The sequence below is a fragment of the Cupressus sempervirens genome, chromosome 3 (genome assembly GCF_028749045.1).
Source record: "Cupressus sempervirens isolate cs-2001-9-10 chromosome 3, ASM2874904v1, whole genome shotgun sequence".
Lineage (NCBI taxonomy): Eukaryota > Viridiplantae > Streptophyta > Pinopsida > Cupressales > Cupressaceae > Cupressus > Cupressus sempervirens.
Genome location: NC_143120.1, coordinates 443356180 through 443500358, shown reverse-complemented (window position 1 = coordinate 443500358; position 144179 = coordinate 443356180).

Sequence of the window (144179 nt, the reverse complement as noted above, 5' to 3'; positions counted from 1 at the left end):
ATAAAAGGGATAAAGATGATATGATAATTTTGATACTATATGTTGATGATTTACTAATAATAGGTGATGATCATATTATGGATCAATGAAAGAAAGATTTAATTGGAGAATATGAAATGAAAGCTTTAGGAATCCTTCATTACTTACTAGGACTATAAGTATGGTAGAACTCTAACAACATCATACTTAATCAAGGAAAGTAAACATTAGACATCTTGAAGTGATTTGGAATGTGGAACTATAGACCTATGTCTTCTCCTATGAAGACTAATCTACAAAAACTTATGGAAGCAACAACAAAATCACCCTCCATATATTCTACTCTTTATAGACATATGATTGGGTCTCTTATGTACTTGGTAAATACAAGACCTAATATTTGCTATGCTATTAATGCCTTAAGTCAGTTTATGTGTGAGCCAAAAGAGATTCACCTCATTGCAGTCAAACACATTATGAGATACCTACAAGGCGCTCTTAACTTTGGGCTCAAGTATGAGAAAGTTGACTTCAACTTACATGGGTTCACAGACTCAGATTGGGATGGAAGAGTTATTGATAGGAAAAGAACTTTAGGATGTTGTTTCAATTTAGGCTCAATGATGATATTATGGGTATGCAGAAAGCAGGCATCAATAATTTGAATACATTGTAGCAGCAATGACCTCTTAGGAAGCAGTTTGGCTTAGAATGTTACTTGTGTGGTTATATGGTTAACCCATGAATCCCACTATTATTCACTATGATAATTAGAGTTCCATCAAGATTCTATAAATATAGTTTTTCATGATAGGTCTAATCATATTGAAGTTCCTTACCATTATGTAAGAGATATGGTAGACATGAAAATTGTCAAGTTAAAATACATTTGCACTGTAGATTAGACAACAAATATTCATACCAAACCTCTCTCTTGAGTGAGATAGATCACTTTAGGAAAAGACTTGGTATGATTGTATTATAATTGTATTGTATTCTTTAATTATTAATAAAATAATTTTGTGTTAAAATTATTATTGTTAGGCTACTGACTGTTATGGGCTTCACCATTTGTATTCATTATCTAGGAGGTGACAATTTTTGAGATAATAAACAAATGTATAAAATACATTATGAGAGGTGATGATCTCTAAGATAATGTACTAAATAGTAGAGAACTATTGTCAGATCTGGATGAGTTCAAGATCACATTGTCATGTAGACATTTCTATGCCTATGAGTCATAACTTGGATAAAGGAAGAATTTAATCATTCTCCAGATTTTATCCTATGTATTGGTAGATCTTAACTTAGGATAATATTGTGATATAGGTCTACTATTACCTACAAGTCACAACTTGGATAAAGGAATAATTGATTCATTCTTCAAATTTTATCTTGTATATTGCATTCCATGCAATACTTTTATCACAACTATAAGTGATAAGTCATATCATAGGTATAGTAATATGACATAGTATCATGTGTTCAATGATAACACATGCTTAGAATATTCAAATAGATATAGTGTATCAATCTATGATTATTCATCTTAATTAATGATGCTAGATATGTTATCTCTTTGTATGATTATCAAGTTAAGAGGGAGTATTAATTTTTTAAGTATGATAATCATAACTGATCTGAACTATAGATCGTACAGATCTAGTAAAGCATGAATATCCTTAATGGGATTTTCCTCTTTAATAACCTTATATGATTAACCAAATCTACATCTTCATTTTGAACATTTAATAATGTTCCATTTTGCATAGTTGTTAGTATAATTACTAACTATTTTGCATTTCAGGAGATGTTGATCTTGGAATATTATCATTAGTTTATACATAAGGGCCAACCTAGAAAGAGTCATGTCCTTTGTAAGTACATGCCTCTTGGGTGTTATATAAGTATGAGTTAAGAATGAGGATATAGTACACAAAAATACAATTAAGTCTACTCCTCTTCATTATTGCCTTATGCGATTTATAACAAGGATAATAATAAAAAAATTTCAGAATAATTATCATACTCCAAGTAACACTTCATATACAAGTCTATAGATTAAAGATCATCTTCAATAGTACAGAAAGGCATTATATTAGTTTGATTTATAGTAGAATTTGTAGTAACTCTACATGTGCAAGTCTGTAAACCACAAGCAGAAAAATTATAAATTCAAAAACAGGCCCATAAACTAATACGAATGCAAGGAATTTTTTTTGTAAATGTTAAAACAAAAACCAAATCATTATAAAAACCTCCAAAAGATTTAATTTATTAAAAAATTCCTGAAAAAATGTTTGAGGGGAATTTTAAGCTGATTTCAAACCATCTACTAAGACAATGAAAGCATGTCAAGGAAATGAAGGTTTAGTTTTAGTTAAAATTACATTTTAAAAAGAGGATTTTTCATCAATTATTAGTTTTAAATTTTCATTTTAATCTTGGGAAATGTGTATTTTGGATCTTGAGGAAGTATTTACAAGAAAGTATAAAAAATTCATTTAGAGGTTTTTGTCTTAATCATAAGAAAATAAAAAGATTTCTTGTGTTAATAAGTATGAGGCCTAATTATATAAAAAATACACTAAAAGTATAAACACTTTAGTTGAAAACATGTTTATAAATCTAGTTTTTATTTATAGATGCATGTTACAAGTTCTAAAACACTTGTAATTGAAGGATTAGAATAAAATTACAAGTTAAAAAAATAGAAAACAAAGTATCACTTATCAAATTGGTTATGAAACATGAAATATATGAGTTAGTTAATTTCAGAAGGATTTAAAAGTTACTTATACCGAGTTTGGAAATAACCATTACAAGTACCTATGAAATATTTTAAATATAAAATATTAAGTGTAGTTATGAATTAGTATCAAGCAACTTGCAATAGCATCCAAAACTCACTCACTTGACTCATTGGTCATATGGAAACCATGCCTTGACTATGAGTTAGAGGATGATAGGATATATTTTGGACCTTTTTCTATACCTAATGGATTATAGATAGGACCTCACTCATTATTGAGTGACATATTGTGACACATGTTCTCTATTATCTTGAAATGATCTAGGAGATGCCCTAGGGTACATATGAGTTTTGGTAGACACACATGAAGTGAATGGATTGGGTCTCATGGTTTATTTTGAGATTTCTAGATAATTTTTTATAGAAATGCCTAACTAATCATGGACAAAGAGGAGGGAGATCATAGATCTTAGTATGACAACAAAGTATGAGACATAGTGGGAGCATCCTTTTCTATGCCTAAAATTGTCATAGGAGATTCCTCTAACTCTAGAGGAGGATGAGGTTTAGTGATACCATGGATGATTTTAGGTGATAGGGAGGTGATAAAAGAGGTGGTGGACTAAGGATATTCTAGACATTATCAAGGAGGTGGACAATTGATACGAGGAGGCCAAGTAGAGTTAGAAATAAGCTCCACTTGCTGATATCCCCATGTAGATTCATGATGATATTCCATAGTTCCACGTAAAAGGTGATCAAGAACCTAGTCCTTGAAATGTACAACCTCATATGCAAGCACAAATTCATCCATTGGGGCCTTGGAGAGGCACAAGTTCCTCTACAAGGTGGAGTTCCATGGGATGATTCTTATGTACAAAACCATGCTTAAATACATGATGAGGATATTGATGCAAATGGTATTTCCCCCTATTTTATAGAATTATATGTATAGGTGGATCACATCCCACAACTTGAGAGTCTGTCATGCCCAAAACTTGAAGGCAAAAACACACACACACAATTTTTTTTGACTTAATAATTAAACATGCCCTAGGTTTGAAAAGATTGATAATAGTTTTAGTACAGGTTCCTTACTTTATGTCTTAAGGTTATAAACATGAAGGCGATTATATTGTTAAGATTTTGAAACTTTTGTTACTAGATTGGTATCAATCTTAAGTTATGCTATTTAAGAATTAAACATATCAAAAGATATTAGAGATTTAAGTTACACTTAATTTTGACCAAAAGATAAAGGAAACAATCCAACATTCTCTATTGGTTTTAACATTTACATCAATTTGCAATGATATGCGATCAAATTTACTTACATAACATTGTACATGAATTCGGATCTAAATTTTCTTGCAATAACAAAACAATCAAAAACTACTTTAGAATTTATTCAAATAGCCAATTAATCGATAATTTAATCTACTTAATGATCAACAATTGGAGTACATTTAAATTAAAACTAGCTAATTAGTATTTAAACATAACTAAGTAACAAAAGAAATATTATCAATTACAAACAACGCCCTTAATCAAACATAAGATAACCTTAAACTTTATTAATTCAACAAATTATTCTTTAACAATTTAAAATTTCATTCTAAACTAACTAGATATATATATATATGAAATAATAATGTTAATAAAGAAACTAAGATCAAATAATAAAATAACTAACTAATCTAAGACTAAACCTAAGGTTTAAAACTAACCTAACACTATCACCTAATCTAACTACCACTAAACTACAACTCTTAACACTCTAACACATTTAACAATATTTAAATAAAACACATCTTAACATAATTAATAAACTAACTAAACATTCTAATTACACACTAAAAGAAAACTTAAATAAGAAACCACCTACAACTAGCCCCCCCTAGTCTAAGCTTTTCCCCCCCCTTACACACCTACTAACCCTACCAACCCCCTAACTCCAACCAGCCCCAAACCTAACCACTACCCTTTATCCTAACCCGCCCCCCCAAACACGTCAACCCCATTCCCCAAGGCACGTGCTTCTCCAAGCGCTTCAACCTGCGCGCTGCATGAGAGAACTGACCTGCGTCAGTAATGTCCAGCGCCGGTGTAAGGAAAGGAAATTCATGCCCAAGTCCTCCACAAAGGAGAAGGAAGAAGGAGCCTACAAGGAGGAAATGGAGGAGATGGGTGATGTGAAAGGGCGACGTCATCGCTATGATGACAAAACAAAATTTCAACCATTTTTAATTCTTCCTTATGTGCTGACGGCTAAAGGAGAAGACAGGGCATTGAAGTTATTTAAGTTTTATGGGTGAGGAAGGATATTAGTTTATATATTGATTTAAATTTTGTTATACAAAACTTTCAAATATCATTATTATTCTATTTTAATTTTACAAGATTCATCATATAATTTAAAAGAGGATATTTAAAGGAATATTCTCTGTTCAACCAAGAGAATGAACAATTACTTCAATACAATTTCCAGCATCCTGTAGCTGGATGTTTTGAATTTTTTTTTTTTTGAATGGTGTTAAAAGTAGATTTAATCCTTTTCAAATTGGGTCAAAATTGAATAGCTACATAATGCAAACATTAAACTTAATACAATGGATATATATATATATATATATATTCCATGATAAGGCTTGATATGAAACTATCTGAATTGTTCTTATCTATGCATTATGAAGTTTAAAAAAAAAACACTTTCTCAAAGATTGACATTATATTCTCATGCAAATTTAAATTTGAATGTACATTCACAGCTACTATATACTAGAATCAAAATGATAATAATAATCAACAAGGATAATCATTTCTATGAATACTATCTCTGCTATGATATCAAATTTAGTTTGGAACATACTTTTTTTTTATCACTCAAACATCAAGTATTCTAAATTCTTGAGAGATGTTTCTATCCAAGACCATGAGACAACCAAATTTTGGCAATGGACTTCTCTTCCTTGATGTTCTTATACTACACAAAGGTGGTGGTCACAATAATGCATGGTAAACTTGATCCCCTAAATAACTTGAATTGCAATAAATCAACCATAGCCATTGTTTTCTTTCCTCAATCATAATTTTCATTTTGAACATAAAAAGAACTGGAAAATTTTGCCTACTAAACTATCATCATTTCATCTTAATTTTTGATGTGAATCCATCCAAAAATAATGTGTTACAAAATTAATCACATGACCAATTATTATGCTCAAAACCACCAATTTTATTGGCAAACCTGATTCAAAAACTTCTAGTATTATGCTTTTAATTTCTTATGTTGGTTGAGGAATTATCTCATCTATCTTTTCCATCTTGATTTTAGCTTCATAAGGCACTTGTGAAATCAATTCCTTTACTCTCTCATCAATTTTTTGAGCAAATTTATCAACAAACTTCATTTCTTCAGTAGATATTGATTTATTTAGCAGTCTATCATTTGCTACTACCTATGATGATTTTATTATTGATGCATACTTGGCCACCCATTCATTATACGTTGCATTATCATGCTATTCGTAACTGATGACTTCTTTCTCTTTAGTAAAAATATCTTTCCAATCACTTTTAAGAAATTATTCCTTAGAAACAATTTTTTAATAAAATCTTCTGGCTTTTGCCAAGTCTACTACAACATCTACAAATGAACTATTGGCATTATATCTTATTATATGGTATACTTTGTCATTCAACATAGCGAAAATGTCTTCATCCTAGACTGTTAAAGTCTTTATCTCATGTCCTTTCATGAACAATGGAGGAAAGAAAGTGAAAACCTTGTTTTGACATCTAGAGATGCATGACCCAATCTTTCTCTGTAGTGACTCCCTTTTCATATCAAAATCTAATTAGACAATTGCCTTGTCATATAGTTTTTCAACATGGTAATCATCATTCCTTTAACAACTATTTCAAAACATTTCTTTATTATTACCTTCTCTCTTTCTAACCATTTATTTAGGATTTTTGTCAATTTGTTATCATCAGTACTAGGGGTTTTAATGATAGAGAGTAATTGGGTGACCATGTAATGTAGTCTTCTAGTATCAATCTCATAAAAAAAGAATACCATTGCTTCTCTTATCTTTTGCTCATCCCTCTTCCATGTTTCTTCTTGCATAGTCTTGAGCCTAGCCTTTTCTTCCTCCATGTCCTTTTTAGTGGTATCTTCTTGATGTAGAGGAGTATCAAGAATCTCAACTATAGGGATAGTTGGTGGTGGAGGAGCAGGTGAGGAGGAAATTAGTCTTTGGGATGACTCCCTAATTTTTGATATTGTAATTATCTATCCTTTATATTTAGCAATTTCATTCTCAAGTATTAGTCTCTTCTTAACCTCTTCATCATGGCTACCAAGACTTGTTCATACTTCATCTATAGCTCCAATACAAATTTCTTTCCTTCCTTGTAGTAGCCAGTGAAAGATTCATTGTTCCAACATTCATCTCGACAAACTCCTTATTTGGAGTTTCTTCTACCCTTTTCACAATCAATTTCCCTATTTTATCTGAGTCATAGGATCAAAGGAGTGAGTCCTTGTTCCTCTTTGTAATGATCAAATGACCAAAGAATCATGATCTTCACTATATTTACACCACCTAATGCTTTGTGTTTTTGTTCCTTAGTGTTCATTCCTTTTCTTACTGCATCAAAAACCATAACACCAACAATATAACAATTAGGGAGAAGTAGTACTCCAACTCCTTTGATCATTCTTCTTCATTCCTTAGGAGTTATTCTATTAAATTATTACATTATTTTATCCTTGATTTCATTCTGTATAACAAAGTCCTCTTTATCTAGTTGCTTTGTTTTCCTTTTTTGACACCTCTATTTAAAATTTGCAATATTTACTCTCCATGCAAACTAATTAAAAGCCCTTGATTTAATGAAGCTATCATCTGATAAGAATTCATAGATAGCCTGTTCAATCATAGGATCTAGCTCTTTCCCTTGAAATCAGATATAATTAGCTCCAAGCTAGGCATAGGGGGTTCTTTTAAAGTTCCTTCTTCTAATTTAGCTACGGTAATAAAAAATCTACCTCGGCTTCCAAGTTACTACATTTTCTCAATTGTGAGTTATTCATCTCTCAGGAAAAGGGGTGACCGAGATGGTGTATAAGTTCCCCCTTGAGTTATGGAATCTTCTCCAATTCTTTTTCACTTGGGTGCTGGCTTTGATGACCTTTCCTCAATATGGGGTCTCTTATGGGCTAGGGAAACATACATATCAACTTCTAATTTTTCCATCTCTCTGTTGCCATCTTATTCTCCCACCTTGACTACACTATAGCCAACCTTTTTTGAACAACCAACTACCCTAAGTCCACAATAGGAGTGAAAGATAGCCACTTCATGACTTCTCTTACTCTATCAGGGTAAGTTTTGATGAGGATGGATTTATTTTCATTTAGAGTATCCTTTATCTCTGCAAAGAATGTCATCAGATTGTTTACCTTATCAACCATTGTTTTACCCTCAGATAATGGGCAGTAATCTTTCTCAAAACAATTCACAAACTCTAGCACTCTAGAGTAAATTCTTCATTTTTCCTTTTTCACCTCTTGCTCTTACAAGAAAAACTAGTTTCTTATGATATCCTCAAGTTACTAAAAAATCATGCTCGTGAGCTTTAATTTTTTCTCTTTTCTTGAATATCTCAAAAAATCCCTCACTATCAACAAATATTGCATGGGAGGTAGCCATTTTATAAGGGTTCAAAATTTTATACAAGAAAACCCAACCCCCTTTAGCAATCAAAAATTGATGTGCAATAGTGCATGTTGGAAAATGGAACCTCTTGATCTACTTGTTAATTCTAGTTCCTCTAGTCCACCTTTTTGCCATAGTATCTCTGCTAAACCAACCTTTAGAGGAACTTGATATGGTAGCACATGTGGAGTCCCTTGAAATCCATCTATACTAAACACAGTAGAAGCTAAATATGAGATAATGCCTACCCAATTATGGAAGACTTTCAAATTATTTGGGGAATCCATAGGTCTAATAAAATCCAAAAGTAACTTAGGAATTCTTGGGTCATCATTTAACAAAAGTATCCTCAGCTTTGATGCAAAAAAAACCTATCAAACCTAGCAAATCTGGCCTCACTTATATCCAATGACATGTCTACACTCCACAAATAAACATGCAAAGGCTCTCCCTCATGTTCTCTTGTCAATTGCATCTCTTTTTCAAAATAAGAGACCTCTTTGAAAAAAAAACAAATGCATAATCATAAACCAGGGCTAACTCAAACAAGATTGTGGTCATGGAAGCCAAAGAAATGGATGATCTGAAGGACTCTATGATTAACATGAATATCCTTGTAGATTAGGTTGTTGATTTATTGAAGACATTTTAGTTGTCATAGTGTTGTATTTTTTTCTTTCTTTTACTGTCTTTTCCTATTGGTTATATTAAGGCTTCTTGTCTTAGTTAGTTCTATTTTTTTGTGCTGATGCATAGTTCTTCTGGGCTTCATTGCTCTTGTTGTTAGTTACTTTGTAAAGGTTTTAGGTCCTTTAAAACCCATTTTTACTTAATAAAAACATATGCATCAACATTGAGTACCACCCAAATGTTCTCTCTATCTTTCCTTTTGCAATCCCAATCAATCCAACATGGATTTATTTAGATAGAAAAGAGGCAAAATTGAAGATAATACTAACTCTAAAATAGGAAATTTACACTATCATATACATGAACTTGATTGGCATAAAGTCATGTTCATCCTCACCAAAAACCATACATAAGGTCATATAGATATCTAGGGCACAGGAAATGAAAAATTATTTCTTACAAGGTTCTTGGGTTGAGGATGTGACTAGTGTGTTAAATTCTCAATAGTTGCAAGGTGTCCCCTTAATACTCCTTTCCTAATTTTCATAATCTGAGATTGGTATTCCTTTTCTAATTCCTAAAAGTCAATAGCCTCATGGTACTATGAAGTAGGGTCCATTCCAAATACTTTCTAAATCTCTTGAGGTGCTATTTTTAGTAAGCATTCTCCATTTAGTCCCCTTATTGACCTAGTTATTGGATCATACATCTTGGCTATAGAGGTTAAAAGGTTATACTTCATGAATACTCCTGGAACAACTAATTTCCAAGATCAAAATTGAAAATGTTACCATGTGGGGTGAATAATTTTCTTTTTCAAAACTATTTTTTGACAAGTTGCAACACAATTTTAGATGTTGTTACATCACAAGTCCAATTTCCTCTATCATACAAACCATCAGCCACTTTCAACCTTGGTGTAACAGGGAAAAATTTCTTAATTTGTTTTCCATCATTAATGGCCTCATTCAATTATTCTAAGAAATCATCATGGATATTTATGTGATAGTAAGCCCTTTTCCAGAGAAACCCTTCTTTGGAGGCATTGTGAAAAGATAAAGGAAACTATCAAAATTCTTCTAGGAGAAAGAAATTTAATTACTAGGATTGAAATTTTTAGCTTGTTGTTGTAGCAGCTCATTATTTAGCTTTATACAAAGATTGGTTTCTGCTAGCACTATATTCTAATTCTTCAACAATCTCTTTTTAGAATGAACTATCAACTTTCTATTATAATTTCTATATCAATTTGCATGAGAGGCATTCAATTTTCATAAATACTTTACAGTGAACACAGATATATGTTGATCCATAAAATATGACATGTGGAAACCTTCTATCTTATCAAAATTCATTGTTTAATGGTTACAACACATGGGACATGTGTCTACTCATTGCTATGTTGCTATAATTAAAATCATGTGCCTTTGATCATGATATAATGATAACCATAGATCTTTACTATATCAATGAATGATATTGCTCTTTATTATTACTTCATTTGGTTAACTCAAGAGAGTCCAACCTATTCAACATTGTGTGTTGTTTTTATGTTGCCTCGATTAAAAACCTTGCAACTCTCCATAATGACATAATGACAACCATTGATCTTGAGGAGATCTATGGTGGTGTTGATTTTAAGCATTAAAACAATTGCCTAGCCCCACTGATAGGTGTCACACTGGCATTATGTTGCCTTACATAAAAATCACTCAACTTTCCAAAGCAACATAGCAATGTCCATATATCCTTAAGAGATTTGATTGCTGAAATTAAAATGCCTAACTGCCATGCCTTCTATGGTCTTGCATGATAGGTGTCACACTATCTGTTGGAATTCTTTAGAATAATTGAGGGTGGGGGGGGGGGGGGGTATCAGTTATTCAAGGTCCAAATTCCCTAATAATACTTTTTCACAAATTATAGTGAATCCATAAACTTTTCATCCATCCAAGCTTAAATCAATCATCCTTAGCAAATTATAGTAAATCAATATGCAGGGATAAAACATACAAGATCAACACATGACACAATGATTTACGTGGAAACCAAATTTGGGAAAAACCACCAGTAACATGCTACTTGATTTTCACTCTTCTAAAGTGATGCCCTGTTAAAAGCCTGCCCTGTTAAAGGCTTACAACACACTGTTAAATGTGACCTTGTTAGAGGATTTCACCATACTGTTAGGAATGGGCCTCATCAAAGGACTTTAGAACATTCACTTGGAATGTCACCCTATTAAAGGATTTACAACATGGCTATTATACCAACCTAAGTCCATAGGATTTAAACTAACTGTTACAATTGCTAGAAAGAAACAATAATGGCTTTTTGATCTGATACAACTTACAACATATCTTGTAGATTTTAGATCACACTTCAGCTCAATCCTTTGCTTGGCTTTAATTACTTAAGCTTTGACAACTTGTCATCTCAAGCTTCATCTCCTTGAGTCTTCTTACTCATCATATGAATGCAATCATATCTGTGGTCATCTATTGAAGTAGAGTAACTGTGCTTTCTTACTCCTTAGCACCTCCTTCAACACTTTATACTTTCATGCTTGACCTCTCATCTCTCTTTGCTTCGTGACCTTATTATTCCTTAAATAGAAATTTGGATTGCCTTTGCCACTTGATTCTCCCTCTCCAACTTTAGGGTTTCATATGGATTAGGTAGGATACAATGTATCTACCCCATATCTTGCTCTTTTCTAGAAACTTCATCTAGAGTCCAATTGTATCCTCCAAAAAAAAAATGTTCTACATGGTGTTCTGTGCCACCGGCTCATCACTCTTATCTTCTATTTAATTCACATAATTCAAGACAACAACCTTGTCAACTTAGATCTGACAAATCTTTGATCTTTGAAATAATGCAGCAACTCGAAACTATTGGTTTACTGATGCTCGACATCTCTATGTTACTTGACACTAATATTTTCTCAGCACTTGTTTTTGCTCAACACTTGTATCTACTCGGCACTTGTATCTGCTTGGCACTTGTTTCTACTCGACACTTGTTTTTGCTCGACATCTGAAGTTCACTTGGCACTTATTGAAGTTGAACTTGCTCAGCTTCAACTAGGAATCTGTTCGGCACTTACTAGCTTGCTCGGCTCTCTCTCTCTCTCTCTAATGAACTTAGTTAGGCTTTACAAATGACTTAGCTAAAACCTTGCATCTTTGATATGTTTCAGTGTGCCCATTTTTTGTGTCTTAGAGTATGTCATCAATACGCTTTTTCATCAATGGCTTAGCTAATCCTTGTACTTCATTACAACATCATAACTTCAACCTTTCTCTAGGTGTTTTGGTTACATCTTATTGATTGCCTCTTCCTTGTCAATCAACCATTTGATAGTGTTTGGATCACCAAAGCAATTGTCATTCCTGCAAGTAGCAAGTTTGACATCAATGACAAAACAATGATTGAGAACATTCTTTACCAGTTCCATTACTTCCATTACTTTTTATATATGATCATTTCCAACAATCTCCCTCATGATCTTTTCAATCATTTCCAACACTATCATTATGTCACTTTGATTAAAACCATAGTATATTTTCATAGTGACATAGAAATGACCATTGATATTTAGGAAGATCAAAGGTCATCAAAGAAACTCACAACTTGGGTTAAAAAGGTAATTTATGTGGGATACAGGGTAGCCATGATGAAACCACAGGTTGAGTAGAGACATAAGTTAGGAAAATAACCCTATTCCACGAAAGATTTCAAAATCAAAGAAAAACTCTATAGAATAAAAACTTAGTTGGGTACTAGGATTCTTCAAAATATTTCATGTTAGTAATTAGGGTATAATTCAAATTTCTTGCCTTGACAAAGTATATGACTATTAAATTTTTCAAGAATATTGTAGAAATGATTTGAGAGAATGGGGCATAAAAAGTAGGGCCAACAGATTGGATGAGATATCTTTCTTTTCTAAATTATATTAGAGACAAATTAACATAAATAACTCTTGTTCCTAGGTTTTCACCTTTCACTTTTACTTCTCTTCTTTATTTTATTTGATCTTTAATTGTATTTTTATTATTTTTTAATTATAATTTTATCTCTTACATTGGCATTTAAGAAAAAAATTATGCCAATGAATATTAATGATAAGCTCTTCCAATGGTTCACCTTCTAATGTTGATAACTAATAAGCCCTAGACCTATAGGTAATTGTAATCACAAAAGAACCAAGACAATTAGGTCAAAATTTTCTCTTATTTTCTCAATCCTATTGGTTATTGGGATTTTGTCTTTGGACTAGACCTCCCACTTGAAAAACACCTAACTCTTTGATCATAAGTTTGAGAAATCCTTTGATAATAAGATTTTAAGTGGTCAAATGCATTTTGTATTCTCTCATCTAGTATTTCTAGTTCTTGCAGCATTAAAACTTAGCATTCTTCATGTGGAACAAGGCCTTTTATTGATTATATTACAAAGGGTAACTTGACCTTGATGGGAAATATTTCATTAGATCCATAAATAAGAGCATATGACATGACTTATGTAGGGGTGTGGATGGATGTGCAATATGACCATAATGTTAGTCTTCAGGGATCATATTACTAAGAGAGGGGAGGTGAATCCATAATCAACCAAATAATTAAATTTTTAATCTTTAGTCTCTTGTCTAATTATAAACTTAATAGTAGTGAAAGAAGAATTAAAAGAAATAAAATCATCCATTATATAATGTAATATTGATACAATCATTTGGTCTTTTGGAAACCCAACCTAGATGAAAATAATGGTGGGAATTAGTACCCACAAATTGTGCACTCTTCTAAAGTATAAAATGTTAGGATCTTAACCTTTTTAGGAGTTTACAAAGAGACTATTAGGTGCATGATATTCTAAGCCATAAAATTCATTTCCTAAATAGAGCCACTATAATCGACACATTCCCTTTACTTTATACTCAGCTTTCTCTTGGATTTATTGCACCTTCACATTTACAAACACTACACAATCAACACACAACTCATCCACCTCCATAAAATATACAATTTTCTTCAAACCCTAAAGCCTACCACCACCTTAAACTTTTCCTAACACATTTCATTTTAAATTTCACACATAATGGTCACATACCATGTGCCCAAACACACATCTCAATGTACACAACAAATTTCCTATACCGCGTCATCCCATAATCAAATTTACATTCAAATTCATGACTAGTCAAACATATTTTTACCAAAAAACATCTTCTTCTAGAATCTTCATGATATGTCTACATCAATTACTGGAATACCATGAGATCATCACCTCTAATCATTAGGACACATTATCACACTATGTGTATGCAGGAAACGTGGGGCTCGATCTTCACAGACACTTCAACATGATTATTATCTAAGGGATCATCTTGGAATAAACATGAGATTGTTCATTCGAGAGGTCCAACAGGTCAACCTGTTGCCTTCTAACTAGAATGATTATGTTGTTGCTCTCAGAATGAGAAGCTAGTAGCCAAAAATCTAGTACGAAGGATTTAATTAAGATATATGAGAATGCAAGATTAATTTAAATGAGATATGCAAATTAATCTATATGTAATGCATATATTAATCTAAGAATAAAATGAGCTTAGTATTCTAAATGGATGCATTTTAAAGCAAGAATGATATTGTAATGAAATAAAGATAACAAACTATGAATGTATGAATATTTCAGCATAAGTTTGATGCAAAATAAATTCAACCTCCAAAATGAGGAATTGAAGGCTCCTTAAATAGAATTCCAGAATCAATCAATGATCAAGATCAAATAGAATAGATGGTTAAGATTAGATGTGAGATTCAGTTAGAGTGGAAACTTCCTTGTGTAGATGAAGTTAACTAATTTAAATGTAAGTTTCATGGAGAGTTAACTAATTCTCTTCTAATTGTGAGAAAGAGTTAACTAAATTAATTCTATTTCCAATTCCAGTTCACTCAGAGTTTCCATTTTCGAACTGAAGAGAAGATTTTGGAGAAGATATTTAATTTAATAAAATAGAACATGACCTCATAAATACATAATCTCAATTAATTGAATAATTAAATTCAATAAATTAAAATAAGGATATATTCTTATTAAATCAAATACATTTAATTCCTTTGTACATTAGCTAAAAAGATAACTTTAATTTAATTAAAGTATGAAGACTTATAATTAAATTAAACTTAATTAATAGGTTTGATGTAGCTAATTTGAGTCAATACTTAGGAATTAAATAAAGAGTATAATGAATGCAGATTAGGAATTTTCTACATTTGACACTTAGGTCAAGCAACGATTATCAAAATCAAAATTACCTAGTAATATAGGACTTAGAATTGACTAAATAGAATAGAATTGGTTTAGCATGGCAATGTGCCAATTTTGGGGTATTACATTTTCCCCTCTTTGAATGAATGTGTAAGAAGCGCATTTGATTCAAAGAAATTAGAAGTATGAAGCATAGATCAAGAAATGAGATTGGTTCTAAAATTGATGACACAAAGACCAATTGATAAGCTTTCTAAGGTTATCTCTAGAACGAAGCTTAACCTTAGGGAATCTGGATAGAAAACCTAGATACCAAAATTGATAAGCTTTTTAAGGTTATCTCCATAATGAAGCTTAACCTTAGGGAATCTAGATAGAACATCTAGATACCAAAATTGATAATCTTTTTAAGGTTATCTCCAAATGAAGCTTAGCCTTAGGGAATTTGGATAGAACACCTAGATACCAAAATTGATAAGATTTTTAAGATTATCTCTAGAATGAAGCTTAACCTTAGGGAGTCCAGATAGAACACCTAGATGCTAAAGTTGATAGAACAAAGATTTTCAAACTTCATAGAATTGTTCCCAGAACAAGACTCAATTCTTAGGAGTCAGGGTTAGACTTCCCGATACCTGTCCATTAGAAGATGACAAGATTAATCATGATTCATAGAATTATCCCTAGAATTGAGCTTAGTTCTTAGTAAAAGATTGGTATTATCTTCAAAATGAAGCTTAATCCTCAACAAGAATTTGGAATTATCTCCAGAATGAAGCTTAATCCCCTAGAGTCTAGATAGAACACCTAAATACTAGTCCATAAAAGAGACAATAAGAACTATCATGAGTCATAGAATCATCTGTAGAATAAGGCTTGATCCTCAAGAGTCAAGGTTAGACGATCCCAATACCTATCCATCAAACTCTGACAAGAACTGTTATAGGGTTGATTAGTTGATCAAAAGATGAGATAGATGAGATAGATGCTAGATAGAGAGGAACAAGATGCCATGAGTGTTATGATGCCCTGAGTGATGAGGGCATACGATTCAAATTGAATTGAAGTCAGTTTTAAAAGATTCAATGATGTAATCATCTTTCCCCCTTGGGAGAAAAATAAAAAGATGACACACTAGAATAGTGATGTAGAGCATTATATTAGGAGATACTAAAGAAATTAGGGATTGAGAAGAATTTAGAATAGATCAGATGAATCTAAAGAAAATGTGAATTTGATTTGAAATGATTTTGAGGTCCAAAAGACCAAGTTTGACCATAGTTGGCTAGATTTGACCAGAGTTGAATTTTTTCAAAAAAATTGGTAAATTTGAAGAGATTGTGAGTTGAAGAGATTTCAAGATTCAGAAAGTATCAGAAAAATGGACTGCACAAGTGTTCAATTACATTCAACCCAAAATTTAAAAATGCAATTTTGAGCTATTTAAGTGTGTTAGATTTGAATTTGATCCTGAAAATGAGTTTAGAGTAGCCAAATTAGCTAGGAGGGTGATTGATCAATCATTTGTTCAGTCATGAATAAACATGATACTTTGAAGGAACCAAAAATCCCTCATTACAAAGGATGCAAGTAAGTCAGTGATTGAACCATGTGCTTATGCAATCCAACACTATGCTAGATGCAACCCTAAGTTTGGTTACCAAGCTTCAAAAATTTTCATTACTGAGCATTTAGCTAAATCTAAAGTGACATACAATTCCCACTGATATTACAATCATGGGGATATGAATATGACGTATGTTCTAGTTTTTTTGGGATTAAATGTAAGTATTCAAGGCACAAGAAGCCAGAATGACTAGAACATTTGTCCCTTTTGATATAGAAAGCTAACATAAGCATTAGAGAATAAATGCTAGGATGACCAGAATGTTTCTTGCATGCAAATGCACTAGACACATGAGAGATCCTTCTTATGCTAAGTAATCATTAAGTATTTTGTCCGCAATGACCCTTGCATTCATAATCTAAGATAGAAGTGTGCTAAGTATACTCCTAGTGATCCATAAGTTCACTTAGCAGGACAAGTATCGGTGTTTACTATAGCATAAAGAGTTCACTCAAACAAGAAAGGAAAAGAACAAACCTCACTAAGTTCTCATATAAAAGGAGTTAAGTTACACACAACTATCCAATATGAGATTGAGGTTCTTATAGTGGACACTCCATTTATATGGATGCTTCAGAGAATTGGAACTAGACCAGAAAACAAAAAGAAGAAGAAAAGATCATGCCCCTAGTCCTTGATTCTCTAGTTGAAAGTGACATCATTAAATTTTTCAAAGAGACATGATAAAGCAAAAGAAAAACAAACAAAGAAAAGCTCAACATATCCCAAACAAATTCATTGTTTGTAGTTCAATTTCTATGTCATAGGATTGATGTCAAGTGTCAATGTTTAGAACATATGTAAAAAAAATCTCTTCAATAGGAGTATGATAGTAGACAAACACAGTTAGAACAAATGGTGACTAAAGTCAAAGAAGAATCTTAGTAGGAAACTGAGCAACAATAGATAGACACAATTAAGACAATTGGTGACTGACACAAGAGAGAGATCTTCCATGAGAAGAATCTCAAAATTGACATGAGAAATAGTAGGTAGAAGTAGTTAGAACAATTGGTGATTGAAGCTTAAAGAGATTTTCCATGAGAGGAATCTTAATAGTGACACAAATGATAGGAGGTAGATACAGTTAGAACAACTGGTGACTGAAGCTTAAGAGATTTTCCATGAGAGGAATCTCAAAAATGATGCAAGCAATAGTAGGCAGACACAAGTAGAACAACTAGTGACTGAAGCTTAAGAGATTTTCTATGAGAGGAATCTCAAAAGTGACATAAGTGATAGAAGGTAGATGTAGTTAGAACAACTGGTGACTAACACAAGAGATTCTTATGACATTGTAGGGTGTTGCCCCCAAATTATTACAAGATTCAATCCATATATACATGAGTGAAAGAAACAAAGTAAATTAGGAAAGCAGCTATATAGGAGCCAAAAGATGCGCTGCAAGATATAGCATTTGAAATAAGAGGCACCTATTTACCAAGTTTTCACCTTCTTGGTAGAGATTTTTTAAAAAAAAACCATGATGCCTATTTTTTAGGTTTCCATCAATGGCACTTTTTTGTTTTTTGAATTTTTTTGGTATTTTTCTCTTTTTGGATTTTATTTTGTATTTTTGAAAATTTCCTTTTTTTGGATTTTTTTGAATTTTCCATTTTTTTTTATGACCAAGAAACCTATAGATTTTTTTCACCAAGATAATAGATTTTTTCATGAATTTTTGCAATTTTTAGACTTTTTTAGCACATTTTCAAAATTTAAGAACTTTTTTATAGATTACTAGCTCTCAAGTAGGATCATATAATTTTGTTCTAATGTCTAGCAAGGTATAGGACAAGATATAGTAGCAAGTTAGTAGATAAGAAGAGGCAAATAGGCAAGGAGTATGAAGTGGTGAATGTTACCCTCAAGGAAAGTCTTCACAAGATTACCCAAGCTAGGGAAAAATGATATATCAATATAAACTCATGGTGTAATGAAGGATATCACTTAAGTAATCTAAGAAAATGACCATGTCTAGAGATTGCTAAGAACTAAGTTTTCTTCTTTCTTTCACTGATCAAGACCAAAGGGTTAATTAAATAGGATAACAAAGTTTGTTATGGAGGTTATGAGTGAATGACTTTGGGGATGAGGAAATCTGAAGGATAAGCAAGATCATAATAGGATGTCATGGATGGAAGAATTATGCATGCCACCTATTTACTAGGTTTTCATCATGGTATTTATCCAAGGGCCCACAAGAAGTGGTTTTCACTATAGGATGGATTTATTTTTCTTTTACTTTTGCTACCAAAATTCCACAAGAAGTGGTTTTCACCAAGGCACTTTTTCACTTTTTATTTTAATTTTTTTCTTTATTTTTAGAAAGAACTCAATATTTCTCATGTTAGATAGCACACCTATAAGAAAGATAAATTATGATAAGCCAAGGCCATAGCAAGGTACACTTAAAGATGCTAATAAGGTAATGGAAGAGAAATGATAGGAAAATGAGAAGTATATGGAGGATAAGGTTGTTGGTTTTGGGAAAGGATAACAAGTAGGCATAAGGTTTAGAGGATTTCATGAGGGTGGATGAGATATTAGGGAAGATCAACATTGACACACACCTTGAAGGGTTATGGAATGATGCAAAAATCATGGACAAAATAGATCGAGGCTTAGATATATGAGGCAACAAAGCCATTTTGGAGAAAGGTGGAGTGGAAGGTTTTGAAACCTTTTTAGGAAGATGTTGAGAATAAGATGGAGTGGAAGCCTTTGGAAGCTTGAATGTCAACTTTGTTTTGTTTTTAATATTCAAGTCCTTCAAAAGAGACTTGGGAATCCATATAGCTTTTGACTTTTCATTAGATGCTTTGGAACACATTTCTTCAATAACAAATTTAAGAATCCATACTTTCTTTGGTTGAGCTCCTTGAATAGTGGACCTTTGTGGTCTCTTTTGCATATTTTTCTTCTTAACATTCACATGTTGATTAGAGGAGACATAGTGAACTTTTGAAGATGGATTCATGCACTTGTGTTTGAGTTGATCATCCAAATTACTACCAAAGGACTTGGGACTTGTGGATGAATGAGGCAAATATGATTGGTTTAGATGGAAAGGTGAATGAGAAGAGTTCAAGTATGTGTATCTTTTTTGATCTTGGGGTAGGGTAGGAGCTATTGGAATTAAAGGTAGAGTAACTGAGAGGGGGGGTGAATCAGTTACTCACAAAAATTAATCCACAGATCCCTTATATGCCTTAAAGATCTAGTTACTGTTGATACTCAGTAAACATAACAAAAATGTTGTAACTCGGTAAATTAAACTATTACTTATCTTCAAGCAAACATGCATGCAATTGAAAACAAAATGAACATAAGAGACACCAGATTTAATGTGGAAACCCAATATCGAAAAAACCACCAAGTAACTAGTCACCAATTTTTCACTCTTCTGAAGTGAGCCCTGTTAGGGGCCAACCCTATTAAAGGTTACAATACACACTGTTAGGTGTGACCCTGTTAGAGGATTTAATCATCTTGTCAGTAGTGGCCTTGCTAGAGGTCTTTAGAATAATTCAACTAAACTGTCACCTTGTTAGAGGATTTACAAAATGGCTATTAAACCAACTTTGTTAAGAGATTTGAAATCACTACTACAATGGTTAGAAAGAAATAATGAATTGACCTAAATAAGATGCAACTAAATTTGCTAGCTATAGGTCTCTGTTCAACATCATTAGATCCTCCTTGATCAAATATGGCTCTACTACTCCTCAATGATCTCTGATCATCCTTCAAATTTGCTTCCACAATAATTAGTCTTCATATCACATTAATTCCACACACTTCCACACACTTAGAATTCACAACTTGACCTCTTACTTATACCATTCAGATTGTCAAGTTGGATCATTTACATGTTATATTTACCAATAAACCATACATCAGTTGGCTACAAATATTACTCTAAACAAATAAACATTATTTCATAAAACAATGAAATCTTTTACTGGCTGACCCTGCTCAATAAATACTGCTTCCAAAAATTTCTTAAGTTAACCTTCTTGACTCGGTTATCATTGCAATATCTGTAAAATCCTTTGGCTGTCGAGTTTAGTCGGTAAGAACTAAATTCCTTCATAAGAGCTCAGTAGAACTGCTTTTGCCACATTTCCTTTGATGACCGAGTCAGCTCGATAAGAACTGTTTCTGCCACATTTTCTTTGATGACCGAGTGAGCTCAATAGATTTTTTCCTTTTGCCTTATTGACCTTCTGAGCTTGGTAGAAACTGTACTTTGCCTTGCTAACCTTCTGAGCTTGGTAGACACCATCCTTTGAGTTGCTGACCTTCTAAGCTTGGTAGACACTATCTGATGACTGATATAAAATTTGTGTGACATCAAAGACAACTCACAATTAAACAATTGTATCCAACAATCTCCCTCTTTGGCATTTATGGCAACACAACATGTCATAGTAGAATAAAATTTGAAAACAAGTCTTTTACTGATAGAATACTTCACTTTCTTCTTCAAATATAGAAAACTCCCTCTTTCATAATAATCTCTCCCTCTTGCACAAACTCTTATTATTTTGCAAATTTCAAAAAGATATGATAGTATATTCTCCCTCTTTGACAACATATGCCAAAGACAACTCAAAATAGCTGAATATCATTGTACCTGATGTACTGATTCACATGCAATGTCTTCAGTTGTTTGCTGCATCAACTGATAGTTCTTCAATTTTGTTTCTATTGATGCATCACTAGAACTATATTTTAGTGAGGTTCAGATAGGGGAATGACCCCTAACTTACCTCTTACATAAAAGAATGCATCCTTAGGTAAAGGCTTTGTGAATATGTCAACAATTTGTTCTTTTGTATGGACATATTCCAATCTTATTTCCTTTTCTTGTACCAATTCTCTAACAAAGTGATACTTTATGGCAATATGCTTGGTTTTTGAATGCATCACTAGATTCTTGGAGATGTTAATTGCACTTGTGTTATCACAAAATATAACAACAAGTTCTTTGATTTCTTGCTTCATACCTTCTAATAATTGTTTAAACCACATAATGTTTGAGCAATTTACTATTGTTGCAACATATTCAGCCTTTGCTGTGGATTGAGATGTACAATTCTACTTTTTGCTTGTCCAAGAAACCAACCTTTTTCCAAGAAAGAAAGCTCCTCCACTTGTGCTCTTTCTATCATCAATATTTTCTGCCCAATCTGCATTAGTGAACACCTTTAAATCTAGTTTTCCTCCAAGTTTATACCATAATCCACATTCTTTAGTTCCTTTTAAGTATTTCATCATCCTTGGTCAATTTTTATCCAGTACACATAGGAGTCTCAATTGGTTTGTAGTCTTCCATACCAAAATTTTTCAGTATCTCCTTGATGTATTTAGATTGCATGATGTAGATGCCATTCTTATTCTATTGAATTTGAAGACTGCCAAAGAATTTTATTTCACCAAACATTGAGATTTAAATTTTTTTTTTCATTTGTTCTGAAAATTCTTTGCAAAGATCATCATTTCCTGTGAACAAAGTATCATCTACAAATATTTCTACCAAAACAATCTTATTATCTAGTCCTTCCTTTATGTACAAACTATTGTTGTCATTAGTTCTTTGAAAACCAATCAGAATAAGATAGTTATGCAATCTTTCATACCATGCTCTAGGGGCTTGGTTCAGACCATATAATGCTTTATGTAATTTGCAGACCATGTCCTTCTTGTCTGGATCAATAAAACCTTTAGTTTGTTCAATGTAAACCTCTTCATCTAATATGCCATTGAGAAATGCTGACTTGACATCCATCTAATAAAATTTGAATCCTTTGAATGCAGCATATGAAAGTAAGGTTCTGACACCTTCCAATCTCGCAACAGGAGTAAAAGTTTCTCCATAGTCTACACCTTCTTCTTGAGATTATCCTTTGCATACCAATCTAGCTTTGTTCCTTGATACGTTACCATCTTCATTTAATTTATTTCTGAATACCCATTTTGTTCCAATCACATTTTTGTCTTTGGGTCTAGGTACAAGAGTCCATGTTTTGTTTTTCTCTATTTGTTCTATCTCTTCATTCATAGCTTCAATCCAACTTTCATTTTCTAGTGCATCTTTGACATTTCTAGGTTCAAAATCAGCAAGTAAAAAAGTGCCTTTCAACTTACTTCTTGTCATTGTTCCTTCTGATTTGTCTCCAATGATTTGATCTGGTGCATAATGCTTTTTGACATACTTGGCTAACATGGGTTTCTTGCCTTTTGAATGACTTGCATTTTTATCCTTCTGTGTCTCAACTTCTAGTTCTGATTCTGGTTGTTCAGGCTTGGTAGATGCTAACTTAGTAGCTTCTATTTACAACTCGAATTCTTGCAGCTTGGTAGGTACTGACTCGGTTTGAACTTCTTGTGACTTAGTTAATGAAGACTCTGGAGTTGAGAGTTCCTGATTAATAGGTGTACTTGGCATTGTATTAGGTTCAATGTAAATAAATCTTCTGTAGTCTTCAGGTTCATTTTTGCTTTCTTCTTCTGTTCTTTCTGCAAACTCATCAACTTTCACATGTGCACTTTCTTTGACTTTGTGAGTAGATAAATTCAAACATCTATATGCTTTGCTTTTGTAAGAGTATCCCAAAAATATTCCTTTATCACTTTTTACATCAAATTTACCTTTTCTAGATTCTTTCAAAATGTAACATTTGCTTCCAAATACTTTTAGATAACTTACATTGGGTCTGTAGCCATACCACAATTCATAGGGTGTTTTGAATGAGTCCTTTTTTAGCTGTACTCAGTTCAAGGTATGAACTGTAGTGCTAATAGCTTCCTTCCAATATTTGATAGCAATGCCTTTCTCAATCATTAAAGTTCTTGCACAATCCATGATATATTTGTTCCTTCTTTCTGCTATTCCATTTTGTTCTAGAGTTCTAGGTGCTGAAACTTGTCTTTTGATTCCCCTTTCAATGCAAAAGTTGTTGAACTCATGTGAAATGAATTCACCACCTCTGTCAGATCTTAAGCATTTTAGTCTTTTTCCGATTTCCTTTTCTACTCTGGCCAAATACCATTTGAACTTTTTAAATGCTTTCGATTTCTCTCTGAGGTACATGACAGTCATCATTCTTGAATAATCATCAACAAACAGAATACATTTTTTTTCACCTGTATAACTTTCAATGCCAATAGGTCCACACAAATCAGTATGCACAATTTCTAGAACTTCTTCAGTCTGAAAGTTCTTGCTTTTAAAACTAGTCTTTCCCATTTTACCAATTTGACAATTCTTGCATAGACCAACCTCAAGTTTCTTTATGTTAGGAATACCTCTTACTTTCTTAAATTTACTAATCTTTATTAAGTTGTCAAAGTTTACATGACATAACCTTCTATGCCACAACCAACTTTCTTCAATTTGAGAAATGAAACATGAACATTCACCAAGTTTGAGATAAAATAAGTTACCTTTTGTTTGAGTGCTTGATCCAATTAGCTTTCGTTTGCCATCTAATAATCTTGCTTTTCCATGCATAAATTCTACTTTGAATCCATTATTGAGTAGCTGTGCCACACTCAACAAATTATGCTTTAGTCCTTCTACCCAATATGCATTATCACATACAAGTTCCTTGGTTACTGAGATTCTCCCTTTTCCTTTTATACAAAAAAGTTCATTGTTACCAAATCTTACACTGCCACCATCATAGTCTTCAAAGTATTCAAACTTAGTTTTATCACCTGTCATGTGATGAGAACAACCATTGTCTATGATCCATGTATCATATCTGCTCATATGAGAAATAAGTTCCATTTCCTCATCATTATCAGACTCATCTTTTACAACAATCATCAGAATCATTAGAATCTTTTGCCATAAAACATGTTTTCTTACCTTTATCCTTGAATGATTTGAAGTCTTTCTTTCCATTGTACTTGTGACCTTTCTTCTCATCTTTGTTCTTCTTATTTGGGCACCTAGCCGCAATATGTCCAATTTATTCACAAGAAAAGTAGATTAGAGGAATCTTACCTTTGTATTTCCCTTTGCCTCTTGAATATTTTCTTGCTAGTAGAGCTTCAACCACTTCAAGATCACTATCTGATTATGGATGTTTCATATTTTTCCATTTTTATTTGAGTGAAAACTTGGATTCAAATGCTGATTCAATGGTCTTGGTAGCTAGAACATAATTTTCATAGTTGTCTAGCTCAAATGTAGTCAATCTTCCAACTATGGCCTCTAAAATTATTTTATGTTTTGCCTCACATCTCCTTTCTTGAATTGTAGAGACTCTGATTGCATAAATGGGAAGTAGAGTTCTAAGAAATTTAGTTATAATTGTCTCCTCATTGATATCTCCTCCAAATGCTTTGATTGCACTACCACATGCTTTAACTCTTTCAACATACTTTGCAATGTTTTCATCCTCTCTCATCCTCATTTGATCAAATTGTCCTCTCAAACTTTTTGCTTTGGCTCTTCTCACATTATCATCTCCTCCATAGATCTCTTTCAACTTGTTCCACATTTTAAAGGCAGTTTTGCAATCCTTGATGTCATCAAATTCTTCATAACTTAGAGCAAATGCTATATCTATCATCATGTTGTTGTGAGTCTTCTTTTCAGCAATATCATTGATAGATAATGTACCAGAAGGTTCTTCATATTTTTCATCAAGGTACTTTAGCCCTGTATTACCAATAGAAGCCAGATGAAGCCTCATCAATCCTTGCCACGTTGAGAAGTTGTCCCTGTTGAGTCTTGGAATTTCCCTTTTGTAAGACATCTTGATCTTTAGCTTAGATCCTTGAAATCTTTTCCTGTAAGCACCAAAAGCTCTGATACCAATTGTTGGAATTAAAGGTAGAGTAACTGAGAGGGGGGGTGAATCAGTTACTCACAAAAATTAATCCACAGATCCCTTATATGTCTTAAAGATCTAGTTACTACTGATACTACATAAACATAACAAAAATGCTGTAACTTGGTAAATTAAACTGTTACTTATCTTCAAGCAAACATGCATGCAATTGAAAACAAAATGAACACAAGAGACACCAGATTTAATGTGGAAACCCAATATGGGAAAAACCACCAAGTAATTAGTCACCAATTTTTCACTCTTTTGAAGTGAGCCCTATTAGGAGCCAACCCTGTTAAAGGTTACAATACACACTGTTAGGTGTGACCCTGTTAGAGGATTTAACCACCCTAGTAGGAGTGGTCTTGCTAGAGGTCTTTAGAATAATTCAACTAAATTGTCACCTTGTTAGAGGATTTACAAAATGGCTATTAAACCAACTCTATTAAGAGATTTGAAATCACTGCTACAATGGTGAAAAAAAAATAATGAATTGACCTGAACAAGATGCAACTAAATTTTTTGGCTACAGGTCTCTGTTCAACATTATTAGATCCTCCTTGATCAAATATGACTCTGCTACTCCTCAATGATCTCTAATCATCCTTCAAATTCACTTCCACAATAATTAGTCTTCATATCACATTAATTCCACACACTTCCACACACTTAAAATTTGCAACTTGACCTCTTACTTATACCATTCAGATTGTCAAGTCAGCTCATTTACATGTTATATTTACCAATAAACCATACATCAGTCGGCTATAGTTATTACTCTAAAAAAATAAACATTATTTCATAAAATAATGAAATCCTTTATTGGCCAACCTTGCTCTGTAAATACTGCTTCCAAAAATTTCCTAAGTTAACCTTCTTGACTCGGTTAACATTACAATATCCGTAAAATCCTTTGGCTGCAAAATTTATTTGGTAAGAACTAAATTCTTTCATGAGAGCTCAATAAGAACTGCTTTTGCCATATTTACTTTGATGATCAAGTGAGCTTAGTAAGAATTGTTTCTGCCACATTTCCTTTAATGATCAAGTGAGCTCGGTAGATTCTATCCTTTTGCCTTGCTAACCTTCTGAGCTCGGTAGACACTGTCCTTTGCTTTGCTGACCTTTTGAGCTCAGTTGAAACCGTCCTTTGCTTTGTTGACTTTCTAATCTTGGTAGACACTATTTGATGACTGATATGACATTTGTGTGACATCAAAGACAACACACAATTAAAAAATTGTATCCAATAGGAAGTGACATGTAATGAGCTAAGAGTGGAAATAGGAGATAGAGGAACATAAGGTCCCAATATGGATGGAAGACTTGAAGGTTTTAGCTTAGATGGATAGGGACCAAGGATAGATTTAGAAGATACAAATGGATAGTGGATAGAGATATATGCATCCTTAGAGTGAGCAACATGACCAAAGCCATCAATAGATTTATGAGTTACTATTATAGGAGCAATACCTTTGCTAAGAGTATTTAAAGCTTGGGCATAGTTTTGAAGTGAATGTAGCGAGGTACAACAAGAGGGTGAGGGAATACTTTTCTCTTCAAAAGGAATTTTAGGTAGCATGGGAAAAGTATCCTTCTCTTGGTCTTTAATAATATCCTTAGGGATGCTGGAAGGAATATCTTGATCTTTCTTAGTAGAGGTACATGACAAGGGAGATGGAGGCACAAGATCTTGGAAGATTTGAAAGGGGATGAAGGAATCTTGTTCTTGATCATCACTTATTTCTTCATTGTTTAAGTATTCCTCTTGACATGAAACCAATTCTGGGGATGAGGGAGTATCTAAATCTATATTCAAATCTATTTCTGGAGTCTGCATAATAGGTTCTTGAAGTTTAGAAGGAAAATTACTTGGAGTGGACTTCATAGGCATAGTAGGGTATGAAGACGTATGATCTATGAAATTAGTGAATAGACTTGTAGCCTAATATTTGTTGGCTTGAGTTTATTTTAAAGGCAGTCCTTGAGTGTATACATAGTCAACAATGGGAGTAGTGAGTTCCTTGTTTGGTGAATATGTGTTGGAAAGATTGGACACTTTAGAAGGTCATTATATGTTAGAAGAGATAATAGTCACATTTAAACCATTACTAGACTTGGTTTCATGATGTTGATCCTTCTTGAGAGTAGAATCTCTAGTAGATGAGAGCTTAGATTTTTGAATTATACCATTATCAAAGAGATCTTGGATGTTGTTTTCCATCTCCTTAAAATGTGAAGTTTTATGTAAATTATGTTTATGATAGGTACAATAGTTACTCATAAAGGAAACTCTACCAAAGTGTCCTTAGGTAAAATTATGATTTTTTCTTCAAGAAGTTCTTCCAAGGTTAATTCATAAGAGTTTCTCAAAGATGTGAAATCACGCTTTGGTTTAAATTCCCAAGGTTTGTTTTCAAAGTTTCATTTAGATTTTTTGGGTACACTATTTTCCAAGGGTTTGGTTTCAACATCATAAGAAGTTGATGGCTCATTGTCATTAGAGGAACTAGAATAACTTTGTAAGGAGAATGTGCTCAATGATGTGTCTTCTTCTTCTTTTAATCTTTGGAGTTGAGCACTTATTGTTTCAATTTGTTTCTTCATATTTGTAATTAGAATCCCTTCTTCCTCACTAGGAACATTAGACTAAGTGTATTTATTGCTAGCCATTTTGATGTACTATGGTTTATTTGAAGAAAAAAACAACTCTCTTCCTCCCTTAATTACAATAGTCATAGAAAATGATGAAAAAAAAAAGCCTAGACAAGGACCACACTAGAATATAGCCTCAAAGTGAGATAAGGGTGTTGTATACTTAGGTATGAGTCATGTGAGTAATCGGTAGAACAAGCAAGAGTTATGACTATCATGACACAAAGTATGAAAAACAAAAAAGGATAGAATAAGATAACTAAGTGAGGAGACTAGTCCATGTGAAGATCACAATTTGTCAGCTAAGAAAGAAGACATTGTTTGATACTATTTACAGACAACGAAGTGGTAAAATTTTGCAAACACAAATCAGACTTGGAGTGTAGGTAATTCTGACATAAATAGTTTAAAAATTTTAGAATAAGATCCCACATGAGGATTCATAGGGAACCACATGAGAAAGCACAGAGAAGCAAGTAAATTTTTAGAACAACAAATTTGAACTAGTTTTCTTGCACGAGGACTTGCATAGAGCCATGCAAGGATTTGATAGTTTGACAAAAAGATAAAATTTTGGCATCAGTAAATAGTATTTGGAAAAATCTCACATGAAGATTCATAGAGAGTCATGTGAGGAATTATAGAGAACCTCATGAGGAAGTGTTGATAGAGAGGTTTCTCGCACAAAAATTCATAGAGCTGGGCATGAGAAAAGGAAAAAACCAACTTTTTTTGACTGAATTGAAGAGAATTTCAATGGTTTTGATAGTTCTAAATAGAAGGTTGATTGTGTTGACAAGTTTCAGATAGATATTAACATAGTTTTCAAGTTTTTGACATCATCTTGGTTTTCAAATAGATAGTTGTTCTCAAACACGGGAAGCAAGCAATAGTCATAAACAGTCCAATCGAGGGTAAAGAAACTTGGAGGGATGGGGGAGTCTTCACCTTTTTTTTGTTTGATAGATTTGGACAAGTTTAAGGACTTGAAAAAAAACACACTTTATCCCTAAAATAAAAAATGGTAGAGGAAGAAAAACCTTTGTCTCACAACTTATGTGCATGCATTCACCTCACACAACCATGTCACCCCACTAGAGGGCACTCATGTTTTTGGTGTATTCCAAGGACTCAATAACATATAGGCTAAATGAGCACCCTTGTGGTAGGGGCCAAGCATATATACCACCTTCCAACAACCAGGTACATGCCTATGATGAGTATCTATAGGAGAGATTATTCCCCCTCCTTGCACAAAGATTATGCCCCCTTTTGGAGGTGAACCAAGTGGCAACTAACTAAGAGGTTTTTAATTGGCTTCCATTCATATTAACCCCTAGTGGCTTCACAAATGAATTTGAGGCCAGCAACCCACACCAACATCTATAAGTGCACATGCTTGACTAGAAAAACTAGGGCCGACACTGACCAATGTAGTATACCAAGCCTCTTCTTGATATGTGATATCAGAATGAAGAAAAGGTAATTAACATGGATTTGGAGACTTTCTCTAAACAAAACTTCTTTATTATAGTGAGTTGGAATCTCTAAAGAAATGAGTGTGCTCACTTGGGTCATTCCTGAAGGTTGGATCGCTCTGGTAAGCCTTCTAAAAGGTTGACTTGAATTGGTGGTTCAGATCTAAGGGTTCAAGCTTTTGATTTTCCTCAAGGGGAAAGTGCATACTCCTCTACCTTGTCACCTTACCCAAACATGCAAAACATATTCATCATCGAGTTAGGTTATCGATCCTAACTTGTCTTTTCTCAAGATTTTGATTTCCTAAAAGGAAGTCATCATTCCTTCATAGAAAAGACTCATATAGGAGAACCACTAACTTTCTTGCCTCCCTCAGGTACCATCTTTCAAAGGCATCTAGGTTTCTAATTTACTCTTGGGCATCACTTCCAACTAGTAAAGAACATACTCCCCTATTCCCTTGTCTTGCATCCTATGAAGTTCACAAGACCTATTAAACTATGTCTAAGAAAGAAGGAAAGAAAACACAACATTTTAGTGGATTTGAATTGATTTCTTTGACATGTATTTCTTCAACAGACATCTTGAAATCAAATAATCAATACAATTTCAAGGGTTTGTGATAAGGTGCATTCAAAAAGCATCTTATAGACCACTGTTAATCTGCATCAAAGGTTAGATATCATTAAATAAATGCTACCAAAATATTCATAAGATCAAATAAATCATGAAACTGAAGAAAAAATGCAGACTTTAAGTTTACTTGTCATGCCCAAAACTTGAAGGCAAAAACACACACACAATTTTTTTTTGAATTAATAATTAAACATGCCCTAGGTTTGAAATGATTGATAATAGTTTTATTACAGGTTCTTTACTTTACGTCTTAAGGTTATAAACATAAGGGCGATTATATTGTTAAGATTTTGAAACTTTTGTTACTAGATTGATATCAATCTTAAGTTATGCCATTTAAGAATTAAACATATCAAAAGATATTAAAAATGTAAGTTACACTTAACTTTGACTAAAAGATAAAGGAAACAATCCAACATTTTCTATTGGTTTTAACATTTACATTAATTTCCAATGATATGCAATCAAATTTACTTACATAACAATGTACATGAATTCGGATCTAAAATTTCTTGCAATAACAAATCAATCAAAAACTACCTTAAAATTTATTTAAATAGCCAATTAATCGATAATTTAATCTACTTAATGGTCAAATAATTGGAGTACATTTAAATTAAAACTAGCTAATTAGTATTTAAACATAACTAAGTAACAAAAGAAATATTAACAATTAGAAACAACGTCCTTAAACAAACATAAGATAACCTTAAACTTTATTAATTCAACTAATTATTCTTTAAAAATTTAAAATTTCATTTTAAACTAACTAGATATATATATATATATATATATATATATATATATATATATATATATATATATATATTAATAATGTTAATAAAGAACTAAGATCAAATAATTAAATAACTAACTAATCTAAGACTAAACTTAAAGTTTAAAACTAACCTAACACTATCTCCTAATCTAACTACAACTAAACTAAACTCTTAACACTCTAACATATTTAATAACATTTAAATAAAACACAACTTAACATAATTAATAAACTAACTAAACATACTAATTACACACTAAAAGAAAACTTAAATGAGAAACTACCTACAACTAGCCCCCCCCTATTCTAAGCTCCCCCCTACTCCTAGGCCCACCCCACCCCACGAGGCCCTCACATCCCCAGGCTGCGCGCTGCCCGAGTCTGACTCGGCACGTACTGTCCCCAGGCCTGAGTCTGGCCCAAGTGGGAGGTCAGCGCTACAACCAGCTCCAGGTTGGACATAAGACTACTTGCTACCATGTCAAATCAAATAAATTTAAATGGTTTCCCCCAACACATGCGTCCATTTCCAAATGATGAGGGGGAGGGATGGGACAAGGGTCAGAATGACGTCATCCCAAGTGATGACCCAAGACTTGCAATCCATTATTTTTAAAAGAAAACTCTTAAAATATAAATTTCTAAGACTGACGCCCAAGGAGAGAAGGCTGGACATTGATGACATAAAGTTTTTATGGTAAGAAAGGATATTTAGAATATTAAAGTTATAAAGGTTTAATAACTTATGCATTGTATTAGATATCATTCATATATATATTGTTTTATTTCTAATTTTAAACACTAGTAGATTCTTAGAATATTCTCTGTTACAAAACAAGGATTATCACATTCTCTCATACAAACTCCAGCATCCTGTAGGTGGATTATTTGATAATTTGTCTACTCTCTCTCTCTCTCTCTTGAAACTCAATGTATATTTTTCTTTTGCAATTATATTACCACAATAGGTGTTTGCATTCTCTTATAAATTTCTAGTTTATCATCTCCATGAACCTCAAATGGCCATGCATTTCAATGAAACCACATTACATGAAATAACCATCTACGTATTCATTTAACTATCTAATAAAACTGATGGATCAACATAATGACTAAACTAGTCTTAAGGCATTTGGGAAAATAAGAGATCAAAATGATAATGCTCCATTCCTTTTGAAGGGAGTATCAAAATACACAAAGTTATTTCTCTATCATGTTCCAATTTTAGCTTGGATCTCTTGACATAATTCTTCCTACATGTTCTTGCAAATTTATTTTCAACACAATCAACCATGAACTAATCATTTCAAACTTGATAAAGACACCATACATTTACATGGATTAGCAACATCTCTCTCTACAGTCCATATGAATAGAGGCATCACCATACATCACAAATTGAATCATGTATAATTGAACATCATGGTTGCATCTTATCTTTGATACACATTCATATGACAACATAGAATACGAAAATTTTAAGAGAAGTAAATTTACTCAATCACTTATTTTATTATCAACCTGATTCAAGGCTCATCTGGGAAAGAATTAGGAAGAAAACTCGACTTCGTTGCCATATATAATAAGGTTTAAAAAATACAATTTACAATAGGATCTCAATCCCAATTTTCAATAATTTTATCAAATTTTCTTCATGATCAAATCAAGGAATATGTAATGTTTTTTGAATCTCTTTTCAAGAACCATGGAGGAAACCAATAACTGATCGGGTGACAACCAAGCAAAACCAAAAGAACATTAAGCATGCATAATCATACATGGTTTACACAATAAGATTCAAAGTGAATCAAGACTAGGGAGAGGTGGATTCTTCCAACTGGAGAAGTCAAGCACAACACCAATTCAGATGCCCAATCGGGGCCAATAACCAAGAACTTCCATTCTTCCATTTAAACTTGCCATACTCATACCAAGTTTGTGCTAACGGGTAGGGGCCCATAACACCCTACCCTTTATCCCTCTTCTCATCCTGAGAAGAGACTCTACACAGGTTGGAGTCCAACTAAATAGACCTCTCCCAAAATTGGTCACTTCTGCCCTCTCCTAGGGTGAGTAATACCAAAACACCCATGCAAGGAAACTCAAAATTTTCAAACATAAACAAGAAAGGAAAACAACCAAAATAACAAGGTTTACAAATCTTCCCAACGTACCCACAACCATACAATAGTAAAACAATAACAAGGTAACAAGAACATGAAACAAATCATAAAAATTGAATAAGGGAGATGGGAGTTTCCTACCTTCACAAAGAGGTAATGGAAATGAACCAATTTGAGTAGAGTATCCCTCCTTCCTTCAAGCTTCAAGAAAAACCTCTCTAAATGTAGAGATTGGGTAACAAAACCACTAGACCAAGGAAGGCCTCTAAATAAGCCTCCAACTCAACCACCCAAAAGGAGCAATAACTATTTCCACCCACTAGCCACACTAGAAACTCCTAACTCAACCTACACCATGGTTAAACCCTAAAAGGAGGTGGGGTAAGACAACTCATGACAACCACTTGCAATTTTCGCACAAAGGCAAAAAGGGACTTTTTGAGTGCCCTCAAAAGTCAAAGCTAGGGGCTTAGGGGTTGGAAAAGACCCCTAACCCATACCCAGACCCATAGGTTAGAAAAAAACATGTTTTAATGCCTTAGGGAAGAGGTTAGAGTCAAAATAAAATCTAAGAATAAAATAGGTCCATCTAACAACTCTAACTAGCAAATTAAGCACATAAACATTTTACGAGTGTCTAGCGACACTGAAAGAGCATAATTACGAACAATAGGGTTTTCAAATTTTAGCACATTGAGATCAGTTTTGTTCCTCCATAGGGTTTCTCGGCTAAATATCTACACACTCATTGCACACATCAGTAGTCCCGTAAAATCACATGTACATATATGTATATGTATTAGAAATTTTCATAATTTAAAACATACATCAATAAAGTTTCTTCATCCTTTATAATTCTTAACCATTTGAAATATCTTAAATCAAATCTCAATCCTACATCTACTGATTTCGTCAACATACATATACATGAACATTAAATGACAATCATCAAATATATCTGGAAATAACATCACACAACATGAAATAATAAAATATGTTCTAAGCATTAGATAATGTCTCGACATCTTGAGTTGTGAATAACAAAATAAGAGTAATGTATCACTATGCTACGATGGGTCGGGGCGAGGCCTCACATCCTCCCCCACTAGGCATGAACTTCCTCCTGGAGTTCATAAAAAAGGTACGGGTACTGAGATTGCATCTGCGCTGCATCCTCCCATGATGCTGTGACCTCATCGTAACAATCCCATTGGACCCTAACCTGGTCCAGCTCTCGGCCTCAAAGTGCTAGGGTCCATCGGTCAATAATGCGGATAGGCTCCAGTGCTAGCTGCCCGTCTGACTCCACCTTTAAAGCATCCCAATCAATAATATGAGACTTGTCATAAATGTATCCTCTAAGTACTGAAATATGAAACACATCATGGATGCGTGACAGGCTAGGTGGCAAAGCTAAACGGTATGCAACAGGTCCTATCCTCTCAAGGATCTCGAATGGCCCAACAAACCGGGGTGCCAACTTAGAGCCCTTTTCGAATCAAATTGAAATCTTGTGTGGTCGTACCCTCAAGAACACTCTATCACCAACCTGATACTCTCGATTTGTCCTCTTCGCATCTGCATACTTTTTCTGCCTATCTTGTGCCTCTTTTAGGCGCTGTCTAATCAGGGTCACCTGCTGCTCCATCTCCTTTACTAACTGGGGACTAATAGATACTCGATCCTTGATCCTATCCCAACTCAAGGGTGTCCTGCACGGTCTCCCATACAAAGCCTCATATGACGGCATACCTATGGAAGAATGATGCCCATTGTTATAGGCAAACTCGACAAGATGAAGGTATTCCTCCCATTTGACCTGATGGTCCATCACGTACATACGTAGCATGTCCTCCAAAACTTGATTCACTCGCTCTGTCTGGCCATCGGTCTGAGGATGGTATGCTGTACTAAAATTGAGCCTAGTGCCCAAAGCCGACTGTAGCTCTCTCCAAAATGAAGTGAACAAGGAGTCTCTATCAGATATGATCTTACGGGGAACACCATGAAGTCTAAAAATGTCCCGCAAGAACACCTGAGCTATGTCTCGTGCTGTAAATGTAGTACGCATGGGTGAGAAATGGGCAACCTTGGTCAATGTGTCAACTATCACAAAAATGGCATCATGGTGACGAGATGACATAGGAAGACCAACAATAAAATCCATAGATATAGTGTCCCATTTCCACACTGCAATCTCATGTGGTTGGAGAAGCCCGCCAGGATGACGGTGCTTCGCCTTCACCCTCTGGCACTCAAGGTATCTCGCAACTATGCTAGCAATCTGCACTCTCATGCTTGGCCAATGATACAACTGCCTCAAATCTGCATGTAACTTCTTAACACTGGGGTGCGCTGCATAAGGTGCTCTGTGAGCCTCAAGTACAATGAGCTCGCACAAACCTCCAATGGAAGGTACACACATACGTCCCCTATGACGCAAAAGTCCATCGGACTCCAAAGAAAATTCTGCAAACTTCCCTTCCAAGGGTATTTGAGAATGTACTAACTGACTTACTTCTGCATAAAGCTCATCAGCTGGTAAGTGCTGCAAGATCCTCTCTCTCAAGTCGGTGTAAGTAGTCACAGATGAAAGTTCATGGTGCCATCTACTTAAGGCATCTGCAACCACATTCTCTTTTCCCTTGATGTAGTGAACATCAAAATCATACTCACATAGGAACTCCATCCACCTTCTTTGCCTAGCATTAAGGTTTGGCTGAGAAAACATGTACTACAAGCTCTGGTGATCGGAATGAAGCTCGAATCTATGACCCAGAAGGAAATGTCGCCATCTCACCAAGGCATGAACCGTTGCCGCTAGTTCTAGGTCATGAGTAGGATAATTGAGTTCATGAGTCTTCAACTTCCTAGACTCAAAGGAAATAGGCCGTCCTTCCTACATAAGGATTTCTCCTAAACCATCTAAAGATGCATCAGTGCACACCACAAAATCTGCAACAGGATCTGGTACTGCAAGAATTGGTGCACTCGAGAGGGCTCTCTTGAGCTCTTCAAAAGCTCTACCACACTTCTCCATCCACTCGTACTTCTTCCCCTTCCTCTGAAGAGAAGTGATGGGGTGTGCCAACCTAGAGAATCCTGAAATGAAGCGTCGGTAATATCCTGCTAGCCCCATAAAGCTCCTCACTTCGGTAACACTATTGGGTGCTAGCCAATCCATGATAGCCTTGATCTTTGATGGGTCTACTGAGACACCATCACCTGATATGACATGACCCAGATAATGTATCTCAGGTATGAAGAATGCACACTTTGACAAGCTGCCAAACAACCGATTCTCTCTCAGCCTCTGCAATACCTGTCTCAGGTGCTCTTCATGCTCTCTCTCATCACGAGAATAAATCAGAATGTCATCAAGAAACACAACCATAAACTTATCCAAAAAGGTATGAAATACTCCATTCATGAGGCTCATGAATACAGCTGGAGCATTCGTAAGGCCGAAAGGTACCATGGTGAACTCGTAGTGGCCATACCTAGTATGAAAAGCTGTCTTGGGGATATCACTATCCACAATTCTCAACTGATGGTAACCTGACTTTAGGTCAATCTTTGAAAATACTCGGGCACCCTGCAACTGGTCAAAGAGATCATCGATTCTGGGAAGAGGATATCATTTCTTGATGGTCACCTTGTTCAATTGTCGATAATCAATACACAACCTTAGTGATCCATCCTTCTTCTTGACGAAAATCACCGGTGCACCCCAAGGAGACACACTAGGTCGAATATGCCCCTTCTCCAAGAGTTCCTCCAACTGAGCCTTTAGCTCACTAAGCTCATGAGTAGTCATCCTATAAGGTGCTCTCAAAATTGGCTCAGCTCCTGGCACTAGGTTTATGTGGAAATCCACTGCTCGCGGTGGAGGCATACTAGGAAGCTCTGAGGGAAACACATCTGCAAACTCCTGAAGAATTAGAAAATCATCAAGGGATGGCTCCCTTTCTGATTCTTCCTCTCAGTCACTGATGGTGACAGCAAATAAATGACAACCCTTTCGCATGCACCATCTAAGCTACATAGCGGAAATCATATGAAGGGACACTAGCCTCTTCACTCTGAAGATCTCCCTAGAGATACCATCATCATCCACACATTCTACCCTCTTCTGTCGACAATCCACCTTGGCGCTATGGGCACAAAGCCAATCCATGCCAAGGACAACATCATAAGAACCTAGAGGGGTAATGCGTAGGTCAGTCCTAGTGGACATGTCTCCAATCTGCATCTGACAACTCCGAACCATGGAACAAACTGACACTCTAGCTCCTGAGGCTAACTCTACCTCCCAACTAATATCCTGTCTAACTGCCACTAGCCCGCAACGCTCCACCACAAATGGAGATATAAAAGAGTCAGTAGCTCTGAAATAAAATAGAACTGCAACCATATGGCCCTGTATAATACCTGTAGCCTCGATAACTGTGGCCTGATGCTCAGCCTGGCGGTTGTCAACCGCTGCAAAAACTCGATGGGATCTACCCATGTCACCAACTGTCGGCTCTAAAAAAGCCCTGCTCTGACCACTGGATGCCTATCCCTGTGGAGACTCCCTAGCTATATGACCCATGCCACCACAAGTGTATCATGGTCCGCGAGTATAAGATCGTGCACCCTATGACCCAGACTGCTGTGGGCCTCCTGATCTGCTAGATCCGCTGAATCCTCCCCTAGAATACTGCTGAGTCTTCACTGACAGAGACTATGGGACCTATACTTTCTACTCCTGCCTAGGACCCTGTGACTACCACTGCTTGGGCTTAGAGCCTTGATAACCATGAGAAGGTTTCTGCTGGTGCTGCTGCTGGGGTTTTGGCTGCTGAGACTGTTGGCCCCTAGAGGACCCTGCTGTATAATTCTGATTCCCTTTGCAAGGGGGTTTCTGCTAGAAGGAGTTTCGGTTCTGAGGCCGATCCCATGACTCCTGCCTCCCTCGAGTATCCTCAGCAACTAGTGCTATCTCCACTGCCTGTCTGAAAGTGGTAGGGAAGGCCATCCTAACTGGGCCCTGAAGAGAGAAATTCAGACCCATGATAAAGCGATGCACCTGAAGTTTCTCGTCCTTCATGTATTCCACATAGGGAAGGAGCTCGAGAAACCTACTCTTGTACTGAGCCACTGTAAGGCCTCTCTGATAAAGAGAATGGAACTCCTCTATCTGCTTCTGCCGAAAATGCTCTAACAAGTACCTCTCGCGAAATATTTCTAAGAAAGATTCTCATGTGAGGGTGTCCATCCTCACTCCACCAATGATCTCCTCCTGATGCCACCAGTTGGAAGCATCCCCTCTCAACTGATGAACTGCTAGTCATTCTTTTAGATTACTCCCATAAGGGCGTAACCCAAAGCACCGCTGTAAGCTCTGCAACCATGCCTCTGCTACTGAACCCTCAGTGGTACCGGTAAATAATGATGGTCCGAGTCGAATCAATTCCCTGATGTCATCCCCTACATGTCTAAGAGGTCTGTCGAAAGGGGGTTCTCTCTGGTGTATGGACTCTTCCTCGTGATCACCTTGACCCTCTATCTGTCTCGGTGGGGGACTCCTAGTCCTCTCTCTGACTCTGGGCCCGCCTCCTCCGGGTCCCTCTGCTTCCACTACTAGAATCTGCTGGACTGGCTGAACTATAGGTACCACTCTCTGTTGAACTACACCATCAAAGTCTGGAGTGCATCAATTATGTCCTGGTTTGGGTTCGGTGGTGGTGGAGGTGGTGGTGGTCCACCCTCCTGTCCCGCTCTACCACCCCCAGTCTTATGAACTCTGCCTCGCCGGTTGCGAGTAACAGGCGACATCTACACAATTAAAAGTTTGAGTTAAGTTTAGGAAGCATAATGGTTTAAGGTTCCTAGTGTTGAAACACGCGCTCTGATACCAAAATGTCATGCCCAAAACTTGAAGGCAAAAACACACACACAATTTTTTTTTGAATTAATAATTAAACATGCCCTAGGTTTGAAATGATTGATAATAGTTTTAGTACAAGTTCTTTACTTTACGTCTTAAGGTTATAAACATGAGGGCGATTATATTGTTAAGATTTTGAAACTTTTGTTACTAGATTGATATCAATCTTAAGTTATGCCATTTAAGAATTAAACATATCAAAAGATATTAAAAATGTAAGTTACACTTAACTTTGACTAAAAGATAAAGGAAACAATCCAACATTTTCTATTGGTTTTAACATTTACATTAATTTGCAATGATATGCAATCAAATTTACTTACATAACAATGTACATGAATTCGGATCTAAAATTTCTTGCAATAACAAATCAATCAAAAACTACCTTAAAATTTATTTAAATAGCCAATTAATCGATAATTTAATCTACTTAATGGTCAAACAATTGGAGTACATTTAAATTAAAACTAGCTAATTAGTATTTAAACGTAACTAAGTAACAAAAGAAATATTAACAATTACAAACAACGTCCTTAAACAAACATAAGATAACCTTAAACTTTATTAATTCAACTAATTATTCTTTAACAATTTAAAATTTCATTTTAAACTAACTAGATATATATATATATATATATAAATTAATAATATTAATAAAGAACTAAGATCAAATAATTAAATAACTAACTAATCTAAGACTAAACTTAAAGTTTAAAACTAACCTAACACTATCTCCTAATCTAACTACAACTAAACTAAACTCTTAACACTCTAACATATTTAATAACATTTAAATAAAACACAACTTAACATAATTAATAAACTAACTAAACATACTAATTACACACTAAAAGAAAACTTAAATGAGAAACTACCTACAACTAGCCCCCCCCCTATTCTAAGCTCCCCCCTACTCCTAGGCCCGCCCCACCCCACGAGGCCCTCACATCCCAAGGCTGCGCGCTGCCCGAGTCTGACTCGGCACGTACTATCCCCAGGCCTGAGTCTGGCCCAAGTGGGAGGTCAGCGCTACAACCCAGCTCCAGGTTGGACATAAGACTGCTTGCTACCATGTCAAATCAAATAAATTTAAATGGTTTCCCCCAACACATGCGTCCATTTCCAAATGATGAGGGGGAGGGATGGGACAAGGGTCAGAATGATGTCATCCCAAGTGATGACCCAAGACTTGCAATCCATTCTTTTTAAAAGAAAACTCTTAAAATATGCATTTCTAAGACTGACGCCCAAGGAGAGAAGGCTGGACATTGATGACATAAAGTTTTTATGGTAAGAAAGGATATTTAGAATATTAAAGTTATAAAGGTTTAATAACTTATGCATTGTATTAGATATCATTCATATATATATATATATATTGTTTTATTTCTAATTTTAAACACTAGTAGATTCTTAGAATATTCTCTGTTACAAAACAAGGATTATCACATTCTCTTATACAAACTCCAGCATCCTGTAGGTGGATTATTTGATAATTTGTCTACTCTCTCTCTCTCTCTCTCTCTCTCTCTCTAGAAACTCAATGTATATTTTTCTTTTGCAATTATATTACCACAATAGGTGTTTGCATTCTCTTATAAATTTCTAGTTTATCATCTCCATGAACCTTAAATGCCCATGCATTTCAATGAAACCACATTACATGAAATAACCATCTACGTATTCATTTAACCATCTAATAAAACTGATGGATCAACATAATGACTAAACTAGTCTTAAGGCATTTGGGAAAATAAGAGATCAAAATGATAATGCTCCATTCCTTTTGAAGGGAGTATCAAAATACACAAAGTTATTTCTTTATCATGTTCCAATTTTAGCTTGGATCTCTTGACATAATTCTTCCTACATGTTCTTGCAAATTTATTTTCAACACAATCAACCATGAACTAATCATTTCAAACTTGATAAAGACACCATACATTTACATGGATTAGCAACATCTCTCTCTACAATCCATATGAATAGAGGCATCACCATACATCACAAATTGAATCATGTATAATTGAACATCATGGTTGCATCTTATCTTTGATACACATTCATATGACAACATAGAATACGAAAATTTTAAGAGAAGTAAATTTACTCAATCACTTATTTTATTATCAACCTGATTCAAGGCTCAGCCGGAAAGAATCAGGAAGAAAACCCGGCTTCGTTGCCATATATAATAAGGTTTAAAAAATACAATTTACAATAGGATCTCAATCCCAATTTTCAATAATTTTATCAAAATTTCTTCATGATCAAATCAAGGAATATGTAATATTTTCTAAATCTCTTTTCAAGAACCATGGAGGAAACCAATAACTGATCGGGTGACAACCAAGCAGAACCAAAAGAACATCAAGCATGCATAATCATACATGGTTTACACAATAAGATTCACAGTGAATCAAGACTAGGGAGAGGTGGATTTTTCCAACTGGAGAAGTCAAGCACAACACCAATTCAGATGCCCAATCGAGGCCAATAACCAAGAACTTCCGTTCTTCCATTTAAACTTTCCATACTCATACCAGGTTTGTGCTGACGGGTAGGGACCCATAACACCCTACCCTTTATCCCTCTTCTCATCTTGAGAAGAGACTCTACATAGGTTGGAGTCCAACTAAATAGACCTCTCCCAAAATTGGTCACTTCTGCCCTCTCCTAGGGTGAGTAATACCAAAACACCCATGCAAGGAAACTCAAAAATTTCAAACATAAACAAGAAAGGAAAACAACCAAAATAACAAGGTTTACAAATCTTCCCAACGTACCCACAACCATACAACAGTAAAACAATAACAAGGTAACAAGAACATGAAACAAATCATAAAAATTGAATAAGGGAGATGGGAGTTTCCTACCTTCACAAAGAGGTAATGGTAATGAACTAATTTGAGTAGAGTATCCCTCCTTCCTTCAAGCTCCAAGAAAAACCTCTCTAAATGTAGAGAGTGGGTAACAAAACCACTAGACCAAGGAAGGCCTCTAAATAAGCCTCCAACTCAACCACCCAAAAGGAGCAATAACTATTTCCACCCACTAGCCACACTAGAAACTCCTAACTCAACCTACACCATGGTTAAACCCTAAAAGGAGGTGGGGTAAGACAACTCATGACAACCACTTGCAATTTTCGCACAAAGGCAAAAAGGGACTTTTTGAGTGCCCTCAAAAGTCAAAGCTAGGGGCTTAGGGGTTGGAAAAGACCCCTAACCCATACCCAGACCCATAGGTTAGAAAAAAACATGTTTTAATGCCTTAGGGAAGAGGTTAGAGTCAAAATAAAATCTAGGAATAAAATAGGTCCATCTAACAACTCTAACTAGCAAATTAAGCACATAAACATTTTACGAGTGTCTAGCGACACTGAAAGAGCATAATTACGAACAATAGGGTTTCCAAATTTTAGCACATGGAGATCAGTTTTGTTCCTCCGTAGAGTTTCTCAGCTAAATATCTGCACACTCATTGCACACATCAGTAGTCCCGTAAAATCACATGTACATATATGTATACGTATTAGAAATTTTCATAATTTAAAACATACATCAATAAAGTTTCTTCATCCTTTATAATTCTTAACCATTTGAAATATCTTAAATCAAATCTCAATCCTACATCTACTGATTTCGTCAACATACATATACATGAACATTAAATGACAATCATCAAATATATCTGGAAATAACATCACACAACATGAAATAATAAAATATGTTCTAAGCATTAGATAATGTCTCGACATCTTGCATCGTGAATAATAAAATAAGGGTAATGTATCACTATGCTACGATGGGTCGGAGCGAGGCCTCACATTACTGGTGTCAGGTCTTGCATGAAGAAACACAACACATGGTGCGAGAAAGTGTAGTGAACCCTACGAGGAAGTGTTTGTTAGAAATAGGGATTACTGGGGGGTGGGGGTGAATCAGTAATTTACAAACTTTAGTCACCAACTAGATATTGTTACTTACTTTAAACCATGCATAACAAATAAATAAAGTAATGTTGAACAGTAACAATAGCAATGCATAAAGATAACTCATAACACCATATTTTATTAACTAGAGAAACCTTGGCCAATGGAAAACCCTAGTGGGGATGATACCCACTAGATAATATGCTATTATATAAGTTCCTTGTTAGAGGATGGACCCTATTAGGAGTCAATGAGAAAATTTAGTATAAGCAGTCTCTATTAGGAGAATTTGAATCCCTATTAAGAGATTTCAACCCTATTAGGAGTTGTGGTATAGTGTACTCAAGAGCCCACTGCCCAACCATGCAATTTCAACTACAAGAAGAGCTCACTGCTCAAACAAGCAATTTATTATTATTTGTCTTCCTTGTCTAATCTCTGATCTTCAACTCAATCTCAGATCACTGGATAGATCATAAAAAACTTCTCATATACCACTTTGACAAAAGTTCACTCACTTCGCATGACTTCACAATCACATGCAAGCACACTTCTCATTGCAAGAAGTCCTCACAAATAACCTACCTTTACATAAATTACTATTGGGTTAGCTAGGACCACAATTCACTTTTTCAAGTTAGAGTAATCATCTAGGATGTCAGTCCTAATTAGACAAGTAATTGTTTTGTAAACAAAATAATTCTTTCCTTCAATTTTGTTGTCATGCATCATAAAAACATGATTATATCTATTCCATACAGTCTATAAAAACTTCCGAGATTATACATGTCATCATCAACATGTATACTATCTCCATGTAACATCACTTGTCATAATATGACATTTGCAACATGTTATAAATAAAACAATACACTGTTGTAAATAAATTCTATACTTAGACAATTTTCTGATTACCAAATATTAAGTATCTTTATTTTTGAGTTTTCCTATAAACATGTGCATCATGTGTTGCCATTAATGACAAAAATTACATATCACAATTAGCCAATTGTCAATAGTTTAAACTTAGCATTTTCTCACATGAGAAAGTATAGTAAGCCATGCAAGGAAACACAAATTCAATAGTTTTTTGTGTGAGGAAGTGTAGAATAGGGAGAAAAATCTTAGTTTCTTCATGTGAGAATGAGATTTTTTGCATTAAAAACCAAGGGACTATCTATAAGACATCGATAGAACACTAACAAATTGCAAAATAAAAAACAAATGAGGCTAGAAACTTGATTTTGTGGCCCCATGATGGGTGCCCTAAATGTATGCAGGAAATGTGGGCCTCAATCTTCACACACACTTCAACATGATCATTATCTAAGGGATCATCTCAGAATAAACATGAGATTGTTCATTTGAGAGGTCTAATAGGTCAATCTATTTCCTTCTAACTAGAATGATTATGTTGTTACTCTTAGAATGAGAAGCCATCAACTAGACATCTAGTATGAAGGATTTAATTAAGCTATATGAGAATGCAAGATTAATTTAAATGAGATATACAAATTAATCTATATGTAATGCATACATTAAGTTATAAAAAGAGCATATTATTCTAAATGGATGCATTTTAAAGCTAGAATGATATTTTAATGCAATAAAGATAAAAAAGATATGAATGTATGAATATTTTAGCATAAGTTCAATGCAAAATCAATTCAACCTCTGGAATGAGGAATTGAAGGCTCCTCAAATAGAATTCTAGAATCAATCAATGATCAAGATTATATAGAACAAATGGTCGAGATCATAAGTGAGATTCATTTAGAGTGGAAAATTTCTTGTGTAGAGGAAGTTAATTGATTTAGATCTAAGTGTCATGGAGAGTAACTAATTCTCTTCTGAGTGTGAGAAAGAGTTAACTAAATTAATTCCATTTTCAATTCAAGTTCACTTAGAGTTTCCATTTTTGAACTGAAGAGAAGATTTTGGAGAAGATATTTAATTTAATAAAATAGAATATGACCTCATAAATGCATCATCTCAATTAATTGAATAATTAAATTCAATAAATTAAAATGAGGATATAATCTTATTAAATCAAATACATTTAATTCCTTTGAACATTAGTTAAAAAGATAATTTTAGTTCAATTAAAGTATGAAGACTTATAATTAAATTAAACTTAATTAATATGTTTAATGTAGCTAATTTGAGTCAATACTTAAGAATTTAATAAAGAGTGTAATTAATGCAACTTAAGGATTTTCTACATTTGACACTTAGGTCAAGTAGCGATTATCAGAATCAAAATTACCCAGTAATACATGACTTAGAATTGACTAAATAGACCAGAATTGGTTTAGCATGGCAATGTGACAATTTTGAGGTATTACATTTTCCCCTATTTGAATGAATGTGCAAGAAGCACATTTGATTCAAAGAAATTAGAAGTATGAAGCATAGATCAAGAAATGAGATTGGTTCTGAAATTGATGACACAAAGACCAATTGATAAGCTTTTTAAGGTTATCTCTAGAACAAAGCTTAACTTTAGAGAATTTGGATAGAACACCTAGATACCGAAATTAATAAGCTTTTCAAGAAGAGTTAAAATCAATAACTAGTTGCAATTGGTAGTTTTTTCCAAATTGAGTTTCCACATTAAATCCTAGTGTCAAATGTGTTCATGCTATTGTTCTTATGTGTTTGGCACTAAGTTAAAGTAATAAGTAATCACAGGTAACATCTTAAGATTTTCATATTAAGTGTTTGCCAAGCATTCTCAATATTTACTAAGTTACAACATTTTCACTGTGTTTACCAAGCATCAACAAAGTTCAGTTTAGAGATTATTTTGTACTTGTAATGCCCCGTCAAGGGATCCAAAGAATTAACCTAGAATTTCACTAATTCTGGTAACATTTTTTTTTTTTTTTTTTGAAATCACACGAAAGTAAATACCACATACAACTTATTCACAATAATGGAAGCAATAGTAGTGTCCATCTAAAGAATAAACATAACATACACAACATATTACATTCTTAAGATCCCTTAACGTTGAATTACATATATGAATCTATCTAGTACAACAACCACATAAAATAATAATGATAAGTCCAATGTTCATACATTACATTTCCAAATGCTCAATCATCCACTGTACATGTCACAGGGTATGAAGGCTTAAAAGAATATACATATGTGAAATATAGTACATCATCCTATTCTAATCCATGATACATTAAAGTAAAGATAATCACATGGTACACATGATACATCACCATAAAAGTCATATACATCCATCATAAAGATCAAACAAAATAAACTAAGTGCACGGTTCCTCCCAACCGTTAATAGCATCATTAGACCATCATGGGCCCTAGCCATCCCTCCGTGCGTAACATCCCAAATCACTGAAGAGATCATCGGTATTAACATAGTAGGAATGTCACTCTTAAAAAAATACAACATCATATGTAGAAAGTAATCTAACATGCAAATATAAGCATAAGATAACATAATCTAACATATGTTAATCATCAATGAAAGGATACATATCCACCATCATGAAGGGCGCTTCAGCCACGATGTCTCAATGAATCTCAAATGATAAGAGTGGAAAATACACTACCACCCGACCACGTGGTACCTAAGTGGTCCACTCCCACTGTGCTGAGGAGATAATCTCAAGTCCCAAATAGGCTATCAAAATCACATAGCACAAGTCTCTAAAGTTCAGAAATCCTAAAAGTATACTAACTCAAAGGTTCCAATCACAAAACAGACATCTACTTCCTAGAGGCACACAATGACATGTAGGAGCCTACTATGCAAGCGGGAAAGTGTCATCGCATTTATCTCGTACAAGTTACCCTGGCAGTTAGCTAAACTCCATGGGTCCATACAGATCTCATGTGGCCACTAGTATCCTTTCATACTGACAAGGCATACTATAGAATGCAAGGTCGCAACCATGCGTTCTCACTACTCCCATCCTAGCTTGTACAAGCACTCAAGGCATGGGCGAGAACAAAAACTCTTATTTTTTTAGGTTCATTCAGTTAGTATTAGGTGTGAATGTTATCACTTATTAATCCAACTTACAATGAGTTACCCTGGCAGCCTCTTAGGGCCCCGACCCCCATTGCAAGCCACTTCCCGACATTACATGCAGATATCCTACCCTAATGCTCATGGTATCATATATCATCAAGCTCACCAAAAAAAATCTATAATAAAATCATCAAATATCCACAATAAGAATCATCAAATATGCATAAAAGCATCAAATCTCCATGAGCAAGTATCCATAAAAAATTATGACCAAAACAGCTCTCTATTGGCAACTGAAGTATCACTGATAATCAAAGTATCCATTGGTTCTCAATAACCAAAATATATCTCAAAATAAATCACCATATCCATTGGTTCTCAACAAGCAACCAAAAATATCTCAAAATCATACTTATCGAAGACTCCAAAATGGTTGAGTCAAACATGACATCATCAAGAATAAATCCACATTTTAGTCCCATCATGGTGACTAGAAGGTAATCCAAGGATAACTGATCGATGACTCAAAAATGATTAGCTCAAGTGTCTCATACGCATATATCTCAACTTCACACATGAAGACTAATGAACGACAACAATCAGTAAATACAAATATTTCATAGAGCATATGATCACATTACCATGGTTGGGCTTATAAAGATCGAGACCAAATAAGATCAACATGCCAACACATCTCATAACCCCCGAGCCTCTGGTAACAACCTAAGACTGGTCAACACTAGTCAACCCAAAAACCCAAAACAAGAAGCATAAAGAATACACGATGCAAACACATGTTTTAGTTTTGCTATCTTACATAGTTGAATCAAGTGTAGAGGTTTCCAGTTTTCTGTTTGCAAGTATATTTTTAAGTGTCTCAAATTTCATCATTTGACCTACAAGTCAACCCGTTTGTTCCCCGATAACATTATCCTTCCATTAATAAGAATTATATTTAAAGAATAACTTAAGGATAAATATTCACTAAACTGATCATCATTGACCTTTAATTAAATTGTTCTCTTATTTAACGATGATCCATATTCGAATTGATTAACCTTTCAATTTTTCTAAGATCATTACTCGTTATATTATAAGAGTACCAATTATCATTCTTCGAATAAGAGATTATAACTTTATTTATACCAATCCATTAACATAGGTACACCATCCATGACCTATTAACATTTTTTTAGTTTTCAATTAGAAACTTAATTAAGTATTACTAAAGTTTGAGTCTTTGAATTTAATCATCACCATCATTGACAACCATACAATATATAAAGTCATAATTCAACTCATAAGACTTATCAACTTCGATATAGATAATCTACAATTTCGTTAAAAAAATTATATCAAATAAATCTCTATTACATAACTTAATTATTAATTAAATTTAATTAACTCTCAGTAATTGATTTAATTAATAATTGTATAACCATAGGAACGTTCTAATTATCATCAGTTGAGTAATAACTAACTAGAATTCTGTAAGTTAAAAGTCAACTATAATTTAATACTCAAATGATCATATTAATAATTCAATAATAATAACTTGTTAATATTTAATGACAAGCTATATTGGGAATCTTATTATTAAATCTTTAATGATCACATACATCACTCTGCAACAATGTTCTCATTTATATTTTAATAATAACAAGTTATAATAAATCCTCAATACCAGGTATTATTATCTCAAATAAGTTTTCTCTATGTACGTTGATTCAGTTAACTGATAATCTTCCAAATTATTAACCAATTCAATTTGATTAATATCTTTTACAGTACTTTTATCATTAACTAATCTCCTTTAGAGTAACTATGTTCGTATTAGTTGATAACTATCTATTCTATTTATACTATTATTTATTAATAGTTTGTTAGACCCAACAAACATTAATAAATAATAAACTTATCACAACTATAAATAATCAATTTAGAGAACTTTTACATAGAACTTCATTAGCTAACTTTTAATACCATTAAGGTATTCAAACGTATTAACCAATAACATAATAATTCAATCTTAATCCAATATCATTTAGAATTTCTAAATTTAAATCAGCATAATATAACTTATCATCTTATAATTATTTAATCAATATTAATATCAACCATTAAACTACATTTTCTAATTGTTCTAATAATATTATGTCTATACAAAAGTTGTTTGAAAAAGATCCCTATCACAAACCAATAAGACTCATTGTAGATTTTAACATGAATAATCTTCAAATTCTTAACATTATCATCTTCATTAAACAACTCTAAAATTGTTTAATATATATTAAATAGTATTCAATATACATTATAAAAAAGTTCACTATATAAACTATATTAAAATCTTTTTTTTAAAAAATCCATTTACTTAGATTGACTAATAATTAACTACACTTCTTCTACTATTAACTAATCTTAATTAAATTTGATTTAATTAGATTAGATAATAGACCATATAAAACTAATGCATATTAATAAGATTCTAATAAGGGAAGATTACAATAATATCTTTAATTCATTAAATAATCTCCAATAGATTATCTCTAATCAAATTTGTTGATAACTATTTAAACCATTATTTATTAATAGTTTGTTAGACCTAACAAACACTAATAAATAATAAACTCATCAACTATGTTTCCATAATTATTATTTAACTAACCTTTAAGGCATATCAATAATTCAAATCGTAGCTATGTTATAACAATGTTATAATGTAACTATGACTCCTTGTCAATATAATAATTCTTATTTAAATCTAAATCCAATATCATTAAAATTTGAGTCTCTTAATAATCATCATTAAACACTTTTACCACCCCTTAACTATATATTAAATAGTATTTAATATACATTAAATAATTAATATTAAAAGTCATCCATTCTCTATTGAATTCAATATCTCTATCCATCAGCTCCATCCACAAACTTTCCATTAAAAATTTCTATTAATTCATTTAGAACATTCTTATTAGTCTTTTAGACTAATTAAATTCTAATTATATTACTTTGATATATTATTTTTGTGAAGTTTAAGCATAAAGAACTCTCGGTTATGGGAAATGAAAAGACATCCATTTTTTAATAAAACAGTCCCAGTACGACGGCCATATCTCCCTAATGAACCGTTGGATCGAGCTGAAATTTAAATATGTTGGAGAGGGCCAAGTTGCGCCGATTCTGACCGGAGCGATCAAATAAATTCGATCCCGATAAAAAATTATGAATGACTGAATTTGGGTCTATCCAAAAGGCAGCGACAGGACAATTTGTGATGAAATAAGAATTTTCTCTTAAAATAATTGTTCTCTAAATTTAACCATAAAAGGGTTTGTTCATATGCATCTTAAAAAAAATTGATAGAAAGATTACATCTAATCATTCGAATTTTTACCATAAAATTTCTATTTTAATTTCAAATCTTGTCTATCTAATTTCACAATATAAATTCGAACCCAATCCCGATTAAGATCTAATTATTTCTCCTTAATTGGATCTAAGATTTTTTTATTATTTTCTTCTCAACCAAATAAAATATCTCGATTCCAATTTCAACTAGTAGATTCAATCATAGAGAGTATTTAGATACATAAAACAGATATGATGAAGACAGGAAGAGAAAGAGTGCAAAAAAAATATGAGAATATCACGAGTGCACCTGGACACTGATGCTAATTTGCTATGCCTCAGAAGTCCATAGAAAATCTCTTCCATCTCCATCATTCGCAATTTTTCCAAGAATCCAAGCCGATCGAATCCTCCAAGTGATTAGAAGTGCTAGAAGGAGCATAGAAGCAAGTAGAAAATATATGAGCATTCCCATGCATGTAAGCTTTGAAGCTTTTATTTTTGCTTGTAACTCGTGGCTTCCATTAAGTTTGTAGCTTCCATTAAACTTGTAGCTTCCATAAAGCTTTTCTTTTAAGCTTCTATGAATACCTAAATATCAAGAGCTCTCAAAAAACTTTTGGAATGCTTCTTGAAACCGCTGAAAAGTGTCACCAACTAAGCATGGGTCTTTTCCAATTCTTTTTTGATGAATCATAGAATTGTAGACACCTTTTGCTTAATTGATGCACTAACCTCCGTGTTGTTGACACATGTTAATTCCCATGCAAGCTTATAACTCCAATTTACTTTACTCTTTCCAATTTAATTAATTTATTAAGTCTCATGCACTAACTTTAATATCTTCACTTTTCAATTTTAATATATTTATATTTTAATCATATGAGATTTAGAATCTTTTAATAATTTAAAAATATATTTTCCACTTCTAAATTTCATTTTTTAAAACTTTATTGCTAAAATATTTATTAGCTTTAATAATAATATTATTTAGTCATCTATTTAAAAATGATCTCCAAATATATTATTATTAAAATAAATATTGTCACATTATAAATTTAATATTATAACTTTTATCTTCCAATTTAATTATTTAATTTAATTAATTAAATAAAATAAATATCAAAATATCATATTAATTTTTTATTAAATTAAATCATTAACTAAATCTTTTAATTAGGCTTAATTAATAGAAAATACTCCAAAGACTCACAAAGGTAAAAATACGAAAAATTCATCATAGCCAATATACATACAAATCAAACCAAGGGGTTTATATCACGAATTACATCATCTGACGCATTCAGAGGGTACTCAACTCAGATACTTGTCCTACTTTTTCAATTAGAACAAATGACTTAAAGGGTTGGGATTTGGAGTTGAGAATTTATCTCCCCTCTCTTATCATTGAGATAATGTGATAGGGTACGCTCATCTTGGCAATTCAGGAAAGTTGATACCCGGTACCTGCAACTTGCATAAAAACTATGCATATACAAGCACAATATATACTAAACTAAATAGGCAATGGTAGGAAGTGGTGCATCGTGTAGATCCCGACTAGCAAGTGACTACGACTCCCTTCTTTAACCACATCAGACACACCATACAAAAGAAAATACGCACACCATACACATGCAAGTATGGGGTAAGTATCCATAAGAAAACACATATGATAATAAATCATCTTACTAATCATTATTAATAACTACAAACACTAAAAATAATCATCATACATACATGAAATGTAGAGTCTAAGTAATCTCATCACATATCAACTGAATCTATAGCACAATATCTGATAATCTCATAATAATGTTACTAACCATCAACATGAAACTAGCGCTAAAAGAGTTCAACAATGATAACAAAATGCAAACCAGGGGCAGGCACTACAGTACTCACATCTAAGGGATTTGAGATTTATTTTTGTAGTAACTGATTCACCTTTCCTCTCTTAGTTACTCCTCTTATATTTCCAACAATTGGTATAAGATATTTTGGTACTTGTAGAGAAGGTTTCAAGGACCTAAGCTAAAGATCACGATGTCTTACAGAAGAGAGATTCCTACATTGAATCAAGACAACTTTGCAACATGGCAAGAACTTATGAGTTTACATCTAGCAACTATCAATTATTCAGGCTGTAAGGATCTTGATACTAAATACAAGACTCCTATTAGAACATTATCAATTGAAGACATCACTAAAAAGGAGAATCATAATGTCATGATGATTGATATTGCATCTACTCTTAGTTATGTTGAATTTGATAAAGTAAAAGATTGCAAATCAACTCATGCAATGTGGATAATTGAAAGACATTTATGGAGGAGATGATAATGTAAGAAGAGCTAAAGCAAAAAGTCTGAGAGGACAATTTGATCAGATGAAAATGAGAGAAGATGAAAATATTGCAAATTATGTGAAAAGAATCAAAGCAAGTGTGAGTGCAATTAAAGCATCTAGAGGAAACATTGATGACAAAATAGTTGTAAGAAAGGTACTCAGAACCCTTCTTCCTATCTATGCAATTAGAGTGTTTGCTATTCAAGAGATGAGATATGATCCAAATAAAAAAATATCTTTAGAAGCTCTAGTTGGAAGATTGACAACTTTTGAGTTGGATAACTATGATAAATATGTTTCTAGTTCCAAAGGTATTAAGTTTGCATTTGAAGCCAAACTCTCGCTTAAGAAACAAGGTAACAAATCAAAGGCCAATCAATCAAGAAGTGAAGAAAAAACATAAGAAAATTCTGATAGTGATGTTGAAATTGTTGAAGCCTTATTTGCAAAGAAATATTTCAAAGGGAAAGAAAGTACAGAGGCAAGATTCCTCTAATCTATTTTTCTTGTGAAAAAATTGGTCACACTGTTGCTAGGTACCCAAATAGAGAAAACAAAGATAAAAAGAAAAGTAACAAGTACAAAGGGATGAGGGAATTCAAGGACTACAAGGACAAAAGTAAGAAATCTTATTTTATAGCTAAAGATTTTGTTAATAGTGAATATGAAATGGTATATATTGCTGTAAAAGATGAATATGATGATGAAAGAGATTAGATGGAACTCATCTCTCATGTTAGCAAAAATGATACTTGGATTATTGATAGTGGCTACTCTCATCATATGGCTGGAGACAAAAAAAAGTTTGAGCACATGGAATATTATGATGGTGGTAGTGTGAGATTTGGAAACAATGAACCTTGTTGCATAAAAGGAAAATGTCATATTTCATTAACCAATAAACTTATATGTGATAATACTTATTGGATTGAAGGACGAAAGCATAATCTACTAAGTGTGGCACATTTGAATAACATTGGATTTAAGGTAGAATTTATGAATGGGAAGCAAGGTATTTTTTAGTGACTAATATTCATAAATTGGCTAATTATAGAATTTTTTGGCTAGTAATTTGGCTAATAATTTAAGATTTGATATAGCCTAAATTACCATAGTTTTATAAAATTTAGTTCTAGAATTTTAAAATCGCTCAATAATTTATTTTATTGAAAATTTTAAACTCATATTCGCCACAATATTTGTTACATGATTAGATTTGAGTCACCTAAACATAATATATTAGTGGAGAAATTAAATTGAAATTACCTATAATTATCATAATTATTAGTTAATTTAGGAAAATATCACCAATAGTTAGTCTTCACTATTGATTTAAAGTATATGTAATGATCCACATAATATTCCATGAGGTAAATAAAATGCTCAATTTTGATTTGTAATATTCTATGGTGATTAATGAACTTCCTATTATTATTGAGATTTGTAAATATTTTATACAAAAAGATTATGATTAAAAAATAATAGCCAATATTACTCATATTTAGAATAAAAAATTGACAGATTCACTAATAAAAATAAATAAAAATTTAAAACAATGAAAGATTCACCAATATTTTATATATTTTTTTGGAGGTGTATTTCTTAAAGTTTACCCTAATGGGAAGGCCAAACTACTGGATGGAAAAGGAAATCTGGTTGGAATTGGCAAACAAACAAAAGACAATCTATTTTATCTTGATCTCAATGAAAGTTCATGTTTTATTGCTGAAGTAGAAGAAATTTGGTTATGGCACAAAAGATTATGTCATGTAATTTTTGATAATCTAGTTAAGATAAGCAAACATAAAAGAGTAAAAGGCACTCCTAGCTTGAAGAAACTTGATACGGGTTTATGCAAAAATTGCCAAATTGGTAAGATGGGAAATACTAGTTTCAAAAGCAAGAACTATCATTATGAGGAAGTCTTAGAGCTTGTGCATAAATACTTATGTGGACCTATTGGAATAGAAAGTTATAGTGAAGATAAGTTTTTCATTCTTTTTGTTGATGATTATTCTAGAATGATGACTTTAATGTATCTAAAAGAAAAATCAGAAGCTTTTCAAAAATTCAAATGGTATCTGGCAAGAGTAGAAAAAGAAACTAGAAATAAATTGAATGTTTAAAATCAAATAAAGGCAGTGAATTCATCTCCAAAGAATTCAATGAATTCTGCATTGAAAAAAGAATTAAAAGACAAGTATCAGCCCCTGGTACATAATAGCATAATAATATAGCTGAAAGAAAGAATAGATCCATCATGGATTGTGCAAGAATATTGATGATAGAAAAGAATGTTGCAATCAAATACTAGAAAGAATTTATCAGCACTACAATTCATACCTTGAACAAAGTGTAGTTGAAGAAAGACTCAAACCAAACTCTTTATGAACTATGGTATGGCTACAAACCTAATGTAAGTTACTTGAAAGTATTTGTTAGAAAATGTTATATCTTGAAAGAATCTAGAAAAAGAAAATTTGATGTCAAAGGTGATGAAGGTATATTCTTAGGATATTTTTGCAAAAGTAAAGAATGTAAGTGTTTGAATTTTTCTACTCATAAAATCATAGAAAATGAACTTGTAAGAATTGATGAGTTTGCAGAAAGGAGTGAAGAAGAAAGAAACAAAGAGCCCAAGGATTACAAAAGATTTATTTATTATGAACATGATACCCTGCCAAATCTATTTGAAAGAAAGGAAGCTTCACCTCCTGAGTCCCCAAAATCTCCAATAGCTACTAAGTTGCAGACAATGCGACCTGAGTCATAGTCTGAAGGACTTGATTCAGAGGCTACTGAGCTATAGAAAATCACTTCTTATGTGTTTGGCACTAAGTTAAAGTAATAAGTAATCATAGGTAACATCTTAATATTTTCATGTTAAGTTTTTGCCACGTATTCTCAATATTTACCAAGTTACAACATTTTTAGTGTATTTATCAAGCATCAACAGAGTTTAGTTTAGAGATTATTTTGTATTGACATCTAAGGGATCTGGGATTTATTTTTGTAGTAGCTAATTTACCCCTCCCCTCTTAGTTACTCTTACATTTCCAACAATTACACTATGACTAAGGAGAAATAACATTCACCACATCATCCATACCAGTTATCAATCCAAGATCTACCATTGATAACTCAAGAACATAAATATTTTATCTATAAAATTAATTTATCACTATAATACTTACTCATTGGTCATCCAAATGATTTGTAGTCATAACCATAGCATCTAGGGACCATTTTCACCTACTTCTATGAATGAGTCACTTAACTCTTTATAGGTTTGGCATATCAATAAAATCACCCATTTCCTATCACTAATTGTTTTAGTAGTTGTAATGTCAACCTTCATTCGACCATAACTTAAAAATTTACATCAAGATTGGTGGCCATACATTTGAAATTTATATATACCCCTAAAGCTCTCTCATTTATCATATTTATACTCAACAACATATTGGGAATACTAGGTCAATACTTGACATCAATAACATCATAATAATTTGTCATCATGCACATAAATCTATATCATGATAACACTGAACAATACCTACCATTACTACATTAGTTTTGGAAACAATCTCCCTTTTTTACATTGATGAAATAATCTCAACACATCTTCTTACCTTATCAATTAGTTATAGTTATTATACTCTAGCATCAATAGAGTTTCTCTCCCTTTCACTAATCTTCTCTATGTTGTTCACTTTCTCTCCTCTAGGATTTTTCTTCATTAACTTTCTCAATGGAAATTTTATTTTCATATTCTCTCCCCTTGTCATATATATTCTTCCTACTTCACTTTTTCTCTATCTTCTTCCTACTTTAATTTCTCTCCCCTTTTGACAACAATACAAAAGGTATCAAATAATATGACTAGATATACTTGAAATTCTTAGATTCTTTAATTAGTTCACTGAACTACATCACTTCCCTTAACTACTTCATTACATTGATAGATTCACTATATTGTTTGATTAACTAAAATAACTACTCCCTCTAAGGAGAATTCGATGCCACCAATCCATGTATATAAGATATTTAGTGGATACAATGGAATGGTGCAACATCTCTTCTAGCTTAAGCCAAGTAGGGGAGTGACCCCTAACCTACCTCTTAAATATATTCTTAGGTAATGAATTTTTGAAAATATCTACTACCTTCTTTGTAGTTGGAACATACTCCAATTAGACCTATTTTATGTACCTATTCTCTAAGATAATGATATTTGATGGCTATATTATTTGTCTTCAAGTGCACCACCAAGTTCTTAGATATGTTAATAACACTTGCATTATTACAATAGATAACTTCTTGGTCCCAACTAGTAGCGAGAGGAGGATGAATTAGTACAAACATTTTTATTGGTTAAAGTAGAAATCTTACTAACAAAACTAGTTAAAAGTCTCTTAACAAGTAAGACAATAAAAAATGCAATACAATAAAACCATATAAGATGACACAAGAATTCATATATCAATGACACATTTATTTATATATGGAAGCTCTTAATGAGAGGATAAAAACCACAGTAGGAGTAATATACCCACTATCCTTTTCTTGCAAGTAAAAGGGTGCTCTCTTAAAGGCTTACATATGTTCCTTTTGAGAACTCATCTTGTTAGGAATGAACATAATCTTTTAGAATTAAAAAATCATGCTAAGGCTATCTCGTATGAGGATTTTTATCTCTTTTTGATAGATACCTTGTTAGAGGATTTCAAGATTTACTAGAAGTCTATGATGTTAAAGGCTTACAATGGCTACAAGGGTAAGAAAGAAAACTATAGCTTAGATATAGGAAAATGGAACACCTTTCCTTGTAGATCCACTATGATTACCTAAAAATATTTTGAGATGTCCTTCCCCTATTCTAGCTTTACTCAATGAACACTCATGTTTACTTCTCTCTTTTGCATGCTAGTGCATTGGTCTTCTATGTGCTGATTGTTAGTCCTTTATAATATCTTCTTCCTTCTCTATAGATATTTGAGCAAAAACCAACCACAACAACAAAAACTTCAACAAAAAATTTCAAGTTTCTTTAAATAAACTTATTCAATCTTGGCATCAAAACCCTAAAATTATCCTACTCAAATCATGCATTCAAAATTTAAAATTCATAAGAAATCTAGTCACAAAATACCTATGACTACCTATACATAGGTTCCTATTCTTGTAGGCCTACCCATCTTCTTGTAAGCCTACAACTAGACTTGTTCCCTTTCTCTATTAGACTATCCTATACTATTGTCACATCACTTGTGACTCAACTTAGATGATCCATGATCAACTAAATCCTACACCTATCTTCGAGTCATAGGCTTGTTTGCACCATTCCTCTTTTTCATGACCGATATAATAGTATATCAATGGTTGCACTCTCTTGCAACATTTGTTTCTCTTGTTAACCGGTTTCCAATCAATGACAAAACTCTAGTGCTTACACAATACTTAAGTCTTGGTGATGTTACAACTTAATCAACACCATTTCATCAATCAAGTTCAACATAACCACTAGTTTAATTACCTTTTCTTAATTTCCTTCTAATAGCTTCTTGGTCCACACCACTTGTGTATAGTTGATAGAAACAACAATATTTTCACATACAATTGTAATTTTTACTTGTCCAAGACATGAGCCTATCATGAAGAAATAATTCATTTCCACTTGTAATCTTCCTATCATCCACATTTTCTATCAAGTTTGCATCACTAAGAACACTTAAAAAGAAATCACCTTTATGATCATACCAAAGGTCATAGTCTTTAGTACCCTTCAAATATCTAAATATTCTTTTTACTACCATCATGTGTGATTCTTTAGAATTACCTAGAAATATGGAAACTAATCCAATTGCAATATTGGGTCTTCTAAACACAACATATTGCAACTTCCATATCAAAGACCTATATAATGTTTTATTCGCCTACTAGATTCATCTTCCTTTGACAATATGTAAATAGTCGACATATGAGTACCAATAAATTTTGAGTCTTCTAACCCCAATGTCTTTAGTATATCTCTCATATACTTGGACTAGTAGATGTAGATTCTATCTCTAAGTGTGATATCTTAAACTTATTCATCCCATTAACAAATTATATTTTCAACTCATTGTTTCCACTAAAAATGATGATATCTACAAAGTCTCAATAATAAAATATTCTTCATCCTTGTCTAACTTTATATATACATTATTGTTATCACTTGTTCTAATGAAACCAATATCGACCTTAAATGAATAAAATCTTACATATGATTCCCTTCATGACCATTTCAATCTATATAAATATTTTTTGTGCCTTTTAGGTTGTATCCTTCCTTTATGATAAAGAAAAACCTTTAGGTTGTTCAATATATTTGTCTTCCTCTAGAACACCATTTAGAAATGTTGACTTAACATCCATTCAATATTCCTTGTATTTCTTGTATGCAACATATGTAAGAAGAGTCCTTACTCCTTTAAGTCTAGCCATAGGTGCAAATTTTTCACCATAGTCCAAACCTTCCTCTTGTGAATAACCTTTACACACAAGTTTGTCCTTGCTTCTCACTACTTCTCCAGATTCATTCATCTTATTCCTAGAGACCCACTTGGTACCAATAATTTTCTTATCCATTGGTCTAGAAGCTAGTTTCCAATATTTATTCTTCTCAATTTATCTAACTCTTCTTACATAGCCTTCACTCCTTCACCTTCTTACAATGTTCCTTTCAATTTTTTTGGTTCAAATTTAGAAAGAAAACATGCTCTCTCTCTCTCTCTCTCTCTCTCTCTCTCCCTCCCTCCTTCATTCTAGTTATAAATCTAACATTCTTATATCCTATAATTTTACTAATAGATTGATTCAATTAAACATACCTTGGTAACGTAGGTTTAGGTCTAGGAGCATCTTCTTTTTTTGAATCGATTCCTTCTCATTGACTTGTCTTCCACATTCTTCAAAAAATTTCTCTACCAATTATAAATATAAAATTGATTGATAGTATTATTGTTCCTTCTAGTTGGACTCATCACTATTCTTAGAAAACTCATCAACTCTTGCATTTGAAATTTCTTCTATCTTGTTAGTTCTCTTGATTAGGTAGTTGTATGCTTTGCTTTTTGTGGAGCACCCTAATAATATCCCTTTGTCACTCTTAATAAAAATATTCCCATAATCTCATCTCTCTTAATGCAACATCTACTTCTAAATACTTTGAGATAATTCACAAAATGTGAGTGACCATGCCCTAGCTCATAAGGAGTTTTGTTTGTACAACTTTCTTTACTTATACATAGTTTAGTGTATACATTACAGTGCCCATATCTTATCTCCAAAAAAATTGTGCCACACCTTTCTAAATCATCATTGTCCTTGTATACTCAACAATTGGTCCATTTCTTCTCTCTACAAACTATCATTAACCTTAGAAACCATTTTTTTTTAATAGTGGTGCTAAGATGAAACAAGTTACATTTAGTTTCTTCATTAGTAGTAATCAAATCTCCTAATTTATCATGAATCCCACACAAAAATTCATTGGACTCAAACGCATACCTTTGTTAATCAACTATACAAAACTCAAAAAATTATACTATAGACCTTTAAACCAATATAAATAATCACAATTTGTCTTATTATTCAATGTAATAGACCCTTTAGCTTTCATCAAATGTGGAGCATCATTTATAAACCTTGTTGATCCTCCATCACATTACTCCATATTAATGAATTTTCCTCTGTCATTGGTCATATGATGAGAGAAACCATTATTAATTATCCAATATCTATTGTGATTAATGTCTGAAACTAGTTCTTTCTCAATGATTACAGAAGAGTGTTGATTTAAAAAATAATAATAATTTATTATTCATCTTTACCATTAGGCTCTTCATCAACAACACCTTCTTCAACTAGATAACATACCTTCTTGATCTTTTCTTTGCATTTCCTTGGCCCATCCTTCCTTTACTATCAAGACAACTAGAAGCAATATGTCCAATCTTTCTCCATGAAAAATATTTAAAGGCAATTTACCCTTGTCTTACTATTTCCTGTAGGTAGCCTCCTAGCAAGAAATGCTTCCAACTCATGTTTTTACCTCTCTTGAGACATAATGGATTCATAATCATTAGAGTAATAAGTCATGTTAAGAGAATTATTAGAAACATATCTTCCTTTCCATGATGGTGCAAGAGTCAAAGATGACTTGAATGCAACTTCTACCTTAGGAATACTATTATCAATGTTTCTAAACTCAAATGTTGCCAAATTTCCTATCATTGAATCAAGAGTGATAGCTCCAATACTTAAAGATTTGACTTCTTGAATAGATGAAACCATAATAGAATACCAAGGTAAAAAATTTCTTAGAAATTTTCATACAACATATTCTTCTTCAAGTGTTCCACTATCTACTTTGATAGCATCAACTACATACTTGATTATTTTACTGTAGTGTTCAATATTCTCATGACATCAAACTTTATTTTCAGGCTATCCACCTTAGCTTTCTACAAATGTGATTCTACATCATATAATGTGTTAATTTTTCCCCACATATCATGAGCAATGTCTAGATCTTAAACATTGATTAATTTTATGCCAAAAAGAGTACTTGCAATTTCTTTCATAATTGAAATATTCTTTTATTTCTCTCTCAAATGATCTTTAAAAGGTTTCTATAGGAATAGAATACCTTGTACCAACTTCATTCCAATATCAATTCCCCATAGCTTTGAGATAAAGCTTCATTCTACTACATTGTATTGGATAGTTCTCCCTTGTGAACTTACGACCTCCTTTCACATCATCTTCAAATCTTTTCCTTTAGATGTTAAGCTTCACCACTACAGAGGACTAAAAAAATAATAAAAATTATTAGTCCTAAGGGATTAGACTATTGAGAAGGGGTTTTAATTAGAAATCAACCAAATAAACAACTTTTTAAACTTTAAACCCTTATCTCAATATCAAATCAATAGAAGTAATTGAAGACTTTAAACAATAATACATCAAAAAGATAATACAATATTGACACAAGGATTTGATCTCATGGAAACCCAATTTGGGTGAAAACTACAATGAGAATTAGTACCCATAAATTGTGCACTCTTTTAAAGTATTCCTTGTTAGGATATTAACCCTATTAAGAGTTTGCAAAGACATTATTAGGTGCTAGCTAGTTAAGTGATTTACCTCTTGCCCTATTAAGAGTTTTACCCTATTTAGACTAAAAATGGGCATTAGAGATAAGTTCTTTGTGTATATGAGCAATGTTAGTATGCTAATAGAAACCAAATTTAAATAAAGCTTCTACAAACTAAACAAAATTCATAAACTTCAAGATAGACTAAGATGAGCTCTCAATTGAGAATATGAGCCATTAATGGACTCTCTCAATAAGAAGCTCTCTTGTTGAGTAGCTTTATCTAAATGGATAGGATGTATGCTCAATATGCTCCCAAAGGCTTCAATGGATGATTGTGGATTTTTGGTGTGGATAGATGGCTTTAGTATGGATTTGGCTCTCAAAATAGCATTATAACTTTACTTCATGGATTGTGTTATTTTGTAAAGGGTAAGGATCCAATTTATAGGCAAGAGGCTTGAGGGATTGAGGGCTAAGATGCAAGGATGGGAAAAAGCTTATGGAGGGCTCAGATTGCATGAGAGGAGAGCACATGGATTGTGCTTCCTTACAGCCAATCAAGGAGTGACACATGTCACATGGTGAGAGGATGGAGGAAAGGGGAAGGATGAGTCAACAAAGGAGGCTCAAGGGATAAAATCTTCATAAAGACCCTCATAATGACTTGTAAGAGCCATAAAAGGGCTTGTAAGAGTCATTTATGACCTAGTGGACTTCATAAAGTTTTATGGTTGAGATATTTTGAGGGTGATGAGAGCAATTTCGACTTGGACTTGATTAGGAAGGTTTTAAGCTTGTTTAGGCTTGTGCAAATGATTAGAGGATGGATTAGGATGGTTTAGGATTAGCTTAGGGATAGGCAAGTGGATGGCATTTAATGAGGGTGGGTGAAGGAGGAGATATTTGTTAACTTTGGCTTGGGTTAGGAAGTTTTAACCCATGTTTAGGGAATGTAAAAAGGTTAGGAGGGGATTAGGATTAGGTTTAAAGACATCTTCTAGAAGAGTCTAGATTTTGGATGAGGATAAAGACTTTCTAGAATAGTCTAGAATTTCCTAGGATGAGGATGAAGACTTTCTAGAAGAGTCTAGAACTTCTTAGGGTGAGGATAAATTAGATTTTTAGGAAATAAATAAAGTTTTATTTATTTCAAGGGTTTGGGTTGAGGAGATATTTATTAAAACTTTTTTAATAAACATGAGGATTAATATTTAATCTTAATTAAATATTTTGAGTTGGGATTAGGGCTAGAAAATGATGGGATTAACCTTTAATCGAAATTAAAGAAGGATTAGAAGATTTTGGAAGAGGTTATTGGTCATAAGGAAATTGGCCAAGTTTTGGGCAAAAAATAATTTTTTTATTTATTTTAGGATTTTTGGTCAATTTATTAATTAAATAATTAATAAATAAGGAAATAATGTTTAAATAAGATTTAAACATTTTTGGGAGGGATTCTTTAATTAAATATTTTTAATTAAGATAAAGGGATTTAATGGCATCAAAATTAATTAATTAATTAATTAATTAATGATGATGTCATCAGGACTTTTTCAGAAAATAAAAATACTTTATTTTCTAAAGGTTTTTAGGTGTCTACATTTTGCCCCTCTTTGATGTGATGCCGCAAGTGGCATGGCATCAAAGATAAGAAAATAAGATGCCCAAGGCTAGAGCAGAAGAGGAGAGAATGGACTGTGAGATGCCCCCTCAAGAAGGTAGCGAGGAGAGAAAGCGAGGCTCGATGGCTTCTTGAAAAGTACAAGAATCCGAGATGAGCAAGGAGACTCAAATTGGCAAAGAGAAGGGGCTAAATTAGCTCAAACTCTCACTATGGGAGAATGATAAAGCAGAATCAGATGCACAAGAGGAAGCAAGCTTAAGACCTTAGGGAAGGTGGAGGATGAAGGAGCAGAGCGCTATAAAAAGGAATCCAGGATAGGGAGATGGATGAGGGGATTATAAAGCTGATGCAATAGGATTTGAAAGAGTCAGATTAGTGGAAGATGGGTTTCAAAGATCCCTAGGACTAGGATTGTGGATCTCAAAAGATGAGGCTTGGTGGATTGATTTGGATTGGTGGATCCCTAAGACTAGGATTGTGGATCCCTAAAGCTAAGAGTGATGAATGATTCAAAGAGATACTGATGCATAAGTTGGGGTAGGAGAGATGGATGCTGGATATGGATGGGGGATAATGGAGATGAAGGAAAACCACTGAAGCTTTTTGAGCGGGGGGATACTTCAAAGAGAAGTACCACCATGTAGTTGAGCACTAGATTTGCTATAGGACTGTTGGTTAATTGCCAAGGTTACCAAGAACATCAAGGCCTTTTCACCAACTGTCCAGAGGACTGACAAACTGACTCAAAACAAACACACAAGGATTTCCCCAGTATCACACATGAATCCTAGAGGAAGCAGCATGGAAACGACATTGGAGAACCCACAAGCAGGAAAGAAAAACAAACGAAAGACCTGATCAAGACCTTACGCTCTAATTGCCCCATTCGCAGCATACCATGATATGGAAGATCGTGGCAACCTTGAGGAGGGAACAAGGAGATTGCTTGGAAAAGATATTTCAAGACCCAATAGGGAAGAGTCCAAATCAAAAGAAAGTGAAAATCCAAAAGAGAACCGTTTGCCAACGAGATGAGTAGGATGAGGTACTAACGGACCAAGATCAGACATGAGGAAAGCTATATCCTGCAAGGGCCTATCGGAGAGCACCTAAGCTGGTGGCTTTGGATGAGTGATGCGTCTGGCAAGCTAAACTAAGAAATATAACACTTTGGTGATAGGAAATCTAGCTAAAGGATGCATTGGAATAGCTAACCAAGGGTTGTGCGATGTGTGCAAGATGCTGATCAAGGAGGAACTGACATGAAAGCTGGATAGATACAATGGTACTAAGCTAAAGAGGATGTACAAGCTGACAGACCAAGATATTTAAAAGTGAGCTAATCAAGATATGGTACAAGCTAACAGACCAAGATAGTTACAAGCAGGCAAAAGCTCAGGATAATAAGATAGTGGGATGGTTCGATGTTGTGCAAGATGCGAAAGCTAAGGGTGGGGTGATAGCGAAAGATATGGATTTGGAAAGATGCATCCAATGATGATGAGAGATTTTGTTACCAAGGATAGCTAGAGGAGCAAGATGAGATGGCTGGATAGGATGGTAGATAGTTAGGATTATGATGGATATAAAGAGATGACATTGGGTTTGCATGAGGATAGCCTAGAGCTAGATACCAATGACAAGGGAGGATGGACAAGACAAGATCTTCAAGGAATATAGTGCCCCCAATCAGAAGATAACATGCAGAAGGAGGTCTTATGATGGATGTGATAGGATTGAAGCTAGGATGGAAAAAGCTGAAGGGGCTAGGGAGATGGATGATAGCTGGGATGGTTGGCTGAAGCTATAGGAGATAAGTGGATGGTGTGAGATTTAAGATGGAGGGTGGAGGATAGGTGGATAGATTGGAAGATAGAGTTGGATGTCAAGAGATGACCAAAAGCATGAGGGTGATAGGCTAAGCTGGGGATGGTAGGATTATGCATGACGCTTGTTTGCCAAGTTTTCATCATGGTACTTGTCCAAGGCGCTTGAATTGCCAAGTTTTCACCAGTGGACGCTTTATTTTTCTTTTCTTTTTTGACTTTTTGACTTTGGACTTAGCTGGAATGATTTTGGCTTTCTTCAGCTATTTTGGCTATTTTGGGATTTTTCACTGGCTGTTGGAATGTTCAATTTTGTTGCTAGTTGTTGGTACACTGGATGTGTGATTTATGCAATAGATCGGATTAGATGGGATTGATGGTAGGAGATGGAGGGATGAAAATGCTGGAAAGGAGCATGAGATGGGGATGCTTGCAAGAGCAACATTGGCACATGTTGTAACAGGTGTGAAAAGAGCATATGGGGGATAGATGGTAGATGCGGGTGTGATGGAGGATTTGTGGAAGCATGCTTGGGGATATAGGCATCCAAGATGGAGTTAGGAGATAGGGGACATGAGTCACTGGATGGGGGATTAGCAATGGTGGATGCCATTATGCATTGGGTTTCAATTTTTTTCTTGGGGATCCACATGGTTTTGGATTTTCTTTTCATAGGCTTTTGCATTGTTTTGCATTCTTTGATTGGATTTTTCCTTTTTGGAGTATGTCTTTTAGAATAGACATATGATTGCCTAGGATGTGGATTTTTAGCTTTATGCATTTTGAAGTTGGCATTCACATTGTTGTGGTAAGCTTTGGGAAGATGGTTAGGAGAAGCTTTGTGAGATGGAGAGGATATGAAAGAGCATGTAGGGGGATGATGATGGATGATGTGTCCTGATATGTGCCTTTGTTGATCTTGCATAGGAATGGATGGAATAGGATTTTTATGATGGCTGATAGGAGGATGGAGGATGGTAGATTTTGGGACATAGGGACCCAAAATGGATTTAGCAGATGAAGGGGGGATATGGTAGGTTGTTTTGGGTTGCAAAGATGGTGGAGGGGGGATGACATAAGATTTCTTGAAGGAGTGATGGGAGGCTGGCATGGTGGGCTTGGAGATAGGCTTGGTTTGGGGGTGTGGTGTACCAACACCTTTAGATGGTGAGCCTTTGGATACATATCCAAGACCATGAAATCCTAGATTTTTTTGTGCAATAATAGGCTCTCTGATTCCTTGCTCTTGTGGTCCTAAACCTTGACCTTGATAATGCCATCGATTGAGCATTTGAACAAGCTGAGGAAAATTTTTGCTTGCAGAAAATGGTAGAAGTGATTTATTAGGTGTATTGCAATGGGGAGATACTGTTCTTAATTCTTCTGCTGAGAGAGGGCCACTATGGATGAATGTAAGTGAACCAAGAGGGTAGGTTATAGATGGTTGAATAGCTTGGATAGGTGGTAAGATGGAAGCATGGAGCAGGGGAGATGGAAGGATAGGATCTTGATGTAGCTGGTGGGATGACAAGATATCTTGTAGTGGAGGAGATATGGCTCGAGGTTTTGGAGATGGAGGAGATGGTGACTGCACTATGGATGGAAGACATGGTATGATGATATCTTCATTTATGCTTTGGGGGATGTCAACATGCTTTTGGGTAGGATCTTGATAGGATTGGTTTGGAGTGGATGGTGCGATAGGAGGTGAAGGGATGGATTCTTCAAAGGCAGCGGATGGATAGATGGGAGATTCAGTAGTGGAGATGGGTGAGTAGAAGATGGATGCATAAGGATCATTACGAGAGATTTGGGAAATGCTTGGAGGCGATGTGGATAGGATTTGGAGGGATTTGACAGGTGGTGGGATTTTGATGCTTGCGGGAAGTGGAAGGATTTTAAGCAATTTGATGGATGGTATGGGGATGATAGCTATGGGAGATGGAGGTGATATTATAGATGGGGAAGCTTCATCACTGACTACTTCACATGGTTGGATTAGATGAAATGGCTTATCGACTGTTGGAGGCAACTTTTCTTTTATTTCCTCTAGGAGATTCCTTGGAGACTCGTGTGTCGAAGGTGGAGGTGGATTGATAGGAATAGCTAGTGTGATGGGGGTGGAAGATTGGAAGCTTGGTTGATGGGGTGATGGAGGGGAAGCTGGAATATCAGATGGCATGACTAGATAGTTTGGAATAACTCTTGGATTTTGGGGGATGCTTGGGGGAATGTTTCTAAGGCTTTTAATATACCCGTCATAGTCAACAAGATTTTCATCATCATTGGAATAGGAGGTGGCGGGAGCAAGGACAATGCGACCAAACACATCATGATAGGATTGGTACTTCATGCTTTGATGATGAGTTTGATGGGGATGGGGTCTTGCGTATGGATGAACACGGAAGCTCATGGTTGGATTTGGATTAAGCACAGATTTTGGATTGGCTGATGAAAGATTTCCTAGGGAGAGTCAAAGTTGTATGACAGACCTAAGGAAGATTGGCTGGAGATTTTTGGCTTTCTTGTGGGTGGAAGACTTCAAGGGCATGCTATCAAAAAGTGAGAGTTTTGCTTTCCTATGTGCTGGATTTGGTGGTGGCTGTGTCAACTTGAGGATAGACTAATTTTCCTATGGGCATGACACAAGATTGACCACTTGTGGATCCCAACCTTTAGCTCAAGGTGATGAGGGATACAAGTGACAAAGTTGGATTACCCTAGACAATGCTCTGTCAAAGGGATAACCTTGGTGAGATTGGTTGATTGGTAGGATAGATTGATTGGATAGCAAATTTTGACAAAGTGACAACAACTCTTTAAAGGATTGGGTGATTTTGGATTAGGTTGCTAGCTGGCTAGGGGGATGATTTGGATGGACTTTGGATTTGGGATTGTTCTAAAGCAAGGAACTAGATAGATTTGGTTGCAGCGGGAGAGCTTGGATGATTTTTTGATGAGGTAGTGACTACGCTAAGTATGCCTTGAGCTGGGAGATTTCTGCTTTTTTGGGATTTTGACCAAGGTTGGCAAGCATTCATTCAAAAGCTATGAACAAACAAGCAGACAAAAGTTTGGAGCAAGCACGTCAAACACACCAACAGCCTAGGAAGCTTTCTACAATGATGAAATTTGGTTTAGCTAGGGAGTCCTCGATATACGCAAGGTACGGGAGGTCCAAATCCGTAGATGAAACCAAAAAGATGTCACACAGCCGAGAGGAGCGGTAACCCACTTCTCCTCTTTCACTTCTCAAGGGTATAAAGTTCCTTGAGGCTTAGCCCGAGTGAAAAAATCTTGATTCCAAGAGAGGTGTCTTTGGATTCACCTCCCAATTTTTATACTCCGTCGGAACACTGGAGTTGAGGTCATCCCAAGGGGTGATGAAATCCCCAAGCAGGCCTCCTAAAAAGTGTAAAACAAGACCACATACATGATCTTGGGCTTTAAAAGACACGCGTTCATTCCAATTGATGATTTAAATTTTGTAAGCTATGATTGAAGACACTTGTGATTATGGCATACAATGTTCATTTAAATTTGACAGCGTCATTAGCATAATCAAAGTTGAGAGATCGTCAACATAAGAAATGCGAGCGCCATTGAAAATGCGTCAAAACCATGCGATGTTCATTGATTTTTAGGCATTCAAGATTGAGTGTGAGTTTATTTTAAGCCCAAAACAAAGATGTGTGAAACTCGATTGCCAAGCGCATGCCCGGAGGCCCTCCACGTCAAGATTTGTCCAATTTTTATGCCCAAATGAAGTGTGAGCGAGATTAATGCCCATTCAAAAAAAATTTGATTTTAATCCATGGCATTCAAGAGTGTGTTTAGCAACATGCATTCAAAGACAAGTGGTTAAACATTCAAGTGTTTTCTTTTGAGCATTCAAGATTGAGATTTTGTGTGTTGTTTTAAGAACTTTGAAGTGATTTGTTTTAACCTTAGATCATTCAAGATTGTTTTGGACTCAAAAGTGAAAATGACTCTTTGGACTTTGTTTTTCATTCAAGATTTTGTGTTCTAGTTTGCATATTTTAAGCCCAAAAAATGATATTCCTAGATTGTTTTGATGCATGAAAAACCTAAGAAACATTCAAGATTTTGCAACAAGACATTTGTTTGGAACAAATAACAAAGCTTTTAGGTCAATTTTGGCAACCATTTAGGAATCTTAGTTTTCATGAGATTTTTAAAAGAACTTTAACATATTTGCAAATGAGGTTCATTTTATCCTTGATTGATGCTTTGAGTTTGAATTAGATTTTAGTGTGCACTTAGTGTTGATTTTGAACCTTTTGAAATGGAAACTTGAAGTTCTTTTTAAATTCCCAAAAATGAAGTGTTCCTAACTTTGCATGAATGCATCTAAAACCTTGATGTTGCAAGGATGCAAATGATTAGATTGGTTTAGTTTCACTTGTTAAATTTTTTTTTCTTTTTTGCAAATTTTTAATTTTTTAATGGATTTAAGTATGATTTGGGGGTTCATTTTAAGCACTAAAAAGAAGTGTGTATGATTTTGCTTCCTTAAAAAAAAAAATGGCCAAGATCTCCCACAAGAAGAAGAAGAAGAAGTAGATGGAATAAGAAGAATATAGACAAGAAGAGGAAGAAGAATTCCAAGTGCTTTGTCCACCTATAAGCTTGAAAAATCTGCAAATACTATGAGATAGACTACGAGTTCCTTTGTCTTCTTCATGCTCATGTGGACCTACAAAACCAATTTATACAATCCTACCAATCACAAAAACAAGCAAAATTAGCCAAAATAAGCAAATGACATACAAAACCTGACTAAAAAAGCTAATGAAGATGACCATGCGGGGTCCCACCGGGCGTGCCAAAATGTATATGAGCAATGTTAGTATGCTAATAGAAACCAAATTTAAATAAAGCTTCTACAAACTAAACAAAATTCATAAACTTCAAGATAGACTAAGATGAGCTCTCAATTGAGAATATGAGCCATTAATGGACTCTCTCAATAAGAAGCTCTCTTGTTGAGTAGCTTTATCTAAATGGATAGGATGTATGCTCAATATGCTTCCAAAGGCTTCAATGGATGATTGTGGATTTTTGGTGTGGATAGATGACTTTAGTATGGATTTGGCTCTCAAAATAGCATTATAACTTTACTTCATGGATTGTGTTATTTTGTAAAGGGGAAGGATCCAATTTATAGGCAAGAGGCTTGAGGGATTGAGGGCTAAGATGCAAGGATGGGAAAAAGCTTATGGAGGGCTCAGATTGCATGAGAGGAGAGCACATGGATTGTGCTTCCTTACAGCCAATCAAGGAGTGACACATGTCACATGGTGAGAGGATGGAGGAAAGGGGAAGGATGAGTCAAAAAAGGAGGCTCAAGGGATAAAATCTTCATAAAGACCCTCATAATGACTTGTAAGAGCCATAAAAGGGCTTGTAAGAGTCATTTATGACCTAGTGGACTTCATAAAGTTTTATGGTTGAGATATTTTGAGGGTGATGAGAGCAATTTCGACTTGGACTTGATTAGGAAGGTTTTAAGCTTGTTTAGGCTTGTGCAAATGATTAGAGGATGGATTAGGATGGTTTAGGATTAGCTTAGGGATAGGCAAGTGGATGGCATTTAATGAGGGTGGGTGAAGGAGGAGATATTTGTTAACTTTGGCTTGGGTTAGGAAGTTTTAACCCATGTTTAGGGAATGTAAAAAGGTTAGGAGGGGATTAGGATTAGGTTTAAAGACATCTTCTAGAAGAGTCTAGATTTTGGATGAGGATAAAGACTTTCTAGAATAGTCTAGAATTTCCTAGGATGAGGATGAAGACTTTCTAGAAGAGTCTAGAACTTCTTAGGGTGAGGATAAATTAGATTTTTAGGAAATAAATAAAGTTTTATTTATTTCAAGGGTTTGGGTTGAGGAGATATTTATTAAAACTTTTTTAATAAACATGAGGATTAATATTTAATCTTAATTAAATATTTTGAGTTGGGATTAGGGCTAGAAAATGATGGGATTAGCCTTTAATCGAAATTAAAGAAGGATTAGAAGATTTTGGAAGAGGTTATTGGTCATAAGGAAATTGGCCAAGTTTTGGGCAAAAAATAATTTTTTTATTTATTTTAGGATTTTTGGTCAATTTATTAATTAAATAATTAATAAATAAGGAAATAATGTTTAAATAAGATTTAAACATTTTTGGGAGGGATTCTTTAATTAAATATTTTTAATTAAGATAAAGGGATTTAATGGCATCAAAATTAATTAATTAATTAATGATGATGTCATCAGGACTTTTTCAGAAAATAAAAATACTTTATTTTCTAAAGGTTTTTAGGTGTCTACACTTTGAAGGAGTGTGGAAACTTAATGTGAGATCCTTAAGACATGCATGGAATTTTATAAATACTAAATATAATTGTAGAAGATGAAGGGGTAATTAATGGATTGAAAAACTAGTTGAAGATGTCTATTGCCAATAGACAAGATTTATGAGAGCAACTTATTAAAAGTCAATATTATATTGAGTAGCTATAAGAAAAGAGTGGAAAATAAGACTCTAAGGAAGAAATTGTAGATATGATGAAGGAGAATGAGAAACTAACCAAGGAAAAGGATAATATAAAGAAAAAATGGATGTACTAGTAATTAGATTGAGTGAAGTTGCCAAAGCTAGGAGATCTATGGAGAATGTTCTACATGAAAAGGATGGGTTGTTAAAAAAAGAGAGGAAGAGGTATTTAAAATTTCATAAGAGATTGTTATCATGAAAGAGAACTTACATGAAAATAATGAAGAGCTTAAAAATTACTTGAAGAAAAAAATGAAAAATTAAAGCATGAATTGGAAGAAACTAGTGGAGCCAATGTCATATTGAAAAAATAAATTGAAAGTTCTACAAACTTGGATGAAGAACTTAGGAGTCAAAGGATAAAAAAAGGAGATTAAAGGTCTAGTATTTATTGGAAAATTTTAGGTTGGTGATACATCTAAGGAGAAGAAGAAAGATGAATCTTCATCAATGGCAACACAAAGGTAATATAGTGATAAATCTTACACACTTGTCTTCTTTAATTGTCATAAGGTTGGTCACATTGAAAATGTATGTAAGAGAAGGGAAAATACATTCAATGGGTATTATTACAACTACAATAAGTTTGTTCATGTTACAAAGGAATGTAGAGCTTGAAGCTTTAAGGGATATTATTATTATTATTGCGACAAGTACAGTCATAAGGATAATGAGTGTAAATTAAGGATAAATTGTTGAAGTTGATGAAATATCAACTCCACTACTCCCAAGAATCACCTGCATGCAAACACTTGTCACAGAAAGAGGAAAGAAAAAGCTACGAAGGCCAAAATTTCTAGATCCATAGATGAGACATTCTTGATGAGAAAAAAGAGAGATTGCTATTATCAAAAGTAAATGAATATTACAAAGATACATCATCCTTATAAAAGAGATCAAAATCCTAATAGGTAACTAACATAGGAAATTTTGGAAAAACCACCAGCAACATGCTACTCCTTTTTCACTCTTCTAAAGTGATGCCCTATTAAAGGCTAACCCTATTAAAGGTTACAATACACACTATTAAATGTGACCCGGTTAAGGGATTTCAATCACCCTATTAAAAGTGAGCCTTGTTAGAGGAATTTAAGCCATTTACTTGGAATGCTACCCTGTTAAACAATTTTCTAATGACTATTAAGTCAACCTTACTCCAAAGGATTTACCCTAGGCTAATAAAATTGTTAGAAAGTAATAGTAGAGCTTTCATCTGATACAACTTACAACCTTACTTGCAGATTACAGATCACTATTCAGTCCTCAATTCTACTTAGCTTCCAATCTTTGCAGCTCTGATAGCTTGTTCACCCTTCAAGCATTCATCCTCTTTAAGCCTTCTTGCTTAGTACGCCATTACAAACTTCTTCTCTTGGGTCACTTGATGAAGCAAACCCCTTTCCTTCTCCTTGTCAAAATTTTGCATCAAAAATCTCCAACTTCTTTGCTTCATGACCAGACATCCCTACATCTAGGAAATTAGAACACTTTTCCTACTTATTATCCATCACCAAAATTAGGATTTTCAATGGATTAAGTAGGATACAATGTATTTAGCCCATTTCTTGTCTTTTCTAGAAATTTCTTGTAGAACCCATTTGAATTCACCTTCAAAATAGTTTACATAAGATTTTGTGCCTCTAGCTCATCAATCTTATCTTCCTCCTAATTTACAGGTTCCAAGAAAACAAACTTGTCAACTTTTATTTGGCAAATCTTCAATCTTTTTCATAATGCAATAGCTTGACGTTATCAATTTACTAATGCTCAACACATACTATGTTACTTGACATCTACTATAAAATCACTCAACATCAACTAGATTTTACTGGTGCTTGACATCAATAAAAATCACTTGGCATCTATTATCTTGCTCAGTATCTACTAACTTACTTGGCATCCACTAGAGTTTACTTTTACTCGGTTCCAACTAACTTTTTGCTCAGTTTGCACTAACTTTGCTTGGCACCTTCTATCAACTTGGTCAAGCTTGGAAAATAAACTTTGTTTAACCTTATTCTTCTAAGCTTTCTAAGTGTAGCTAGTCATTTTGTAACCTTGAGTAGGTCATCAATACATTATGTTATCACTATCTTAACTGATTCTTGCACTTCAATACATAATCATAACTCAACCTTTCCTCTAGGTACTTTTGTTACATCTTGATCAAATCCTCCTCATCAATCAACTAAGTGATAGTGCTTGAAATATATAAGCAATTATCTTACCAACATGTAGCAAGTTTGACATCTGTGAAAAAACAATGATCGAAACACATAGTCTTCTTCAACAATCTTTCTACTCAAATAACATTTTCAATCATATATCAACAACTAAAAACCTAGAACTACTATTGAAAAGAAATTTGGGTCCCAACAAAAAATCCTAATGAGGTACCCAAGCACAACCAAATCTCTAAAAATAAGAGAAATAGAGAAAACCACATGGGTAAAACCCTACTCCAAAAAGTGATGAAAAGAATGTTGAAAGAAATCTTGAAGGATTGAAAATGCCTCCAAACTATGGAATGTCCTAGAAGATAAGAAAAAAATATAATCATGAATAACACCAATGGATCATGAAGCTACAAACACTACCAAACTACTGATCTAAATAACCTCTACTAGATAGAACATGAATAGGTAGAGAAGAATAAGTCTAAAAAGTTGATCAATATAAGATGGAAGGTATCTTCATAGCCTCCAAAAATAGGAATGAAAGAATGTCTATATGGTAAATGATTCATTTCACCGAAATGCATAGGTATCTAGCCACTACAATCACCTAGTACATAGGATCAAATACTAAATACATAGCTCACTTCATTGAACCAAGAAAGAAATATAACCAACATAATCCCCCTATAATGGTGAGAGGTAAGACATGAACACTGAAATTGAATGTAATATCTCTTGTAGAAAGAAGAACTGGAAACATCAAGAGTGCAAAAGAAGTACAAACACCTATAATGGCACATGTCATCAACACATCATGAGATTAATGTCATGGAAGGAAAAATCACTTAACAAAGAAAGATGAAGAATATGTCCACCATGAAACCCCTCAAGGAACTTTATAATGTAGTACAAGAACAATCAAATACAAAGATGTGCAAGATCCTGAAATGTAATAGAGTGGAACTTTATTTGAGTTTGTTTGTAGAAATGCTACAAAAGATGTCTAAATATACTAGAAGAGATATAAGGCTGAATCAACATATAGTAAATCCCATGATGAATCATGTGAAAAAAGAAAATTGATCCTCGAACTTGAAACAACCAAGAAATCTACCAGAATGCAAAAAATACAAAAGACTAAATAGAATGTGTCTGGTGCAAAATCTAGAAAACCATCCATCATCAATAGAAAGATATCTCAAAGACCTTTCCAATGATATAAAGAAATCCAGAATTGGAGATCATATGCTTAAGATATGTCTTCAAGAGTGTAAAATATAACTCCTAATGTTGATTAAAAAAATAGCCATAAAAAAGAACTAAAATTGAAAATAACCTACACCACTAGAATGGGCTCAAAACCAACTTTATGCCGATATCTTGTTTGTAAAAAATGGAGTCTGGATGAGAAAGTTACAACCTAAAAACCACATGTAGGTCAAAAAAGAGTTGGAAGGGAAAAGTAAATTTTTTATGGCCTCAGGATCTATTCCAAAATGCCTCAAAAAGTGTGTCCACTAGTACAAAAATCACCTCAAGAAACATGCCAGTTCTGTACCAAAAGTTTCTTGATTTGCATGCCAAAAATCTTGATTTGTGTGCCAAAAAATCTCAATTATGTGCCAAAAATATTGATTGTCACACCAAAAACCTCAAATTTTCAAGTGAAAAGCTCAATTTTCTATGCAAAAAAATCATAAAATTGTTGCCTCAAGAAACATGTCCAATATGGGAGCAATAATTTTTTGCCTCAGATTCCAACTATCCAAATTGGACAAATTTTATATGAAAATAAGAGTTTTTGGGCACTCCGAGCTCAATGATGAGGTCCATTGGGCTCAAAGTATATCATAAAAAGGTGGCCCCCAGATCCAACACAAAAAAAACTCTAGAAAATGGAACCCTCTAAAAGAAAGACATAGATCTAAAAGCCAAGCCAAACCTCTCATAAATAGAATAGAGGTATGAAGATCTAGAGCATTGATACCATGTTGAAGTTGATGAAAGATCAGCCCCATAGCTCCCAAGAATCACTTGCATGCAAACTCCTATCACAGAAAGGGAGAAGCAAAAGCTATGGAGGCTGGAATTCCTATATCCATAGATGAGACATTCTTGATGAGCAAAAAGGGAGATTTTTATTATCAAAAGTGAATGAATGTTACAAAGAGAGATAATCCTTATGAAAGAGATCAAAACTCTAATAGGTAACTAACCTAGGTTACATAATAATAATTAATAAAAGAATTAATTATTATATGCCCAAAGTTTAGCTTAAGTAAACTAGAGATAATAAGTGACTTAATAATTAAATCAATATGATTTAATTAATAAGAAAATACTTTATCACTCTAACATAAATAATCAAATGTCACTAGTGAACTAGTCAACCCCTTATCAAAATTAAATAAGGTTTGATGTTACATGTTTTATCTATGGAAAATAATACATTCAACTAATGTTTGTAGATTGAGGAATAAAATAAGTATGAAAAGATACTGTGTAAGCACTAGTATAGCATGTTACCACTATCATAAAATTAGACGCTTGGAAAGGAAATAAAAATCAAGGAAATGATCAATGAACTAGTCTGAGAAGGAAAAGAAGAATAAGATTGTAGACATAGATAAAGTCAGATAAGAGATAAGTAAGACTTGGAAGAAGAAGGACGACTTTAAGAAGGAAAGGGACACATCTAATGGTAACACATTGGATCAATATGGTGTGTATGTTCTTCATCATCTAACTAAGTTGACATTTATCTTAGGGAGAAAAATGAAAAATCAATCATATAGACCCCTTGAAATTGAGTGATAAGATCTATTGGCAATATTAGATGCATGAAGGAATGTAAATATGTTTGATAATCTTGGCGTATCAGTTAAATTCCCTAATGTATTTGTTGAACACTTAATCTCAACTACTGAAAAGAAGAAGCTCTATTGGTAATGCATTTATTTCTCAAGGAAAGGTAGGTAAGAAGTACAATTATTCACTTTCCCTAATATCTTTCATGATAATAAACTATTTTGTAGAAAGGAAAATGCATTCTATGCAGTTTGTACTGATCAAAGATGAAATGTGTGATTTCTTACATCAATCAAGAGGAGAATGTCGATCAACATATTTGTAGAATAAAAAGTTAAGTCTTCATCAAGAGCCTGAGTAGTGGAATTTAAAAGGTACTTACTAGTGACTTGTTGATATGATTGAGAATTAAAAATGGAAGTGCCTAGATTAGTTGAAATTTCTAGGGAACATAGACTAATATTTAAGAAACAATCATTAAAATTAGTGAAAAATGATCAGGTGGATGCTTTATCTAGTGTGCCCTATGGAGTTTTGTGTAGAAAATATGTAAATGCATACATTCACTATAAATTTGTAAATCTTGGAATGCTTGGAATCCTTGAGAAATTTAAGAATCTATGTGGTGAGAACAACTTGACCCAAAGAATGTACATAAATGAATTACTGATAAAGGTTTACATCATTTTGTTGACTTTCCTTATGAATTTGACAAGGATAAGATTAGGTATATCTTAAGAATATTTCATGGTCGGTACATATGGATGGAATTACCTCATGAAATCACCAAGAAAGTTATTCATAATGTAATTGGTCTAATGAAACTGGTAAGGTACCTATTTTTTGGAACACTCATAAGGAGGAAGTGATGGAATTGATAAAATAAAATTGGGATGGACATGTCATGACAATAAATGACATTTAGGATGATGTGTTAATATTTTATTCGATGGTCATTGGATAAAAGATGTGTCATTATAGTGAGGACAATAACATACCAATTATTACAATTCACATTGAGTATTTTATGATTAAAAAAAATACTATGATATAGCTAAGTCATTAGGAGAAAAATTGATGGAGAATCTAGAAAATATTAAAATGAACAAAATGAAGATATTCAAATTTGGATAGTTGTTATGTGTTTATTCTTCTATGCTCAAAATATTTTTCTGGGGACTAATGATATTTCTTTGTCAATTATCTACATCCATATTAGTAGGTGCATAAGTAAATTTGGAAATAATTTTACATTTTCCTTTTGGAGATTTTAGAAGGGATTTCAAAAGAAGATGCATGCTGAATTGATATTTCTTATTGGGTTTTCAATAGGAAATAGAGAAATGGAGAAGGATAAGAAAAAGGAAAAATAATTTGTCAAAAGACTCCTAGTCACTAATGACAAGAGGAAAGAGAAGGAAAAGGTAAAGGGTGAATCACAAGTGGAAGTTGTAAGAATTTTCTTAAGGCAAAGAATGAAATTCCAAGATCTAGAAGCTCAATTGATAGCACAAGAGTGACAAAATGATATGATCAAATGAATAGCTTAATATTGATCAAAATGAATAGATAATCAAACATAATACATGGAGATATTCCTAAATATATAGGAAATGCAAGATAACTAGGATCATACAAGTGATAAGCACAATAACTAAGCACATGTCCACCAAAGGTGGATTATCCTCCATTGTGCATGAAAGTATGTGCAAAAATGAGTGAATATGAATACAAAGAGAGTGTAAGAAAATATGTACTCAAATGAAGTGCAAACTCCTTTGTGTCTACATGTAAACTAATATGAAAATGTACTATCCTAGGTAAACTTATGTAAAGCATAATTAGTAATATTTAATTACACCAATACCCCCTCCCCCCCCTTAAGTTCAACTTAGGGGAATGCACTTAAGATTAAAAAAGTTAAATAGAAATGTATGATGAGTCCTAACTATTAGGCCATATTAGGTACTCATGTACATGATGCAAAAACAATGCAATGTAATCTCTCATAAAGAAAAGAAAGAGGGAAAACCGAATGGGAAAAACTATCCCCCAAAAAGAGAAACAAAAATAAAAACAAGATGCATGGATGGATGGAGTAATCAAGACCCCCCGACTATGACGCACATCATGCATATATAATGGATAATTTACATATAGGAGAGAATAAGTAGAATATAGACCAATTAGCAACCCCCCTCCTCCCACCAAAAAAAAATTTAAAAAATTTTAAAAATATAATAATAATAATAATAATAATAATAATGTAGAGTATACACCTATGGTAGATGTTGTAGAATCAATGTAGAAATTGTTCCACTAGTGTAGAAAGAAATTCTTGCCCTCAAGAAGAAACAAAATTGAAGGTCCACCAATGAAGCCTCCCCCATATGTAGGAAGAAACCTCAAAATGTAAGGAATCTCTTAAACATGCCCAAGTCTCCCAATATCAATACTAAAATATGCCTCCTCCAACTCATGTCTATTATGCCATGCTGCTAAAAATGACAAATTGGGATAAAATGAGGATGAATGTAGAACATGTACAAATACTCAAGTGTCTCGTCTAAAGATAAAGTTATCTCCTCCAATTGTTGTCTTGAAATATCCACCAGAATGTCAACCTTGAAAGAATGATCAAGTAGAGAATGAATATGAGGCTTGTTGACCTATACTTTTTCATGATGTTTGATGACAGGAATCCTTTCGAACTCCTCTCTTGAAAAGTTAATATGAGGATCAACTCCAAGGTTCTAGGTGATCTTTTGACCTAATAGAATCCACTCAGTTGAAGATAAATGTGAATGTTCACGAGGAGGCCTTTGCTAGTTCTAAAAAAATTGGATAAGAGTTTGAATTTGCTTTCTATTTCAAAAGAATAACCACAAAAGAAAGATTTTTTGTCTTTTTTATTTTTTTGTTTTTATTATGAATGCAATCTAACAATGCAACTATATGAGTTCCTAAATTAACCAAGCAGTTATTAAAGCAAATAATGAAGATAGGGAAACAAGAAATTTAAGCAAATAACATGAAAAGTAAATCCAAATGGACATAGGCTATGAAAACAACACATCTGCAAGTTAAGCTTTCAAAAATATTGATAGGTAACCAATGAAAATAGGAGCAGTGCTTCCTTAATTCCAGTAATTCAATTGTTAATGGGAATTCAGTAACTCTAAGATGTTTCACTTGTCATAAAATCACAAGGCCATGGAAAGTGTGCTTATGCAAGATGAAAAGTTATACAAGAATAATATGATGATCTCTTCTCAAACTAAGTACACCAGTGGAATTTGTAGACACATAGCAAACACCACGATTAAAAGATTGCACAACCAAAATAACTTAATAAAATTATTGACTCAATTACATTCCATGAACATACATCCATAAAATGTAACACATTCAAGAAAGGATCACTACACTCCAAATGTGAGCACCAACAATATATATTATTGCATCAAAATAATGGCAGCTTAGAATACATATTACATTCCTAAATTTATAAGAAATTCTCTCCTCAATTTGTGTTTAGAGTGAGAGATCTCTTTATGCAAATATATACTTCTAAACTAATAAAAAAATATATTTATGTACAAACTAACTCTCTAACTAATGCTAAGTAGGATTCCACCCTTGTTTATATCAATTAATGTGTGCATGAGCCTTTACATATCTTTAAAAAAAGAAAGTAGGAGAAAATAAGAAAAAAAAAGCCATTAAATGATGTAGGAGTCTCTATAGATGCCAAAAATAGAAGCTCCTATTGGTCTTAGATTGGTTTTGACAACTAAGTGTCAACACACTTAACCAATTTTCACATAGAAGCTGAGTACACTATGTATGCCAAGCTACAATATGTGCTGAGCTAGAATTCCAATAGGTGCCGAGTGATTTTGATGTGCTGAGCAACCTACAGGTGCCAAGTGAAGATCAAGTGTCGAGTGATATATAGGTGCTAAGTCATAGTTGATGTCGAGCATATCAAAACACATCATGTGCCAAGCGAGCCAAAACTATGCATGTGCTAAGCAAGATAGAATGTAATAGGTGCCGAGAAAACCAGGATCAAACATGTACCAAGCACCAGTAATCCAGTGTGTGCCGAGTAACATAGAATCAACATATGAGTTTGTACCTTCAAAAACTCAAATGTATACCATTTTTTTAGCCAACATAGAAGGATCTCGAAGGATAATATAGATAAGAATGAATCTTTTATATTTCCTATGCAATCAATATGTAGGCAATAAGAAAAATGGAGAAGGCATGCAACCAATGAGAAAAGTGCAAGGAATGAGCGGGAATTAAAGATTCAATATGGATCATAGATCCATACCTAACCCTAAGTCTTCATAATCTTTAAAAGGAGAACATAAACCCAATTATATGTGTGGATGAGAATAGTGTATGGGTAAACTATAGAAAAATTTAGAGAGAAGTGTGAAGAGACTTAGAGGAATAGAGCTACATTGCACATCTAGTTGATCAGAACAAAGCAAGGGATACGAACAGTTATCAGATCAAGCAAGGATCACATCAAAATGAGTAGATCAAGTGCCTAAAATCAACAATTGAAGATTATAAGCAATCAGGTCAAAGATTTCTAATACTCTCTAGCAATTGTATTAGATAGTGAAAGTCCTATGTTGCTAGGTTAGCCTAATAGCTAGGTTGTAGATCCTTTGAAGAGGTGATTAAATCCTTTAACAGGGTGACACTTCATGTAAAGTGTTTATAAATCCTTTGAATAGGTCACTATTGACACAATGTAAAGCCTTTAATAGGGCAGGCATTTCATAGGGTAGACCATTAGAAGTGGTCAAACATTATTGCTGCAGTGATTTTGTGGATATCATCCCCACCCTAGTTTTACCTTCTTATTGGTGGAGGGTTTTTGGGTTACCAAAATTTGGTGATATGTGTTTTTGATGCGTGTCTCTACTTCATGTTTATTTAATAAGTTTACATGCATGCAGTTTACTTTCAATTAGAAGTTTTAATGGATAAAATGTACTACTTCTTATTCACCCCCCCCCCCGCCAATAAGTATTCTTCCCATTTGATTATTCCAACAATTGGTATCGAAGCAAGGTTCTCACAAGAAGAAGCCTAACAGCTTAGAGAAAAGATTTGAATATGGAAGTCTTCAAACTTGGGTAGATTATAGAGAATCAGGTGATTGATGTGCAACTCACCCTATACAACTTTGAGCAAGCCAGAGAAGAATTGACAAAATCCTTAAAAAGGAAGGATATAGCCATAGCATAAAATGACATACACTATAAGGAGATTGATACCACAAAAGTGTTTTCCAATGGAGATTCCAAAGAGTTTGATGTAGCAATAGTAGAGCTGATGGAGAAGAACATAGCTCAAGTAGAAGAAATCAGAATACTCAAGCTTGAACAAGAATCACAAGCCATAATGCTTTGTGAAGTAGCTGAATAGAAGAAGAAAGCCATTGAAGACAAGGCTATGATAGAAGATGAAAAAAGAAATCTTACCAATAGACTGGAGGAAAAGATAATTGAGTTTGAAAGAATCTCAAACATGCAACTTGACACCTTAAGCTAGATGATGAATGAACATCATGAGCTGAATATGAAGGACATTGAGATCTCTACATTGAAGATACAAAATGATCAACTACAAAATGACCTGAAAAGAGAAAAGGAAGTTACAGAAAGCTTCAACAAACTCAATGAGGCTATCAAGTACTTTGAGCAGCTACTAAAATCACCAAGGGCCAGTAATGATACTTTAGGACTTGGTTACACCAGCACTAAACAAGGAGAATCATCCAAGACTACAAAAGAAAGGAGTAACAAAGGTAAGAATACTAAACCTACTTGTCATTTCTATGGTAAAAAGGGACACACTGTTAATATATGTAGGAGCAAGAATTCCTATCAACATGATAAGCCTAAGAATGCAAGCTACTATCATAAGTGCAAAAAGCAAGGACATCAAGCATAAGAATGTAGGACTAGGACTATCAGAACACCAAGATTTGAGGGTCACTATTGCAACTGCAAGAAATATGGACATAGAGCTTTTGAATGAAAATCAAAGCCCATGTGGACACCTAACCAGCCTATAAGGAGAAATAATCATGGACACCACTACAGATTACAATACTAGGAAGAGCTATTATTATTGTCAAGACTATGGACATGTTCCTGAAAATTGTATAAGAACACATTTTAGAGGGAACTACAGTAGATGGTTAAGTCAAACCACATATTCTAGTTGCTTGAAGACTAGTCATATAGATAGGAATTGCCCAAGAAAGTCAAAGGCACCCAAGTCAGAAGTCAACAAAGGAAAAGAGAAGGTAGATGTTGAACATATTAGAGGACAAATGAACAAGACTTGGAAGAAGAAAGATGAGTGCAGCTTATCAAATGAAGGGATCACTTCACCTAATAGGTCAAGTGATCACACCTCATCCAACTAAGCATGAGTAAGTGTATGGGATTGATACACACAGTTATATCATGCATTAGTCCCAAGACAAATAATCACTACAAAGAAGAAAATATCATGAATCAAGACTTAAATTTTTTGTAAGTATTGCTAAGTTGTCCCCAGATGCCGAGTAAATGTCAGTATATGCCGAGTTGCTAGTAGTGACCAAGTTGATAGTTAGTGCCAAGTTGAAAAATGTCAATGGAAGCTGAATGAAGTGGAAATCTAGTTGAAGCCGAGTAATGGAAAACCATTGGAAGCCGAGTCAAGTTGAAAGCTTCAAGAGCGAAGTGTATAGTTGTATGCACTAAGCATTTAATGCTAGGTTTTAAAGGGTATAAGGTCAATTTTTGATCATTTCACACCATTCAAATGCAAAGAAAAGATGAGAAGAGTGCATAAAAGATCAAAGAGCAACCTTAAAGCCTTTAGTGCCTTAAAGGTATTCATCAAGTGTTGAGTTACACAATTTTTAAAGTTTAAACTTTTGAAACCCTAGATTAGTATAATGGCATCTAGTTCCAAGAACCCAAAGGATAAGGAAGGTTACGAGGTCTAGTTAGTTAGTAATGAGGTCAATCAACCTGAGTTTAGGCCAATCCCAAAAGTCACCTACAAAAATGACCCTGCTGGCACATTGTCCATTATTCCACCCAAACTTGTCATGGTGCAGGATGTGAGAAAATGTTACAATTGCAAGATAGGTGCAATTGGAGACCTTGAGATTTTTCAAGCATATGACAAACTATGTGATAATAGAATTTTGAAGGATAAATTTCAAATAGTTGAGAAAAAGGGTTTAACTCATCCCCTAGTTTATCCCACAGGTTTCAAAATAGAATGGATACGAATTGTCTTGAGCAGAATACACAATGGTTGTTTGTGGTTGGAGCAAGGACCAGTAAAGATAACTAAGAGAATAGTACATAGGGTTATAGGATTTCCAACCCTAGATCAGCCCAAGACCCTATGTAGTGACTCAAAAGAAGTTATTGAAAGAAACATAGGGGCTAAATGGAATAAAAGGGGCGTGACAATTGACACTATCACAGATCCCCTTCTGGACTTTGCTGTGAGAATCATTTTCACAAGTTCTACTAATCTAGTAGATTAAACAGTGTACCATGCATTTTTGTAGATGTAGCCCATAAGCTTGTAAAGTAAGATCATACATATGATATAGCAGAACTAATGTTGCAGTAGATAAATGAGAACCTAGGAGCGATAAGAAGGTCAAAAGGAGCTCAATGCAAGTTTGGTTCAATCCTTGTTTGCATATTTTTCTATGTCATGGAATAGTTTCCTTCAATTAGAAAGGTAAACTAGAATTCAAACAAGTCTGCTATCACTCAAATCAATGAATACATTGAACAGATGGGTGACAACTTTGAAGCCCAAATGATAAGCTATTTTGAGGATTTTAAGAAATCCATGAAGCAAAGGGTTAGGATACTAGTTTCCCTAGTAGAAAAACATATCAATGACATATGCTTCCTGGTAGACATTAACTACACTTACATCCAAGCAGTAGTTCCAAGGGTTAGATGGCTAAGGCCATTAGGTTATGAACTTGATGCAGATGAAGCATCAACATCAATCACTACAGTACTTGGAGAAGAGATTGATAAGGCAGCACCTCACTTTGGAACATATGATGTTGTGCATTTGAAGGTAGATATGGAACTAAAAACAACCTCCACCTAAAAGAAGTAGGATAAACTAGTAAAGAGGGTAAAGAAGAAATTTAGTGCAAAAATTGAAGAGGCAATAGGTGCTAAAGAGGAAGAAGAAGAAGAAGGTGAAAGTGAACAAGAAGAACAAGGGCAAGGCCCTATGGAATTGACCTAGGGCTTAGGAGAAGATAAGGAGGAAGATGTTGAGGAAGAAGAAGTTGAAGAAGCACCTACACAAGCCAAGTCAAAGAAGAGAAAGGCTAAAACTCAGCCTCCAACTCAACCCAAAGCCAAGAAGGTAACCAAGCCTACACAAGCCAAACCAAAGACACCTACAACAAGAGCTACCACAAGGGAATCTACACAAAAGGACAAGGAGGAAACAAAAGAGAAGAAGAAGGCCACTGAATAGATTGGTGAAGTGCAAAAGAAAAGAAGAAAGTGTGTAGCACAACTAGATTTTGATGAGGAGGAGAAGACTAAATCAGAGGATATTAGCCAATTCAAAGTGGTAAGTAATCCTCCCAAATCAGCCATAGATAAAATCTATGATAATGTTAGGAAAAATGCAGATTTTTACTGATTTGAAAAGTGTTGATTTTAACAAGTTAAGTAGAGAGGACCAAAACAAGATAGAGGAATCAGTGTATGCCATGGTGGAAAAGTTTAAGAACACACCTCTAGAGTTAGACAATACCATCCCTAGGGAATTAGATGAGATCATTGAAAATAAATGGCACTATTATCTCAAGATGGAGACAGAAATCAAAGAATTAACACTGGCACAAGTGATACCTGATCTAACAAGAGGTCAAATTAATAAGGCTACTAAGAAACATGGTGGAAAATTTGCACCAAAATATAGAGCCTTCATTATTCTACAAAATAAAATTGAAGATGTAGTGAATAAGTCCACAAAATTGTGGAAGTCAATATACAAATTGACTGATGACAAGGATGAATAAAAAAATAAGGCTAAAGCCAGTGAGAAGGAAAAGGAAGCCAACGTAGTAAAGGAGGAAAAGAAAATAGAAGAGAAGAAAGGAGATGAAGAGAAGAAATGAGAAGAAGAGAAGAAGGAAGAAGAGGATAAGGAAAAAGGAGATGAGGAAACACAAAAGGGAGATGTAATGGAAATAGCTAAGCAGTAGTAGCAAGAAGAACAAAGTGTGCAAGACACACAAATACCACTTCCTAGCCCTCCTTATGTAACTATTAGACCTGCAGACACTATTACTGCAAAGGATGTTCCTAACAATTCTACTCAGAACATCAATCCACTGACTGCAGTGGATCTCAAGAAGATCCTTCACCAATCAACTCTACAATCACAATTATGCACAAATCCTGTATTGGTCAGTGTGGATGAGTTGAAAAAGGAAGTAGCAGGACCAATAAAAGACAAGGTGAAACCACCAGAACCACCTTCTATCTCTACATCTACTAGTACTCAAATTTTAATGCTTCCACCACCATCTTTAACAATTGCAACAATGGACACATCAGGAGTAGGTGACACCATTCAGAAGTTAAGTGTAGAAGAAGGGAAGGATACAAAAATAGGTCCAACATGATAGATTGATACATCTAATACTATAGTACAACTCCAAGGTACACCTCAAGTAATTGTCATTGATCAAGGGAAGTCTGATGAGGAAAAAGAGGATAAATCAAAAGAAGAGGAGTAGGCCACAATACAAACACTGGTAGAGTTACCAAAAATAGGCACTCCTACAAAAACTCTTCAGAAGCTAAGAACTGAAGCCATACCTTTACAAATATCAACACCAGGCTCATGCTCACCCAAGGTGACTTGGGTACTTCACTATGGAGACCCTGAGCTAGATGAAGAGATAGTAATACCTTCTTATGACTCAAATACTATCACCATTGAGTAGATTACATAGATGCAAGATGCATTAAATAGAAGGAGAAGACAAGAAATACTCAGAAAAGAGCATAAACATAAGTAAGCACTACATGAGATTAAGGACATCTTTATAGATTCCTTCAGCTTGCAGTCACCAAATGAGTCAAAGCCTATAATGGAAATATTATTAGATATAGTTGACCAGGTGACAAGTGAAGAACAGGATACTAATGTCAAACTTATGCAGTGGTCTAAGAGGAAGTTTCAAGGGAAGGTGAATGAGAAAATATCTAGTGGCATAGAACTTCAACAAGTTGAATTGGCCAAGAACATTGAAAAGGTCAAAACTGTACTTGATAATATCTTCTCATTGTACAAAAAGTTGTGTGATTTCAAGTCTTTCACACAGGTGGATATTGAGCTTGGAGAGAAATCTTAAGATTTTTAGCATGTAGCTACCCACTAATCTAGCTCAAAGTGAGAAGCATTTTGCTTAATCACTTTACACTAAAAAAGAATTAGCTGCACTGGCAAGTGAAGAGGCCAATATGAAGGAAAAATTGATGCAAATACAATCCTCCATCACCCCACATCTGGAGGTCCTCTATGCAGAGAATGTTCTAAAGAAAGATCCTAATCTTTCTATACTTGATGGGCTTGTACATCTTGCTATAAAGACTGCCATCTAGCATAAGTCACTAGAAATTGCTTTGAAGAATTGGGAGGCAACTCTCAAGATAATAATGGAGGTAAACAACACATTTTTGGTGAAATATGGTATTAGTCCTTAGCACCCTTTGAAATAAGTATAAAAAAGGGGGAGATAGATATAATGTTTAGGGGGAGAAAGAAAATAAAGAGGGAAATATAACTAAGGGGGAGAATACTAAGTATTCTAGTGATTACATTCTTTCATTCATTCTTTTGGAGAATAAAAGGGAAAATATTGTAGATAGCCAAAAAGGGGAGATAATAGATGAGACATAATGTGGGGGAGATACAATGTTTTGGGAATTGAATGGAAGATAAATTTGATACAGAACATAGGTACACACAGGTGCAAAGTATAGAAATAGGGCAAAGCCAAAGAGTATCAGATACACCAGTCCAAGAATTCTGGTTACACAAATGAAATGGCACAATTAGCTTAGGGGAAGTTATAAGAATTTTAAGGTATATTGTTACTTACAAAATTCTGAACAAGTTTTTGAAATTTTGTATATATGCCAAATAGATTGGATAATGTACTCATAAGATCAAGCATAAAGCTTAGGTAAGTGTTTTTGACACTCATGTCAAAGGGGGAGATTGTTGGTCTCAGATTGGTTTTAACAACTGAGTGTCAACACACTTAACAAATTTTCATATATAAGCTGAGTACACTATGTATGTCAAGCTATAGTATGTGTTGAGACAGAATTCCAACAGGTGTCGAGTGATCTTCATGTGTCGAGCAACCTATAGGTACCAAGTGAAGATCAAGTGTGGAGTGATATATATGTGCCAAGTCATAGTTGATGCCAAGAAAGTCAAAATGCTTCATGTGCCGAGTGAGCCAGAACTATGCATGTGCCGAGCAAGATAGAATGTAATAGGTGCCAAGCAAACCAGGATCAAACATGTGTTGAGCACCATAATCCAGTATGTGCCGAGTAACATAGAATTAACATATGAGTTTGTGCCTTCATAAACTTAGATGTAAACCATTTTTTGAGCTAACATAGAAGGATCTTGAAGGATAATAAGGATAAGAAAAAATCTTTTATATTTCCTATGCAATCAACATGCAAGCAATAAGAAAAATGGAGAAGGCATGCAACCAATGAGAAAAGTGCAAGGAATGAGCAGGAATTAAAGATTCAATATGGATCATAGATCCATACCTAACCCTAAGTCTTTGTAATCTTTAAAAGGAGGACATAAACCCCATTGTATGTGTGGATGAGAATAGTGTATGGGTAAACTATAGAAAAAATCAGAGAGAAGTGTGAAGAGACTTAATTGGAACAAAGCAAGGAATACGAACAGTTATTAGATCAAGTATGGATCACATCAGAATGAGTAGATCAAGTGCCTGAAATTAGTAATTGAAGATTGTAAGATTTTAGATCAAAGATTTCTAATACTCTCTAGCAATTGCATTAGATAGTGAAAATCCTATGTTGATAGGTTAGCTTAATAGCTAGGTTGTAGATCCTTTGAAGAGGTGATTAAATCCTTTTACAGGGTGACACTTCATGTAAAGTGTTTGTAAATCCTTTAACCAAGTCACTATTAACACAGTGTAAAGCCTTTAACAGGGCAGGCCTTTCATAGGGTAGACCATTAGAAGTGGTGAAACATTATTGCTGCAGTGATTTTGTGGATATCATCCCCACTCTAATTTTACCTTCTTATTCGTGGAGGGTTTTTGGGTTACAAAAATTTGGTGATATGTGTTGTTGATGCATGTGTTTACTTCATGTTTATTTAATAAGTTTACATACATGTAGTTTACTTTTAGTTAGAAGTTTTAATTGATAAAATGTATTACTTCTGATTCACCCCCTCCCCCCCCCCTCTCAGAAGTATTCTTCCCATTTGATTATTCCAACAACTCCACCTTCTCTAAATGTTTGTAGGAGTTAAATTATCATTGGAATGTGTTTCTAATGCATGAAAAGCTCTAAAATTAAAACTAGAAGTTAACTATTAGTGCACCTTAGAAGAAGCACACCTTGAGAGAAGTGCACTAGCACACCTACGCACCAATGGAGAAATTTGTGCAAGGTGCTTAATTCACCAAAAAACCAAAGTTCTCGACTTTGAAAACAATTTTTGGGTTTTGCTCAAATGGGGTTTGGGATCACTTTTGTGTACTTACTTTGTCCTTTTTTGATGATTTATACCCTCTTTAGAGCGAAAAACATTCATAAGAAGTTGACCTATGCACTAGTGCACCAACGCACCTATGGAGAAATTTGTGCATGGTGTTTAATTCGCCAAAAAACCAAAGTTCTCAATTTTGAAAATGGTTTTTGGGTTTTGCTCAAATGGGGTTTTAGATCAATTTTGTGTACTTACTTTGATCCTTTTGATGATTTATACCCTCTTTAAATTAAAACACTTTTAAAAACTTGAATTCTTTTTGCTTCTTCTACTTGAAATTCCAAGGCACCTATATTAAATCTTGTCATTAATAATTGCATAAGATGAGGAACCTATTCTAGTTCATGTGTCTAACCTCTATATCTTTGATCTCTTCTTCTCTCCAACTGCCCAATCCTTTCGATTCAGAGACCAGGTGATCCAGATGATCAAGAATGATCAAATGTTTGAAACTTTTCCATATCTTTTTAACTAGCTTTTTTGGAGGTCTTTTGCTCAAAATTTCAAGTTCAAAATTTTATCAGTCTGTAAAACTAGGTAGCTAAATGCTTGATGTTTTAGGGATTAAAATTATATTTTTAGTTCTTCTTTCCAACAGTGTAAATGGTTTTGAATTTTGAGATCTAGGTCAAAAGTTATGACCCTTACAAGTTAAGGATTCTTTTTTTATCCACACAAAGAACTAAACATTAGTCTAGAGAGTTGAAAATATTAATCCTAAATAAACCCTAAGTGATAAAAAACCTAACACAGAATGTTAAAACATCATGAAAACACTCAAAAACCCCATTTTAGCCTCTAATAAGCAAAAAAGAGCATTCCTGGCACACCTTAAAGGTGTTCAAGATGTGCCTAATGCCTTGTCTAGCCTTTTAAATATGAGAGAGTGTACACTAGTGCACCTCATGGGGTGTGCTTGGAATGCACTTCATGAGTCATTTTAATACACTTAGGAGTAAAAAGGTGCATAGTTGTGCACCTTTATGGGGGTTTTAATGTTGTTCTTTTTGTGAGTGTAGGTGGCGATGTGAGGATAAGGCACAACACTACACCTGGATAGCTATGCCAGTGCAGTTTAGAGAACTTAGAATTGGAAGATGAAGTATGGAGGAAGGGGAAGGGGGGTCCAAAGCTTAACACACCTCTTGGAGGTGTGCAACTATGCACTTCCAAGAGGGAAGTGCTTTCCCCTATGTGCCTTAGGTAACTTAGCACACTAGCGCACCTAGTGAGGTGCGCTAGGTGCACTAGTGCACATCTTTTATGAAAAAAGAATGACTTTTCTCATTCAGAACATGCTTTTTAGGAATCTGGGTTTCTGGGTAGAAACCTTGACTTAGGTAAAAATACTGTGCAAAACTCTAAAAAGACTTAGACCCTAGATTAGGGATTCAGAAAGCTAAAAAATAAAGTAAGGGGTCCCCATTTCTAAGCAAAATGGGGTGTGCATTATGAAACCACAACAAATAGCCCCAAGAAAAAGGAAGAAATGATAAAGGCATTTCTTCATCAGCAAACATTCCTCAGATATGTGTCTAACATCAACTGAATCCTGAATACTCCAAGTGTATTTTGAGTCACTTTGTAGTCAAAACCTTAGAATCTTGAATCTCCAAGTTTTGTGTGTGTTCAGTGTATCCATTTTCTTCATGTATCTCGCATGTCACCATTTGATTCTTTGATGAAGCAATTTTTGTGATACTAGATAGCTTATTTGGAATGCATATCCCTATAGTCAAATTACCTTTCTTAGACTTTGTAGAATTTTTCATTCTTAATACCATTTTCTTTTTTACCCTGACCACACTTAGACTATGTGGCCAAAACATTGGTGTCGTTTCTCAGGTTCAATCTTTAGTGAACAACCCATAAATTCCTCTTTTAAGAACCTTTTAGAAACTCTCACACCAAACAATGATCTTAGCAATTCCTTCAAGAAGACCCTTCTATTTGAACTAGTAGGGTTTGGACTATCCCTTGCTGCCATCAAATTTAGTTCAAAAACCTCAAGGTAGTCAATCTTTAAATTTTCAAAGTGTTGAAAACTTGTTGATCTGCAATTTTGAATTCAAGACTAAAAGTCCTCTATTACTGCAAGTAACATCTATTCCTCAATTGGTATAAGAAAGAAAATCATTCAAATGTTTTGACAAAGAAATACCTCTTCCCAAAAGTTAAAACCAAAAAGTGGTTTAATGAGACACATCAAGATAAATTCTTGAGTGCACCTAACCCTTGGACTGATGCAACTTTGAAAGAAAAAGAAAGAAAAATACTCGACTCAAAGAAAACTAACACCTAACTAGAAAGACTAAAAGGACTAAGAAAAACAAAAACAAAAACAAACACAAAAACTTATATACAGAAAACCTTGAATAATAAGAATGTGGGGTGGTTATAAGTAGATTTCACATTATGTGCAATAGTAATGAGCCACCCCATATTGTTCTAAAAAATGCTGACTTGTATTTATACTTAGGAAAATAAAATTTGGACAATTTTGTTTCAAGTTCCAACCATAAATCATACAAAATTAGAAGCTGTGGTAACCCTGTATGACCATGATTAATCCATAAAAAAATTCTCTTACCTTTAGCATCATATTCAAATTGAAAATCATTGAACTGAGAGGGATAATGGAAATATATCACCTGATCTAGCAAGTCTCCCATCATAGGGGTACACTCGCACATTTTAATCTCTCCTTCTAGTAGTCTTATCTCATGGTACACAACTTCACACACACATGGAAACACTTTAGGTTCCTCCAGACTATAAAAATCAATCATCAACCCTCCTTTCAAATTACAAGATTCATTAATATCATCGATCAAGATGTTTTCTACCTCATATCCCAAAGAAGCCTATTCAAAATCATACTTTCTCTCCATTGTGATCTCCCAAGCTAACAAGAAATTAGGACAACTTTCTTTTGAATGGAACCCAAAAGGGTGGATTCTACATGACTTGGTTATTGCATGGTTTAATTTATGTGTAGAATACCCACAAATAGACATTTCCTTAGTCAAGCTTGAGACCAAATTGAGCACTCTATCCATCTCTTCTGATGACATATCTTTTTTTGAGGGAGGTATCTTATCATTGTCCAATGCGGATTCAATATCATAGTAGGAAGCATTGGTATATTTTTCTTGATGACTTCCTAATTCAAAAATCTTACCAACCTTAGGATCTTCTACATTTCCATCAATTTTTGCAACTTCAAATTTTTCTACGTCCTCAAAATTTCTCGGCACATCCACACTTATTGTAACATCAACACTTGGAAGAATTTCTTCATTGAATGGGAACACAAACTCCTCTTGATCATCTTCATCATTGTGTCCTCCTATAGATTTATCATATGATTCAAACATCATTGCACTAAACTACAAAGGCTGTTCCTTCATGATTTGTGGAGACTAATCCGAAACATCATTGTGCCCATATCCATTTTCACTTGGACTCATACTTGTAATACCATTATTCTCATTGTTGATGTTATTATAAAGGCCAAAATTTTTGCTCTTATTTTGAAAATAATTATTTTGGGCAACAACTTGTCTTGGATGATCACCTTGATTTCTTGAGGAATTCAACTTTATTTTGATGAGTTCATTGGATAAAAGAGACATTGTCTCCTTCATGGCCTTAAACTCTCTAGCCATATTATTTTCTACTTCAGTGGATGCAACTACCTTCTACTCAATGAAAGAAATCTTTTGAGACTCATACCCTAAAAATGTAATTGTTGGCATTAGAGCAATAGTAACCTAATTCATGAATGCAATAACCTCTTTGAAGACCTTTTCAATGGTATCAATGTCTCTAGGTGGGAGCCTTCTTATAAAAATAGAAGTTAATGAATCCATTGTTCTAAAATATATTTGGATGGAAACCTCTTGTGATATAGTGTATGGAAACTCTATTCTTTGATACATCCTATAGAAGTGATGATTCAACTGTGAAATAGTCTCATGGGGATCCCTCTTAATTGAGATTAATTGATGATGTAGGATAGTTGGATCAATATAGATCTTGAATTGTTTGAGAAATTTTCTCTCAAAAGAGTTCCAATACATTATTGATGCTAGTGATAGATTGAGGTACCAATTGAATGTTGTTTCCCCAAAAGTGTAAGGAAAAAGTTGGCATACCATGTCTAGATGCTAAATCTAGTTTTGATAATAGATCTCCTTGAAAATTTTAATATGGTCTTCCACTATTCCTAATTCTCCATAGATGAATTGTGGGCAAAAATTTTCAAGATTTTTGGGCAAGTCATGAAATGGACCAGTTAGATTCAAAGGTAAACTTTGGGCATTAAAGAAAGACATGGTGCATAATGATGGGAATGTTTGAAGTAGAATGTAGAGTGGATGATGATTATGGAATATGTAATGAAAATGGGTGGAGTTCTTGGTATCTCTTTATCATTGTGATGCTTGTGAAAGTGATTGAGTTCTAGGAACTTGTGTTTATTCTGGAAAAGTACACATTTGAACAAGCACACTTTCTCAAAACAACACACATTTGTACCTTCTAAAATTTCACAGACTTAGTTGTTTTTTTTTTTTTTTTCAAAATTATACAATTTTCAAACAGCAACTTGGGTTTTTTGAGCCAAATGGTTTTTAGGCCCTCCTTCTAGCACCACTTATGTTGAGTTGTCATTTTGCATCATGCTTAATGACAAGAATCTGTTTGAACTCCTCTCTTGAAAAGCTAATCCAAGGATCAACTCCAAGGTTTCAAGTGATCTCCTGACCTACTAGAATCCACTTAGTTGAAGATAAATGTGAATGTTCATGAGGAGGCTTTTGTTGGTTCTAAACAATTCAGATAAGATTTTGAATTTGCTTGTTGTTTCAAAAGAATAACCACAAAAGAAAGAAATATATTTTTCTATTTTTCTATTTTTATGATGAATGCAATCTAACAATGCAACTATATGAATTTCTAAATTAACCAAGGGGTTATTAAAGAAAATAACGATGCTAGGGAAATAAGAAATTTAAGAAAATAACATGAAACGTAAATCCTAACAGACATAAGCTACGAAAATAATGTGTCTGCTAGTTCAGCTTTCAAAAAGATCAGTAAGTAACTAAAGAAAATAGGAGCAACACTTCCTTAATTCCACGTATGCAATTGTTGATGGAAATTCAATAACCGTAAGATGTTTCACTTATCATCAAATCGCAAGGCCACAAAAAGTGTGCTTATGCGAGACAAAAAGTTATGCAAGAACAATATGATGATCTCTTCTCAAACTAAGTATGTTAGTGGAATTTTTAGACCTATAGAAAAAACTACAATTAAAAGATCGCATAACCAAAATAATGCAACAAAACTATTGGCTCAATTACATTCCATGAACATACATTCATAAAATATAATACATTCAAGCAAGAATCACTACACTCCAAATGCGAGCACCAACACCATATACTATTATATCAAAATAATGGTAGCCTAGAATACATATTACATTCCTAAATTTATAACAAATTCTCTTCTCAATTTGTGTTGAGAGTGAGAGATCTATTTATGCAAACACATGCTTCTAAACTAATAAAAAAAATCTATTTATGTACAAACTGACTCTCTAACTAGTGCTAATTAGGGCTCCATCCTTGTTTATATCAATTAATGGGTGCATGAGCCTTTACATGTCTTAAAACAAAGAAATAATGAGAAAATAAGAGGAATAAAGCCATTAGATGATGTAGGAGTCTCTAGAGATGCCAAAAATAGAAGCTCCACTTTCTTTAGATGTTTATAGGAGTTAAACTATTGTCGAAATGGGTTTCTGATGCATGGAAACCTCTAAATTTAGAACTAGTAGTTAACTATTAGTGCATCTCAAAATAAGTGCACCAATGCACCCGTCCACCTATGGAGGAATTTGTGTAGGGTGCTTAATTCACCAAAAAATCAAAGTTCTCAATTTTGAAAATAGTTTCCAGGTTTTGCTCAAATGGGGTTTGGGATCACTTTTTTGTACTTACTTTCCCTCTTATTGATGATTCATACCCTCTTTATATCCAAATTCTTTTATAAGAAGTGCACCTACGCACTAGTGCACCAGTGCACTTGCGGAGAAATTTGGGCAAGGTGCTTAATTCACCAAAAAATCAAAGTTCTCAGTTTTGAAAATGGTTTTTGGTTTTTGCTCAAATGGGGTTATAGATAAATTTTGTGTACTTAATTTGATCCTTTTGATGATTTATACCCTCTTTAAATCAAAATACTTTCAAAAACTTGAACTTTTTCTACTTCTTCTACCTAAAATTCCAAGGCACCTATGTTGAATCTTGTCATTAATAATTGCATAAGATGAGGAACCTATTCTAGTTCATGTGTCTGACCTCTATATCTTTGATCTCTTCTTCTCTCCAACTGCCCAATCCTTTCGACTCAAATACCAAGTGATCCAAATTGTCAAGAACAATCAAATGTTTGAAACTTTTCCATATCTTTTTAATTGGCTTTTTTGGAGATCTTCTGCTCAAAATTTCAAGTTGAAACTTTTATCGGTCCCTAAAATTGGGTAGTCAAAAGCTCATTGTTTTAGGGATTAAAATTACATTTTTAGTTGTTCTTTCCAACAGTGTAAACGATTTTGAATTTTGAGCTCTAGGTCAAAAGTTATGACCTCGACAAGTTTAGGATGCCTTTTTATTTGCACAAAGAAGAAAAGATTAGTCTAGAGAGTTGAAAATATTAATCCTAAAAAAACCCTAAATGACAAAAAAAACCTAACTTGGAACATTAAAACATCATGAAAATGCTCAAAAACCTCATTTTAGCCTTTGACAAGCAAAAAAGAGTGTACTTGGCACACCTCAGAGGTGCACTAGGTGTGCCTAATCCCTTGTCTAGCCTTTTAAATATGAAAGAGTGTGCACACCAACACATCTCATGGGGTATGCTTGGTGCATACTTCATGAGTCATTTTAATACACTTAGGAGTACAAAGGTGCACAGCTACACACCTTTATAAGTGTTTTAATGTTGTTCTTTTTGTGAGTGCAGGTGGAGGTGCAAGGATAAGGCACAACATCACACTTGGATAGTTGTGTCAGTGTAGTTTAGAGAAATTAGAATCAAAAGAATGAAGTATGGAGGGAAGGGGAGGGGGGTCTAGAACTTAATGCACCTCTTGGAGGTGCACAGCTGACTTCCAAGAGGGAAGTGTTTTCCCCTATGTGCCTTAGGTAACTTAGCACACTAGTGCACCTAGTGAGGTGTACTAGGTGTACTAGTGTGCATATTTTATGCAAAAAGAAAGACTTTTCTCCTTTAGAACACAGTTTTTGGGAATCTAGGTTTCTGGGTAGAAACCCCGACTTAGGTAAGAACACTTGTCAAAACTCAAAAAAGACTTAGACCCCAGACTAGGGATCCAAAAAACTAAAAAATAAAGTAGGGGTTCCACATTTTTAAGAGAAATGGGGCATGTGTTGTGAAACCACAACAAGGTTCAACATGTTCCCTCACAACAACTAAAGAAGGATGATCTTTACCAAAGAGAAAATAGATGCCATCAAAAGTGTCTCCCAAATTTGCAATGTAGGACTCCACAAAAAAACCTGCAATGTATGTTACGTAGTTATCTAATGGATATGTAACTAGAAGATATGGAATATCCTAGTATGTTATATCACTTGAATCCATGATTATATGAATGGAAGGATCATTAGTAAAAATAATAGATGTGATCTCAACTGGAGAAGTAGGAGCTACAACTAGAGGCTTTGGATCATTAAGACTCTTTTTAAATGCAAGTCTTGTGATGAACTCTAATGTTTCATCATCATAGAGAATATTATTTACATAAGAAAGTGGAATGAGATAGTCTACATTAAGATCAACTGGTACTAGAGCAATATCTAGGTCTTCAAAATATTCCCAAACAAGATTTCAAACTCAATGAGGGGAATAATGATCCATGGTCTTATGGTAGACTATATGAGATCTCTAAGAAGAGAGAATAATACAATTGATAGCACAAATATGTTGATTTTAACTCCAACAAGATGCTTTCTTCGAATATTTCTTTGGCTTAGGTATGAGTCCATAAAGATTAAAAGATATTAAGCCATCTACAATGTGTGATGATGCCTTTTGCCCATGATGGATAATTATCACTAGTTAACTATATGATGAAAGGATGTAGTTCCCCCATGATTTCATTAATAATGTACCTCCCAAAATGCAATGAAATGAAGAAATCCCCCCAAAAATGGATAATTTTGGCACTTTATACTTAGTGCATGTACAATTGTCACTTGCCAAAATGGATGAAAGTGGACATCTGATTTGGATAATTACAACAACACATATGAAGCTATAATAGATTTAATAAAATAAGACACAAGTTCCCTTAAAGATCTAATTAATTATAAGTGTTAAAATAGGCCAATAGACCAAATTTTGCCTTTCAAAAAAAAAGCACCTAAAAAATGTATCTGTATCAGCTTGAACAAAGCCTCTAAAATTGAAAAATACTAGGATTTTCAATTTTTAGATCAATTTAGGAAAAATATCACAAACAAACTACACCAATGTGTAGACCAGAAAATTCTACCCCAAAACAACAACAAAAAATTGCTAAAAAATGAAGTCTAGATGAGTGAGATATCATTGTTTAGAAATCACCTCTGTAATTTTTTTTTTTTGAATAGTTGTTGCCATATCTCCAAAATTAAAATGACTCTGTATTTTGCCTTAGATGTTTGATTTGGATGAAAAAAGTCAATTTAATGGCTTTTGGACCTTTTGAATATGATGTGAACATTTGCTTTGCACTAGTAAAGCCAAATCTTGACCTACAATAAAATCATCTCCAATGGGTATGAAATAAGAATCCTATGGCTATGATACTATGGAAAAACTTTTGTAAGGAAAATAATGAAAATTCCAAGATCTCAAATCTCAATCAATAGAAAAAGAGAGATGAAATAATATGATAAAATCAATAGCTCAATATTGATCAAAATGAATAGATCATCAAACACAATACATGTAGGTGTGACTGAATATATAGGAATGAAAGATAACTAAGACTCCTACAAGTGATAGGCACAAAAACTAAGAATATGTCCACAAAAGGTGGATTATCGTCCATTGTGAATCAAAGTGTGTGCAACAATGAGAGGATAGCAATAAAAAGGTGTATCACATAGAGAGAGGTGTGAGATAACATGTATTCAAATAAATTGCTAACTCCTATGTATCCACGTGATAACTAATATGAAAAAGAATTATCCTAAGTAAATTTGACTTTAATTAGTAATATTTAATCACACCAATAGAAGGAAAAGAACCCAAACAAAAAGAAAAGAAGTGTAAGGTAATAAGTCCTTACACTCAAAGGTCAATCCTAGATAGACATCAATGTCTAAGTCTATTAATATTAGTCACAATGAGGAGAAAATTGATGAGAAAGAAGAGTCCATTTAAGAAACTAAAGGTTGGGAAGTTGATGATGTATTAATACCCAAAATACATACAAGTGAGCATCAATTGGAACAAAGAATGGAGATTACAAGTGACAAAGTGGGGGAGAAAATATCAGTATGAGAAGAATAACTTGCAAAAAGGGATCAAGAAAAGGTACATGCTAAATATTGCATTATGATAAAGAAGAAAATGGATGAAAGTACTATGAGTCCATATGATATGTATAAATATGCAAAAACTCTTAAAAATAGGGGCAAAAGAGATAAGTTGAGACAAGAAAGCCAAGTCAACTTGCAAGAAAGGGACACATTATTTGAGCTAATGCCAGATCCAAAATATGATGAGAAGGCTAATTTGATTGAATAATTGGTTGTATTAATTAAAGAATGAAAATGGTAAGATGGGAAATCTGAAAATGAATTTTGATTCTACTTCAAAATAATTAAGACCAGGTTGTACTATAAATACATTGTTACACTTTTGTAATACCTTCATCATTGTTGTCAAAGGGGGAGTAGTTTGTTGAGTAAATATTGTAAATTTATCTTAAATCATGCATGTAATCGTTAAAATAATTGTTTCCTAGGGAGAGTGTGAATATTTATGCTACCATGCATTATATTTGGACAAAATGCATTTGAAATTAATTCATGCAATGTAATTTAAAACTTTTTATTCAAGTGTTTCCATCAATGTAAAAGGGATAGATTATTGGAATTTTATGAAGATGATAATGAACTTGGTATTGACATGAAATTTTAATTACCAAAAACAAGATTGTAAAACAAGTGTGTGGCATTACAACAAGGATAGATGGAAGGATGCAATTGAGTTTGACTATTTTGTTCTTGAATGACTTTTCACTTAAATACCAAGTCATGATAGAATAGGTGAAGTGCATGTTATGGTGTGAAATATGGTGAAAAGTCATGCACATAGTTTTGATATGTATTTTTTATGCTACTTCTACAATTGCACATGCTAACAATAAGTCTAGTGTAAGTTATAGTCAATTTGGTGAAAACAACAAATTGGCTCACAGTACAAGAATAGGAGTAGGAATAGAGAAGATACTTTTGTTAGTGTGCTCAAATGGAATAAAATTGAGTTGATTGGTTGGAGATTTTAGATTATGATAATGTTATTAATCTACTATTTCAACCACACATTGATTGGTGATTGATAAATGAAGTTATTGGATTATGGCATTTGATAGAGAAAACATTAAAGAATAGTGAAGTTGATCATTAAAGACAAATTAGTTTGAGGAATTGATGGGTAATTGTAGGATACAAGATAATGTGTCCATGTTAATGTAAAAATATTGGTATCAATTGTATTGGTCAAATTGATCAAAGTTCCATGATGATGTGCATGTACCTAGGGAAGTGCAACATGTTTTGAATATTATTTTCATATTGATGAGTGATTGGATCCAGTAGTTAGTGCAAGTCAAATATCATTTCCAAATTACTTGGAGACTTTTAGAGGGGATAATTAAATTTATTATGAAGTTTTAAGGTGGTGAAAAATCCTAAATGGTGGAAAATATGAATATGATTTTATGCATGAAGAAAGTGTGAGAGATGATAGAGAAAATAAGAGAGATAGTGGGTGCAATGATAATTAATTATGAATTAAGGTGTGTGATTTAGGATAAGAGTTAATCTCCATGTGATCTTAATTAAATTTGTATAAGAAAGGCATTGGTGCTATTTATCAAATCATTTCACTTGTTGTTCCCTAAAAGTTGCACTACACAAAATTCCTTAATAGGATCATACTTAATAGTGTGGGAAGAATATTTAGAAGGATTTGAAGGATAAATTATTTAATAGGGTAACAAATTATCTTTTATTTTTGAAACTCTTAATGGAGTAGTATTTAATATCACTTTCTAGCTGCTAACAATAATAAGATACTTTTAATCAAGTATAAGGTAATTGTAATCGCCATATATTATTGAGATTAGTATAATATTGTGGTTGTCATCCCCACCTTGATTTTTCCACTAAAAAGTGTTTCCATGATATGAAAAATCTTGGTGCATTATGTTAATATTTGTGGATGTTGAATGTGATAGTATCCTATATTATTTTTAGTTTTACAAGTTGGTTTCTTTGGAAGTTATTGAGTGAGAGGAATCACCTGGGTGTTTACCATTACATTCTCCTTATCATTCAACTAAGGATTTCTTGATTCTTTTCAAGGCTCTTGAGACCTTTCCCAATGCTTCTTCTCTCTACTCTCTAGATATCCTAGCACTAGAGTTTGCAATTTCCTCTCCTCTTACTCTTGTAAACTCTTAATTTAGAAAAATGTCCACTTAATACAAGAAGAACATTTTAGAGTTTTGGATGTGTTAAATCCAACTTCTTAAACTTCCTTTAGAATCCATATGATTTGTTATAATGTTTATTTTCATATTAATCTCATTAATTCTCCTTGTTCAGGTCTAGTAGCCTTCGAGATCTCAATTAGGCCTCCTAATTGGATTTTTAGGGCTTATCTTTGAAAATTTACAAATAACTTCTTAAAAAACTCAATATTTTAAATAAATTTTTTGATCCCCTATAATATTTTCTTCGTCTCAACTTTTGGCCCTATCTATACATGCCCTAACTAGAAAGTGAGGTTTTGTAAGGGTTTTAAGGATTTCAAGGATCACCTAGATGTTTTTGTTTCAAAACCTTAGTACATGTATTCAAATCCAACTAGTCTTCATCATGATTAATCTTTGGGTGATGCTCTATTCTTATCAAATAGGATTTTGGAACCTTGCTTCCACTGCTGCAAGTATTAAGAAAATCTATGTTATCAAAACCTAACAAAAATTCACTCTATCTCACCTAGTGCATCACATGAAAATTACAAAAATAAATATTTCTTACTCCAATAAAAAAACATACTAATTTATACCATTCCTACTACCATTCCTCTAAGATTCGTACAAATTCAACAATGGGTAATGTAGTAGGTGTCTGTTCTTTGTAGTTCACCCTATATAAGCCAGTGACTAACAATGAACCAAAAGAATTTTATTGAGCACACCAAAATTAACTAATGACCTTAATAATATGTATAGAGATGGAAAAAAATTTAAAGTAACTGTTCAAAGAAAAGACTTTAAATTAAATCTATTAGAACACAAATTCCAAATTGTAAGTATGAATGTGATAAAAGTTTGACAATCCTTATATTTTGTTTCTCAGTTTTGTACAAGCAACTATCCAAAATGAGTTTAGAGGGATTTAAAAAACCCATGCCTCCTATTCTAACTAATTCTCTATCATGCATAACCACCTTACTACATTTTTCCTAAAATTGCAAAAAGTTGTCACAATGTTGCAAACATTAAAAAGTTGTTGTTGACAACTTTTGTTGCAACTTTTCAATTTTACATGTTTCAAGGCCAACCCAAGTTGAAACATGATGTATTATGATATTATAAATAATTATATACTTAGATAAAACTTATCTACCACTCAAGTGAACCCTTTGACCTATAGGCCCTATTTGGCCACCTTGGAAACATTTGGGAAATTTAGTACCAAACTTAACACTAACTTCTAAAATACACCACACACACTCAATCATACTTGTGGAATAAGAAGACCCCTTATTAAATATTTTAATTTGATAAGAGTCATCAATCCAAAATTGGTTAGGGCTTTTTAACTACCCTAAGGTGCTCCTACACCATTCTCCTCAAGTAGAAAAAGAAGTCAAGTGATTTTTAGAGATATCGGACTCAAGTCTATGCCTCTCTTCTTGAACTCTTCTCACAAGACCATGTAACCTTTGTCTCATTTAAACCTTTACACTTGATCAAATAGTCCATATATATCTCATTCCTAATCTTTTTTCCAATCCTTGAGCCCAATATCTTCTCATCTTTGGGAGTTGGGATGACCATCTTAGGCATGCCCTTTTCTAACTGTGTCAGGTTTGGATCCTCCTAGTTGCTCATGGGAATTGGACCTTTACATGCTACAAGGTCTATTATGTTGAACATAGGAGATATCCATATATTATTAGGAAAGTCCACCTTATAGGCATTATTTCCATATTTATCCAAGATTTGATAAGGTTTGATCCTCTTCATTTGGAGCTTAGTAGGTACTCTTTTTTGTAATGTAGATTTTTTTAGGTGAACCATAAAAAGGTCCCCTACTTTAAACTGCAAGTCTATCTTATTTTCATCAAAAAATTTCTTGATCTTATTAGTGTTATTAACCAAATTTTTCTTGACGGTGTCATGAATCTCCTTCATGTACTAAGAAAATTCCTCTGCATACTCACTTGTACTTATACTATTTCTAGATCTCTTAAGTCACAATTACTCTTAGGTGTATCCCATAGACAACTTCAAAAGGACTTAGTGTCATTATAGGCATATTCAACATTAGGAATGAGTTTATCCCATGTTTGACCATACTCCCTTTTGAGACAACTAAGTAGGTTTCCCAAAATCTTGTTAATGACCTCTATTTGTCCATCTATCTATGGGTGATAAAAAAATTCAAATGAAAGGTTGGTGTCAAGTTTCTACCATAGATTCTTCCAAAAATGACTCATAAACCTAGAGTCTCTATCTAAAATAATACTCAAAGGTTGTCCATGGATGTTGATTAATTCTCTAAAGAAAAAAAATCAATGTGGTAGGCATTATGAGTAGTCTTGTAAGGCACAAAATGAGCCATCTTACTAAACCTATCCACAATTATATGTATGCTATCAAACCTCTCTTTAGACATTGTAAAATTGAACACAATACTTAGGGACTCCCAAGGTCTATTAGGAATGGGAAGTGGTTGGTAGAAACCTATATTTGAGGATGTCTCCTTAGCCTTTTGATAGATAACACAAGACTCTACATACTTCTAGATGTCATGATTCATCCTAGGCCAATAGTTGCATATATGAACAAGTTCCATGGTTTTGTTAACACCAAATTCCCACTAAGAGATTCATTGTGCTTCTTTTAGATTAGTTACACAAAGTTGTCCCTCGTTAAACAACAATCCTTCTTAAACGGTAAAATCAGAGTATTCACTATGGAAATGGTTTTGATTTTTTTTTCATCATTAGGATATTGATCCCTAAAAAAATATATACCAATGCTCCTTAAATAAATTTCTTGATTTGTCAAAATCCTCCTACTAAAGGCATATGCAACCTTGTTGGGTTTTTCCTTCTTGTGCTTGATAATTAATGTGTAGGCTTGGATATATTCAACCCACTTCATGTGCTTGTGATTGAGTTTGTATTGAGAATTTAGGAAGCTTATTTCTAGGTTATCTATGTACAATACACATTATTTTGGAAGGAGGTAGTGCCTCCACTTCTTTAGAGATTGAACTAGGGAATATAGCTCCAAGGCATAAGATTAGTACTTCCTCTTTGCATCATTGAGTTTCTCACTATGAAAGGCAACATGTTTGTCTTCCTAACTAAGGACATCACCTATTATAATATTATTGACATCACCTTCCACAATGAATATCTTCTCAAAAATAGGTAGTGTAAGGATGGGTTGTGAAGCTATCTTTTTCTTCAAGGTTTCAAACCCTTTATTTTCTTGTTCATTACATTAGAATTTGGCTTTCATTCCACCCTATACAGTGTCTAGCATGGGTGCACATATCTCACTAAACTATCTTATAAACTTGCTATAAAATTGTGCTAGCCCATGAAAGATTCTTACCTTTGTGGGAGTCTTAGGTGCAAGATAGTTAAAGATTTCTTCTACTTTTCTTGGATCCATTTCTAGGCTCCCTTGTGATATGAAAAAATGTAGATAGACTAATTCTTGCTTCATAAATCAATATTTCTCTGAATTGATTATTATCTTTTCATCATGCAACCTTTGTAAAACCATTTTCAAATGTGTAAGGTGTTAAGCCTTGGTCATACTAAAATCAATATATCATCAAGATACACAACATCAAGTGTACCTATGAAATCCTTTACGACTCCATTCATCGACCTAATGAAAGTAGAGGGGTCATTAGTTAGCTAAAAGGGCATGAAAAGCCACTCATACAAACTTCATTAGATTTGAAAGTTGTCTTCCACTCATCTCCCTCCTTGATTTTGATTTGATGGTATCCACTTTTGAGATCAATCTTTGTGAAATATCTATCTTCTCCAAAATAGTACATGAGATCTTCTATTTTAGGTATGGGGAACCTATATATTATGGTTATTTTATTGATAGCTCTAGATTTAGTGCATAGTCTCCATGTACCTCCTTTCTTTGGAGCTAGAATAGTAGGTACTACACAAGGGCTCATACTTTTCCAAATCAATCTATGGTCTAAGATTTCTTTCACTTGCTTGGAAATCTCTTCATTCTATTGTGGTGTCATCTTTTATGTGACATTTTTAGGAAATGATGTTCTTGGTATGAGGTCTATTTGATGACTAATAGCCCTCTTAGGCAGTAAAGTGACATTTTGTCCATCACTAATTATATATTTAAATTCCTTCAATAATTCCTACACCTCAATTGGTATATTAGGCTTCTTTTCTACCTTCTTCTTTATTGGCTTCACCACTATGGTATCCCCTAAAATCCTTATCACCCACCATTAAATTTTTTTTCCCCACTAGTTGACTTTCCCATTCACCTAACAAGGACTAAAATTTAAAATTAATCCCATCCTTTTTGAAAATGTAGTCATTTTCATCTCCATCATGCATTGTAGTGCCTCTCTTGTTTGCAGTCTGTACCTTGTCTATTTTGATTCGAGAGATACTTGATACTCTTATTTTGTACCTTATGATGACTTGAGGGTTAGATGTTATAATTTGACTCAGTTCCATAGATGCTATGCTATTTATTTTATCATTTTACATGTTGATGCTATTTTGAGATGACAGTAGACCTATGATGATATCTTGTTTTATGGTTTATTGGACTTATTTGTTGAGTATGTTATGAGATGGATTCTATGTTATGGTTATTTACTTCATTCTTGTATCTTTACTCTTTCTACAAATGTGAGTGATGTAAATGGTTTAAATAGGTATTTTAATACACGTTGGTTCAGCTATGATATTATATGCAATTGCACTTGATAGTGTGTTTTAGTGTGCAGAAATTATATCCCTGGCAGTGGCACATGGAGTTAGTGATTCAGCTATTCATATTTTGCCAATGTTGTCCTTGTATGGTCAATGTACCCTTATTTAGTTGTTTAAATCTAAACCTTTTGATGATTAGTAAATCCAAACTCATTTGCATTATGTGATTAGACCAGTGAGCATGTCTGTGTATTTAGAAGTTCACATTTGTTCCAAAAGTGTTAAGTGATTTTCTATGATTTTGGGTTTTTGGGTTTTAAATCTTTTCAAATTTAATTTTTGGCAACTTTGCTTTAGGTGAATTTCCATTACAGATAATAATCTATTTTTTTTTGGGTTGATTTGGAGTTTAGCTACTCCAACTGGCTAATTTCTAGAATTGACTATTCACTCGAAAAGTGAATAAGTATTGGAAAGTGAATTCATTATTCACTTCTCACTTTTTAGAATTTGAAATTTGAGAGCTATTTTGGAAATCCTCTTCTAAAAGATTCTTGTTTTTTTCATTCTAGGAGCTATGAGTGTGGGATCTTCACAAGGTTGGTCTCGTTGGATTCGGCTTGGGGAGTTTATGCTTTGCAATCATTTTTAGCAGATTTGGTGGGTGAATTATTTTATTGTGCGAGGTACTATTTCTGCCCCTTTTGCTGTTAGGTAGGGCTTTCTCATTTTATTGTGTTTGCTCCATTTTAGCTTCTGATTCTTGTAGCACTTTGTTAGGAGGCTGAGAACTAGTGTTCCCCTCTGTTTTTGTTTGTTGGTTTTGCCCGATTGGTCGAGTATGAACTTTTTCTTTGTTTTTGAAATGGGGGTTTGGGTTTTTGAGCTATTATGCTGGCCATTTTTGCATACAGTGTCCAATTTCAATTATTTTTGGATTTTTGGGGTTTTTACACCCAAAGGCCAAATGGGTTTTAATTTTGGAATTTTTCCAAATTTGGGGTTTTTGCCTTTTTTTGTGTGCTACCCTATTTTCTTAGGTTTTCTTGGTACAATGTGGGTTGTGGACTTGGATGATCCATTTGGATATTCATTAGACCACTTTTGCACCTTATGTTTCATTGAGATGCGTGTAGCATCTTTCATCCCGATTATGTTTTCAGTTGATTAACTTATGTTTGTGTTCTCATCCTATCCTTGTGTATGATCTTCATGATGGTGGTGCGCCACACACATGTACATCTGTCGAGTAACCTGAGAGATCCAATCTTCCATGATACTTTCGAAAGTTGTGATCATTGGGGTTGAGTTGGGAGTTTGCATGCCTACGAGCACTCATCGTTGGATGAGCATGGGTAGGGTAGGGTAGCATATGGAGGGGGCTTCTATCTCGTAGCTTGGCAGTCCTGGCGTTGGAGGTTGGCAGAGGAAGCTTTATATAAGTGATGACTAAATAAAACATTGGGTGGTAATAACATTAAAGATAATAAAATAGTACTCCATTGTATGAGCCTTCCGTTGAAGAAGTTGAGTCTACACAGTGTATGAGACTTCCATTGAGGGAGTTGAGTCTGCACAGATCCAAGCTTAGGCTTTTTGATGCCAAGAGACTCTCCATGATGTTAGTACCTACTTAGTAGCCCATTGAGATGTTTGACTAGGACCTGTCGCTTTTGCATTGTCTTTGTCTTGGGTTTAGTCATCATATTGCTTGGCGTGTGTGTTAGCCATGGATGTTATCTTACATGTGTTTGTGGTTGGATAACTATCTCCATCAGCACGATAGGTGTGGACCTATGGGTGCCACATGGTTGGGAGGTATAGCTATCTTCTCCACTGCTAGGGACCAATGTACAAAGATGGTCTTATATACTAGTGCGACCATTGTTGGATGTGTTCACTTGGTACTTTAGTTTATGAAGTATGCTTCTTATGATTTATGCTTTTATTGGGATGTTGTTTATCATGTTTAGATGATCTTAGTTTTGACACATTCCTTATTATGATGATTAGCATGTGATAGGTGATGTTATCTACTTGCATGTTTATCTTTTGTTGTACTACTAGCATGTTAGATTTCCTTATGCTTTTGGTTATCAACATGATTAGTAGTGATGTCCCTATCACAATAGTATCAATGATTTGATTAGTGGCTTGGGATGTTATGTGTGGGGGGATGGCTAGGGCCCATGATGGCCTTATGATGCCATTGATGATTGGGAGGAACCACATACTTAGTGATGGAACACTAAAATTTTGGTAAATTTAGAGTCCCAAAAATCCATGGCAAGGGGCTAGTTTTCAGATCTTACGCACTACCTATGTTCAAACAATATACTTCAAGCCAAAACAAGTCATAATAAAAAGATTGCAGAAAAAGAAGCTTGATCCATATTTGGCATCTCATTCAGTTGCTATTTTTCTGCTATTTCCAATCATGTGATAATGTCTTCATCATTAAAAGTGGGACAATTCAGTAATATCAATGGAGGTGGTGAAATGGAAGACATGTCTGACTATAGTCAAAAGTTTATATCTGCACTTTTGTTGTCATATTGACCCATTGTAGTTTCTACTACAACATTAGTGCAAATGGAATGTTGAGAAGGACTTAACAGTTTTGGGAAATAGAAATTTTATATAATTGAGGAAACTCACGTTGCTAGATTTAGGAGAAACTCGTCAAAAGTATAAAGCTATGTTATACACTAAAGATGATTCTGGTACAATATGCTATGTGCAAGTGATAAAGCTTTCATTTGCAGTCCTGTAAATATGCATCTATACAAGGTATTATAGCATGGTGATGACAATATCTTATATTTGAATGTTTCTTAAAAGAACAATGATAACCATGAGGATAAATATGCATATTTTTGGAGAAATTGACCACTAGCAAACCCAGGAATATGCATATCATGAAGATGTGCTAGATTTAATAAAGCATAGCACTTGTAGAGGGCCTAGGAACTATAGATTTGGAAGGAGCCCAAAATAAAAAATTGATAGGGCAACACACAGTTTAGAAATAGAGATGAATATACGAGTGATGAAGATTAAAATTGTGAATCGAATTTGGTAGTAGTAAGGAATAAAAACAAAGATATATATCCAGAAGATTTTTTCCATTAATCAAATAGAGCATACAACCACATATATTGAACTCCAACCGCAAAATATTAAAGGGATTGAAGAAAAGTTATGTTTATTGATGATAAACAATAGACATTCCTTGCACACATTGATACAAAATTTCTTCCTAAATGACAAAAGCAATAATTTTCTTCCAAACGGAGATGCTTGAAATGAATGTGACAAAGATTTACGATGGATTCATCTGAGTGTATGCATCAATAGTCAAAGACGTTTATCCCAGATAGCAACAATGATATAATACAAAGTCCATAACCTACATCATGCGCCGCCAAAGTAAAAAATTGCTTCTCAAACAGTGACGTATAAAGAGTATTCACCAGAATTGATTTCATGGAATTAAGGGACTTCATAGTGGTGTGTGTATAGAAGTCTGAAGGTGCATGTTTATTACTACAACTATTGCTCTTGCCAAACCCACAACTTAAGAACCTGTCATCGTGTGGACTTTGAAATCTTCCTGAATGAGGAAGAGTACACAGGTGGAAGTAGACATGTTTGAATCTATGATGAATAACCCATATGCCTTTGGGAGTTTATTTAAAAGCCATGGCAATAATTATGATTAGCTAGGTTGCATATTAAAGTCAAATGATAAAGTTTAGAATCAGTTAAATTAAAGTATCAAAATATTATGTTTTCGGTGGTTAGTATAGGATACAATTATTTATTTAAAATATGTGACTCAATTCTATAGGATTCACGTCCTTAACGTGAGCAAGTATAAATAAGGGAGAATTTATTTGTAATGGAAGAGGGATAAGATTCACATTTGACAATTACATTCATATTGAGAAGAGGCATTTCATATTTATTGTAAGGAGGGATAAGGAGTTTATTACGACTTTATAATAAAATTTCTATTATTTTATTTTAATAATAAAATAAATAGTCTTTTGTTTATTTTTAAATGGCATGGAGATTTAAACTACAAGCGAATCATCCTTCATAATTATATTTTAAAATTTTGTATATGATTTTGTTATCAAATAAGTGGACATGGTCAGTTAGCATATTAAATTTGATCATCATAGGTGTTGTGAAATATTTAATTATTTTTGCAGCTATGTCCAGTTTGTCTCAGTGAAGTTAAAATTCAATCTAGACTAATTTAAAGATTGCATTATAATTGGTTTTTCGCATCTAGATTATCAAAATTATTGGCAGTACAAGTGCATTGAACATTATGAAGTTGTATGTAAAAGTTCACCGAAGTTGACTCTATCGCCCAGATGAGCAAAGGCACTAGTCTTTTTATTGAAGTCAGAAAATCTATATATTCATCTTGCAAGCATCAAATTAATTATTATTCAATTTTTCAAAACATTTAACCATTATTCAACATTTCAATTTCATTTCGATCAAGTTCAAGGACCTTGCCAGCCGAGGAACTCGCAAAGTTTAAATTTTCTATAGAAAACCCTTGAATTGAGTAGTTAGTGTTCAAGGTGAAGGTTTACCTACTTGGGTGTAGCGGAGCCCAAAGTGTAGGGGAATCAAGAAGTATTCCCGTTCATTGGCCAGAACTGATTGAGAAGTCCTATCAGAGAAGTGGCAGGCTCTTGGATTTCTAATCTGCGATTTTGGGAACCAACAGATAACAGATTGGCGACTCTACTGGGGATAGTTGTAAAATAAACCCTAAGAGTTTCTGATTGCAAACTAGTAAGAGTTAGATTTTATTTTATTTGTTAAAACACTTTGATATATTTGAAATTCTGGATTAATAAGTTTTTTACATTTAATATTGTGCATTTTAATTTCCTTGAAGATTTCAATTTTGTAATTATTTTTTAAATCTAATTGCTTTGTGGAGATTGTATCTCGTAGAGCATTGTATTTCTTCTTTAAATCTTTCACAAAGGTATACTTTGCTAGAAGGAAGAACTTAGATTCTTGAAGATTATTTATTCCTCTATTTGAGGTAGCAACTCTATTGTATTTTGATCGGTACTTTAACCAAAGATGCCTAGATCATCAGTGACTCTGCTGAGGGAGTAGACTCAGAGGGAAATTGTGGATGGTTTTTCAAATGTATCGATCATTTGAAAGAAAGTCTTTCATTCCAGATGGCATCAGGCCATTGGATTTCACCAAGTTTGATTATGAATCTTACAAGTTATCTCCAAGGCTTTCACAACTGGTACCACAATTTCATGGAGAATGGGATGAATCAAAAATTCAACATTTGGATGCATTCTATACATTTATAGAAGATTATGAGATTTGTTTGGAAGATCAAGTGATGAAGTTGTTTGCTAGAACTTTAAAGGACAATGCAAGACAAGCATATGAATCACTACCCACACAATGTATTGCATCTTGGAAAGAATTTGAAGGATGGATCCTATATGAATTTGATGACGCAAGCCATGAAGAAGAGATGTGCTATGAATAGTATGATGATCAAAATTGCAATATAGGAGAGGATCCTGAGATGTCTCCACTTGATGTTTTCTTCAATATAGAGAGATATGAAGGTGAGACTTCAACGCATTTGTTTTTGAGAGTGATGAATGCTTACCATGAAATTCCATCAAATTTCAAACCTCCATACATGGAATTCCTAAACAGAATTGTCAAGTTGAAAATTTTGCCAAAGGACCCTGATGTGATAGTTCTTCTTCAAATATGGGATCAAGGTATTGAAGATGAAGCAAAAGGTACTAAATTTAAACAAGAACATAGTAATTTTTCAAATTCAAATGTAGAGGAGATTGAAGAAGAATTTGATCATGATGAGATGGATAAGGAATTAGACTGTGAAGAACATGGAAATGATGAAGCAGATTCTCTTGGTGTGGATGAGATTTCGACCTTGTTGGACATAGAATATCAAAAGTATGTCGAAAAGGGTGGTCAATTTTTTCTTCCCATACACAGGGAGAAACAAATTGATTTTTCCTATGAAACATTTAATCAACAAGAAAATTCAGCATCTCTACAAATCCATATTATTCTCAAGAGGAGGAATCCAACGAGCTAGAAGAAGCATATAGTTCTCAAGCGGATAACATATTGGTTGAAGATGTGCATTATGATTTAAGTATAGAAAAGGATCTATTCGATTACAATTTCAAAGAATTTTCAGATTCTATATATGAATTAACAGAAGGGAATGAAGACTATGGCCCTTTTACATTTTTAGATTTTGAAGACAATATGAGCATACATGAAGAAGAAGATGCATCTAGGCAGGATTACAAAATCACTTCAGATCTCTTATGCAATGAAATAATGGAGAATATCAACATAATACTTTGTGAAAGAGAAGTAGGACAGCATGAAGAAGTTTCTAATGAAGGTTCTCTTGAGGATATTCCCGAGGTTGCCTTCTTGAGTCCATTGTTGGAAGAAGAGTTTTTAGATCAAATAAATTAGCACAATGATGATATGCCTAAGAATGATTATAAAAATAATAAAAATCATAGCATATGTGGAGCAATATATTTAGAGGAAGAGCCATTTTCCAATCCATTTTATGATCAATATTTGCATTTAGAATGTGAGAATGAGATGCAATTGAATAAGGAGGATGTGGTTCAAATTGGTGCTGAAAGTTCTACAAATATCCTACCTAAATAGATTCTTAATAAAACTGAATCAATATTTTCTACGACAGATCAAATACATAAGGATTTTTTATTCAGCATGAATTACAGTGTACCTGAAGATTTATCAAAGGTTAAACAAAAGTCAAATACCAAGGATTGCATTAATAAAGAAGAGTAGGTAAATATCGCTCATGATTGTGGCACATTTAATATAGGTAAGAAGAATGAGCAGCACACCAAGGTAAGTATCCTTGAATACCATGTGATAACATTTATAAATAATATTCTTAAGAAATTGCTTTCAAGTTTTCATTATCTTTCTTTTGAAGATTTTTCTTCCACGTATATTGATCAAATCAATGAAGTAAGAGATCAAATGTTTGGATTGAATAAGAAAAATGAAAATTTTGATTTTGAACAAGAAAGGTACATGTCATGTAATGATTGTCTTTTATCTGCTAACAGATTAGATTTAACTAACAAAAGATATGATATCATATTCAGGACTTCAAAGGTGTTACTGGATCAAAATCGGGTGTTCGACAGAGGAAAGAGTCAAAGTTCATTTTTTGGGGGGGCTAGGGGCCACCCAATTTCACTGTACACTATGCTCAACATGGATGCTTGATCTGCTCCTCCAGAGACAACTAGGATCTCGCTATGCTCACAGGAAGCATACGTCCCCAGCAAGAGCCACTGATGCTGACCTAAAATTTAAAATTTTAGGCATCCATTTGAGGATATTTTATGAGTATCAACCTCCATGATTAAGAGTATGAAGCTGTATATGATTACTGCCTAATGATATTAAAGACTTTGAGAGAGAAGTTAAAATGTTGTGAGCTTAGAATGAGCATGTGAATGCAGTCCATTTCTATAATACATATGAAGATGATGATCATCATGTTCACAAGCTGATGAAGTTACATAAAGATAGAGAGCTCCTTGATCAAATATTGAAGTTAAAAGGATAAGTGCTAATGTAAATTTGATGCAACATGTCTGTTCATTAGTTTAGGGAGATTTTAACATATGTTTATGGTTAACAAAGTCAGGACTGAAAACTTGCCTAGATCATTAATCCAATTTTTGATGTCCATATGGGAACAATTTAAATGGCAACCAAAGGCAAAAGTTTGCTAAGAGAAAAGATATGAAGCATATTGAACTCTGGATAGTTGTATATTCTGAGCACCTTTAGTGATACTTTTCGACTTTTGCTACCAATCAATATGAAAGTGTTAATGATATAAAATAGTAGTCAAAGTCACTGCAAATGAATGGAGTAATAAATGGGTTTTGTTTAGAGTTCCTATGACAGGTAATTGTTGGAGAATCAAAAGTCTTTTATTTAGATGTAGTGATCTGATTGGAGTATTGATCATGTAAGACAAAAAAAAATGCTTATATAAAAAAGGGTTATGGTATCAAAACTTACCTTATGCTATAGGATCATTAGGACAATAGTATCAATTTAAGGTGTTTCTTTTCTAAAATAGCTTGCAATGCTAAGTATGGTTTCCAGATGTTGATGAGGAATGAATAAAGGTATGAGCACTAATTCCCATCCTAGTTAAACATGTTAAAAGGAAATGGTTTATACTTAGTGATAATAGAAAAATTGGAAATGAAAAGGAGCAATGGAAGAGATCTTCAGAGGGATTCTATTGCGGTTATGGGTGCCTTGGGAGCTCTTTTTGACTGGAGAGATATTACTTGTCATTGTGCCAACTCCATCTTAGTATTGTGAAGCTATTACCGACCTTGTGCTAACAGGCTTCCCCTTGTTCCTAAACCATCTAATTCAAATAAGGGCAATCAAGGAAGAGCGCAACTACAATCACTCTAGCAAATTTGTAGAGAGTTGTAAAGGTCAGGAGAGACGAACCTTTTTACTAAGCACAAAGAAGCAGTTTGGACAAAATATGTAGCCACAAATAATACCAGGTCTTCAGTGAGGTGTCTCCACCATTCACCCTATTTCTGTGATGAGATCATCAGATTTTTGAATGATGGATTACGAGTGTTTTTAGGCCTTATGTTTCATTTTTCTCCAGAAAATTGCGATTGGAGCAAGTAATCTTGGATTACTGATAGCTTCAGATCGATTGAGATTTCTTAAAGACTGGATAAAAGCCATGTTAGTTTAAGGAATACCATGAATTAATATTATGGTTGCGGCAGTCTATGAAGTGCTTCAAGTCAGTAACGGAGGAAAATATGGTCACCAAAATGCATCCCCTTATTTGGATTTTAGAAAGAGGAATATAAAAATATATTTGCTTGTTCTAACACTGTGTTTTTTTTTTTCTTGTAGGTGAATGCACATTTGGATGAAAGAGCCGCTAGAAATTGGGAAATGATCATGGAGCACCATACACACCTAGTGGAGGAAAGCCCTATGCAATTTTGGAGAATGATCCTAAGGCCATACATTCGACAATACTATGAGTTCAATAAATATTTTGGTTCATAAGCTTCCACCATTTGATTTGGTAGTAATATGTCATTAATTAAATATTGATTATGGGGTAAAGCTTATGTTTGAAGCTTATAAAAGAAAAGTTATTAGTTTCTTGTTATTAAAGGGCACGATGTTTTTAAGAGAGGCCCCACGTCCTTTGGAAATCTATAAATATGAGATGTAAAGCAGAGACTTGAGAGACATATTGATATTATTAATTTTTACCTATTATATACATTATGATATATTATATTTTACCAATTGGTGGAGAAATGGGCTTTTGAACTAAGCCTGTGGATTTGAGTTAGCAATTGGATTTTGTGTGGTTCGGATATGTTTGCAATAGATGGATCTTCTGTAAGGAATGTCTCTATTGTGATTTTATTTTTGGCATTATTATTTATTTTATATTTTGGAGTTTTAAATTATTATTAAGTTGTGTCCTTTGTAAATTTTTTAAATTTATTTTCTATAAATATTTTAATATTTAGATAAGTGGATTGGATCATTATTGCATTTTAAATTTGATAAACGTAAATATTGTGAAATATTTTATTGTTTCTGTATTTACATCTAATTTGTCTCCACAGGAGTTAAAGTGCATTTTAGAGTCATTTAAAATTGCATTTATATAATTGATTCATCGCATTTGAATTATTAAAATTTTTTATATTTTAATATATTAAACTTTATAAAGTTGTACATTTCAACTAATAATATTGACTCTATTGCCCATCTGATTAAGCACTGGTCTGTTTTTCTTAATTCATAATCCATATGCTGGCAAATGTTTCATTTCTTGCCTTAAGGGAATTAATATATTCATCTATTTCATTAATCTATATTTATTCTTTATTTAAACATTACTTCAATCATTTACTTTTGTTCCCAATTCATAAATCAAAAGTTTAAAGTTTTCCTATAGTTCTTGCCATTTGGGAAACTTTTATTGTATTTGTTTTCTAATTGATCTATTTTAAGTATCTTGGATCTAAGCATTTCGTCTAGGATTAGGTACACTCGCCTAGGTCTTGCAGAGCCAAAAGTGCAGGGAACTTGGACCGTGTTGTTCAGTTCCGCCAAGTTGGCCTTAACTAGTTGGATATCCCAGCATTGAGCAGGCAAGGCTCGTAGGATTCCAATCTATGGTTTTGGGAACCAACACTTGGTTTGGTTGTTTTGTACATTGCAATGTTATTTTAGTCATTGTGATGTTGCTTTAGTTCACTGTGATGTTTCTTCTGTACTTTTTCTCTTATCTGTTAGATGGTTAGATTTTGTTCTTTCTATATTTCCTTATTTGATTTGAGGGTTCTTGCCTCAAAATGTGAATTCGGTACGCCCTAGTGTGGAGGTTCTAAACTCAATTTTAGTCTGTTGGTTGTCCTTAAGTGTTTTCTTGAGTTCCTTGGGTGACCTTTTATCAGCATGGTGTGACACAAAAATGTATTGCATGCCCATTGAAACTGTATTGTGTGTCCCCTAATTCTATCGCATGTCTTTTGGAGAAATATCACATGATACTGGAAAGTATTGCACCTCCTTGTAAGAAATGTCATATGATACTCGTAATGTGTTGCACACCTTTGGGAGAAGTATCGTCCAGTCCTTGAAAATGTCACCCTCCTTCTTTAGAAATGTAGCATGATACTTTTTTGTGCTGTATTAAAGTATCGCATGGTTTTTGTAAAAACCAGCGCAGGAAAGTAGTAGGCACTTTCTGGTCTGGTCCAAACTTTTTGAGAGTTGATTTGGATGCCCTCTTTAGTGTTCTTCAACCCTATGGTGTCACATTTTGGGTCCTGGTTGTTTCTATTATAATCCAATTTTTCATCTTTCTGTTGTAGTCCTTTAGGGTTTAAAATATATCATTTAAGTATAAGTTAATGTACTTAAGATATATTTTAATATATGTGATGATTCATTTAAGATGGGTTTTAGACCTCTACAGGCTAAGATAAAGATTATAGGAAATTTCAGGGCTTCAGAATTTAGACTTAGCCAATTTTTTAGGAGTTTACTTTGATCTTTTAGCTTGGTCGATCTCTTATGCTTTCTCATCTATGGTTTTGGTAGTAGTGGCATTTGGAGATCCATTAGTGTTGGATTGTGTGTCAGTCTTCCATTGCAATCTTTATGATCTGCGTATGATAGTTGCTTTGGGCTCTTACACTTGTTTAAAAATTTTTATGTTGCTTGTATTTCATCCTTGTTTCCAAGGATCTTTGAGTGGGGCATTACATGCATGGCTTCCCTATCAAACTAACATGGACTTCCCAATAATAGGTTACAAGAATCCATGGGTAGTACACCACACAATACCCTATCCTTATATCTCCCTTTGCTAAAGTCTGCCCAAGTTTTTTTATTGACTAGTACACATTAATGTTTCTTTAACCATGTGACCTTATAGGGATTAATATGGGGAATTCTTTTCAACTTTAACTTAGTTACTACTTCATCAAAAACAAGATTGTCAATAGATCTAGAATTAGTTATGACTTTACATACCTTATTGGAAATCTTGCATTTGATCTTGATCAATGTCCTCCTTTGGATCAGTTCTTCTTTTATGAGTTATTTGATCAATGCCCTCCTAATCATTAGGTTTTCCCCTACCTATGAATCTAAGGGTGCCTCACTTTATTTCTTACTTGATGCTTCTTTTTGGTCATAAGTAACCCTCTTCTCCCCTCCATGTATTGATTGCAAGTGTAACACTTCATGGTAGAAAAATAAGAAGGACCTCTTCCTTGCCCACTAGACCTACCTCCAAAGTTTCCACTTGAAACTCTACCTTTGTGATGATCACCCTTTTGACTAGTTTCCCCACTCCATTATGTGAGTTTAGACTCTCCTTGAGTCCTTGATTTTGATCCTCTTCATCCAAAGTTCCCTATATTATCTTTTTCATTTCTACATCTTCCCCTTCCTCTAGTATTAGATTCATGCTTCTTCTTAAGATTTTTCTCTAACTTAAGGGCCAACCAGTAACATTTATGGATTGTGTTGGGACTCCACAAATTCAAATCCTATTGTATATTACACCTTAAGAATTTGATGTACATAGCCACTTTGATACTTTCCTCTTCATTCACATTTTCCCTTAGGCATATCTTTGAAATTCCTCAATTATTGAGGTCACATATTCATTTTTTTGTTTCAAATTTGGTCTTGTCATATGCAACTATATTTCATTATCTTTAGGGAGGTAGGTCTCTTTGATTTTAGATACTATGCATTTCCAACTAGTTATAGGGATTTTCCCTTCTTTTTCTCTCTTAGGTTGTATGAAATTCCACTAGGTTCATGAAAATTCTCTCATCCTTTCTTTCTCCATCTTAATCTTTTGGACCTTTCTCAAATTTTCACATTCAAAGTGGTTCTCCATTCATTTAATACATTCCATGACAAGTTCTGCTTCCTTTTTTCTAGAAAACAATGAAACTCATTCAAGAGCTTTCCCACTTTAGGATTAAATAGCCTTGAGAAAAGGTTACACCTCCAATAATGGATCAAGTTCATGTATTTCATCCTCCCAAGACACCTCCTTGAGCTTTTCTTTCTCCTGCTTGCTTGTCACTTCCTTTTTTTTTCTAGCTACCTCTCCAAGATTTTCCTCTAACTCTACAAGCTTGTCTCTCAATTGTCTGTTCTCATCTTCTTGATCCTTCACTTTATTGGCTAGCTCTATATTTGTCACCATCACACACTAACCTATGAATTCTATTTCTAATATGTACCTTCAACCTTTCCCAAATCAACCTTTCTCTAATACCAATTTGATAGAAATCACTTAGAAATTTACCATTCTATTCCCCATCTCATTCAACTAAGGTTTCTTAATGCTTGTAATGATCCTTAAGACCTTTCCCAATGCCTAATAGAGGCTTCTTCTCTCTACTTTCTAGGTATTCTACTTCCTCTCCTCTTATTCTTTTGAACTCTTAACTTAGAAAAACCTCCACCTCATACAAGATGGAAATTCCAGGGGTGGAGAGGTGATCAACCCAACCTCATACACTTCCCTAAGAATAAATTTTATCCTTTCTAATGTTCATTTTGTTACTGATCTCACAAATTTTCCCTTTCTAGGCCTATTAGTCTTTTAGCCCTCAATTAGGCCTCTTAATTGGCTTTTTAGGGCCTATCTTTTAAACCATTAAAATAATTCCTTAAGGAAATCAATACTATAAATACCCTTTTGGATCCCTTATAAGATTTTATTGGTCTCAAATTGTGGCCCTATTTGTACATGCCCTAATTGGAAAGTGAGTGTTTATAAGGGTCTTAAGGTTTTCAATTATCAACTAGATGTTTTTGTTTCAAAACCTTACTAAATTGATTCAAATCCAATTGGCCTTCCACATGAATAATATTTGGGTGATTCCCTATCCTCATAAAACAATATTTTGTAACCTTGCTTCCACCCCTACATGTATTAAGAAAATATATGTGACTGGCACCTAGCAAGGATTCATTCTGTCTCGCCTAGGGAATCACACAAAAATTAACAAACTACATCTTTTTGACTCCAATAAAGAAAATAGAAACTTAAACCCTTTTTTGGCTTCTAAATTAGATCAATAACTTGGTTTTAGAAACACAACTCATGCATTCAACATCCAAAATGAGTAGTTATCTTTCTCATAGAGAAGGTTCATTTAAATTGTCAACCTGAGGACGTATACTTGAAACAAGTTTGAAAATTATATGCACTATAAAAATCTCTAAGATATTCTATAATTGAAAAATAAAAACTATAACAATGCTAGAAATAAATCTAAATACACAGTAATGGTTGCAAGAAACTTTGAGAAAACTGCACAGTAATGGCTGCAAGAACTGTATATTATCTAATCTGTCTATATCTCTATTTATGTTTGCATATCAAATGTTTGATTACAGTTTTGAATATATAAAATTATTGAATCTATAAAAAACATCTAACAAGTGTCTCATCATTCCTTTAAACAAGGAAGATATTTATTACAAAACTAATGACTATTGTGCTGATTTTATGTTCCACATTTTTAGTAGTCCACTCAAATGCATGTATCTCCTTCATTATTATGAATTAGATAAAACACCTTTACCATGTTATTCTTCTCCTTTTTATCTTTCCAAATAATTTTTAAAATTTATATTTCATTAAGAAATGTGGAACTTATGGCCATTTTACTGAAAGTGGTTTTATGTTGCCTGAAAACGTACCACCTTTTACTTAGTCAACTTCTGATCCGTGGTGCTGATTAACTGTTCTAAACCAACTCAAACTCTCAAAAGGGTTTGTGGACCTTTTTTTCAGCTTTCCAAATCCATAATAAATTCTTAATTTTATTAAGAATTTATTGATATATGCCTATTTTTCTAAAACTGACTTTTGACCTTTTTTGCATTTCCTGCAACTGTTGAATATTGATAAGAGTCAACTTGCTTCTCCTTTTTTCCGAATGCACGAATGACTCAAATACCTCACAAAAAATATTTTAATCACCTCAAGATAATTATATTTTAATAATAACCACTTATAATAATAAATCATCACAATCTAGCATCAACTAGCTACACATGCAAATGCTAATCAATAAAACATTTATCATAGTTAATGTTTCATAAATCAAGTTAATGTATGGAAATGGATTGAGAATATATTGAAATGATGGGTAAAGTGTTATAATAAATGAATATAAATATGAAATTTTATAGGCTCATCACCCTTCCTACTATCATTCTTCCAAGAGCTATACAAATTCAACAGTGGAAAATGTAGTAGGAGTTAGTTCACTCTATATAGGCCAGACTAGTACTAAACCAAAAGAATTTTATCGTGCACGCCAAAACTTTACTAATGACCTCAAAAATATGTAAAAATATGGAAAATAAATTAAACTAACTATTCACACCAAAAAGACTTGAAATTCAATCCATTAGAACATAGATTTCCAAATTGCAAGTATGACTCTGCTAAAAATTTGGGAATCCTTATATTCAGTTTCTTAGTTTTGTACAGCCAACCATCCAAAATGAGTCTAGAGGGCTGAAAAGAACCCATTCCTCCTATTCAAACTGATTCTTATGCATGAATAAGCTCCTAGCTATGTTTTTTCAAAAATTACAAAAAGTTGTCACAATGTTGTAAAAATTGAAAAGTTGTGATTGACAACTTTGGCAACTTTTTAATTTTGAATATTTTATTGTCAACCCAAGTTGAAACATGATGTACCAATATATTATAAGGAATTTTAGACTCAAATAAAAAAAAATTCCACTTAGGCCAACCCTTTGACCCATAAGCCCTATTTGGCCACCTTGGCAAGTACCGAACTTAGTTCTAGCTTCTAAAAAAAACCACAAGCACACAACTACACACTTGGGCAATCCTAAGAACCTTTAGTACATCTTTAAATTTTACAAGAATCATCAAGCCAAAATTTGGTTTAGGGTTTTTTAGCTACCCTATGTTTCTCCTATACTATTAAGTTTAATTATCAAATTTATCATTGGATTAATTCACACCCCCCTACCCCTCCCAGTGCCTATTCAGACTAACAAAATATTTTCTTAGAAGGAAGAATAAGAATAAAAAATTTATGTTGATGTTTCTTAATACTTACTGACTTCCTCACCATCATTAGAAGAATGATCTTTTGGCATGAACATCTTTGATGAACCTATTAACCTAGATATTTTTGTTGAAATCTTGGAAAACCTATACATTAATCCTCCATCATCTACTCAACTAGGAATAAGTTGATAGTAGGTAATCCCTAGTCATATATTGACCAAGAATCCCACTAGGTCATCCACCAAAAATAGTATCTCCCACCATTCTATTTATCGTAATTGATCAACATGTTCATAAAAACCTCAAGAAAATACCACCTTCATCCCTTTTGAAATTTTATGACTTAGAAATAGAGGATCCTTATACCTAAGACTTTTAGTGTTTGACATCCTTTGGAGGATCTATGACTACACTAAAAATTCCCATAGACCTAAATTATCTACCTACAACTCTTGAAGAGTCGACATTACGATGGTTTATGGTATTAGGGGTGTAATGTCAATGACTGGGATGATGGAAGCTTTTTTCTTAAACAAGTACAAATGATATTGTAGAGGAAATGATTTGAGAGGAGATGCTATTTTTAAAATGACACAAAATGAGGATAAAATTATGGAATAATCATATCAAGGTACTTGTTTATCTTACAAAAGAATACTCAACATGATCTCAATGAGGAATCACAAAATATATGCTTCCTTAAGAGGAGTAAATTGGGGATTTATTGAAGCATTGGACCTTATAGTAGGAGGAGATATTACACAATTTTCTTGAGATGAGATAAATAATATTTTCTTGAATTACTCTAAAGCTATTGTAAATAAAGTCAAAGGATACCACCCAAACATGGGGAATTCTAGTTGTACTAGTTTTTAAAGATTAAAGATCACTATCATGTTGTCTAATTTTAAGCATGATATAATAAAGATTATTAATTGAGTGTTATATTACCCAAGTGAAATATTATGTTCACCAAGTAAAAGTAAGAAGAACAAGTTTGAAAAGATAGAATCAAAGGCAAAATTTTGATGGAGTTTAAGAATGTTCAAGAATTTGAAAGGCACGAGAAAATTTTTGTTACATGATACATGACTGGGAAAATGCAAGGAAGATCTAATGATGGAAATTGAAGAAGGATAAGGATGGACAAAAAATTCTATGGAAGTTCTATTTTTTGAGTGTCTAGATTCATGCATTTGGTATAAATTTTAGATTGACAATCATGATGTAGTGGTAATAATTGGAAGAATTTTGAAGCAGAAAGACAACTATTTAAGGAGAAGTTGAGAATTTTTTTTGGCTATTGATTATGTTGCTAATGATGCTAGTTGGATGTTGATCATTGGTGAAATTGTTGGAGGAAGAAGATCAAAGTGAAAAGTTGTTGTAGATAAAAGACAATCTAGGTGAACTGAGAAGAATTGAAAGAAAGTAAAAGAGAGAAGGTGTGAATCAACAAAGTAAGAGATCAGAGGATAGAGATAAAAAAGAGACCAAGAAGAAAGGATATATGAATAAGAAAGGTAGTTTTGAAACTAATATATCATTTTTATTGTTACTTCTTAATTATTGTAGCATTAAAATATCTTAACCAAGTGGACCTAACAATTCTATGAAATCCTATATGGTAACATCAATTAGTGGTATTTATAGGTCCTTTATAAGTCTCTTATTTCACAATTTAGCAAGATTGATTCATGGATTATAGATACTAGATGCTTGCATCACATGACTGGTGATGTAAGTAAGTTTGATAAATTTGAAGAAATTGATGATGGTGGAATTGTTAAGCTAGGTAATGATGTTCCATGTTTGGTAAAAGGTAAATGATCACTAATGTTGAATGGTAAGATCAAACATGATGATGTTTATAGGGTAGAAAGACTAAAGTATAATATTTTGAGTGTTGCTCAGTTGAATAATTCATGTCACAAGTTGTAATGTCATGAAAGAAAAGTCAAAATCTTTGATGATAAAGGAAATTTGATTGGAAGTTGGAAGAAAAAAAAAGGTAAATTAATTAATCTTGTTCCTACTGTTAAGACATGCTTATTTGCTAAAGTTGAGGATGTATGGTTGTGGGATAAAAAGTTATGTCTTGTAAACTTTGAGAACATGGTGAAGGTCAATCAGGTAAACTTTAAGAAAGCCACCTCCAAAAAAAGATATAAAATATTGGCGAATATTTCATTATTTTGAAAAAACAAAATTATTTATATTGGTGAAACTCTCAAATTTTTATTCTAAATATGATTAATTTTGGCGATTATTTTTGAATCATAATTTTTTTTGTATAAAATATTGACGAATCTCAATAATAATAGGAAGTTCATTAATCACCATGGAATATTACAAATCAAAATTGAACATTTTTTTACCTTGTGGAATGTTATGAGAATCGTTACATATACTTTAAATCAATAGTGAATAATAAATATTGGTGATATATCCCTAAATTAACTAATAATTATGATAATTATTGGTCAGTTCAATTTTATTTCTCCAATAATATATTATATTTAGGTTACTTAAATCTATTCATGTAACGAATATTGTGGCGAATATTTGAGTTTAAATTTTTCAATAAAATAAATTATTGAACGATTTTAAATATTCTAGAATTGAATTTTATAAAACTATGGCGATTTAGGTTGTATCAAATCTTAAATTATTAGCCAAAATACTAGCCAAAAAATTCTAAAATTAGCCAATTTACGAATATTAGCCACTAAATTATACCCTAAGGTCAATGGAAAGAAAAGAGTTAGAGGCTTACCTAATTTGCAAAATCTTGAGAATGTTGTGTAAAGAATATCATCTTAGTAAGAAAAAAAAAGTTTTTCAAGAAAAACACACACTTCAAATGATATCTTGGAATTAGTGCATACTGATCTATGTGGACCAATAGGTGTTGACAGTTATTATGGTGACAAATATTTCATATTGTTTATTGATGACTACTCTAGAATGATGATTGTTTTGTTCATGAAGGTGAAATCACATGCTTTTTATATGTTCAATATTATAAAGCTAGAGTTGAGAAAGAAACTAGTAATCTTTGAAATGTTTAAAGATCTAATAGAGGTGGTGAGTTTATGTTTGTTGAATTCAGTAATGTTTGTACTAAGAATGGTATTAAGAGAAAATTATTTGCACCAAGGACACCACAATAGAATGATATTGTTGAGAAAAGAAATATATCAATTTTGGAATGTGCAAGAATACTGATGATTGAAAATGAGGTTTCTTAGATATGTTGGAGAGAATCAATTATCACTACTATTTATACTCTTAATTGAGTTCAATTAAAGAAAAGAACAAATATGACACCCAATGAACTTTGGTATGGTCATACATCGAATGTAAGTTCTTTAAAAATCTTTGGAAGTGGGTGTTATATTCACACAAATGCAATGGATGGTAAATTTTATTTTAAATGAGATGAAGATATGTTCCTTCACAATTTATCTAAGAGGAAATCTTATAAATTTTTGAACAAAACTACTAACAAGATGATTTAAAGTGCAAATGTAAGGATTGATGATTTTGCAGATATGAACAATGTGGAAAACAAGAAAGAACCTAAAGATTATAACAAGTGTGTCTATGTGTATAAAGAGGCACTAGACACACTACCCAAGTTACAACAGAGAACCACCAAGCACAAGATAATATCACCTAAGTGACATAATACTTTACCCAAGCACTAGACAATGCAACTTAAGCAAGAAGTTGAATCCCTACTGAGTAGAGAAATTAATGAAAGTCAAAGAAATAAACCTATATTGGCCAATGTGTGAGAAATAATCATTCCCCTAAATAAATTATTGGAGACAAAAGTGACAAAGTACATAAAAGAAGTAAGCTAAGAGATAATGCCTATTTGATTATTGATTTTGAACCAATAACTATAAAGGCATCATTAGAAAATGAGGATTGGATAAATTCTATGAATGAAGAGATTGAGCAGATAGAGAAGAAAAATACATGGACATTAGTATCAAGATCCACTGACAAGAATGTGATTGGAACAAAATATATTTTCAAGAATAAGTTGAATAAAAATGGAGAAGTGGTAAAAAACAAGGCAAGACTGGTTTGAAAAGGTTATGCACAAGAAGAAGGAATAGATAATGGTGATATTTTATCACCTATGGCTAGATTGGAAGGTGTAAGAACATTGTTATCCTATGATACATACAAGTTGTTTATATTTTATAAAATGGATGTCAAATCTGCAATTATGAATTGAATGCTTGAAAATAAAGTCAATAATGAACAACCTAAAGAATTCATTGAACTTGATTAGAGGGACATGGTTTGCAAATTGAACAAGGCATTTTATGGATTGAAACAAGCAGTAAGAGCATGGTATGAAAGGTTACTTTCCTATTTGATTAATATTGAATTTGCTAGAACAAGTGAGAAAATTATATTTGAAATGTGAATCTGATAATATGGTGTTGATCACTAAGATATTTGTTTTAGATTAAGGTAAAAAAAAGTTTTTAAGGGACCCAAAATCCTTTACAAAAAACTGAAGATAAACATTAAGAACCACCAGGTTTTACAAGGACCTGAAATCTAAAGTTTTAAACAAAGAAACTAAGTTTTATAGGGACCTGAAACCAAAAGTTTAAACCATAAAAAAGCAACTAGGTTTTACAAGAACCTAGAACTTAGAGTTTTAAACAAGCTGGAAAATAAAAAGAAAAACTAGTAAATCCACATGGACCAGCAACCAACACACTAGCTCCCACAACCAACACCAATAATAGCTCTTTGATGATATTCACCACCTATTTACCTACTTCTATAGTACTTTGGATAATATTAGCTGAAGCTAAAACAAGAGTCTCAAGAGCCTTAGTGATCTTTTTCCTCTTGTCCTACCTAGTTCTCTTACTAGGTCCTCCTAGACGCCCCATCCCAACATTACCTAGAGACGTTATCTCCTCATTTCTCTTCTTACCTAGACTAATTACCACTACACATAGACTAGAAGTGACCTATACCATTCTTTGACCACTTTCCATAATTACGTAATGGAGCTTCTCATATTCCTTGAGCTTTGCAGGGATGTTACCAATTTGTATTTCCATTTAAGCTCTCCTGGTGCATTCATCGTTGAGATCTTTTTGCATATCTCCCATTTTCTTCTTAAATACCATAATTTCATTGTAAATCCAAGAGTCACCCTGAATGGAAGCCTCCACTTTAATTTTAGAAGTTTGAAGAAAGGATAATTTTTCTTCATGAGATTCATCCCTACCATCTACAACAACCCTAATCTTAGAATCAATAGCAATAGTAACTATATTGATCTGGATATCAATATTGATATCTTGCTTCTCTATCCTCTCCTCTTTTTCCTCTTTACTTAGGATTTTGTCTTTAGTAGTAGGGTCTTTATCCTCAATTTCCTTGCCAGTATCCTTGTCCATTTTCTCCTAACTGGCATTCCTCTTTGGGTGGGAAGGTTGAGCACTTTATTTCTCTTCATCCTCCTCGAGGGCTTCTGACCAACATTAAAATTAGTAATTCTATCCTTGCTACCCTCCACATTATCTCTGCCAGTTGACATGCCTTTGCTCCCAAAATATCCATCTAGGTTGGAACTAAGTTCCCCCATTTTTGTCTTGTCATCATTGTCATAATTCTTACATTCTATGATTTCCTCCACATTTTTCTTATTCCTCTCCCATTCAAAAACCTTTTTTGTACTCTTGCTATCAGTAGAACCCATCTTGCTATCAATAGAACCCATCTCAATTTAAACCTTAATTCTATTAGAATGAGGATCATTTCCAGATACTTTCCCCTTCTCCAAATCTAGAAGGGGCTTATTGGCCTTTCTTTTACAAAAATTTTCTATAAGTAATATTAAACTTTCGTGAAGCATAGGATGGGAATATTTCTTCCTATGAGCATAGCAGCTTTGAAGAAGAGAATACTTCATATAAAATGGTAAGGAGATCCTATCTTTATGTGTAAAATGATTTAGGAAAACAAAGTGAAATTTATGGACTCTCTTTGCCCTCCCGTCAAGAATAAAATACTCACAAATACATGACATGTCCCTCCAAATGACCTTAATTTTTCTAAGGTCATAGAAGTCACCATTTTTCCAAATTTTTCTCTTTAGCTTCCTCTTTGGGAATTTCTTAAAAGCTATGTTTTAGATACTAGTCTCCTTATTGAATTTTATCCCTTCCACAGGAAGCCTCATAAGCTCAAAAATGAGTTCTTCACTCAAGTTCACCATAAACCCATGCAAAGTGACCCTTTCTTCAAACCAATTTTTAAAAAGGTCTTTGTAATGTGAGGTTTATATCCATGGATTCTTTCAATGTAATTCATTACTTTCCCCTTCCACAAAATCTCCCACACAAAAGCATTTGCCTTCCATCACCTGTAATTGCTCGATTCTTTCTTTCTAGGTTCCCTCCCATCTTGAAATCTTGTTTGCCCCTACAATTCACCTGAGAAATGGAAACCAAAAAAGAGAGTAAATTTTTTATGATTACTGAGGAGCTATTAACCTTACATACATGTCGAATGCAAGTCAGAATAGCACCACAGTACTTTCTAGGGAAACTCATACTGTCCTTTGTAAACCCATCACTCCCCTTAATAAACTTTGCAATCTTAGGAAAATTTTCCTTCTCTAGCTTGTGTCTTCTCATAACTAGCTATCATCGTTAGCTCCACTTCCTTGCATAGGCTAGCTTGCCACCTCAACTTACTTTCCCTATAGATAGCTTGGTTGGAAATTCAATCAATAAATAAATTATCCTCCCAAAAAAATGAGAAAATAAAACATTATCAAATTTATTAATAAGATTTTTAATTTCCATTATGCTTCCCTCAATAGTCCAAGCACCCATGCTCTTTTTATTAAGAATATTAATAATGTTTAGCGAATCACCTTTCAACTGAAGATTTCAATAACTAGAACCCATTGCCAACCTCATAGTATACAAAGCAGTTGTAGCCTCTACTTTATGGCTAGTAGATATCCCTATAGTAATGGCAATAGCATCAACAATTCTACTAGTATGGTCCCTCAAAACCCCTCCACAACTAGCTTTACTAGGATTACCTTTAGCAACACCATCAAAATTACCTTTAATCGAAACCATAGGTGGAGATTCCCATTTAACATTTTGTCTTTGATCATCAATTTTGGTTTTATAGCCTTTAGTCTTCATAGGATTATTGATTATAATTTCATCACTCAATTTTCTATGAGACTTGAAGTTTTCCTTGATAGCTCTAATTTGCTAAGATATTTGTTCATGACATTATATTTGGAGAAAATTCAACATGTAATGTAAGACATTTGTTGACCAAATGAGTATAGAATTTGATATTTCAATGTTTGGTGAGATAAAATTTAATTTTATTACAATTTCATCAAACAAGGAAAGGTATATATATGACTCAATCTAAGTATGTGAAAGACATCTTGAAGACTTTTGGGATGGATGAGTCTAAGCTAGTCGATACAACTATGGTGACTAGAGTTAAACTATCAAAGGAAAACACTACTAGAGAGGTAAATGAAACACAATACAAATCTCTATTTGGTAAACTACATTATGTTGTGCATAATAGACCATATATTGCACACCGTTTTGGAATAGTTGTGAGGTTCTCCTCTAATCTTAAGGAGACACAAATGAATTTTGTCTAGAGGATATTCATATATCTAAAAGGAACTGAAGATTATGGCCTATGGTACAAACAAGATGATGAATTTAATCTTTAAGTCTTTACTAATGTTAATTGGGCTAGTAATATGGATGATAGAAAAATAATAGGTGGTGGAGATTTCTTTTTAGGAGGGGTAAAAGCATAGATCTGTGTCACCTTTTGTGATACAAAAACCTGTTTTGGTCAAATCTCATTTCTCTATCAAAACTCAATTTAAAAAATTAAAAAAAAAACCCCTTTTATAGATTTCATATTCAATATCATCATTATATAAATTTTTGAGTGTTTTGATTAGTTATAATATGTTATAATCTAAAAATATTATAAGTCAATATTTCAACATTTAAGAAGATGCTCTCTGAAAAAATGAAAAAAAATAGTAAATCATATCAAAAAAATAAAAAATATATATTTATCACTAGAGGAGAGAATCCTCTTCATGAATATGTAATTTTTTTTCAAGAAGGTATAGATTTGATAGGGAAGTTTTGACGGGAGGAAAAAATTGTTGAATTCTAACAAGGTCGAACTTGAGTACTTATAACAAAGAAAGTATACATCAAAAATAATTATTTCTTTTTTTGTGCACTATCTATACATGTAATCTATAAAATATTTTCAAATCATAACAAAAAAAGATGATTTGCACATACTTGTTTGACGGGAACTACATCCTATATTTTTTACAGTTAAAAAAGGGACTTCAAAATAAAATAAAATGAATAAATTGTTAGTCAAAAAAATAATTAAAATTATAGGCATAAGATTCATACAATTCTACACATTTCATCAGTTTACATCATCTTCATATTTTAAATGCAAATACCATTTTTTTTGTCATTAATGTTGAACTGTCACATTCTGATATCACTTTTCTTTATAAAAGGTGACACAGGTTTGTGCTTTTACCCGGAGAAAAGTTGATAAAATGGACAAGTAAGAAACATAGTTGTATTTCCAAACCCATTATTAAAGTTGAGTATTCTTTTGTTGCAATCAAATTTTCAAATATTGTGTGGATTAAGCAATTGTTGGAAGGTATGCATGAAGAGGTAACCAAGCATATTTCTATTAAGTGTGATAAGACTAGTGCAATAAATATATCAAAGAATCTGGTGATGCATGCAAAAAGAAGAAGCACATATCAACCAAGTATCATTACTTGAGGGAGAAAGTACAAGAGAAAAAAGTAAGGATTGAATATGTGAAATCTAAAGAAAAAATTGCATGCATATTTACTAAAACAAAGCCTAAGGCTACTTTGAGTATCTGAGAGGTAAATTTGGGGTTGTGCCCCTATCCAAAATCTACTAGGTGGAGATGCATGCTACATCAATTTGTAGATGAACATAAATATCTTTATGGAGTTTATGAAAAGATTTCACACTTTAGGAAAAATTATGAAGTTGTGAAGAAGACTATGATGAAACTGATATATATTATATATGCAAGGTACAAGGATAACTACGAGGTTTTATGAGTTTCATATTGGAACTTATAATGATCTTTGGCATTATTGTCAAAGAGGGAGAGAATTAATAAAATATTAAGACAATCATCAAAGAGGGAGAGAATCACTAAAGGATAATATCAGAAGGAAAAGAGTTGTTGTTGTCAAAAGGATGAAGATGAAAATTATCAAAAAAAATCTATGGAAAGGGAGAGTAAAATCAAAGTGAAGTTGAATAGAAGAAAGATCATATCCTATGGGTGAGAAATTTTTTTGATGATTGAAGTTGTTGAAGATATAGACCAAGTTACATAGAACCTATTGATGAAGAAACAAAGCTACAAAGTTGTATTATTTTCAATGCATACATTTGATTATCTTGTGTAATGTTTAATGCAAAATTATATGTTATGTATTTTCATCAATGCCAAAGTGGGAGATTGTTAGTCCCAACTAATAATGTAATTAATGATGCTACAAATGTATGTAAGAGAGTTATATTATTTATTATGTTGTCATTCATGTCAATTCTTAGTTGCTTAGACATTATGCCAACTCAGTAGAGTGCTATATCAATTTGATTGATGAAGAGGATTTGAAGAAAATATGTTGAAGATAGAGTTGATAAGCATAGTATTCAATGGGCATTTGAATGAGTTGGACAATGAGAATTTCATGTTGAGTTGGTTATTTTACAATCATGTAATATTGTAATGTATTAAGCTATACAAGCTAAACCAAGTGACAAGGTTAAAGAGAGTATTCACTGAGTTGCTACAATATTCACCGAGCAATTGGAAAAGTAAAGTTGGAAGTTTAGTATTGCCTCAGTAAATTCAGTATTAACCAAGTCTTATATTACTTGAGTGAAATGTTATGTTCACTGAGTAACATTAAGAAGAACAAATTTTAAAAGATGGAATCAAAGACTGAATTTTGATGGAATTAAAGAATGTTTAATATGTTCAAAGGAGTGAGTAAATTTTTTTTACAAGATCAATAACTAGGAAAATAAAAGGAAGATTTAATGATGGAGATTGATGAAGGATAAGGATGGACACAAAGTTCTATTTTCTGAGTGTCTCAATTCATTGCATTTGGCATGAATTTGAGATTGATGATCATGATTTAGCCGCAAGAATTGGAAGAATCTGGAAGCACATAGATGAATATTTAAGGAGAAGTTGAGAATTTTTTTTGCTTGTTGATTGTGTTGTTTGATGATGTTAGTTGGATGTTGATTGTTGCTGGAGTTGATGGAGGAAGAAGATCAAAATGTGAAGTTGATGTAGAGAAAAGAAGATATTGATTAACCATACAAAGTTGAAAGAAACTAAAAGAGAGAAGGTGTGAATCATCGAAGTAAGATATTTGAGGATAGAGATCAGAAAGAGACTAAGAAAAAAAGAGATCTAAACAATCAATGTAGTAATATGCCTAAAAAATCATTTACATTGTTACTTTCTAATAATTGTAGCAAATAAATCTCTTAATCGAGTGAACCTTACAAGTCTATGAGATCCTATATGGTAACATTGATTAGTGTTGTTTATAAGTCCTTTATAGAAGACAAGATTGAGGAGTGATAAGGTCTAGATGATCTTTTGGTGTAAATCCTCTAATAAGATCACATCAACATTATGTATGTAAACATTTAACAAGGTTGGCTTCTAGAATATCTCACTTCAGAAGAGTGAAAATTTTGGGTTGTTGGTCCCAGGTGGTTTTTTCCTTTACATGGTTTCCATGTTAAAGATTTTGGTCTCAAATGTGTGAATGTCATTATGTTGAAAGTTGATTTAGATGTTTTTTTCATTTTACTACAACACAATAACAACTAAGTTAATGGTTAGTAATAACTAAGTTTTGTTATTCTCATTCAGTTATAACATAATAGTTACAAATAAATAATTTGGAGTATAATGGTTGAGTGATTTGAATGAGTACATTGAGTGATTTATTTTGATGTTTATGAATTTTGTTTGGTACTAAAATTGTTTGAAGAGAGTGTAGGAAAATTGAATTCCCCCTCATTTATCTAATAGGAAGCACCCTTAAAATTAGTGGAAACCACCACAAGGGAATTGGAAAAAGGTCACCTTAGCAAAGAGATGGGAAGAAATAGCGTTATCAGTTAGTTAAGATATTTCAACAACCTCAATAACCAACATTAATGCTACAAAAAACCACCTCCTATAACCATTGTTCCTCTAGTCAAACCTACACAATTGCTAACTCAACCAAATCCTACTCCATATAGAAATTGGTAATGACATTACAACAAGGATAGATGAAAGGATACAAATCAATTTTAAAACTTATGTTTTCTTGATCGACCTATTTCTTAATGTACTAATTCATGTAGACTAGGTGAAGTGCATGTTATAGTGCTCAATATGGTGCATTGCCATGAAAATAGTTTCGAGACATATTTTTTGTGATTCTTATACAATAAAAAATTATAATACTATGTTTGGTGCCATTTATAATTAATTTGGTGAATATAGGAAACTATTTCATAGTACAAGAATAGGAGCAAGAACACAGTAGATAATTTTATTAGTATGATCAATACGAATAAAATAAAGTTTTGTGGTTGGACATATTATGTTACTAAGATACTATTGCAACCACACATTTATTGGTGGTTAGTAAATGAAGTTATTGGATTCTAATTTTTGATAAAGAAAAGATTGAAAAACAATAGAATAATCAATTAGATTGTTAATTGGTAAAGACAAAATAGTTTATAAAATTGATGAGTAATTATAAGATATGGGATGATATGTCCATTCTGATGTGGAAATTTAGGTATTAATTATATAGGTTAATCTGATCAAATTTCCATGATGGAGTGCATGTAAGTAGGGGATTGTAATACATTTTGATTTTTGTTTTGAAATTGATGAGCAATTGGATCCTATAGTCAGTGTAAGCCAAATATCATTTCCAACTTACATGGATTTTTTTATAAGGAGGGAATTTTGAATTTATTATGAAGTATTAAGGTGGTGGAAAACCCTAAATGATGGAATACATTAATATCATTTTATGAATGAAGAAAGTATGGGACACAATAAAGAAGATTACATAGATTGTGTGTGTAGTGGCAACGAATTATGAATCAAAGAGTGTGACTCAGGGTAATAGTTATTTTTCATGTGAGGAATATGTGTGAGCTTAATTATATTTTTACAAGAAAGGAATTTTTTCTATTTATCATATCATTTCAATTGTTGTTCCCCAAAATTTATATAAATAGGGTAACACATTATGTTGTTTTTTAACCTCTTAGTAGAGTAGTCTTTAACATGAATTTTTATATCCTAATTCTAGAAAGCCATATTTCATAGAGCTCAATGAAAGATTATGGTCACCATCCTTACCATGGTTTTCCTCTCTAACAAGGCTTTCCATAATACCAAAAATCTTGATGCATTGTGATGTTCTTTATGGATGTTGAATGTGATAGTATTACACATTATTTCTAGTTGTGTATATTGGTTTCTTTGGATTTTTTTAAGTTTAATTATTAGATTTATTGTTGAACTAATTCACCCCCAGCCCCCCCAACCCCCCCTTCTTAATACCTATTTAGACTAACAAAATTTTCATCTATTAGGAATAATAAGCATAAAATCCTATGTTGATGTTTCTTAGTAATTACAAACTTCCTAGTAATCCTTAAAAGAAGAAACTTTTGGCTAAACATCTTTAAGGAATCTATTAACCTAAACCTTTTGCTAAAATCTTGTCCAACCTACACATTAATCCTCCTAATCCTCCACTCAAAAAAGAATAATTTGATAATAGGAAATCCCTATTCATATATCAAATCAGAGACCCACTATGAGGTCCACCAAGAATGGTTTCTTCCACCTTTCCATTTCCTATAACTTATCAGTGTGATAATAACAACCTCAAGAAAATACCACCATCAACACTTCCCAAATATTATGACTTAGTGATAGAGGATCATGACACCATTATTTTTGAGTTTTACATCCTTTTTAGAATCTATGAATTCACTACCAATACCCATAGACTTAAATTTTTCCTACAATTCTTAAAGTGTTAGCATAAAGATAGTTTATGATATTAGGGGGAATGGTGTGCATGATTGGAGTGAAATAGAAGATTATCTCATGACTAAATACAAATAACATTATAGAGGAAATAATTTTAAAATATATTATATTGTTAAAATGATAGAAAACGAGGATAAAATTCTAGAAGACTACGTATCAAGGTTCATGTTCATCTTAAAAAAGAATAGTCAATGTGAGCTCAATGAGTAATCAAAAAAGATACTCTTCCTTATAGGAGTAAATGAGGGATGCATAAAAGCATTGGATCTTATGGTAGGAGGAGATATCACAAACCTATTAAGATGAGATAAATAAGATTTTCCTAAATTACGCTAGAGTTGTTATAAAGAAGGGAAGAGGTTACTGGCCTAACATGGGGAAATCCAAAGGTATTAGTGTTTCAAGATCAAAGATCACTCTCCTATTGTCTGAATTCAATTAAGGATAGAATAAACAACATGGGAAATCATCTAGACACATGTAAGATAAAAATAAACATGAAAATGTTGAAGCTATTTTGGTTGAATTATGTTCCCACTATAAATAGAATAATAAGGAAAGTAGATGCCAACTAGTGGCTAACTTGGAGGCTAAGAAGAGGCCCACTTAGTTCAAATGAGTCCTAAGAGAGGATGATTAGTTATTTTTCATTTCTAAAAGGAAATCATTGGATCAAAGACAATTATGCCAACTTTTTTTTGTCCATTTTCAAATTCTTTTGGTAATCAGTTATAATCACAATATAATCAATAATGTTGGGAAATACCAAAATCAACCCTAGAATAAACCAAAAACTTAATGACCAAACTAATAAAATCCTATACCTCAATGGAAACATCCTTAAAATATTTGGTTAAAATCACAAACCAATTGGAAGTATCCTCAAGGGAATTGGAAGTAGCCCTAGAATCAGTGTAAACCACTACAAAGGAATTGGAAAAAATTACCTTAGTGGAGGTGTGGGAAGTAATGGCCTAATTATTCATTTAAGATCTTGCAACAACCTCAAAAATTGTAATTAATTCCACAAAACCCATCTACAAAAACTATTTTTCATCCAATCAAACCTACACAATTGCCAACTGTTGATCCAAATACCAAGCCTCCATAGAAATAAGTATATTCATCAGATATGAATCAACAACTTGTACATGCAATAAACATCAATGATATTCAATTTGAGGTTAGGAACTATCCTAGAAGAACCATCTACACATATAGTTATGGAGGTATCCCCTGATGAAATATCTCAACAATAACTAGTTGAACCTCTTGTTTAATGAAGTCTAGTACAAAAAAGTCAATAACCTTCCATTTCCTTAGAGAATTTACCAAGAGATACCATAAGTTCAAGATGGTTATATTATTGATCTTCTTGATTATTCAAAACACATTTACTTCAATATACTCTTATTGAGGGGCATTTAGGAAGTACCTATCTATACTAAGCCAATTAGGGAATCTTGTTTGAAGAAGCTAGGAATAAATTGTACCATATTAAATTGAAAGAACTTCAATTTATGATGTTTTAGCTCCTCTTTAGTATGTCTACATTATATACTTGAACTTAGAAAACACACTCTTTCTTCCTTTTTCTCTCTCTTAGGTGAAATTGGCACAGGACCTAACACATCCTCCTTAAATTCCCTTTTTCCTATCATGCAAAAAATCAAGCTAAGATATAAGTTGTATGCATCCTTCTCTTCCTGGGTCATGTTTCTTGATTATGATCTTGATTTCTCGATCTCCAATGTAATTGCACCTACACCATTTTTAGTCCTAAGAACTTGAGATTATCCTTTTAAGTTAGGCTTCTTAGGGTATAGGTCAATCTAGTCAACCTATACTAGTATAGGTCAATGGGGTTGACCTATGTTCCTAGGGTTTTGAATTATGGGCCTTGATTCTATTTCAAATTTAAAGGGTTTCTCACTTACTGTAGTCAAATATGTAGGGGCAATCTTATGAATCCACTATAAAATGGCATCATTGGGCATGAATGGATGAAATATAAAAGTGATTTAGGAGAATCTTTGGTACTTTGATAATCTTGCATGAACCAAAAGGATTTCATGTTATTTTTTCTTGTCTGATGTTTGTGGAATGACCCTTGTTCATATTCATTCTTTTCATGTGGTTGGTTTCTTAATGTGGACCTATCATGGATTCTTATCCTATGTTTTCAAAAATTAATTCCATCATATGTGAGAGTTATCCTTCTCATTTCTCAAGGCATACTCATTTTCTAGCATACTTGGTAATGTGTGGGTTTTGGCTTTTGCAAGGTTACATATGATATCAAGGTTTTATAGGGCCTTGGGAATCTCTTCTTGGATCATGTATAGATCTATCTTGGTTACTCATGGATGTTTTTTTTCTTAATTGTAAGGTCACTAAATTCTTCTTTAGGGAAGGATCTATATTTTGTACTATATTTCTTGATAGGATGACTTGTGGTCTTGTTGGATATATAAATTGAGATCTAGGATTAGAAAGAATAAATAAAGTTGGATAGAAAGAAGGTAATAATTGTTTTTCTCTAAGCCTAAGATCCTTATCTTGTTAATTGTAATTTGAATGTATATGGCTACAAGTAGGTAGGTCTTTTGCTAGGCATGTTTCAAGAAGATTGTATCATAATATTTACATTGAATACAATATAATTGTGTAGCTTGGGAGTGTCTTTAGGCCATCCAAAATTTCTTCAACAACCATGTGTGGACATCCCAATATGATACAAGAGAAATTGCAAGGTGGAAGAAAAGGTCTTGGTCTTATCCATGTTAGAAATAGACATTACTGGGAGGGGGGGGTGTGAATCAGTAATTTATGAACTTTAGTTGCCAACTAAATATTATTTATTACTTTGAACCATACATAAGAAAATAAAAAAATAATGCTGAATAGTAATAGTAACCATGCACAAAGATAACTCATAACACCATATTTTGTTAACTAGGGAAACCTTGGCCAAGGGAAAACTATGGTGGGAATGATACCCACAAAGATATATTGATATATATGTTCCTTGTTAGAGGATGGACCCTATTGGGAGTCAATGATTAAATTCAATATAGAGAGTCCCTGTTAGGAGTTATAGTACAGTAGATGGAAGATGAGCCCACTGCTCGAACATGCACTTCCAATTACAAGAAGAGATCACTACCGAAACAAGTGATTATTCTTTAGGTATATAGGTGCTATAAATTCTTTCTTGATTGATCTCTAACCTCAGCTAGATCTTGGATCACAAAATAAACTTTGCATATATCACTTCATAGAAAGTTCGCATATCACAATTGCTCAACACAACATATCACAACACATTTGAATTCACAAGATGTCCTTTGCATAAATACCATGAATTTTCACAAATTCTTGCTAGGTTGGCTAATACCATAATATACTTTTCCAACTTAGAGTAAACATCTAGGATGTCGGCCCTAATTGGTCAAGTAATTATTTTGTAAACAAAATAATTTATTTACCTTTAATTATGTTGTTCTATTTCACTAGTAAAACATGAATATCTCTTTTCTATACAGTCCATTCTAATGTCTGAGATTATACACATCATTTTCAACATGTATACTATCCCCATCTTACTTCACTAATCATAATATGATGTTAGTAACAAGTTACATACAAAACAATACACTGCTGTAAACCAATTTCATACTTGGAAAATTTTTTGGGTACCAAAAGCTAAGTATCTTTGTTTCTAAGGTTTTCTACAAGCATGTACATCATGTGTTGCCATAAATGACAACAATTACATATCTTCATTAGCCAATTATCAAAAATCTCCCCTTTGGCATTGATGGCAACAAAATAGAGAAAATTGGCTAAGTATTAAAAACTTGTCAAAACCTTACATTAATCATCTTTTACAACTTATCCATCTTATATATGCTCCCCCTTTCAATATGATTTTACAATTTTATTATGCATCTTCTCCCCCTTTCAATATGATTTTACAATTTTCTTATGCACCTTCTCCCCCTTTGACATCAATGACAAAGGTTGGAATGTCAAAAACTGTCAAAAATTGTTCATCTATTGTCAAAAACTTTGTTTATTTGCCTTAAACTAATAATATCTTCATGCAATTGTCAAAACTTTCCTTGAGACTATTTAAATCATTTATCCATGTATCCTTGGTTGTTTTAGCAGAGGTAAGAATTTCACATAGGGCATATGATGCAATCTCAACTACATTGAGATCAGAGTATAAGAAATTTGAATAGGTGTCCTTGGCTTTGACACACTCCTCCAACTGTCTCTCAATAATAGATATCTTTAGAGCAATAGACTCTCTGAATTCTAATAATCTCTTCAAAATTTATTCTTTATGAAGTTCTAGTTTCCTGATATCACTATGAACACTAGCCACTTGTCCTTCAAAGTCATCAACTTTGTTGGAAGGTTGCACTATATGTGGTTTGGTAGAGCTTCTAGCTCACTCAACTTTCATTCAATCTTACTATCAAAATCATTGGTCAACTTACAAGATAAGGTACACTTAATGTACAATACCTTTCCATCTTGTTGACATTTCCAAAGTTCCTTGATACAAGTATCAAGACTTAGCAAATCATTCTTGATATTTTGACAAATGGTGATAAATAAATTAGCATCATTTGAAATCTGGGCCTTTAACTCTACAACATTCAACAAATTTGTAAATTCTTCATCAAAAGATTTTAATGCTGCTTGTGCCCTCTATTTAGGATCTACCTCTATATGATTGACTACCAAGCACTATTTAATCTATCAATTATTTGTAGGCTCTTTAATTTCCTATTCTTCTTAATAAGTTTTGTCAGAGATGAGATCAAGTCAATTTGATCATCATCATCACTTGTTAGGCTAGCAAGAAAAAGTAGAGTAGTTGAACTAGATGGTTTAGATTCATCTTCCCTTTGCTTCTTCTCTGCTACCTCTTTAATTCTTCTCTCTTCTTTCTCTTTCTCTTCCTTTTCTTTTCTTTCCTTCTCTTTCTTTTCCTCATCCTCTATTCTCTTCTTCTTTTCTTCTTCTATTTTCCTTTACTTTTCTTCCTCAACTCTTCTTTTCATTTCTTCTTTAAGCAATTCCTACTTGGCTTCTTTGATTTTTCTCTTTTCTACCTCTAATAGCCTCTTTTCCTCTTCAATTTGATTCAATTGATCTTGAATAACCCCGGCTTGAGATTTAGGTTGTTCAACACTCAAAAAGGTTATTTTCATCAATGTTAATAGTAACATTGGTTTGGTCAATTTTCATATTGTCATTACTTGTTGACACTTCCAAAGTTCTAGGTGCTAGTGAAGGTGTTGCCTTAGACTCAATCATCATTTGATTGATAACCATAGTTGTTTCACTACTTATTTTATCCTACTCACCCACCATAAATATAAATGGTCTCACCTTGTTTCTCAAGTAAGGTGCCAGATTGTTAAATGATTTCTTGACTTCTTCCTCATCAACTTTCTTACATATGGTCCTTATCATATACTTCCCAAGTTCTATATCCTCTTCCCAAGCTAGTGCTTTCTTCTCTATAAGTATGCCATATACTTTCTAATTTGCTGTGCCTTTAATATCCTTAAGTTTCATATTATTAGAAATTATGTATCTCACAATAAAGATATCAATCTAATCTTTCTCAATAGTATTATATAAATTGTAAAATTTGTTTATTTGAACAAAGTTCCCTTCATTTGCAATGGCTAATTTTATCTTTCTTTTCTTATTGTCTATTTAGAAATAGTTACTTTTTCTACCTATTTTACTTCTTGTTCTTGTTCTTGTTCTTCACTAGATTCCACAATTGTCAACAATGTCTTTCATCTTTTTCTTGGTCCAATAGCCTATTGCTTGACTCTTTTAATCTTGGTGGTCACAACTTCCACTAATCTTTCTAATTTTTTCTTCGGCTCACTTGGTTGTTTAGATGATACTATAGCATATGGAATGCTCTATTTTGAAATATGTTTATGTAATAGACACTTATAAAGGTTCCACATACATTATTCCTTGTTTCATTGTCTACCTACTTCCTATGACTTACTTTTTGTCATACCGGCCTACATTAGATCTTTCTTCATTATTGTCTCAATCTTCTTGTGAGATTCTTTCTCTAAGGATGCTTGATGGGCTGATTGGGTAATCTCTTCATATGTCCCAAATCTATAATTAGCTTGGTCCTTCTCAGAGTTCAACAATAGATCAATATATCCAATTGCTACATCATCATTTAGTTCATAACCTAAGGGATCAAGAATGTTTCCTAAGGTTCTACTGCTTGAATATGAGTTAGATCTATATCAACCAAACCCATATATTATTTTTGAATATTTCTACAATTGTAGGTATAATTCTGAAACTTTGTCTCATCTCATTTTGAAATGTTTTCATTTATCAAATTTTTGCTATCCAAGATTTTATCTGCTAGATGTCTTCTACATACATCTATAATCTTCTCCATGGTACATCTCCCACTACTCATAATTTTAGTAATTGATAAGTATGTAAATCTCTTAAGTACATGAAAGAATATATGATTGATCAATGATTGAAATCTAAATACACCATTCTTGGTCCTCTTGATTTTCTCTATGTTTTCTAGAATTTGTATTCTCAGAATTTCACTTAGGTTAACTTGTTCCTTCTCAACAAATCTTATAGGCTATATAGATGAATCTTGCTAACAATTCTTCAATCTTAGAACTTGCACAAATAGAGTAGGCAATGATTCTACTTAGAACTATTACATCATCTCGTTTAATGGTGTTGATCACCATGGCCTTCCCATTATAAACTACTTTTGTGTAGCTCTCAACTTTCTTCTTAACAAGTTTCTAACCTATTAGGTACACTGCCTTGTTTACTAAGACCAATTACCTCATGAATAAGGTCAGCTGAAATATCAACTACATTATTTTCCAAATACACTACATCTTTTAGACTAATGGATAATGTTGAATTAGAGTTTCCTGCTATGAGTTTCAAGGAAACAACCTTCAATTTCAATCTCTCCTCATCCTCAATATTATGAACTACTGACATATCCATGATCCTATCAAATATAAACTTAATGAAAGAAATTTTGTGGAGAAATGATAAAATACCTCTTTCCAAAAATAGGGTTTTAGTATGAAATCACCTTGTAAAGTTACTTCTGAGTGCTCTATGCTTTTGATGTGATTGCAATGAAATGGTAATCAAGTTTGTACTCCATTTTATTCATTCAACTCAAACTTGCATTAATTGTGTACTTTGCAAACACAAAAAGCTATCAATTACATTCTAAAATCAAATATTTGCTTGAGATCTTTGTTCGATCTTCAAATGCTACCCAAGGTTTAGTATTAGCATTAGTTCATGTCATTTGGATTGTGCTAATATAACTTACATTTTATTCAAAAGGTATCTTAAGATTCTCCTACTTCTCTTATATTGAATGGATTAGGCTGAAAGTGTTTATCTAATGAACTCATCTCATCTAGTTTACCTTAACAAATTGATTGATGTCATTTTCCCTAGAACATCTTGGTGGACCCAACGTGAACCTTCATTTGTTTGATCTTAGTCATTATATTTTCCCCTTGTATGCATCACATTTATGTTTGTATATTTATATTTTATAAACATAAATTTACAACAACAAAATTTCTTTGTCAGATAATCATTTCATTTCTATTTAAAGAAAATACAAAAATAATTGCATTTCATTATGAGAAGCTTATTTTACTTTCAAGATTAATGACTCTTTGTATGAGTACTTTGATGATAAAATTCATTAGGGAGCCTCATTAGGTGTCTATCGGTGAAGGTGTGGATGTAATTTTTAGAATGATCTAGAATAACTAAGGGCGGGGGCAAGTGGGGGGTGCGTGGAAGGTGAATTAGTTATCCTTGAGTCTAGATGTACCAATTAAACTCTTAAACACTTTAAAACAACTTATATCTATCTTTTCATCCATTCAGTCTATATAGCAATATATTAGTAACATAAACTTGCAATCCACTATCCCAATAGTAATTAATTGTAGAATGTAAAACATTAACAGTAAATCAACTCAGATAACATCCACACAAGTATAACACTAGGATTTAATGTAGAAACCCAAATTACAAAAAACCACTAGTAACATGATATCAATATTTCACTCTTTTAAAGTGAGCTCTATGAGGAGCCAACCCTCTTAAAGGTTACAATATACACTGTTGGGTGTGAACATGTTAAAGAATTTAATCACCCTATTATGAGTGGCCTTGTTAGAGGACTTAATAAAATTCTATTAGAATGTCACCTTGATTAAAGGATTTACAAATGACTATTAGGCCAACCTTGATTAAAGGATTTCAAACTGATATAATGGCTAGAAAGTAACAACAAGTTGATCTAAATAAATATAACTCACTTTGCAAATATATATCATAATTCAGTTCAATAGTTGATTCAATGGTTGGCCTCCATTATCATCTTCATCACTAATTCACTTGGCAACCCTTCAAGCAATCACTCTTCACCTCAACTCTTCATTATTTAGCCTTCTACTCAAATTTGCCAATTACTGACATCAACAACTAATTGA